Source organism: Haemaphysalis longicornis, unplaced genomic scaffold (genome assembly GCF_048455015.1).
Source record: "Haemaphysalis longicornis isolate Haplotype H1 unplaced genomic scaffold, Haemaphysalis longicornis Haplotype H1 scaffold_2, whole genome shotgun sequence".
Lineage (NCBI taxonomy): Eukaryota > Metazoa > Arthropoda > Arachnida > Ixodida > Ixodidae > Haemaphysalis > Haemaphysalis longicornis.
In genome coordinates, this window is record NW_027526295.1 from 41977596 (window position 1) to 42121774 (window position 144179).

The window sequence follows — 144179 nt, forward strand, 5'->3', positions numbered from 1 at the left end:
GTTCGCGTGGTCTGTTTTCTCGAGCCACCTCACGGGTGAGGCCGGCGTGCTGAGCCCTCGTCGGCGAAACAGCGACAACACGATGGCACCGATTCATGTCTTGATGAAACGAGGACGAAGTTCGCAACCACAAGCCCGGTGCCCCCTATCCTATAAGCCACTTTGTCATCAGCTATAACATGCACCAGCCCGTTAGAGTTCATCATATTAACTGATGCCATGCTGTGAAATAGCAAATACATTAAGGTGAAAATGATTGCATGCATCAGGGTATCTGGCTTCACGAACTACCAGATTCGGCTTGTGATTGCGGTGATGTTGTAGTACACAGTAAATTCGCAAACAATACGTGCTCGAAGTCACTGTGCCTTGGCACATTTACCGATTTCACGGTGCTATCACCGTTCATGTCAGCTCGCTCGGCAGCCGAGTGCGATGCTTGCGCGTGTAGCGGATGTTGCAGAAAGCCGCGCGATGTAGAATTCAAAATAGAGGTGCCTCACTGTTACATTGGAAAAATCGATGAAAGTGTGAACTTTAAAACAAAGCTTAGGGAGACGCTTGAGGCTTGTAAGCTCGAAAACTACTTAGGGCACCGTATCGCCGCAGCAAGTGGGGAACCAATATTATTTCCGCCTCCTGCAGTCGCGGGTGCTGGAGGGGCCTGGCCTAGCTATTCTGCCTGGCCTAATTACACACACTAACGGTACAAGGACCGGAAATAACAGATAACCCATGTGCACTGGCGCAGTACTTTTCCAACCTCGATTACAGGACACCCCGTTCAGCATCACCGTGGTGTAATGGTCTTTTTTTTTGCGATCTCAGAGCAGCCTTCTTCCATCAAAAGCAAATAGCGCTATTGTAAACGTAAAAGTAGATTCAAACTTCTTACAGACGTCCTAGCCAAGAATTTATTTATGCAAACCGTCCTGAAGCATCTTTCTAGCTGGTCTTACGCGACGCCTATTGTCAAGTAATTGGGTGCTTCCAAGACCCCAACACAAATTCTTTCAGGACGTTTCAGCAACTTCCTGTTGACGTCTATATCACTTCTAGTCACGCAGTTTGAAGAACTGTGGAGGAATTTCGAAAGCTCATCGCAAAATCCTTTTACCTCTGTTTACTCAAGACCTCCTCAGTGGCCCGCGCTACATACTTACACTGTTCACACAGGCCTGCCTCAGCTATTGCTACGAGCTGTAGTCACAACTACCACACCAAGCAGCTGCTTCTGGAACACTCACTTCGACTGGCAGCTCTTCTCCGAATCTATATACTTGCATAAAACGGAAAGCAGTTTAAAAGATACTAAATCCGATAGAAGGGGTTGGTCATTCTCGAGTGTTCTTGAAGCACCCACGGAGCATGTAAATTATGACAGCGGGCGGCAGTATTCACGGCCGTCCTGTGTGAACGAAAAAAAAAACATCAATCGGGGAACAAAACGGGAAGACGATGTTAGCACAACACACATAGGAGGTCTCAGCATACACTCACAAGATTTGAGAAGTTTGATGCCACCTTTTATTTGATCTCAATAAACACATGTTTTGGATCTTGTTTACAGAGAAATGACTGCAATTTTAATAAGTAACAAAAAACCTATATATATTGAAAACGAAGCCTTATTTAAAAAAAATAGCAATACACATAAACAAGTAACAACTACAGACGCTATTACGAAGGAAAAAATGTAGCCTTCAACAATATATTCACTCGTGAGCTGGGATGGTCACTTCATGTGGTACGCATGAGAAGCATAGCTTGTCCCAAGAATCCCAGCCCGTTTATTTCTTACCTCGAGCCATGTTGTCCTACGCCAGCGGGATGCCAGGGTGGAACATAATGCACCGTGCCACTTGCACAGTACGTAGGCAAAGCGGAAGTTATCAAACAGATAGACAGATACGTATCTAACGACACAGCTGAATAATTTCCACGCACCAATTTCAATATATGCTATGGATCCAGATGTATATATGCCATAAAGCAAATATAAGAAGTAACACACCCGGAATTTTCAGGCTTCATTATTTCTCACATGTAATTTCACCCGGTTTGGCTCGTACTCGTTAGAATAAAAACCAGAATAGAAGCACACATGCATGACATTCAATTGGCGGCATGCAAGAAAACAATGCATGCTCTTTCAACAGCAAGCTTTGCAGAACTAGCCGCGGAAATAGTAGTGATCACCCTTATATGTTCCTTGTATTTTTTTGGTAGATTTCGAGAAAAATCTATTATGCTTATTTTTCGGGCATTTATTCATACCATTTAAAAATAAAAACAATTACACCATCTTCCAGTGGGGAACCCTGATGAGGATGCGAAGCATCGTGGCGGTTCCGTGTGGTTCCATTGTGTTGCCGTTATGTTGAGTGATACGGTTTTTACTAGCGCCAAAGGGAATTCCGCGTCCGGGTCCACACCGGTGGCAAAGGCACGCAAGTGCTGTTGTGTTACGGTGAGTAGGCGGTGGTTCTCGATGCGCCGAAACTCGTCCATCATGTTCTTGTCGATGTTGTCTCTGTGGTAGAATCGGTAGTCTTCGTCAGCTTTGGTGAGGTAAAGTTTGTTGACATTGGTGCACCAGCTGAGAGCAATGTACACGCCCTCCTCTTCGCAGCTTTGTCTTCTCGTTCTTCTTCTTCTTCGGCGGTTCCCCTACGGGAAGATGACGACGGTGGTTGAACGCGAACCAATCTCGTGATGGATTCTTTGGTTGGCCAATCCCTAGGGGAATCCTGCCACAATCAGCAGCAGAGGCGCTGCGGCCGGGGCTGGTTGAGCTGCAAGGCGCGTGGCGCTTCCCGCCACAACTTTTCCACGGGAAATTCAGCATCCCCCTCTAAAGTTTTTAGTTCGTCGTTACCGTTGACATTCAGCTTCGCGTGCCTTCGTTGTATCAGTAGCTTCTTGACGTAGTTTGAATGAGTCAAGGACATAAGGCGCGTTCGTAGCACTTGCTCCTGTCCCGGATTTGTAGCGTAGTGGGAAGAGCACCGCGTATTTCCCGTTGCGGTCAGAGAGTCGTGGGATCGAAACCGGGCGCCGCTAATATTTCTTTTTTTTTATAGTGTAGTATCGCGGATCTGTGGGTGTAAGGTGGAGAGTTGCGCATGCGCAGTGAGCGTGTGGACGGCGCCGCCATCAACGACGGAGGACCAGGCGAGCCTAAGAAATGCGCCGCATTTAAAACATTACACACCACTTTCAGGTGCCTAGGAGATGGGAAGGGATACACAAAAACAGTTTGTGCTTTATTTTTTCAAACGTAATACCGAAATTATGAGCACTGGTGTCTCAATGAGCTTTCACGTGACGATATTAGCCATTTCGTTGCTGATAAAGGTGCGTTAGGGTTACACCTACGGGACAAATGTACAGTGCTCTCTAAAGCAACCTGCCCTGCAGGGGCATATGGCAAAAATTAGAGCAAGGTATGTTTTTGAGCTAGTTGGTTTATATTATGGGGGCAAGAAACAGCGCGGGTAGTCGAGAAGAGACAAACGACGAACGGACTGACTATCAAATCAGGTAGATATGCTTCACAAGAGAAAAACATTTGCAGCACTTAGGGTGAAAAGGAGGAGGAATGAAAGAACCAAACTATGGTTCAGTGTCGCGAGAACTGCCGGGTTAAAATGGGCTGAGATAGAAGGCCTGCGTGGGCCAAAAAGTGCTTGTTGTTTGTAAGTACAAGATAGCTTAGGCTAAAGTTATCAACAGTAAGTTTCTTTGAAGTATCCAAGTTTTATTTCCATGCCTAAACAGGCTTATGATGCGCCGCTGATACAACAAGCACTTTTCTTTCGAATGACATAGGCTTCAAATATTTATCTTGCCGTGATGCCGCTGTAACCCTTCAGAATTGTGAAATCTTGCAGATGGGTGTGAGCACCGGCATCCTTTGAAATGCATAACCACGTCGCTGCCCATGAATGATCACATGTAGTCAGCGTTTTCCAAAAGTGGATCATTCAGACATTACCATTTTGTAAATAACCCTTAAACGCAAGAAACATAAGAGCGTCGCACCCTTGTTACCTCATTAGGCTTGCGTCAGACACCTTTGACGTATGGAATGACGGCGCACCTAGAGCTTTTTTTTATTGCTTTTTCTCCTTTGGGCTTGTGTCTGCTAATATGCCCTGTGTGGTATGGTGCCTGAAATCAAAAAGAAACCAAAAAAAAAGTGCCAGCGCAAGGTGTCGCCGTGGATTATCATCACTGTGGATTGCGAAGCAGCGACCGGAACTAGAAATACGGGGAGGAAGAAGTGGACTCGGAAGATGGGCTGCCTGGCAGGCTCGATAGTTCCGCAAGCCTGTCGTCAGGATGGCGACGAACATGGTGTTCTGTGACCGTTGGCATAAAACGTCGAGACACCACGTCGCCACTGGCAACGCCTTTCCTCCAGTGCACCTATTCGTCCCCAGACCATGCCACGGCATCTTCTCTACCTGGCCTTCACGTCTTCAGCCGCTGCGCCTTGATCCGCGCTGTTCCTTCTGAAGACCTCTGCATCGCTCGCACCTTCAAGCGCCGCAGCGACTACCTCCCTGCATCGACCACGTGAGACTGTTTTCTGACGCGACAACCTGGAATCATTTTTCTGTAAGGGAGGGACTATTAGTAACTCTTCAGCTAGTTTGGTTTTGTTGAACTATCGCTTGTACCTGTTAAGTGTACCTTTCCTTGTACAGTACCACATTACCCTTAAGACCCGTCTTGCATAAATGTTGGTCATCCTCGTCCGTCAAACTCGTGTCGCAATGTGTTGCTCTTGTCTTGAACTATCCACTATTTGTTCTCTGTAACGTCAACATCATCACACCCTCAGCCGCGCTGTGCAAGACATCACTGGGGAAACGAGCACCCACCAGTCGCTGTACTTCAATGCTGAAGCTTGACTGCACCTCGTTTCCTCAAGGCTGCTTTCGCAATTCTGCGCTTCACACTATGTGCATACACTGATGCGATCCTTCTTGTGCAATCCTTCTTGTGAGCATGTACTCTAGGCAAAGCACAGATGGTCATTCTGGAGGGATACAACTTCGAGTTCCGCCCACTGTTAGATTCTACATCATTACATTTTGAGGATGTAGATGGTACAGTGACAACCATGCGAGATGTTCTTCTTCACCGCTTAGGGTAAGCCAAATTGAATTGCAATTGCCCGTGTGCAAAACCATTCCAGTGTATTTTGCAATACCTTAAAGTAGTTGCCACTTCTTTATAAAAATAACTGGCATAATGCATGACACACAGGCCAAGTTATGTACGAATTGCCTGTCAGTAAGCGACGTCTGTATATAAAGCTTACCACATGTGTGATGGTTCATCACCTCCCGGCAATCCTTGCCCCTTCATTTCAAGCAACGCGTCAGGTATTCATTGTTGTACGCGAAAAGATGTTACTGAGTTTGTGCAGACCCTGAGGAAGAGCAGGCGCCTTTCTGGTGTGCACCACAAGCACGTTGTAGGTCTGGCTGATGCCTTCAGCTGTCATCGATGACGTTTCAAGAAAAGCGATTCTGCAGTCTTCCCAGAATTCCTCGCGCTTAGTCCTCGGGATTTTTTCGTCCAACTTGAAAAATGGGATGAAGGAATCTGAAATGAAAAAATGGTACGCACAACCTTACTGCACGCTTAATGAACAAAATTATTCATTCACGTGTGAGGTAGACGCCTTTCATCATTTTTAATTTGCCTTACCTAGCTTACAGTTTTAAAACATTACATAAAATAGCCCGAAAACAAGCGCTGACGGAGAATATAAAATAAACAGGACGGTGCGCTATTAGCAACTGGCAACATTTTAAGAATCATAAATATATGATTAATAACCATATTAGGCCCATTAACCAAAATGGTTCAAATACACCACCCCCCCACCACACACAAGCACCGTTACAGGTATAAAAATGTAAAACAAAAAATACAAACTACGAGGTACAAAGCTTATTATCTTTGCATCTGTCACCTCGTGAACACCAACTCAAAATCCAATAGATTGACCGATGGGTGGCTAACGTACATCGGCACAACCGGGCTGATTTCCCATACTTCCACAATATCCCTCTGTATTTTAAACCTGTGGCTGAACATGACGATTTATTTATGAAAATTGGCTTTCAGCTTCGAACATTGCACTTCTGACAGTGTAAGGCCAGGTGAGATTTGAAAGAGCGCCCTGTATGAACATCTTTTTGCTAAATCAAGCTGCTTCGCAGTGAAAGACGCTTCGTGAGTCGAGATGACTTTCTACAGGAGGGCCTTCCGCGGTTGTACATTGCAGATGGGAAAGTGTAATGAAGTGACCCATGCAACACACGTTAGATGTGGATACTGTCATTTATCGGGAGGAAGTCAATTGAAGGCATTCTTCGCTCTTTCATGTTCCCTTCGACATGAAGGATTCGCTTTCATAGACTTTGTCTGGAACGCAACAAACTATTATCTTCTCTCTTTAAATTCTCACGAAGCCAATCATGATATACAGTTATTTCAGCAAGCAAGGTTTAATGGAGTGAGCATGGGCTCTGCAACAACCTGAAGAAAACGCAAGGGGAAGGAGACGCCACCAACAAGGCAACAATGAAGTACGATTGTCGCCGAGTGGAATACCGCAGCGTTGGCGATTCGACAATTTATTTCTTAGCCCTATTCCTGCCGGAACCGTCGGATTAGGCTCAACATCGAACATTGTTGATCAAAGAAGACTCGTCTAGGCTATTGTCGAGGGCGCGAAATACTCTACCTATCCAGAAAACTTCCCGGCGTGGCACACAACAAAAATTCGAAATGCGCTGAGCTAGAAAATGTAAAGGAAGCCGGAAGTGGTCAAGCGCTTGTACTGAGGCATAAACAAGACCTGTGCGCGGCAATGTCAATCGCACCACTTTAATACACGGCATTTAAGTGCGACGGGTCCGTCTTAAACGGGAAGGAGGATACGGTGGTCCACACCCTTTTGTGAAGCGCGGAACTTAGCCATGAGAAATCGGGCACCAGCGGCAGCGTGCCATAGTGCCACCCGGTCCCACGTCGCGTGCTCCAATTCTGCACCTGCGTACCAATCCGCCTTGTGCCAAACGTGGAGTTTAAAATCGCTGAAAGCAATAAGGCGAGCTTGAGGCGTTTGAGGCTTAGGCTGGTCACTGGTATGTGCGCTGGCTTTAGTAGGAATCGGAGTGCACATTGGGGCTTACGGCTGGGGAAATTGAGAAATGTAGCCGTAGACACGGTAATGTTCTTTAAAAATAATATCCCTACGCTTCAATGTAGAGGTTTGAGGCGTAGAGATATTGAGGCGTAGTGGAACGGTGAGCTCTCCTTCAGTGTGTACCGAAAGCCAACAAGAAGAATTTACAAAGGCGGGAACTATCTGCAAACATAACTTAAAATGGTACGCCGGGAACTTTCTGGCAACGGCTACCCTCCGCATTTTGTGTAAAGAATCTAGAAGGAAATACTACAACCAAAGGCTGCCAATTGTAAGGTCTTCACCGCTACTGCCAGCATTCCGTATGTACGTGCTATAAGCGAAGCTGTCGCCCTCAGTTTTGCGGATTACTATCTACGCATTGGGCGCGTGCCAGCCAGCATGCTTCGGAATGAGCTCGTAAAAGTCAATGACCCACTGCCCGATATTCTTTTCCCCAGTGTTGCCTATGGCATCCTCTCGGCCAATTGCAAACAAGTTGACATCGGTGAAACCGCGAAGTTGCCCAGAAGGATGAAAGAGCACCAACGCGACGTGAGAAACAAAAAGTGACCTCTAATGCGGTGTCCGAGCATGCGCACAAGCACCAGCCCAATAGTAACTGGGTCAACGCTGCAGTTCTGCCTAAAGAACGAAACTTGAGATCACATCTTTTACTGCAATCATGGTTCATACAAACGCACTCCGATACGATGAATCGAAGTGAAGGAACGATGCCATTGATATACATGCGGTCATTGCGCCACGAACTTCACCTTTAAATTCTACAACTTGTCCATCTTCGCCTCATTGTGAACAAGGAACCCGTACGGGTTCCAAAACGTCTTTAGATTTTTTTTACTTGGTGAATAACTTCAATATTGTTTGTTCATACAACGCCTGACCAGACGAACTTTCTTGGAACCCTTGACTATATTAGACTGTCCTGTAGGAAACACACCTTCATTTTGTACGCGCTTTACAGACCTCCGAAGGCCACGTTTGCACCGATCAAAAATTGGCTAAAGCTATCTATGTCCTATTTCGAAACAACAAAATTTGTGCTAGCAGGTCATTTAACCTATTTCTCTTCACTGGGAGCGTTTTACAACATGGCCGTTGTACAAAAAAAAAACGGTGATAGTGTATAACATCATGCTCACCCATTACATGAGTGAGCATGATATCAAAGCCCCCGTCTTTTGAGTGCAGCAGGAAAGATGCTCTTGTGGCGACGAAATGAAAGCCACCTGGGGATCCAAAACCTTCACCTATAATGGCGCTCTTGGGGAGCCAAGATGAAAGCACCCTTACGATCCTAAGAATGTACAGTATGTACCTTCAAAAAATATTGGTTCACGTAATCGCCCCCTATAATATTAGATTACAAGCTATAAAAAATTCCTGAGGTCACTTCAAGCCTGGAAAGTAATCACCAACAGTAGATCAGCTGTTCTTTTTAGGCTAGTTTTGGGGTGTAAAAAAGGTGCACCAATGCAATCGTCACGTGTGTAGTACAGAGAAATGCTGAAATATTTCTAGCAGGAATTGACGAAGGTGTAGCTGCTACCTGTTTATAGAATATCTGTGCCATTGAGGACACTAAGGAAAATCTTGGTACTAGCGTGGCGTGAAGTTCCTGCAGTGCCGATGACATGCACTAGGAAAACTTAATTGATTTCACTTTTTTTCTTGGTCTCTAACTCAAGCACAGCGTTTTTAGAATGTGAGTTCAGCTCGCATCCCATACGGACGGACAATCCTTGACTCCAGCTAACTAAAGAATGTGTTGGGCCCTAGACTTTGAAACGGGTGTGGGAGACGTGTACTGAGGCCTGCAGGAGTAAATTGATAACACGAAATGGTGAAGAACGCAATTACGTGCATGCAAATAGTCCATAGCCAGAATAAAAAAGGGCTACATTTCTGACTTCGCTCTCCTGGGATAACGAGGAGGATGAAAAAAAAAAACACGAGACTACAAGGTAACCACGGACACAAAGCTAGAGACCATGAGAATGCTAACGGCTCACAGTCTCGACGCGATTCTCTTGAAACGTCTACCTCAGCCACAGATGTGAAATTTGGGTGTTTACTGACGTACACCCCAGAGCTAGATACAACGTGAAACAAAAATGCCGCTTGTCGAGGAAAGCCGCAGGCTCTCGATGCAGCTACCACCAGCGCCCACCATCACCTCGGCAGTGGTTACAGTGTGAAGAGGGCCATGCAGACAAAATACAAAATAGTTTTCTTGAAAAGATTTCCAGAGATTTTGTATTTACAGTGCCCCAACACTTGTCCGACAGCAAACTGTGCCATATTGACTGAAAATGAATCAATTTACGTCAAAAGTTTGATTCTCCCGCACAATAGTGTGTTTTCGCGACGTGTGCCATGACGTCACAGCGGCGGGTGTTCCCACGAACTTCCACCGTGCCATTAGACTCTGCAGCCTTGCCTACCGTCATTCCTCTCAGATGGCGCTACCATACTCGGCACGAACCGTTGTCCGCCTTTGCTTTGTTTTTAACCGTATCTGCCCCAGCTTGGTTTTGTTGCGGTAGAAGGTAATCTTTTTGTGAAATGTGGAGTATGCTCGAAAAAATTGCGCCACCTCCCCGCAAGGGGAACCCTGTGTAGATGTGACGCATCGTGCGGTTCACTTGGTGTTTCCGTTGGATTGATTCTGAAATCGCGTGAAACGTGTCGGCAACGCGTATGATGATTATTTTTTATGATTATTATTATGTTTTATTGCCCAATCTTGGTCAATCAATCTAAGTGGTATGCTTGGGGCTTCGATGTCGCAACGACCTTTACTCCATCATTGTTGCTTTTAGTGGGAGCTTCTTTTCTTTTATTGCAAGTGTTAATCATTGCCCCATCATGCGTTGTATCAGTAGCTTCTTGACGTAGTTTGAATGAGTCAAGGATATAAGGCGCGTTCGTAGCATTTGATTCTGTCTCGCTTTTGTGGCGCAGTGGGAAGGGCACCATGTACCTCCCGTTGCAACCAGCGGGTCGTTCGATCAAACCCGGGCGCCGCTAACTGTTATTTTTTAAATGCGAATGCATTTCTTAGTCCGGGGTTGTCGTGCTCCGTCGGCGTGCGCCTGCAGTCCTCCAGCGCGAGCGCACGTGAGCGCGCGCCTCGTAGTTCTGCCTTCGTCGTCGTCGTCGTCGTCTCGGCGCGGCGGACCCGCGCCGCTACAGTCGGTGGTTGTCGTACTCCGTCGGCGTGCGCCCGCAGGTGTTATCTCTCCTCGCCCCTAGCAACAGCTGTGGCGCGTCTAGCAACCGGAGAAGGTGGTAGCTCGGGCGGGAGTAGCGGAGGGCAAGGGGAGAGGAGGAGCGCTCTCGGGCGTGTGAGGGCGCTCGCATCGCGGAGCTCGGGCGGAGTAGCGGAGAGTGAGTGGAGAGGAGGAGCGCGCTCGGGCGTGTGAGGGCGCTCGCATCGCGGAGCTCGGCGGGAGAGAGAGCTCGCGCGCGGGGCGGGCTTGTTGCGCGGGTCTCTCTCTCCTCTCCGCGTACCCTCTCTCCGCTCGCTGCGCTCGGAAAATGTATATAAATGCAGTGGAGCACAGGCCTCTCTCCTTTACTGCTTGCCGCAGCGCACTCATCGGTGCACCCAATGTATTCGCATTTCCGCAAGTGGGGGGAGTTTTTTTATAGTGTAGGGGGAGGGGTGTGGACGGACAACGCCGCATGGAGGGACGAGGCGAGTGAATGAGATGCAGTCGCATATAAAACAGGTGTCACCTAACACAACGTCGCTTACGCCAATCGACGAGTGTCGTGTAATACAATTCCAAAGAGGCGCACTGCTGGGTATCTAATACAAGCATAGTGTCTCCAGTACCAGCAGCATTGCGCATCGGTACTAGTATGCTTTCGTGTATTTTCCGAACCTTCATTGTTTACCATACCATTCAAACTCCTGTAACATGAATAGGCATTGCATTTAACGCAAATAGCTGGTTGGGCAAGCTCATATTTACTGTTTAATTTGAGTCTGCTTTTGCCGTCATCAGCCAATAGCACAGCTGGGTATGTGACATCACAGGTTATGCTGCGGGAAATGAGCTAGTGGGTCGCAAGGCCATTCACTTTTTTTGTAATTATATAGCTTATTTCAGTGAAGTGTGCGGTAAATGTGGTGTCAGTATAATTTAAGAGGCCATCTTTCGAATGAACCAAACATTTGTATTGTCTGCATGGCCTCTTTCAGGTTGCACGACTGGTATATACATATATACTGGATAACGCAGCTTCGAATAAAATGTGATGTTTTCGCACTGCCACTTGTCTGTAGTGTCGTTAGAATTAATTTTTTTAAAAAGAAAGGTTACAACACGAGCAAAAAACTTCTTCGGCACCTCCCACCTCCCGTGACAATTTCGGCAGTGGTCTTCTTCTCGCCCAATCATTTCTTAGCAATAAAAATATCGGTGACAAGTGAGGCAAGTTTAATGTTCTTCTGAAGGATCACCTAGAAGCAGACAGGGAACTTTGATACTCGAAAAGGCCATCGTCCCCCCAAACTCACCGAGACAGGCTTCCGTAGTGGGGAACACCCACTGGCTGGAGTAGATGTGGCATGCCACCACGTCCAGCCCAGCGGCTGTGGCGGCGCTCCTCTCCCGTTGTTTCAGCTCCTCCCACGGCACGGAGGCGTTGTAGCTGAACCGGTCGGACAGCATTGCGCTCAGGTCCTGCACACACAAGCCGTGAAATAACAAACACATAGAAAAGCTCGACAGTTAGTTCGCCTTGAAGGGAGGTGATAGCTGCGAATGAACACTTGACGAGGGTTCTGTAATCTTCCCGGAAAGATAAGGCAGAGCATATGAAACATGTATCGGGAGTAGAGTAATACTGTCGTGAAAAGCAGCGGAAATACACGGTGAATTGGCCACGACAAGACAAGAGCATTTGTCCTTGTCTCGCCGAAGTGGGCACTAGTGCATCGTACACATTGATGCCCACACTTCCCCACTCTTTGCGGAAGCGACCGCCTCTGAATAGTTTATGGAATGCGAGGCGTGAACGGTTTCAGCTGGGAGACATGCCCGATCTCTGCGCCCCTGTAGCGGTGACGCGACGGTGGATAAAAAGGCACGACATGACAATTGATGGCGGAGGTTTTTTTCAGGACGCTGTAAGGACCAATAAATCCATAAAATATTTTCTCGCATAGCCATGGCTTGCCAATCTGCGTCCAAAGGAGTACTTTGTCACCAGGGCGGAACTGAACGGGACAATGCGCGGTCTCATATTGAAGTTTGCGGCAGTTTTTGCAGGCTTCCGTGTGCAGGCGAGCAAGGCGACGGCAGTGGGCAAAATATGAGGCAACCTGCTCCGAGAAGGGGCTTGATGTTGACACGGGAGCAGAAAAGAAGGTGTTATCTAGAATAAAGTACGGGTGGCTACCAAAAACGACGGAAAATGGCAGATAACCAGTGGTGTTTTGAACAGCGCTGTTGTAAGCGAATGTAACATATCAGAGAATTGTGTCCTAATTTGAATTGTTCGGTAGAATGTACATGGAAATCATGTCAGACAAGGTACAGTGAAACGGTCAATTAGCCCAATTGTCTGCGTGTGGTATGGGAACGTGTTTTGTAGACTGTATGAGAGGCGCGGACACAAAAAGAAAGGTTGGACAGAAAGAAAGAGACAGAAAGGTTGGACAAAAAGTCCTGCCACGATCACTAAGAGTACTCGAGTGGCGCCATGGCGCAAGAGGATTGCGCCTAAGAATAAATCGGCGACCTCAGTGGCGGAATCAGAACGAACTGGAGCTGTCTTCCGGTTCCTTGTCAGGGGGTCTACGGCTGTTACGACCCCGCGTTATCCTGCAGTCGTTCAAGGTAGTAGGCCGTAGATGATAATTCCCGCAGTGTCGAACGGTGCCGACGGGCAACAAAGGAGCTGTAGCGGTCCTGCAGGCGCGGAAGTCAAACATTTGCGCTGCTGCCATGAGACGCACTACGCAATTTAGCGGGCAACACAGGTGGCAAGGCCAAGCCGAAAAAGCGGCTCCGGACGTGACCATACGTTTTATGGACGCCTAAATGTCCAGCTGTGGCATCATAATGCAGGAATTGTAGTATCTATATTCGCTTGCCTCGCCATCTATCGCAAACCACTGTGCTCTTCTGAGGTTACCAATCATTACTCTAGGTTTCTGCATTGTAATTTTCAAGCCCACACTTCTGCTCTGTTTGTCCGTTTGGTAAATTTGCTTTGCAATTCGTCCCCCAAGTTACTTAGCAAGGCAACGCGTGCGTGTCGTCAGCAAATTGGAAGTTACTGAGGTATTTTTTATTAACCCTTACTCCCCCCTCTTCCCAATCCAATGTTCTAAATACGCTTCGTAAACATGCTGTCAGTGACATTGGAGAGATTGTGTTACCATCTCTGACGCCCTTTCTTATAGGTATTTTATTGCTCTACTTATGGAGGACGATCGTAGGTGTGACAAACTTGTAGATATCCTCCAGTATACTTACATAATGCTCATCTGCACCCTGATTCCATAATGCCTGAATGACTCCTGAGTTTTCGACGGAGTCAAATTCTTTCTCATGATTTATTAATCCTATATAGAGAGGTTGAGTATACTCTGCGCAATTCTCTATTCCCTGATTGATTGTGTGAATATGGTTGATTGCTGAAGAGCCTTTGCAAAACCCTGCTTGTTGTTTATGTAGACTGAAATCTAAGGTGGCGGAAATTATGTTGGCTATTACCTTGATAAGTAACTTGTAGACGACTAACAGTGAGCTGATCGGCCTGTTATTAACGTGATAGCGTTATTAGGCTGATTTTTCTATTTCCTCTTGGTGGCTAGCCATTCACTATAGGCCGTGCTCATCAAGTGTCCTTGGAAATACGTCATCGCTGCCAGCCGGAAGGTACGACTGCAGCAGCAAGGTTGGAGGGCTGGCCTGAATCGGGGCAAATGAAGTAAAAAAGAGGAGACTAATACTACGGCGGAGACAAAAAAGGCACCACCTTTCAGCAGGTATCGCGCCTGCACAGTGAAGTTTGTTGAAAGCGAAGTCTGTGGTAGTATATTCGACAGACACGGTCACCACTCAAGCCTACAACTGACGCCGCCACGCCAAAGCAACTTTCAACCGGAAGATAAAAATAATGTTCCGGTACTTCATGAGCCGAACATTCGTCTGGGCTACGAGGCACGCCGAAGCGTAAGTACCCCGAAAAGTTCGACCAACTACCGATTTTTGGCGAGCGCTGAAGTGTCGAACCACTGGCGTTTCAGTTTTCTGCCTTCATTACGAAACGGTCGCCAGGACTGGGAATCGAACCCACGACCTTAGGCTCTGCAGCGTGACACCTTACCCGCCGGGCCACCCAAGATTATTTATTACCGGCTTGATACAGAACATGCAATACAACTTTTGACCAATACAAGCTTAAAAGCACTGGCGAAACTCTGGCAAGTGCGTGTGGGTTAAAACTGCTTAAGGGGTACCAGTTCGTTCAATACATTCATCTACGAGGTTGGGTGATTCTAGGAGTTGTTAACATTTCTTATACAGGCGATGCTTTTTTTAAAGTATTCCCTCCCTGGACGTGCGTTGACTTCGGCGTGACGAACTGTCAAATGTGTTTTCCACAGACTGTGCAGGCTGAGGACAATAAAGATGTCGTGGGGTACGCTTTCGTCATTTTCTGCAGGCTGAAACCGTATGCCGCAAGAATTTATCGGTAGATCTTTCTTTAAAGTTTGCTGGACGATGTCCCAATGGAAACATGCGTTACTGCAGTCGAGAAATATGTGTTCAATAGTCTCTGGTTTACGGCAGATAATACAGTCGATGCCCCAGGGAACAAACAACCCCTTTTTTGTAGCCAAGGTTTGACTGGCAGGGTGCCGCTGTGTAGTTGGAAGAAAGAGGATTTCGTTGATGACCGGACTAGCATGTTCTTTACTCTTTTTAAGGCGTCTTGTCCTGGGCCTGTACAGTGTAAGGATCGGTGCAGAGGAACCGGCATTGTCACATTGATCACCTCATTGTAAAGTCGTTTGCGGGTAACAGAGCTGAGATATTCGATTTAAAATCGCGCTTTTAAGACCTGGTATGCCAGAACCACTTCTCGTAAACAGCCCCTTGAAGTCATTCCCCTGGTAACGTAAGAAGACACAACAAAGTCAGGCAAAACATCACACAGCCTGAGTTGGATTATATTCCGCGAAAAGTCATTACTTTGGTCACGTAGAAAAGCAAATCTCGACACAACTTTTCTCACAAATAGATGAACCAATCTCAAGCCGCCCCATCTTGCCGAACAAAAAAAGGTTTGTGCGGCTCGTGCGCTCCCACGTGGAGCCACCTATAAATACGGCAAAGACCCTATGCAATCTTTGCACATGACCCCTGGTCTTTTACAGCACTTGAAGAACATACCAGATATTTGCAACCAAAACAAATTGCACACTGTTGCACGTCCGAACATTTATGAGTCGGGACCGCCCCACCTAGCCTTTTTTTCCCTCACGCGTTCTATCTCCGCTTCCAAGTATTCTTTCGTGTCGCGATACTGGTCAAGTGGTACGCCGAGGTATTTTGAGGGTATGGAGGCCCACTGTGTCCTTGCGAATGAGGCTTGAGTGTTATCCCAAGTTTAGTGCCACAGCCCCGCAGTTTTGTCTCAGTTAATTTCACTTACGGTCTGTTTACAAAACGTTGCGGCATCATTCACGGCTTCACAAACACTTTCTTTGTCAGCACAGATAATGGAAATGTCGTCGGAATACGCAATGATTTTGACTTCACTTTCGTGAAGCTTGAAACCGTGCAAGCTGTTAATTGTAGAGCACCTTCAAACAAAATGGCCCGTGGTACAGAGCGAAGAGTAGAGGTGCCAGAGGGCACCCTTGCTTTGCGGATGACAGAATCTGGAAACTATTACTTATTTTCTTATTTATGATGAGACTCGCTGAGTAATCTGAGTAGATAATTTTGATGCCTTCTAAAATGGCAGCACCTACATTAACCTGCTCCATGATATCAAACAGGATTTTGGTGAGTAACGTGATCAAACGGCTTTTTTAAGTCAAGTTGTACGGCACTTGTCCACCCAGAGTGTCTACGTACTCGTGGATGCTCCTGGCCACAGGAATGTTGGTCTTAATTGAGCGTCCTCTTATTCCGCACGTTTGGTGCTGCCCCATAATATATTATTGCTGCTTGCAACCTTCTTGCGAAAACCTTCGTAAAAATTTTCTAATCGACGTTCGTGAGACTGATAGGGCAGTAGCCCTTCACCAACAATACTATTGCGGGATCGTCGCTCTTTGGAATAAGAATAATGAGCGTGTGTGTGAACGCTTTTGGCAGCCATTTTTTCTCTTGTGCTTCCTTTAACAAGTAGTAAAGGATCATCGCCAGCTCACTTTTGAATGCTTCTAAAAAACAAGCCCCTAAGACATCTGGCCAGGGGATTAGCCCATACTCAATTCATCGATGGCTTTCTCTATTTCTGATATGCTTATTGGTCCTTCCAGGCACTCTCTTAGCTCGTCATCCAACTTAGGCATCGTCGATAAAAAGCAGTTTGTAAATCCGTCTTCCACGTCCCGCCCCTTCTTTAGCAGTTCGCAATAGTGCTTTACGAACGCTTGACAGATTGTATCGCTGTCATGAGTAACATGGCCATGATAGTCTATAGCTGTGATTTCGTTCTGCCTGGCGTATCTTTTTTCTAAGCCTAGTGAACGCTTTGTTGGCGCTTCCCCTAAACATAATTTTTCAGCTCGGGCCGGTATTACAGCCCCCCTGTAACTTTCGTTATCTATCAGTTCAAGTTGCACCTTCACCTGTCTGATAGCATCGGTGAACTTCCCACGCTGGGCTGTTTCGGTGCTTAAAAAATGAAGCTCTAGCTGCAGTTCCTTCTCTTTTTTTTCCTTTTGTCATCTCTTGGTGCCCAAGTCCTTTCAATGGCGTCCATTTTACCTTCCTGCTTAAAGTTTTTCCAGTTTGGTATAATGTCTTTCTGCTCTACGTTTACCAGAGCCTTGGACTGGATAGGAAAGGACTTTATTGAAACACGTCCTGCAGTAGGCAGGAGCCGGGTTATGGTTCCGCCTCGACCTGCTCTGGCGTCGCGCCTTCTTCTGCCACCCTACTAGTCACAAGCCCGTTTTACGAAGCCCGTGCCCTTCGAGCGCGGTGAAGACCTGCTGAATGGCCCATGACTGGTCTGTCTGGCTTGTAGATTCGATGGCTTCCTGGAGTTCCTCCGGATACTCTTCGAAGTGCGCGCCGTCCGGATTGGCACCACAACCCCAGATTATGTGCCACCGGTTCACCGCACCTTTCGTGCACACCTTGCACTGATCACTCGGGTACTCGTCCGGGTACATTCTGAGTAAGGAGGAGGGCGACGCTGTCAACGCCGTTTGCAGTCTTAAGTGTATCGCCTCCTCGCAGCCCAGTGCATGGGGGGCGGCGGGAACGCTCGTCTGGCCAGACGTTGGGTCTTAAGTGTTTCGCGGTAGCCCCTGGCTCTGTGTTTGGTTTCTGTCCACCACTCCCACTCCGGACAAGTGCCCAATTGGGAGCACGGTGTGTCATAGCGCGCATTTCCCGGTGTGCCGTCTCATGGTGGTTCGGCGCGTACGGTGAGCAGTTACCCGCGTGCGCAGGGATCTGTCTGACCTCCACTCGTCTTCCGTGTCGAACTCGCGAGCTCTCTATAATTCTTGCTGCCTTCCCGGTCTACCGACCTCTTTCCACGTTGCGGACGGCCTCTTGTGAGTACCTCAGGATTGTGTCGCAACCTCCCTCAGACATCGCCAGGGTTATGGCGATCTCCTCGGCCTCGTTGGCGTTCTCGCACTTCACGCTCGTCGACTTGGAAACCCGTCCCGTGCTTGCAATAACAGTCACCGACGCGTATCTTCCTTGCCCGTCCTCCGCCGCGACAACATACCTCGTCTGAGGGTCCCCGCCATACTGTTCGACGAGAAGCTTTGCTCACACCTGTCTTCTTCCTTGGTTGTGCTCCGGGTGCACGTTCCTCAGAAAAGGGCTCACCCGCACGTTCTCGCGCACCGTCTCGTCGAGTTCCTGGAGGTGTCTTCCTGTGACCCAGTAGTCGTAGCCCAGGGTCTCGAGGATGTTTTTGCCCGTCTTGATCTCCGCCAGCCGTTGTCGCTGCGCTTCCAGTTGCGCCTCGATGATCTCGTACAACGTGTAGTGGATGGCAAAATGCAACAGCCTCTCGGGGTTCGTCGACTCGCGCAGGCCCAGTGCCCTCTTGTACATTCTGCAGGTCATGGCGTCGTTCTTATTCTTGTTGGTCTGCGTCCACGTGTGGTATACCGCCATGTACGCCACGTGGCTGATCCCAAGGGCTGCACCAGCCTTGTGAGCCTTTCTTCACGCATTGTTGGGAACGACTTTCCCAGCGCTGCTCCCAGGTTTTGACTCGCATCCAGCTCGTCACCGATGTTGGGAATCAGCCATCCCGACGCTGTCACCGCTGTTGGGACTGGTCCCTATCACCGCAGCCTCCACTGTTGCGACTGGCCATACGAGCGCAATCGCAGGTGTAGCGACGTTGCCGTGCTCCGTTCGGTATCGACGCAATGCAGAGCAGAGCGAAGAAGTTCTCGAGCCCACAAAAAGTTGAAGTAACATTTATATACAGTATGTGCAAGGGTAAGCAAACGTTACATGGCTCGCACAAAGGCAACAGCACCTCTACACTCGGTGCCTCCAAAAAGTGCCGCCGAAGAATGCCTCCGGAGAAAAGCCGCTGAAGAAAGCCGACGATACTCGATACGGGCTGGTTTTATATCCCCGGAAGGTTGTTGGAGCCCCATGAAGTTTGAATCGCTCCATGGAGGGCTCTCGCTCACGCTGGCTGAAGTCTCAAATCCGACGAATGGCAGCAAAACGATGATTCAGCAGCGCCGCCACGATGAAAAAAGGGAGGCCGATGACCACGACATGTCCGTGACCTCGCCTCCTGGCGAGTAGTGACAAGCCCGGTGGCGGGTCGTTCACCCGATGGAGAATCTGGCCGAGCCACCGCCACGTAAAAGGAAGGGCGCCTCTGCGGTGGTGCGTGTTCCAGCCTGTCCACCGCGGGCGGTTTGGTCTGGTCTGGACGAGGCGTGAATTGGCCCCGCTGTCGGCGCGTCGCCCCGTGCAACGCATTTGGGCCGGCTGCTCTGACACAACAGCACCCCCGCCACCAGACAACGCGCATGGAAGATGAACTGCGTCCACGTGGATCGGATGCTGGGCGCGCTCGTTCGCCAGGCTCGTCCAGGTTCACCTCCAGTGTTCCAGGAAACGTGTGGCTCCATCACCCTCCTTTCTCGAACAGGTACCACCTGCCCGGTCCGGATCACAGGTACATCGCCGGGCTGTCCAGGTGTCTCGACCAGCTTCCCCCAGCTCTTCCTGTCTCGTTCCTGAGCACCGGTCTTTCATCGTTCTGAAGCTTGCAAAGAACCGGCCGACAACAGGCAACACCAAGCGCAAGCAAGCACCCTCGGTCCTCCATCAGAACACCAGACTCCAAAACGTGAGGAAGTCTCCTTGCTAAGAGTCTAACCTAATTTGGAACCTCTACACCAAGAGGCCCATGTGGGACGCAAGACTGTTCACACTATGCCTCAAAGCTAAGAAACTATATGAAAGTATCATAACTAAGATTGATTACTTGAAATCACGTTGTGGGGAAATACTCAACTGCGGCAGCAAATCAGAGCAATAATTTTGCTCCCATCTACCTGCTAAGGTAAACGCTGTTCACGAAGAGACGAAACGAAAGACACGGGGAGGATGCAGTTAGCACTACTTAGACAGCACGGCTTAGTGCGTCTGCGTTAGCGTTACCTACTACATAGCACGTAAAGTTCTGCGTTGCCCACACGACGCAGCCACATTCCTTTTCGGATTTACTGTAAGCCTCTTCTCTACAAGTTAGCTTGCGGCTACGCTACAAAACTGGTTGTTCCCGGTCGTTCGCATCGTCATTGCATAGTACTGCTCCTCTGCCACGATCGCTCGCATAGCACTGAAATTCGACACCCTTTAAAAGGTCGGCGGCCATTGAACTGGCTCCTCGCCCAAAGCCAGTTTCAGTGTTTGAAACGCGTCCTCCTTCTTTCTGTCTCATTCCACCCCAACTGGCTTAGTCTTTCTGAGAGCGTCAGCTAATGGACTAGCCAGTGCGGAGTAATCTCACACATATTGCTGGTAGTATCCAGCCAAACCGAAAGAGCCCTTATCTGAGACTTAGTGCATTAAAATAAGAGACAGCTGGGCGAGTTGGAAGGGGTTCATATTCGCTGAAAAACGCTGTCACACGATACGGGGTGAGGACGGTGTTTACGGCACCAAATAAGCTGTACAAATAAGCTGTACTGGGCCTGGCTTAGATGGTATTCATGGGTTCCATTTGAAACTTGTACGTCGACTTGTTGCGCCAATTCTTTGTTAAATATTCAACTTAATTTTTAAAACCGGATCATTTCCACAGGCATTGAAAATAGCGAAAATTGTTCCGGTACTTAAAAATGGCGACGCGCGCCGTACGGATAATTATCGACCCATTTCAATTCTTTCCTTCTTAGATAAGGTTGTAGAAAAACTTATTGAGACCCGTCTTTCCCGCTACCTTAACAAATTCAACTTACTCACCCCCTCTCAGTTTGGTTTTCGTGCTGCCCTATCTACTAACATTGCACTGCATGTCTAATAGACAAAATTAAATCTTTCATTGATCGCGGCGACGTTGCTGCTGCTGTTTTCTTAGATTTCTCGAAAGCATTTGACACCATTGACCATGACATTCTTTTCATTAAACTTGAGCGTTATGGCATTACAGGTCCTGCTCTTACTTTGTTACACAGCTTTCTTTTAAATAGGCAACAAATAGTTTCAGTTTCCACAGCTACATCACGCCCGGTCACAGTTAACAGAGGCGTTCCACAAGGCTCAATCTTGGGCCCACTGCTCTTTTTAATTTACATTAATGATCTTCCTGGCTGTTTAACCTCTTCACAATGCGTACTGTATGCTGACGACACAACCATCTTTAACTCCCATCAAAACATGTGTACCTTAAAAGAAATGCTCCAAGATGACCTGTTTTCCCTCGAGCGATGGTGTCTCGTCAACAAGTTATCTATTAACGTTCTTAAAACTTGCTTTCTGCTTTTTAGTTCCCCTCAAAGAAAAATTTCCGCCATCCCTTCCCTGTATATTCCAGGTGATAAAATTGAACTTTGCCGTAGCACTAACTTTCTTGGCGTAATAATCGATTATCACCTTAAATTTTATGAGCACGTAATCTTCATTTCAAAGAAGGTTATGTTCGGTATAAGAGTTTTGATTAAAGCTAGACCATACTTCCACTTGAAAACTCTTCTAACTTTGTATTACGCTTTTTTCCACAGTCACCTAAATTACTGCATTTCTTCCTGGGGTGGTACTTATCATACCCACATCGCACCATTAATAACACTGCAGAAACAAGCGTTACGCATCATTACATTTTCCCATCGACAAGCAGAATCTTCTGCGCTGTTGTATCAGCTCCGTGTTTTGCCCGTTCTTGATCTGTTTAGGTACAGAATTGGTATTTTCTTTTCTAACATTTTGCACGATCACCTTGCTTTAAATATTCTCCCTCAACGCATCACTTATAATCTCAATTCAATGCGCTTTGCTTCACGCCAGAATCTGTTAATTCCGTGTATATACACTGACTACGGCAGACAAACGATTCGATTCTCCGCCATTTCGATCTGGAATTCACTAACCTCTGATATTAAATCATCTAATTCATTTGCGTTTTTAAATCCAAATTAAAGACTTTCTTGTTAGGCCCTTCTGTTTGATTAAATTGTCAGTGTAGTATCATGTCTTGTTGTTTATGTGGTATTCATATCCCCTTTTTGAATAGATTGGAGCTGTATTCTTTGTTCTTTAGTGTTCCTGCTTCTTAGTGTAATATTTTTTCTTTAGTTTTCTTTAGCTTTTGTATTCATCTTTCTCTGTTTAAGGCTGAGTGTGTATTTGCTGACATTGTATTCTAGTGTTGCTTGATGATTGCTCTTTTTTTTACTATCATCATAGGAGGTCCCGCCTGCGGTTCTTACATTGGGACCTCCCAGTGCATCTGTACCCATTGACGTTTCATGTTCTGGCTTGATGAATAAAATTCAATTCAAATTCAAATTCAAGATGTGCGGCCAGGTCCGGAGAAAAATAGAGGGTAACCCTGCGGACGATCGCTATAAGTGCGTTGTAATGCACGGGTCGAACTACGTACCATGTAGAGTGGCGGTTGTCTACATGTTGCCTCTTACGTGTGTGAAAAAGTACATAGGTCAGAGCGGATGCTGTGTGAACAAGAGGCTCCGTGAACATGAGTTGTCTCTCGGTGGGAAGATGCCCTTAGCCACGCACTACCGCGATTGCCGCGATTGCGATTCATGTGATCCTGTGTTTGCCGATACTGTTGTACTAGCTAGGGAAAAAAGCAAGCTGAAAAGGGAGATTATAGAGTCATTTCATATTAAGAGACTTGGTAGCGCATGCGTGAACCATACGTCGGTTGTTCTTAGTGATAAAGAGTATGCCTATCTGTGCGGAACATGCAAATAAAATAAGCCTAAGCCGGGTGACCAGTGTATTTGGAACACTTGCCTTTTTTTGGTGTTCTTGAAGTGGCCTTGGCTAATCGGTTACCCACAACGTCATATGAAGCGTCATGTGACTGCGCATATATATGTTCTGTTTTTTTCAATAAAAGTTAAGTTGTGAGACTGCGCTCATCCGTGTCCTTTCTTGTATCCGTCTTTTGTGCAGTTCAATTGCTCATCCGTGTCCTTTCTTGTATCCGTCTTTTGCGCAGTTAAATTTTGAATAGGATCGGACTTAGTGGTTGGTAAGCGATAGTTTACGAACGCGGCCACTTTGATTTCCGACGGTCTGAGTAGGCCGCGCTACTACCACCACCTGCCTTAGTCACGTCGCTTCGGCGCAACCTATGTGACTCTACGACTGTTTGATTGGCAGGCCTGCTTCGTTGAGCCCGCCCTGAACGACTCGTAAGTTCTCTACATGCTCCTACTATGTGCTAGAAAAGCTGGCGACATAGTCGAGGGGAAGGACCGCCTCTCAGACCGGCCCCGAAACACCGATCGGTTAGTTTCTAGAAGCATAGGGCGCGTTTTTGAGAGCGAAACTCAACACGACGGGACGGGCTGTACGAACGGGGAAACGAACGCAGCGTTAGAACTAGCTCTTCCCCAAGTCCAGTTTCATCACTCGCAACGCGAACTCTCCTTCGCCGGTCATATACAAGCCTCGCACGGATGATGCCCGTAATCTCGCGCGCAGCTGACTTCAAGGCCAACATAATGTGAGGTACGCACGCCTCAAAGTCGCGTTCTCGCTCAAAGCAGATGGCTGTCCACTTTCGCATTCTCCCTGGGTACCTTTGCTCCACTGGGTTGGAACGCGGGTGAAAGTGCCCCACCTTGCTTTCAATCGAGCCATCGAGAACTGGGCACAACACCGAGTTCACCTCGCAACGCTCGGCCACTTCGGTTTCTCCTCCGATGGGGATGACGCAACGCGCTTCGGCCATCGGCGGCTCAACTAAGCTACTGCAACAGCTTTCGGTCCTCTCGCCGCTGTTGTTTCGTTGCTTGCGCGTCTCTCTTGTCCCGCTCGCAGGCTTTGCAACATCACCCGCGTTAGAGCTCGCACCCGAAGGAAAACCTTACGTTTCCAGGGGCTCTAGCAGCTTCGTCTGTCTAGCCTCGCTGTCGAAACTTTCCTGCAAAACCTGGCTATCTCGCGCACTGTGCGCGATCCTGTTGGAAGCCGTCTCTCAGGTCTCCTTTGAGTGTGACGATTCTGCTAATTCTGCCGAGATTGCTCAACCCGAGACCGACACTTCAATGCGATCAGCGGACTCCTACGGCCCTCTATCGGACGTCTCAGCAAGTGCGTTATCTCGTTTAGGTACCGTATTGCTCTTCGAGACGGCAGTACCAGGGCTCGCAAGCTTGGACGTTCCCTGGTTTCCCTATAGGCGGCGTAAAAATCGACGCCCCACGTGACCAACCTACAGCGCAAATTTCGACCATCAAATCCACCAGACGGCGCAAGCGAAAAGTTACTTTTGGTATAGATTACAAAACATTTATTCCGTGACTCAAAGAGCCCACACAGTTCGCTTACAATGTGTTATTTAAAAATATTATTAACAAGGTCCACATCAAACATCCGTTGAGCAAAAATGTACGCAACTTTTTACGAACAGCCGACTGGTGCACCACCTCGTTTCTGAATTCGCAACCACAAAGCCGCCAATTCAAATTGAAACCGCTGCAACGGCCAACCGTTTCTATGTGCGCGGAGCACTGGTTTCGTGACTGTTATTGCTGTTATGTGCTTTTGCGTCCATCAGTTGTTAAGAGGACTGGCAAAACACGGGAATTGAGTGCTTGTTGAGTGACAAATGTGGGAAATTCCGCATCGGAAGACAGCTGTCGAGGCCAGAATATTTGATTCTTCCAACAGAAGGTGAGTGTTATGCACTCCGCTAGAAAGACGGTGCAAACGAAACCGTTGTCGCCGTCAATACCTCATTCGTGTCCTTCGTTCGAAATCTTAGCGCAAGTGAACGAGTTGTTATGGCAAAAAAAAATGTTGTCATGAAAGCGACGTACAATTGCAGCGATCGAAATGAAATGATGTCCTGGCCTCTGTAAACTTGCGGATGTCAATAAACGATTTGTTCTCACTTGCTGCTCACTGTGGTCTGTGCCAGTCGAGGCCATCTGGTCACCTGGCGTAACATCACTTCACTAGCGCGGCGCAAGTAAACATGCGACCAGCGTGCCAGCCAGGAACCAGCAGGAGCAGCCACGGCCGGACTCGACGCCCCTTCGCGCGCGGGAGGAGGAGAGTCGAGTCCGGCCGTGGAGCAGCGAGCCGGCGGCCGCCGTGCGAGGGCAGCCATGTTACTAAGGAGCTCAAGCGGCCTGTGCAAAAAGCATCCGCCATGTTTACAAAGCCGTGTTTACAGCGCCATCAAGCGGGCGTACTGGGTAGTTCACGACGCCGCCACTACGCTTTTTCTGGCACTACAGGCAAAGCTAGACCTTTGCTTCTCTAAAATCCTCCCTGTTCTGTGGCAGTACGGTCTCTGTCATCGTCATTCGCTACGCGTTCATCGCATTTCTCTCTTGGCAGCGCTTCGACCTTTAGCTCGTTTTCGCGCAACTGCTGATAGGAAACCGGTGACAGCGTACTGCACGTGTCGCCCGCTGCGCGTCTCCACTGAAGGGTTTCCCGCAACTCGCCTCAGCCGCTGGCGGTACGACTACGCAACCCCGAGAGTTTTTCGTCGTCTCGCAACTCGGGATACGCTGCTCGGAATTTTTTCGTGTCTCGCTCTCAGGGGAACAGTGAAGTTTCTGCGAGAGCACCCCAGCTTGCGTAAGTGCCATGCACTCGGCACTGCTCGCGGACGTGCAGGCGTTTCGAAATCTGTATTTCGAAGTAGCTTCCCTGCCTCTGCGCCGTTCTCGCTTTCCTGGCTCGTTTCTCTGTTCACGAATACGAGTGCAGTCGCTCCGGGTTTGCCCTGGGACGCTCGGTCTTCCAGCCCTCACCTCTCAACAACGAACAGCAGCCGTTGGTCCCGACTTCTCGGACCGCTCGCCTGAACTTTCGAAGAAGCTACACTAGGCGCTGACGAACACTGCCGGAGCTTCGACTCTAGGCTCATCAACTCGACCTCCATTTCGGCTAGCGCTCTCCGTTCCTGCCTTTCGGCCTCCTCTCTCCGTTTCTGCATTTCGGTTTCCTCGCGCTCCCGGCGCTGTTTCCTTTGGGCTTCCTCTCGCTCACGGCGCTCTTCGATTTCAGCCCTGGCCTCATCGACTTCATCAGCCGTTACGCCCTCCTTCCGCATGATCTCAAGGATCGCATGCTTCCTTTTCGCACGGCTTAAGTCAAGGCCCGGCTCCTCGCAAATTTGGATGAGTTCCTTCACTTCAAGGTCATCCATCGTTTGCACTGGCCTCTTGCTGCTTGCCCCCGTTGGAATTCCCTTACCGTTCCTATACTATCGAGCCACTAGTAAGGCACGCGCAAAAAATTCTCTACGCTCGCTTTTTACAGTCTCGGCACTACCTCTGGTTTCAACACACTTTAGCTAGGTTTGAAACAATCAAAGCTTTTCCCCGTGATTCACTCAGCCCTTCTCTGAACCACCATAGCTGTGCTAGAGAAGTCTGCTGAACTGAGAGAAAACGTTGAGCGCTTACCACACTAGTTAGTAGCCGTTGCCGGTCTATGCCGCAGCTGCCATTCACAGTTGGGAATAACCTTCCCAGCGCTGCTCCCAGGTAGTGCCTCGCTTTCAGCTCGTCACCGATGTTGGGAATCAGCCATCCCGACCGTGCCCTTTCACCGCAGCCTCCGCTGTTGCCACTAGCCATCTGAGCACAGGTACCGGTTAGCGGCGTTGCCTTGCTCCGTCCGCTATCGACGCGGCGCCGAGAAGCGCGAAGAAGGTCTCGAGCCGACGAAAAGTTGAAGTAACATTTATATACAGTATGTACAAGGGGAAGAAAGGTTACATGGCTCGCACAAAATCGACAGCACCTCTTCCCTCGGTGCCTCCGAAAAGTGCCGCAGAAGAATGCCTCCGGAGAAAATCCGCTTGAGAAAGCCGACGATACTCGATCGTGGCGGGTTTTATACCCCAATAAGGTTGTTGGAGCCCCGTGAAGATTGAATCGCACCAATCAGGGCTCTCGCTGGCTGAAGATTAAAATCCGACGAATGGTATCGAAGAGGTGAGTGAGCCGCACCGCCAAGATGGGGAAAGGGAGGGCGACACCCACGCCGTCTCCATGAGCTTGCCTCCAGGCGTGTAGTGACAAGCCCGTGGTGAGTCGTTCACCCGATGCAGAATCTGCCCGAGCCACGGCGACGTGAAAGGAGAAGCTCCTCTTCGGCGGTGCGTGTTCCAGCCTGTCCACCGCGGGCGGTTTGGTCTGGTTTCGTCGAGGCGTGAATGGGCCCCGTGGTCGGCACGTCGCCCCGTTCTACGCATTTGGGCCGGCCGCTCTGGCACAATAGCATGCCCGCCTTCCTGGTTGAAACTCGCTGGATCAGCCGCAGTGTACTCGCCGTCTTCATTACCAGCTTCTTCGGAAGGTTGTCTTTGCTGCCGTTGCTGCTGATCAGCATGCCTAGAACTCCGATCTCCAAAACCTTGGGAATTCTCTGGCCCGCCTTCGTGATAAGGTCCAGCCGATCACACTCCCTTGGGGCGGCGGCAGCAACCCCGCCTTGCTAGGCGAGTACACCAAGACCTCGCACTTTCACGGCTAACACTGCAGGCCCGTTCCGTGTAGTCGTTCTTCGATGGCCTAGATCGCCCTCTGCAACCTCATTTCTATACCGGCCTTAAGTGTTTCGCTTACTTTTCCAAGGAACGGGTAGTCTTTGAGAAGCTTCGCGTTAAATTTCCATAAGGCCCCGTCGAATTTGTGTTATGTTTTCCCGTACCCCAAACCTAGCATCAATAAACTGTGATCGCTAAAGCTAATGTGTTTGACTTCATAACAATAACATAAAGGCACCAGGCCCGCGGTTACGTATATCCGGTATAGCCTGGCATGGCTATCTCTTTGAAAGTCAGTGTACTCGGTGGGTTTACCGCTCGAGAGTAGACAGCCCACGTCTTCGAAATTTAGATCATGTAACATCCCATTAAGAAACAGAACACTTGTATCACGGATGGGCACTCCATCGGGTGGCTTACAGACGTAGTTTAACTCACCAGAACGACATTTCTTTCGGATTTAGAACAGGGTTCGAAATTTTCAAAAAACTTTTCTGTCATTAGATCCGGGGGTGGGTGGGAGCATACACGCTTACACTTCTCCAGTTAAAGCCGGTAAAGTGAAAATCAGACACAATAAGGCGGCCATCGCTGCCCGACACAACGGGCTCAACATCAATGCAGACAGACTTATTCAGAAATAATGCGCATCCACCGGACATGCCAACCGCGTGAAATGCGCATACATTGTAGAATGCACTATAAAGCTGCACCGTGCGACCCGTTTACTCTTCGCCTTCGATTTTTGTTCTTTGAGGCGTTTGAGTTGATGCTGCCGCCTTTTTGCTGGCATTACATGCATGCTCGACGTGCCTAGCCGTAGGTTAGCATTCAGATTCAATGCCATATCAAAGCTTGGGTAAGCGGTCATGGTGCTTACCTTTCAGTCAAGGCAGGTAACAGCACGATGGGCGTTCCGAACTGTCCTTTCGCGCGTGTTGTTCGTTTTTTGGCCCAGGCTGCTCCACATACCTCGGCACCATAAGTTCAGTTCGTCGTATCCCACAAGCGACTGGGACGACTGTCCGGGTTTGCATTGCGTTTGCAGCTATGGTGGCTGCGACGCCCAGGGTGTCACAGCGGTTCTTCGGTCTGCCGGTATCATCGGCTTTGGCTTGAAAGATGGGCGTCGTCCCGGTGCCGATTTCGGCGGCGGCTCCTCCGGAGTCACGCCCACCGTCCTCAGGCCGTCGCTGGGGTTTCCTTCACCATGCCACTTGGCCGAGGTGTTGCTTGCGCCGGCTTCCTGGATGTCCATGGGCTCGGGGTCCCAGCGGGAGTAACCGCGCCGGCGATGGACGCGTCGTTTCCCGCTTTTCCGGCCCCGTGATGCTGAGGTGCATGTGCGGTTTGAAGCTGATGGTTTTTGTTGCTTCGAGCTTTTCCGGAGGCAGCGCTGTCGTCGTGCAGTGGCTTGATGGGCGGTGGCTCAGTGGGCGTATTCTCCTTTACTGCAAGAGCCATTTCTTCGGCGTCACCCTCGTCTATAAACAGCTCTTGCTTGTCTTCGTTGACAGTGTGCGTGGTAGCAGTCACGTGAGTGCACTGCAACACACGACACTATCGCCTGATTTGGCCCGTAATTTGGTACCGTAGGTAAAGCGGAGCTCTGCCCGGCACCACGACCGCCTTGGCACTGGCAATCCTTAGTTCATGCAGGATGTCGTCGGGCATCACAGCATTGAGCCTGAGCACGGCTATGCGCGTCATGCCGCACTGCCTTCTGCAACCTTCCACACGCCACTTTTCCCGGCTCACCGGACGCCATCCCATTCATCAAAGAAAAAACCCATACCTTAGTATATGAACACCGAAGAGGACGCGCAGGACGAACAGCACGCACCCGCATACAGCAACCCACCGATTCACTTTCTTACCATGCCGACGCCAGCTTTACCGCTGGCAAAGTAATTACTGCAAGCATAGATTCTTCTGCTAACGCAGTCGTTAATCTTCACCACGACGTCCCTTCTGTGGCGAAAGTGGCAATACTGGCCATAACGCGAGCCATTACTCAACATTACGACCAATCAGAGAGCATTGTCATTCGCTCTGACTCACAAGCAGCCTGCGGGCTTCCGTTCGCAACCAACTGCCTCCAAATTTACGAGCTGCGCTAGCTAAGTACGAACAGCGCCATGCTGACATCCCAAACACTTCAGAATGGACCCTAGTACATTCTTCTTCCTTAGGCAATGCTCGCGTCCACCATAAAGCCTCAACGGCCTGGTGTTCCGACACTTCCCAGGCCTGGCCCGAGACCTACTTCCCCGCAGACGACAGAAAAGAGCGCCATCAGGAACAAAGAGCGTAGATGAAGACACTCCGAATAGCCCGCAGAGAACTTCTCAGACCATCTGATTTTCTTCCGAGGAAGTACACGACACTCCTAAGGCAAGCACAAACTCACGCCCTGCCAAACGACTACACTCTGCATCAAATACAGAACAACCCAAGCAGACCGCATTGCCATGTGTGCGGCTCCATACCCACACTTACTGGACCTGTCCCAGAGCCCACCCACAGCAACGTCGCTCACTACCCCATCGCATTTCCTCCTGGGAGGCCCGGGTTGCCCACCTCAGCAAGACGACCGCTTTGTGGACGGCTCACCTTCAGCATCTGTTCACCATCAGGGGGGAGGTCGTTTGATGTCCACGTCCTAGAGTGCGTACCTGGACATGGGTCGTATTAATAAACGTTTACTCTCTCTCTCTTTCTCTCTCTCTCTCTCTCGAAAATATTGCCGTACAGAGTGAAAGCTGCCCTGATGTCGTCTCCTACATGGTGAAGCATCCAGTGAAGCTTCACAAGGACGTCTCGGTTGCCCGCGCTGATAACAACGCATTTCCGTCCTTTCATTTCCATCTCGGTCTCGGTCAGCATTTTCTGCGCGGCTTTCGGTGTCTTGAAAGTTCCATCTCAAACGTTGTTCCTTTGGTACGGTCCAAGAGCGAGCACTTCGCCGAGCTGGCCATGGTGCAGGAGCACGGCACGGAAATTTTCGACGTGATAAGGTCGTCCCCTCATAGCAGCATGAAACAAAACTGTGTTTAAAACAACTGGTTCTGCTGGCAGTGGTGGTAAAACAATAGCATAATCCTGGGAGTCATCTTGAAATTTCTTACCGCGTTCTGAAGTACTCGCTGAAAACGCCCCAGTGTTGCAGCGAGACATTCTGCGACTGTTCCGCTCTGAAGCCGGAAGTAGAATTCCTGCGCCCTCAAGGAGGGTTTTCGCCGGGACTGATGCCAGCACCAGCAGTGGGTCGCCTAACCAAAATGGGGCCAGAGGATTAACGCCAGTCTCTCTGAACCTATGGAAGGCTATGAATATGAGTAGAAACGAACTATGATAAGACCCAAGGGTTTAATCACAAACTACGTTGCAACAATCCGTTGGTACTGTCTCCGTTTGGGAAATGACAGAGGACGCTACACGGCCAAGTTAAAAATCACCCTAGAATAGGTACGGATGTCTTCCCAGAAAACAGTCACGTAAGGGTGATGGGCGCAGCTCTAAAGTAACGTGGGAGAGCCGTGCTCACAATCTCCACAAAAGAGAAAATCTGGAGACAATCACCCACATAATAAAACTCCTATCCAAGAGGACGCTGGAAAGAAAGAAGCGGTAGCACTCATTCGGCCACTGATCATGAGCTGCATATTGCATAGCTTACCCTACACCAGTTTTCCCGCACCTTAGCGAATAAAAAAAACACCATCATCGGGCCCCGCACGGGGCACCTTGAGCAATCTTGGTGACGGTGTTGGCGACACCGCGGACCCCGAGCCCGCATACTCACGCTGTAACCGACCGTGGTAACGAGTATTAAGGTGAAGGGCAGAAACCTCAAACGGTGGCCGTCGGAGCCCAGGTCAAGCTCCGGCGGATGGGCTCCCTGTTTGTTTACCAGGCAGGGAGCTCCGGGACCTCTCAGGCTATCAGGGTAAGGTTTGAGAAGAAAGTACCCCCGTCCCCTGCTTCTTTTACATGCCATATGGTAAATCGAAACCCCCCCCCCCGCCGTAGCATGATCGGCCCCTGAATAGGGGCCGCACCGAAGGTTCATTTCCGCCACTCCCAACCCTCAGTCTTTCAAAGCCCGATAACTACCCCCGTTTTTTGGTGTTGGAATCCAGTGAACAAGAAAAGTCTCTGGCATCACAGTCCGTGTTCCAAATATCGAAATTTCTGGAGGGCATCATTGGTGACAAATATAAAGCCAAAGAACAAAGAACTGGTGAAATCTTGGTTAAAGTACACAACCAACAGCATGCCAAGATCCTCCTTGAACAAACTCGCATAGCCAATTTTGAAATCAGGGTGACACCCCACCGGATCCTGAACAGTACTCAAGGTGTCATCTCCGAACTATACCTGATGAATGAGACAGATGCTGACCTGCTGGAGGGCCTGAGAAATGAGGGCGTGACCGCTGTGAGGCGCATAACTATGAGGAGGGATGACAAAGTAGTTTCGACCAAGCACATTATCCTTACTTTTGACCGGTCCACACTCCCAGAGTACGTCAATGCAGGTTTTGTACATTGTAATGTCCGGCCCTACATTCCAAACACGCGCCGCTGCTTTAAGTGACAGCAGTTCGGGCACGAAACTAACTCCTGCCGTGGTCGTCTGACCTGCGCAAAGCGCGCTCAGCATGATCATCCATCTGATAATTGTCCATCATCAACCCTCACCTGCGCCAACTGCCAGGGACCCCACGCCGCCTACTCTCGAAACTGCGAGAAGTTTAAGCAGGAGAAGGCAATCATTAATGTCAAGGCCACTGAGAACATCCCCTTCCCAGAAGCGCGAAAGTGGTTCGCCTCTTTCCCCCTGGGGAGGTACGCCGACGCAGCTCGCCGGGGGGGCGGAGCGGCGTCTGGTGTCCACAGGGACGCAGTTCAGCGAGTCTGACCTGGTCCCTCCCGCAAGCCCCCCTGGGGTGCCTCAGGCAGCCCAATCCGTCGCCACGCCGCTTGCTGAGGCAGCAGCGGTTGTGGTGACCTCTTCTGTAGGGACCGGTGCTGCTCCCGCCTCTAACCTCCCCGTCCTCCAGTGCGTTGAAGGGTGCCGACCGGATGGACACCGGGGGCCCCACATCGGCTCCCACCGCCACCACACCTCCCGTGCCACCTTTGGTGTCCCGGACGCCCTCGGCGGTGGCGGCTCAAACGAAGGGCTCCCAAAAGGGGACCAAGTCTGAGGGGCCTGGTCCGCCGGGCACCCTTCTGGCATCCGACGAGGAGATGGATGTTGCGCCGTTCCTGCCTGCAACGCAGCACAAGGAGCGGCCTCCGATGTCCAAGGCCACAGAAAGGCCTAGAAATCCTAGAATAACAGCCCCGAAAGACGACACATGAACAAAAACACACACACACTCCAGTTATTCTTAAATTTAAATAATGGGAACTGAAAACATCATCCAATGGCACTGCAGAGGCCTCCTTAAAAATCTTGACGATGAGTATGAGATGCTGCATGCCAATCAGCCAAGTATCATGTGTCTCCAAGAAACCCACCGCAATTCTAAACAAACAAATGTCTTAAATAGGTACATGGTATTCAGAAAGGACAGGGCTGGCTGCACACACTCTTCAGGAGGTGTCGCAATTGTCGCCCAGAAATCCTTAGCCTGCCACCCTGTCACTCTGAATACTGTCCTTGAGGCTGTAGCAATCCTTAGAATAATATTTAATAGGTTGATAACGGTATGCTCTATTTACATCTCCCCTGATTTTGCACTTCTGAGCTCTGATGTCGAGGCACTGGTTGACCAGCTGCCCGAACCATATATACTAACAGGCGACCTTAATGCGCACAACTCTCTTTGGGGCTGCTCTAGAATGGATGCCCGAGGTCGCCTGATAGAGAAATTCCTTACTTCTTCAGGAGCATGCCTTATCAACAAAAAACAGCTGACATACCATAACTTAGGACACAATACATACTCGCATCATGACTTGGCTATTGGTTCTGCAATTTTCTTTCCATGTCTTGAGTGGGGCGTGGGCACGGACCCATATGGTAGTGACCACTTTCCCACTTCCCTAACGTACATAGGTAAAGGCTCATGCAGTCCATCTTCCCAGAACAGGTTTAATGATTTAAAAGCAAACTGGAGTACATTCACAGAAACTTATAAACTACACCACACAATCAAAAACACCTACACGTGGAGGAAGCAGCTAAACTCGTCACGGCACACATACTCGACGCCGCCGAACAGTCCATGCCCCAGGTCTCCAGTGCGTCCCGCAACCCAAGGAGGCCCTGGTGGAACGAGGACTGTAGGTGGGCGCGAGAGGCCCAGAAGAAGGCGTGGGGTGTCCTTCGCCGGCACCCCACGCCAGATAATCTCATTTCCTTTAAACGGACAAAGGCTCTTGGGAAGCGTGTGCATCGTGAGGCAAAACTGGAGAGGTGGCGTGCCTTCCACACTTCCATCAACTCATACAACGACTCTCACAAAGTCTGGGCACGAATACGCAAGCTAAAAGGACAACAGACACACAGCCTGCCCCTGGTTAGCACAACAGGGGACACACTCGAAGACCAGGCAAACACGCTTGCACAACACTTCGAACACGTGTCCAGCTCAGCACACTACACCAACACTTTCAATAAACACAAAGCATCGTGTGAGAAGTCCTTGCGAGACAGTAATAAGTCGAACTCATCCTATAACACCCCCTTTTCACTCCATGAGCTGAAAGTCGCACTCGGTACTTGTACAGCTTCAGCTCCAGGTGCAGACAGGATTTGATACACAATGATAGAACACTTACATGCAGACACGCTTGAAACACTTCTTCACCTCTACAATAAAATATGGCTTTCGGGGCATTTTCCACGCTCTTGGAGGGAGGCCATAGTAGTGGCTGTCCTAAAGGAAGGGAAGGACCCTTCCTCTCCCGCCAGTTACCGCCCCATTGCCCTGACAAGCTGCCTGTGTATGCTCTTAGAGAAGATGATAAACAGGAGACTTGTGTACTCCTTAGAGTACAATGGTCTTCACGAGAGCTGCCAGGCAGGCTTCAGGGCGTGGCGATCTACTAACCATCAACTGGTTGCATTAGAGTCATATATCAAAGATGCTTTCCTCCACAAGCAGTACTGTATGACGGTATTCTTTGACCTTGAAAAGGCGTACGATAGTGTTTGGCGGTATGGCATCCTCAGCGATTTGAAGTCCTTTGGCATGTCGGGTAACATGATGAACACGTTTTCCAGTTACCTGTCTGAAAGAACGTTTCGAGTGCGAGTTGGAACTGCACTGTCAACAGTTCATATGCAGGAAAACGGTGTGCCGCAAGGTGGAGTTTTGAGTTGCACTTTGTTTATTGTAAAAATGAACTCTCTTCGGAAGGCGCTGCCACCAACCATTTCCTGCTCAATCTATGTAGACGACGTGCAATTATCCTTTAAGTCTTGTAACCTGTATATCTGCGAGCGCCCAGTCCAGCTTGGTGTTAACAAGCTAACTGGCTGTGCAGATAGCAACGGTTTTAAATTTAATCCAGTGAAGTGTACTTGTGTTTTGTTTTCGAAAAGGCGTGGCATTCGGCCGGATCCAGACATCAAACTCAATGGTGTCTCAATTTCAGTCAGAAATGAACACAAGTTTATAGGTGTAGTCCTTGACGAAAAGCTCTCGTTCATTCCACATATAAAACAACTTAAACATAAATGCTTAAAGGCTATAATTATACTGAAGGTTCTCTCCCACTCTTCATATGGTGCTGACAAACAACTTCTTTTACGTGTTTTTACTAGCCTGATAGGTTCACGATTGGACTATGGAAGTGTTGTTTATGGGTCAGCATGTAAGACATCCCTCAAAATGCTGGACCAAGTGCTTCATCTGGGGCTCCGGCTGGCATGTGGCGCTTTCCGGACTAGCCCGGTCGAAAGCCTCTATGTGGAGTGTAATAAGTGGAATCTACAACGTCAGCGAGCATACACAGATCTCCTTTTTGCTTTTAAAATTTTATCTAGGCCACACCATCCTTTTAAATCAGCTTTTTATGATACGTCAATGACTGCACTAATCCTAAACCGACCATCGTTCTCTGCAGCCTTCTCTTACAGATTTAGAGAGGAAGCGTCAGAGCTTTCTGTATCCTTTTTAGACACCATACAAAGTTCTCAAACAGATTTTTTAGCACCATGGCATCTCCGCCCTGTCTTATGCGACACATCTTTCACACATGTAGATAAAAACGGAGCTTCGCATGTGCAATTCTGCAGCACTTCTTGTATTTGCAGCAGAAGTAGCAATTTTCTGAATTTTATACGTAGGCCTCTAAAACTGCCACTTCTGTGTCCTGCGCGTCGCATGGGCCCGGCCTTAATGTTACTATAACTCTTAATAGTAATACCAGTATCTTTACGGCAGAGGCTTACGGTGTACTTCTTGTTGTTATTCATATCCTTCAAAGTCACATCCCACAATGCATTATATATGCAGACTCCCTCAGTGTCGTGCGGGCATTGTCGTCAACAAAGTCTTCAAAAAATCACGTTGTAAATCTAATAGTCAAGGGTATTATGTCTGTGTATGTCCACAAATTTGAACTAGTCCTTTGCTTGGTCCTTGGCCGCTGTGGTATAGCCGGGAACGAAGCAGAGGATCGAATGGCTGCTGCTGCTACACTCTTGAATACAGTAGACATAACCACATTGCCCTACACCGACGTGAAACCGCACATCAGACAACAACTTCGCAAAACATGGCAAACACACTGGAGCGAACAAACAGACAAGTTTCAGTTTCAGTTTCAGTTTCAGTTTATTATTCGTAACAAAGTATACAATGTGTGAAAAAATATTATACAGAAAGGGGTCTCAGAGTTTGGCACTGTAATGGGACCCCTTGTAATTTCACGAGTAGAAGAAAAAAAAATTATCAGCAGTAGCGAAAGCTATGAAAAGTGTTATTCCGAGAACGCAGTAAATTAATACAACAAAAAATATAGAAGAAAAATAACAGAGAAAGTCACAGTAAAATATTGTATACAATAGTTACGGGAAACTCACATTTATTATACATAAACACGGCAAAACACTGGGAATACGGTGGGAAAGCATTTCAATACAAAACATACTCTATACACCGATGTAAATGAATGCCTAGGACTCTAACACTTCAAAATGTACAGAGACGAAGTTAAATAGCGTATGATTGTTCAGATATGTATGATCGCAGTAATGATTTGAATCGTGGAAGCGATAGCGCAGATTTTACAGTGACGGGTGAAGTGTTCCAAAATTTAATGATAGCGAATCGCACAGTCTATGAGCCGTAATTTGTGTGCACTTTTGGCAGCAAGAAGTTATTCTGCAGTGCAAACCGCGTAACATTTGTGTTAGTTAAATGATCGATGCCAATCACATAGAAGAAACCAGGAGTTTTAATTAAGCGATATGCGGTGATTCCCAAGTTGTACTTGATGAGTTCGTCTATGCGTAAAAGATTCAGCTGCAAGAAAAGGGGTGCAACGTGAGCACTGTAGGAACTGCGTGGGATGATTCGGACAGCTTGATTTTGTAGATGCTGCAGATGAGTTACATGAGAGCGGTAATTTATTCCCCAGGACACCATACTGTAATTGAAGTGACTGTGGATGAAGGCGTAGTACAGAGTGATGAGTGTTTGTGGTGAGAAGAAATGGCGTGCTTTTATTAGTGCCCTGATACCATATGCAGCCTTGTTTTTTAGCGAGTTAATGTGAAAAGTGAATTTGAGGAACGGGTCTAATTCAACACCTAAAAAGCTGCAGTGTTGTGATGGGTAGATGACATGTGTGTTAACGTAAACAGGAGAAAGGGTACACCGCGCTCTGTTAGGGGAGCTGAATACCATATTATGCGTTTTCTGTGGATTAATGCATAATTTATTTTCTTCGCACCAGTAGATTAGGTTTTTAAGGTTAGTATTGATCTGTGAAGTAAGTATATCTAGGTTTACATCAGAAGCGAAAACAGTGGTGTCATCAGCATATAAGAGGCAATTATTGATGGATGATAAACATTTGGGAAGATCATTAATATATAGAAGGAATAAAATTTGCCCCAAAATAGATCCTTGCGGAATGCCAATGTTATTAACTGTTGTAGGTGAAAGCACTCCCGATATACTGTCTGCTCCCGATCAAGTAAGTAACTGCGAAGTACCTGTAATGGAGGTCCAGTAATTCCATAAAATGTTAATTTCTGAAAAAGTATGCTTTGGTCAATCGTATCAAATGCTTTAGTGAAATAAATAAATACCGACCCAGCAAATTTCCCCTCGTCAATTTTGGATTTTATGATGTCTGTTAAAGCAATTAAAGCAAGGTTAGTTGAATATGCCGAACGGAAACCAAACTGTCGCGGGGATAGTAGGTTAAATTTTTGTAGGTAACTGGAAAGACGCTTTTCTATTAATTTTTCTAGGACTTTACTGAAAAACGGCAGAATGGAGATCTGTCGGTAGTCGGTTATTATTGTCTTATTGCCCTTTTTAAAAACCGGAACAATTTCACTCCTTTTTAGTTTTGATTTGATTTTTATTTTTGCGCGAAAAAACAAGCAAATCACTTTCGCGCAAAGGGAGCCGGGAAAAAAGCAGTAAGAAACAGCTTGACGAGCCCCAGCCCCCCGGTGCAACAGGCGGCAAGTGGCATTGGGAATATTAACAAAAATCAACACAAAAATCAGACTGAACAAGCAAGCAGCCAAACGCAAACAAGTAAAATGCACACAAAACAGAGACCGAACAAGCAAGCAGCCAGATGCAAACAAGTAAAATGCACACAAAACAGTAAAAAAACGCTCCTTGATGAGTAAAATAACCGCTTATACATTGCTACAAGACGACGCCATGGCATTTAACAGGGCGGGTAATTGATAGTGAATTCTTTCGTATAGTTCGTTCTCACTCTTTGAATTTCCCAACGTTCATTTACACGCGACTCTCGCACTTGTTGTTTTGCCTTCAGCCCGGAAAGTTGTATCATGAACGCGTCATTATTCTTAAGAGCTAGTTGGTGTCGTTTTAAAAGTGTGGAGTGGTAAAGTTCTGTTACAGGTAATAGTTTCAAGGACTTGAAAATAGGTTCCGTATGGGCGTCATACGCGGCATTAACAATTGTACGAACGGCTTTCTTTTGAATTCTTAACAATTTTTCTATGTTGCTTTTTGTTGTTGTACCCCAAACCAAACATGAGTACGTTAGGCATGGTAAAAAAGGGAGTTATAAAGTAACAGTTTTATTTTCTGAGGGAAAAAAATCTGAATTTACACATGATACCTACTGCTTTCGACAGTTTGTTCAGAACAGCTTCTAATTGGTCGTTCCAAGACATGTGCTCTTCTAAAAGTACTCCAAGACTTTTTACTACGCGGACAAACTCAATCTTTTTTGACCCAAGTCTCAGCTCGCCATCTATCTCAGCAGGTTTTCGCATGGCACAGAACAGAACAGCCTTCGTTTTCTTTTCATTTATGGTCAAGGAAGTGGCTTCACTCCAAGCATCCAATTTATTTAGCAGCGCATTGCCGGTTTCTACAAGATAGCCGAGGTGTTTTCCTGTAAGAGGCTCATGTCGTCGGCATAAATGGCAAATTTTGTTTCTACGTCAATATTAACAACATCGTTGATATAAAAATTAAAAAGCAATGGACCCCATATACTGCCCTGCGGCACTCCTGTGTTTACAGGCCTTAATTCAGAAGCAACACCGTTAATTGTCACCTGTCGATAGCGATGTGCAAAGTAAGATTCAATTAGTTTTTGAAATATCCTCTAAAACCATAGCACCCCAACTTTTCTAGTAAAATCTTGTGGTTAACGCAATCGAAAGCCTTAGAATAGTCGACAAATATACCTAATGTGTAATGTTCTTTTTCAAATGATTCCAAAATATAGTCTTTCTGAGTCAATACAGCTGTCTCTGTTGAACGTCCCTTTCTAAAACCAAATTGGCCCTCTGTTATAAGGTTGTGCTTATCTGAAAAATTAGAGATGCGGATGAGTATAAGTTTCTCAACACACTTGGAAAAAACCGGTAGAATAGAAATAAGACGGTAGTTTGTGAAACTGTTAGTGTCGCCATCCTTAAATATTACAGCAACTTTGGGTAATTGCAGTTTCTTTGGAAAAACGCCTTCTGCAAAAATGCAGTTCACTATATGTTCAAGAATTGTAGAGATTATATTTATGACATATTTAACTGGCAGAATTTGCAGGCCGTCAATGTCAGAACATTTGCTATTTTTACTAGACATAATAAATGTTGATATTTCATGCGCTGAGGTGGGTGTTAGAAATGCGCTCTCGGTGACTTGTGGCTTTAAATACTCAGCACACCTAGGGTTATAACTACTGTTTGATACTGAAACAAAAAAGCTATTGAAGGCATCAGCTCATTCTTTCCCTGCTAGGTCGACGCCATTAGAAGTAATTACGGATACTGATTCATTATGCGTCGTTCGGCCAAGTATAGCATTTAACCTTTTCCATACGAGATCAGACCTTTTCAGTACTTCAGGATTGAAGAGATCATACAGATATCGTTGTTTGGCATCACGAAGGAGGCTAATTAACTTGTTTCGATGTTGCTTGAATCTCTGAAAAACGGATGGATCTTTTGTTTTAGAAATCTTTGAAAAAGTTCTTTTGGAAAGACTACGGTCTTGAAAACTAAGTTTATAATGTGAGCAAAAGCATCGACTACGTAGTCAAGTATTTCTTTGATGTGAAGCGATGAAATATTATCGAGATCAGGACTTGTGTTTTCGATATTTAGGATTGTGCTGCGCACTTCGCTTGGTGACGTGGGGAAGATAAATAAAGACTGCGAAATGTGTTGATAGTTATCAAGGCGACGGGTTGTTGATAGGTTAGGATGAACAGAAAAGAATCTGCTGAAGGCATCTGCAATATCGGCAGGGTTAGTAAAAGTTTCTTCATTGTAACATATTTCAGTAATAGCGCTTTTATTTGTGTTATTATTCAAGAAAGAAATTATTATGCGCCATTGCTTCCCAACATTATTACCAGTTTGCGCTATCTGTTTCTCGTAGTACTCACGTTTGGCTTTTTTCAACAGTACGCCAAGCACGTAGCAGTATTTTTTGTAGCGAGCTTTAAGTGTAACATTAAAAGGCTGTTTTTTCGTTTTTCTGTACAGGTTATCCTTCTTACGCATGCTCTTTAGAAAATATTGTGTTAACCAAGGGTTCTGTGGCGAGGAATACTCTTTTCGGCATGATACGACTGATGTAGAGGAGGATAAACATGCAGTAATAATGGATAAAAACATGGTGTACGCTACCTCGGCGTCCTTAATTGACATTATAGGCGACCAGTCAGAGTTAGCCATTAGGTCCAAAAATTGCGCTTTGTCAAAGACGGTTTTGGTGAATCTATTATTACGATATGACGTAGGGCAATTAAAGCGGAGTGCAATAGGGTAGTGGTCGGTGATGTCGGCGCGTATAATGAAAGCATCGGGTGGGCACAGTACGTTCGTTAAGGCATTATGAATGATAGTTCCTGTATTGTTTACACAACGAGTGGGTTGGTTAATCAGTTGTTCAAACCCATACCCGTTAAAGCAGTTAATGTATTCTTTAACGTGCCAACATGTGTCATCTAAGAGATTAATGTTAATGTCGCCCATTATTATCACGTTTTTGTTTTCAAGAGAGATTGAATGAATAATCCTTTCTAGTTCAGAGCAAAAATTAGAAACCGAAGAACTTGGAGAGCGGTAGATACTACCTATTATTGTGTGTTTATCAGTAACCCTAAAACTACCGCGGTTTAATTCTACCCATACGAAATCACAATCTATTACGTTTAAATTCAAGTCATCCCTTCGCTTGTACTTGACGCTTGATAAAACGAATATTGCTGATCCTCTGTAACTGAATGAAGTGCGGTGACAGTATTTAGGACAATATGATGGAAACGAGAACAAGTTCTTGTCGGACGCGTTCAGCCACGTTTCGGAAACACAAATAGCTACGAATCGATGGGGAATGGAAGTTAAAAGGGAATAGAACTCGTCATGACGTTTTGGAAGACTTCGTGCGTTTAAATGAGCAGCAGCACAATTGATAGATGAAGTCAATGATTGAAGTTGATTAGTTTCACTGTATGCCTTTGCCGATTTCAGGCCATGTTATTTCAGTTAGTGAATATTCCGAGGTCTGCCTCATCACGAATCCGCAGCACTTTGCTGTCCTCGTGTTTTCTTGCTTGATTAAGCAGTCGTCAGTCCATAAGAACTGCCATTCGTTTTCCTTTTTCAGTTTCAGTGCTTTTGCGAATAGCCTTTTGTTTTCAGGCGTAAGGTGCTCATTGACGTAGATAGGGCGGGGGTCAACTTCGTGCATACCCAGGTCTTTTGTTTGAAGGCGGGCTTTTCGAGCCTTGCTCAGGAAGTTGGCCTTTTTGGCATGTGAACAGAACCGAACGATGATGCGTGGTGTGTCAGCCTTGGATGGTACGCGGTGAACAATGTCGAGATCACTCTCGCTCACAGGGCATTCGATCTTGCCGCCTACAGTTTGCACTATGGCAACACAGCTTTCGCCCTTTGTTGACAGGACACCATTTATCTACACGTTGTTCTTGCCCGAATACTGTTCCATTTCAGAGAGTCGTTTTTCTACGGCCGAGTTTCGTGAAGAAAGGGATTGGTTAGTTGCTTTGAGGGCGTCATTTTCTTTTTTCAGCTTTTCGACCATTTCATTCATGAAAGAGAGGCTACGACGAAATTCCTCAATTTCTGTTTTCATGTCTGCGTCTTCCGAACATGCTTCACCGACAATCCTCTCCCTAACAGCTGATGCCACCTTGTCGACAACGTCAATAAATTTTTCCTCAAACGCGCTTTCAAGAAGCTCAACTCGCTTACACAGCTCGGCGTTAGTGGGCATGACAGAATTCAAGCAAAGATAAGCAGCAGCAGCAAAAGCGGCGGTGGCAAAAGGCACGTAAGTGGAAACAAAAAATCGAAGGTTTCGCACCTGTACGGTGAAAATACATGCTTAATTCGGGCTTCTTAGCGCCGCAAGCTGCTGCTGCTGAGTGGCAATCCGACGACACTGCTGCTGCTTTTCTAGCCGGTGTCGATTCCTGGGTTCACGTCTCGATCCACAGTGGATCTCCTGCGTCTTGGTGATATGGACAGCTGCTCCCCCGCGCATGCGCAGAGGGTACAACGCCAATGACGGATCCAACCAGGCCAGGAATCTGTATGGTGAAAATAGATGCTTAATTCGGGCTTCTTTGCGCCGCAAGCTGCTGCTGCTGAGTGGCAATCCGACGACACTGCTGCTCGTTTTAAAGCCGGTGTCGATTCCTGGGTTCGCGTGTCGATTCGCAGTGGATCTCCTGCGTCTTGGTGATATGGACAGCTGCTCCCCCACGCAGGCGCAGAGGGGTACAACGCCAATGACGGATCCAACCAGGCCAGGAATCTGTATAGTGAAAATAGATGCTTAATTCGGGCTTCTTTGCGGCGCAAGCTGGTGCTGCTGAGTTGTAATATGGACAGCTGCTACACGTTATAAACCACACTTGGAACCATACACCACCGACACACGCAATAGATACACTGAAGTCGCCTTGGCTAGATTACGGATAGGGCACACTCATGCAACACACTCGCACCTTCTCACTGGATCTGCAAGACCTCTGTGCAGCAGGTGCGGAGAGGCCCTATTCGTGATGCACATCCTCATACACTGTAAGGCACTCGACACTACACGACGCAAACACTTTCCTCAACTACACACACGACATATTCCACCACACCCATCATACTTCTTAGGAGATGATGCCATGTTTTCTGTTCAGCGCACCTTTAAGTTCCTATCAGAAGTTCACTTTTTACAACTCATCTCATACCACCCATAGCTTTACCCCGGGGTATATATCCCAGTCACCTTATTTATCTCTTACCCACTCTTGTTCTTCACCCTGGCCCTTTACGCCAGCCCTGCTCATAGTTTTTAACTGATTTTATTTCGTGTTCTCCCCTCATCAAATCACTTTGTGTTTGGCGCTCTTTGCCCATGTCGGCCTTGCGCCAATAAAATCAAACCATCATCATCACCAACCATCATCGGGACAGCAATAGGGCAGTCGTCAACCTCACAATTTTGATCGTGAGACAAACTGACAACTGGTAGTCCACCAGGGTAACAGAATAGGCAGCCAGGTATTGGTCTAGAAGGGGAATGCCAGTAACGCGATGGACGGAAGAAATAGCAACATTCGGAGGCAAAGAATGCACTCGGGCAGCGCAGGACAAGACCGGTGATCGTGGATGGGAGAGGCCCTCATCATGCCGTCGACCTAAATAGGATGTAGATGATGATGAAGATGAATAGGCCCTCACCCTTTGACGTCATACCGCTCTTAAGAGATCTGGGCGACCCACGCTATTAGCGCCAAGGAGCGGCTGGGAAAACCAACTTGGGATGGGCCATCGAATGAAACACAGGATACCCCTTGAAAACAGGCGCTTGCGTGCCTTTATAGACATATCACCGATCCAGTGACGCCGTGTAAAAACTCTCCTTTACCAAAACCTGGATACCAAGCTGCACGAGAACAGGCATATGTCAGGATCAAGATCATTTCCCAAATTCTTCGAACTCATGAGACCACAGTGTGCATCGACTCCGGCACATACGAAAATACAAGGCAGCAGTTTTCGTAGTTCACTACTTAGGCAATCTTTGTGATTGCATGACCCTTATACGTACAGGAACACATAAATGGAAGTTGAAGATACCTTCTTGGCAATACAACAAGAGGAAGCATCGACTAGAGTCGTAAGCATTGTTACACGCTCTAAAAGGACATTAGACTCTTTTCTGCAGACAAAATACCAAAACGCTTCTGTAAGATAGTCCCTTCTAGAGTACACAAAATCAACAACAGCCTATTATCGCCCAGGCGCCACGCTGTGGAGGAGAACTAGGCACCCACGAAGAGGCAGAGGAACTCACATACCATGCTCTTCCGATGACGACTATCGCACTCCCCTCCAAGAAAAGCGCTAAGAATATTTCCTCATCCTATTGCTATGAACCCACTTTTTCTCTTGCTACAAGCCGGACTCACTGCTGAATAATGGAAAACTGTGGAGGATAAACCAACACAAGTACCTAAAAATATATGTGGACGAAGCTATTTGGTGGGAACATCACAAATAGCCTTAACTCTGCTAAAATCAGAGAAATGTCCATTCCCTTCCACAAAACCTAGCTACGTCCAAGGGTATGCTTTGGGGAGAACAACTCGAAGATAAAGTATTACATTTCTATCAAGACATGGGAGGCAGATTTGGTCAGCCCGTTACCTCAAGATCTGCACGAGCTGATGAGAGGGCAAGGGAAGGAGCTGCTGCATCTGGCGCACTAGACATCATGTTTCACCTTTGAGCTCCCACCATCTCTTTTCTCCCTTTTCCTAAAGCTGAACTATTTCTTCAGTAATAAATATCTTCATACACACACAATCTCTCTCACTCTCCATCTCTTCAAAAAATGCAAAAAACGACCCGTCCGGCTTAGGCACCCTAGAATAAACACTTTCAAACACTGACCCTGACTCCTTCTCGCTCAAACTGACCAGCATTCAACACGCGCGCGCAACCTGCAGGCGCAATGCTTTCATCTTGAGCAACAGATGCGCAGAGGGATTTTATCTCTCCTGAGCCGCGGCGATTAAGACCCTTCGCTGCTAGTCGCCTATTCCTCGTTTTCCTTCATTGCTCGTGAAGCATAAATTGTACATACAGCAACTACCGTTCGAAATTGCCCCCTGGGAGTCGAAGTAACGCGATCGCGTCTTAGATCTTAAGACCCATACGTCGATGTCGCCCAAACTTTTTTCAAGTCCATCAACTTTCTTATGGGTTAGGGTGATGTTCGCGTTCTTCCAACAGTTCGGTACACTCTCGGTCAGTAGCCATATTGTGTATAGGTTTGCCAGCTTTTTAAGCACAATTTGCCCGCCATCCTTTAAGAGGTCTGCTGATATGTGATCTTCACCAGATGCTTTGCCCCCTTGTATGTCTTTCAAAGCCTTCCTCACTTCTTCGGTCGTTACTGGTGGGATCTCTATCTCCTCTGAACCACTACTTCGTTCGCTATTATCCTGTGGTCCCGGCTACAGTACAGACCTCTATGGAACTCCTTGGCTACTATGACATGTTTATCCCTATTTGCGACGACATTGCCTTGCTTGTCTTTAAGGGCTTAGATTTTTCCCTATGCCTACGCGATTCTTCATTCCTTTCACGTTACCTCCAGTCTTTACAGAGTGCACGATCCTTTCCACATTATGCTTCCTTATGTTAGCTGTCCTGAACTTATTGATTACCTTGGAAAGCTTCGCTAGTTCTATTCTGTCAGCTGGAAAGCACATTTTCATGTTTTGCCGTTTCCTAATTAGATCATTGTTCTCCTGGGAAAGTTCACCGGTACCCTGTCTAACCATTGTGCCCCGACATCTACTGCGCATTCCGTGATAATGCCTGTAATATTGTAGCTCACTGCCTGTTTCATAAACTCTGCTTCTTCGGTAAGAGCTGCATATCGGTTCTGCTGCGCGATCCTGAATTCTTCAACTTTGCGTCTTACTGTTAGCTCATTCATCCGCTTCTTTCGTACTAGCTTGTTACGGTCCCTCCTCAAGTCTAGCCAAATTCGATATCTCACCATACAGGGGTGACTACATCTCACCCTTTGGGCATTTCCACATCCTGCACGACGCTAGCGTTGTCGCAAAATATGAAGGCCATTTCATTTTTATTCTCCCCATCCGGGGTCCTCAAGGTCCAATTCCGGCTCTCCCATTTGCAGAAGAAGGTATTCATGGGGCCTAGATCTTTGCGTTCTGCGACCTGCACTAGTAGGTCCCCCTGTTATTTTTACAGCCCAGACCCTAACTGCCTTGTCTCCAGCTTGCTCCTTGCCTACTTAAGCGTTGAAGTCTCCGATAACTACGTTGTATTGTGTGTTTACTTTCGCCATTGCCAAGTCTACATCTTCATAGAGGCGTTTAACTAGCCAGTCGTCATGGCTGGATGTAGGCGCGTATACCTGTACCACGTTGAGTTCGTATCTCTTATTAAACCTAATTACAAGGCCGGCTACTCTTTCGTTAATGCGATAGTATTCATCTATTTTTCCAGCTATGCTTTGATTTGCCATAAATCCCACTCCCTGTTCTTTACTGTCCGCTGGACCACGGTAACTTGGGACGTGTCCATTTCTAGGCGCCGTAAAGGCTTTACCTGTCCTGCTAACATCACTAAGCCCTATGACATCCCATTCCATGCCCTCCATCGCTTACAAGCAACTGAATTCTTTTTATCTCTTGACGGACGCTCTGGATACTGGCACGCACCTGCAGCGTATGTTAATAACTCGAAAACGGCATTTATTCCCCAGATGGCCTCTTTGAATTTGATGTCATGCTGTTCAGGCTCTGTAATGGTGTAACGGCCCTGCCATTTCCGAGCGAATGCTGGACGGTGTGCTATGAGGCTTGAAGTGGAAGATGTGTCTGATCTATCTATACGATAGAGTTGTGTTTTCTCCTCTCTTTGGAGCGCAGCTTGCAAGTCTCCTGCAGGTACTGGACTGCATGGCCAAAAGTGCCACATTGCAGCGCGTGAGCTCACCATTTTCGGTCACGTAGTATCCAAGGATGGAGTATTTCTGGACAAGAGGAAGTTGCCTGCTGTTCGCGAAGCCGACAACTATGAAGGCTGTACGGAGTTTCATCGGCCTTTGCGTTTCCTTCCGCCGCTTTGTACAGAACTTCGCATCCACCATATCCCCACTTACGCGGCTTCTCGCTGACGGCGCCGGTGATCTATCATCCTTGTCGCCAACTTGCGAAGACGCATTTACGATCTAGTGACGGCTCCTCACCTCACCGCCTATCATTCGGCACTTCGATCCGGGCACTCCCGCGGAGGACCACACTGATGTCAGTGGAGTTGGCCTCGTCGCCCTGCTAGCACAACGCAAACCTGGGTTTAACGAGTACTTTGTTGCACATGCGAGTCGCACGGTGACAAAGGCGGAATGCAACTACTCTGTCATGAAAAAGGAGTGTCTGGCCATTGTACATGCGCTTGGAAAGTTTCTATACTATTTGTACGGCCGACCTTTTGAAGCTGTCACAGACCACCATGTGCTCTGCTGGCTGTCCTCCTCAAAAGATCCATGTTTTGCCTTGGTCAATGTGTTCTGCGGCCTCAAGAGTTCGACATACTCGATATCTATAGGTCGGGTCATAAACATCAAGACCCTGACGCTCTGTCCCAATGCCGTCTTCCTCCTTAGGTTGCCTGCGTTTTTGGCTGATGACAGGATTCTTTCTGATCTCTCATTTGAAGATTTATGAACAGAGCAACGAAAGAATCCATGGATCTCTTCCACAATTTTCGTCTTCTCATATGCGTTGCCTCACCAAGGATCTCAAGCACTTAGCCGACAAGCTCCACACTTCGGAATGCGTGACGGCCTTCTCTACCGCCGTAAGTACCTCAATGATTGACGTAAATGGCTACTCGTTATACCGCGTTATCGCCATGCCGACATTTGTGCTTCTCTTTACGCCGACCCAACCTGCGCTCACGCTGATTTTTTCAAGACTTACCATCCGTTCCGTTTGCGTTATTACTGGGGTGGCATGTAAAACTTTGTAGGAAGCAGACTCAGTTGGTGTGCTGATGGGGCTTCCTACATTTATTTAGGTCGTGTAGGCCCACCCAGAACGAGCGGCCGCCCAGCTGCTGAGTCCACGTTCCATATGACGGGCGTGGAACTGCTCCCGCGCCAGTCCAGTCCACTGATGATGATCGTGGTTCTAATGGGGATGATGGCGATGGTGTCACTGATGATGCCCGGGTTCAATATATGGCATTAAGCAGTCCTGGTCAGCTCCTAGAAAGGGTCACGGGAATCGGTAAGCTTCCGGTGGCCTTGGATGGGAACGTATCATCAGACGAGTAGCGGTAGAAACGTGACTGCGTTGGGTCACAGCTAGGACCAACGAAGGCTGGTCGCTTGGCCGTGCAAATAGGCCATTGCACGTGATCCAGCGTTTCAGCTTGCCCAAATTGGCGAGCCTGACAATTGGAGAAAAACGGAACGCAAATCGGGCGTTTGCGATGAGGGAATGGCGAGACCGGCGCTTGTGAGCGGGACGTAGTTTATGAAGCTGCTTGCGACATCGACGCTGGAGAGCGAGGACGTCGTTTTAATGCATGCCCGAGCGCGCTAAAATGACGTCTTGTGCACGAAGGTTCCAAAACTGAGACAGGTTGGCTTGGGAACGACCAGTACTTGCGTCACGCCCTACTGCTGTGGATTCAGGTGCAACGGCCGTCGCCACGATTCATTGGGGTGGGCTGAGGACAGGCGTGGACGTAGGGACTTGAGAGGTAACGAAAACATTGTCCTTGATGTGAGCGTCAGGACCACAGGAACTGGCACGTGATGGTGTCACTAGCGTGTCAAAAACTGGTATTTAATAGCAGCGCGTTGGTGATAAAACAGAGGCAGTGTCTTGCCTGGCAGGTGACCCTTGTTGTGGAAACCCAACTTTTGTGATTGATGGGGCTGAAGCTGCCTTTCTAAAGGCGCCGCTCGAGGTCGTGGTGCCTGTGAAGGCCAGCCAATGTGCCCCTGGAGGTGAAACCTCTTTGTAGTCTACATGGCCTATGAATGACGGTTGTGTTGTGCTGTGCCAGAGCGCCCGCCCCAAATGCGTTGCACGGGGTGACGCGCGCACAGCAGGGCCGATTCACGCCTCGTCCAAACCAGACCAAACCGCTGGTGGTGGACAAGCTGAAACACGCACCGCTGCAGAGGCACCTCTCCTTTTGCGTTGTGGTGGGTGGGCCAAATCCTGCATCGGGTGAATGACCCGTAACGATCCTGTCGCTACTCGCCTGGAGGCGAAATCACAGAGACGGCATGTCCATCGCCGTCCCTTTCCCCATCGGGCGGCTCGGCTGACTCACCGCTTGGCTACCATTCGTCCGACTTCAAACTTCAGCCAGCTACAGCCTGATTGGAGCGATTCAAGCTTCAAAGGGCTTCAAATACCTACCAGGGGTGTAAAAACCCTCCCGGATCACGTATCGGCGGGATTCTCCATCGGCATTCTTCGGTGCCACTTTTCGAAGGCACCGGGTGGAGAGGTGCTGTCACCTTTGTGCGAGCCACGTAACTTTTGCTCACCCTTGTACATACTGTATACAGATGTAACTTCAACTTTTTGTTGGCTGGAGAACTTTTTCGCTCTGCTCTGAGCCGCGTCGATAACAGGCGGAGCAAGGCAACGTCGCTACACCGGTGACTGCGCTCGGATGGCCGGTCACAACAGTGGAGGCTGCGGTGAGAGGGCCCAGTCCCAACAGTGGTGACAGCATTGGGATGGCTAATTCCCAACATCGGTGACCAGCTGGATGAGAGCCACATCCTTGGCCGCAGGGCTGGGAAGGTCATTCCTAACAGGAAGCGACTGAGGCGCGGAAGAGAGGTCGCCTCTATGGTAGTGGGTGGCTCACTGGTGTCTTCTCGTAAGGTGATAGCAGCGAACGAGGCGGGTAGTGTTTGGTGGGCGCCCGTGATGTCGCTCCCGCCAGTCTTCTCGTGGAAGGTGCGGCGGCTGCGCTGCAAATATAGATCAGGGTATCAGCATCGTTGAGAGAGGACGTCGCCGTTCTGGGTGGTATGGAGGGTACCGTTTGTGGCGGCGTAGTGTGTACAAGCCGTGCGGGTACCTCGTGTGCTGCAGGCGGTGGTGGGTTGTCTCGATAGCCCTAGTGCTCGAGCCCCCCAGCCCGAAGGTCATGGTTGGGGGTGGCGCTGGGCGGTGGTAGAGCCAGGACGCAGGGGAGCTCTAGTGGAAGCGCCTTCCAGAGGATGGAGGGCTCCAGAGATTGTATGCTGATGTAGTTGAGCGAGAGGGAAGCCTCGAACTTGAAGAACCAACCTCTGCGGTTGCGTGGTTCGAACACCGGTATTGGCGGGTTTCCCCACGTCGCCATGTTTGTATGCCGCTGGCTGAGTAACAGGCATGAAACCCGGCGGGGTCACCACTTGTAGAAAGCAGACTGCTTGTGGGCTCATGAGACTTGCTACATTTATTTAGGTGACGTAGGCACGGGCAGAACGAGGGCCGCCCAGCTGCTGAGCCCAAGTTTCGTCTGTCTCGCGTGGAACGGCTAACGCGCCAGTCCAGTCCACTGATGATGATCGTGGTTCTGATGGGGAAGATGGCGATGGTGTCGGTACAACTTCCCAGTACGTCCAGTGATGTGCCACGTTCCAGGGATGCACCTTTATACGCGCTACTTCAATTCCTCCCTTACAACCACTACCGTATCCAGCGAAGCTCTTCAACTATCTTGGCATTGACTTATTTGGACCTCTGCCATGTACACCCGCTGGCAACCGGTGGATTATTGTCACTATCGACCACCTGATGTGCTACGCCGAGACTGCTGCATTGCCACCGGCTGCCACAGGAGACCTTGCTTCTTTTATCCCCAGTCACTTCGTTTTGCGAGATGGAGTGCCTGGTGAGTTCCATAGTTATCGCGGACGTGTGTTCTTGTGCCAAGTTTTTGAAGCAGTGCTGCAGGCATGCCACGTCATGCATCGCAGAACTACTGCCTACCACCCACAAACAAACAGCCTGACCGAACGCTTCAGTCGCACACTAGGGGACATGCTCGCAATGTACGTCGCCGGCGATCACCAGAACTGGGAGCTCGTATAACACTATGTCACCTACGCACACAATACGGCCAACCAAGCTAAGACGGGTCTTCCTGCCTATATGAGTTCTACGGATGTAAGCCCTCGTGCACTCTGGACACCGTCCTGCCCTAGCGACCAGGTTCTTCAGTGTACGCCCTTTTCTGATACCACGAAGCGCGCGGAAGACTGCCGACAACTCGCGCGATGTTTCGCTGTGGAAGGACAGTGGAGACAAAAATCTCAACATGATGACATTGCTGCAGACCCCACCCATTTACCTGGCTCCCTGGTGTGGCTTTGGGTGCCCTCTACAACACCGTGATTATCCACCAAACTCCTGTCAAAATATACGAACCTCGTTACTTCTACATTGACCTGGTTTCCCCAGTCAATTACTATGTAGAGGCTATGAACCCCTTCTGCGGACCTCCAAAGGCGTGGTCGTGTAATTGTGCACGTGAAAAGTTTGAAGCGTTATAACGAACAGACCGTTTCTTCAGCGCCATGAAGTAATAGCCAGGATGGCCCTCTCTACCATGTAAGGGGGGGGGGGGTAACTGTAATGGGAAATTGGTGCAACCACTAGAACCAACCAGCCCGTATGCCCTCTTAACCATCATTATCATGACTCGCCCTCACGAACCATAGCCAACAGTGGCCGGGCCAGACAGAAGAACCTGAAGACTATTCTGTACACCATATCCGGGTCCACTCATTCCAGTGACTGCGATTCGCTGCCAATAAACCGCATTGCAATTCTATATATATATATATATATATATATATATTTATACATATATATATATATATATATATATATATATATATATATATATATATATATATATATATATATATATATATAAATATATATATATATATATATATATATATATATAGATATATATATATATATATATATATATATATATATATTGGAGCGAACTATGAATTGGGTGTGTTTATTGGTGTTTTGCTTTTGCCGCCCGGCTACGCCGGTCTGTGTTATCAGTGTTGTCTGTGTGCAAGAAAGCCACGTGTTCTGTTCTTTCTGTGCCGCATGTGTTATCTCTTCTGATCGGGACAGCGTTTTAAACTAGCGTTAACAGCCTAGATTAATCTTCGTTGATCTACAGTGTTCTCAATACTATTCGGCTATTCGAGAAACCCTGGCGCCGAGTGATAAACTCCCGCAGAGCAGATGCAGCGTCATCCGAATCGCCGACGCTCCCTCGCACACATCACTTTGTTTACTGCTGCTTCGCCGTCTGTGTATTCTTTGAGTGGTTAGGGAAGCACAAGTTTGCTCCAATAAACGTGTTGTCCTCCATGACAACTGCGTCGCCTTTGGCTTCATGACATCTGGTGTAGGTGCTCGGTACATGCACCCTAAGCCCTGGTCAAGCCGATAAGCAAGCCCAACTCGTGTCAGTCGCCGACAGCAAGGTGTTCAGCCAAAGTTTCGACCACTTCAGGATAACGTGATAACCACTTCAGACAGACGTGAAAATCACCATGATCAGCACGCGCAACATGACCAGCGCTTCTAATCATACCCTCGCAGTGCAACAGCCTTGGGAACCACCATCGTTCCACGGATACCCCGGAAAAGACCCTGAGGACTGGTTGGAGAAAGTGAAGCGCGTCCGCATCTTTAACAGGTGGGATGACGAAGAACCTTTCCGCCATGTTTTCATCTATTTATAAGATATGGCCAGAACATGGTTTCAAAACCATGACAGCTCCCTAACTGACTCGACTCTTTTAAGAGCGAGTTCTTCAAAACGTTCGCCACCGTCGTGCGGAAAGAACGCAACACCCCAACGAAGGGGTCGTGATCTTCGTTGAGGAGATGAAGCAACAATTTCGCCGCGCAGACCCCGAAATGACGAAGAAAAGAAGTTATGCTTCTTAATGCGCGGTGTGGAGGAGGAACTGTTTGCTGGACTTGTCCGCAACCAGCCCAAAACCGTCGCCGAATTCGTGACTGAAGCCACCACAATTGAGAACGCCCTCGAAATGCGTGCTAAGAAGTATGACCGTAACTTAATTGGCGCGGCAAATGCGAACTACGTCGACAACATGCGGATTCCGGCTGATAGCCTACGCGAGACCATCCGCGCAGTAGTGAGAGAGGAGCTGCGGAAACTTCTCCCCACGTCGCTCACCCCCACGTCGCTTCCCTTACAAACGTGATTATGGAACAAGTGTAACAAACGTTGGGAACATATACGCCATCCGAAGTACCCCGCGAGCCACAAGCTATGACGTACTCCGTGGCTGTTCGTCGACCCCGCCCTGCTCCAACACGTCGTCAAGAGGCCCCGCCAGACCGCCGCTTACTGTAGCCTGCCCGACCCCCGGTAGCCCAAAACCAGACGACGAGCAAGACCGACGTATGGCGAACTCCCGATAATCGTCCGCCGCACTACCACTGCGGAGAGGTCGACCACATCTACCGTCGCTGCCCATACACGAGACCCGGACTGCATCGTTTCTCCGTCGACGCACCTCGACCTCTCCCTGGCCAACAACAACGTGAGATCGACGAGTATCTATCTCAGACCAGCGTTGGCCCAGCTCGTTTCAACCGTTCGCCTTCGCCCTTCCCATACGAGTCGCCCAACCGTCGTAGCAATGCCGACTTCGCACGTGGAAGGTCCCCCAGCCCACGCAGCGGAAACTGAAGACAGCAACTTCTGGAGGTGAAGTTGCACAACGGCAGAAAAATAAAAACCGCCAAACAACGCAAGGGCGCGCCGAAGACCGTGATTCACGACATGCCCTAATCCCGACGACCCGACCTATCCCTGACGTGACTCCCGAACAGGACGACAGCCACAAGGCGCGACACGTACCCGACATGACGAAGCCTGCCGCTCAGAAGGCGACGACAATGACGAAGGACAGTGCCCGACCGTCAACACGAGAAAATGCCCGCCGAGTGCGATCCGAACCCATGACCTCCATAATTTTTTCTCCACTTTCTTTTTCCAAAAATTCTTTATCTGTTTCAATGACCTACCGCATCCTCCCATTTGCTTTTCTTGAAATTATTGTCTGCCAGTCCTTATTTCTGTATTATTTCAACGAACCCCTCATTTCACATTCCGATTCGCTACATGCATAGCGAGGGTCTCTGTTCTGGAAGTCTTGCTGCCATAGGTAGCTTAAGAGGGTTCAATGCTGGTCGACCACTCTCGACATGTCGTAGATGGTCGAGTCACGGCCCGGCGGTAAAAAACAAGGTCCCCTTCACCTCGAGTACTCCAAATGGCTCTTGGTACCACCCTTATGCGCAGACAAAAAAATCCCTGAACATATATACCCGCGAAATTCGAGGGAAAAAATCGCCCCGCCGTTAGCGTAATGATGATCGCATCAGACGCGTATTCTGGAGATCGACGGTCCGGATAGCACCCGTCGGGAATTTTTTCTCCACTTTCTTTCTCTTTTCCAAAACATCTTTATATCTGTGTCAATAACCTACCGTGTAATCCCCTTTGCTTTCCTTGAAATTCTTCACTGGCAGTCCTTATATATATATATATATATATATATATATATATATATATATATATATATATATATATATATATATATATATATATATATATATATATATATATATATATATATATATATTTATATATATATATATATATATATATATATAGTAAGGAAATGAGGGGCTCGTTGAGGAAATTCAGAAACATAGGTCGGCAGTCTACAACGCCAAAGGAGGCATAGGGGTGTGGTTAGGCTCTATTTTTTACTACGGTTAATGAAGTTAAAATTTTTTTTAATAAAAGGAAGAAAGAAAGAAAGAAAAACACGCGCCTAGAGTGGAGACCGAACCCACGCCTTTCGGTCCCCACTCTGGGCGCGTGTTTTTCTTTCTTTCTTTCTTCCTTATATTAAAAAAAATCTTAACTTCATTAACCGTAGTAAAAAATAGAGCCTAACCACACCCCTATGCCTCCTTTGGCGTTGTAGACTGCCGAACTATGTTTCTGTATATATATAGATATATATACACCTCGTCATAACCAGTGTACAATATATTGCACAGACATGTGCTGCCATCTAGCGAAGAGGAGAAAAAGTCCACTGCGCGGTTACTTTTGTGCGCCATTTTGACGATGGCCTCCGTTCCCGTGAAGCCGTTCTACTCGGCCCGGCCAAGTAAGATGCTCTATTTTTTTACCGCTTTACGGAATGGTTTGCATTTTATGTTGAATGGATTCTTGAATGTGTATGGATCATCTAGAACTCAATTTAATTTCACGCAAATGTGTATTTTTTTTTTGTCGCGCTCAATTCTTTTGTCTACATTTTATTGCACACTGGGATCGAGGTACACTGTATTAGGTATTTTCTAGTGTGTGCGCCGTATGTACTCTTACGATGACAGGGCAGTAAATTGATGTTTATCTCTACAAAATAAGCTTCTTTTTGGTTTTTAATACATCGTTATCAATTTATTAATATGACTTATCAATACAAAGAAGTCTGAACTGCTGCAAGTCACAAACAAAAACCAGGTCAAGCTGCTGGATTTTAAACAGCTGCTTGCTCACCATTTGCTGAGAGAGGAACCGGACGTTTATTAAAGCGACGAAGAACCGCCACCCAAACGATCTGCGACCACGACAGCGCCATTGCCTCCTGTCTCTTTCAGGACAGTGGGCGGCAGACACATTCCCGAGCTTTCTGAACAAAAGTCACCAATAAGGTGCCGTAACCCAGGATGCTCTCAACGCAAGAAGTTTGGGTGCACTCGCTGCGACGTTTTTCTTTGTTTCACTTCCTGTAAAAACTGCTTCAAACAGTTTCATAGCTGGATTTTCAGCTGGTATAACTGTTTTTTCTTTTACTACGTGCAATATGTGATTTGTTTTCTTTTTGTGCACTGAATCCCGGTGTGCAATATATTGCACATGCCATGGTAGACCAACGCCAAATTTTACATCAATAAAACGTTCTTAGATGCGACTGCATCTCATTCACTCGCGTTGTCCATGCAGCGTTGCCGGCGTTGTTGTCGTCCGCCCCTCCCCCTACACTATAAAAAAATAATAGTTAGCGGCGCCCGGTTTCGATCCCACGACCCCGTTGGCGGAACGCGAGGTAGATGGTGCTCTTCCCACTGCGCCACGAAACCGAGACAGAATCAAATGCTACGAACGCGCCTTATATCCTTGACTCATTCAAACTACGTCAAGATGCTACTGATACAACGCATGATGGGGCAATGATTAACACTTGCAATAAAAGAAAAGAAGCTCCCTCTTACAGCAACAATGATGGAGTAAAGGTCGTTGCGACAATGAAGCCTCAAGCATACCACTTAGCGAGATTGACCAAGATTGGCCAATAAAACATAAAAATATTCATAAAACATAATAATGATACGCGTTCCCGACACGTTTCACACGATTTCAGAATCAATCCAACGGAAACACCAAGTGAACCCGACGATGCGTCGCATCTACACAGGGTTCCCCTCGCGGGGAGGTGGGCGCAATTTTGTTGTGATTTCCTGGGTCCAATTGCCTTATGTACACATTTTCTTCTACTACACGCGGCAGTGTGTTAGTCCGGTCTCACGAGGATATATATCAACGAATCAGCCATGCAGTCCTGTTGCAGTAGCCAGTGCTGTTCGGCTACTTTGAGGTTTTTTGTAACGTGTATTATAGTAATTGTTATATTTGTAATTCCGGGATAAAGAAATAGAAGTCGAGAAAAATCCGCCCTTATCAGAAGCAGGAACGGAACCCTCGCTTTCCGCGTAATCCATGCGCTGCGCTACGAGCAGCGCTATCCCGGTGACGGATTTCCTCTTGACTTCGGGAGGGCTGATATTTAGATATGTTCAGAGACCGGTCAACTAGCGCCGCCTCTCAAACACCTCGGGAGACGCGGAGCCTCTCGCGCGTTCCAAGTGGCTCCCACATGAGGCGTGGTCGAAGTCAGGGCAAGCCAATGGCATATCCTGACTGCGGTAGTCGGAACCCTCGTAATGCATTTTGCAGAACAGAAAAATTCCCGCGCCTTCCCGCGAGGGGAACACGAGTAAATGCAGAGCATTGGGGCCTCAGTACTGGTTGAAGGCAGTGTTGCTTCTATCGCTTCTTCCGTGATGCTGGAGTAGCAGACACGAGTAAACGTGGGGGCGAGCGTCAACCAAGCAAGGAAGGAGCAACGCAATGACTGAGGCACGAGCGACCGCTAGACGCTTTATATTTGCAGCGCGCGCAGTAGAGGGAGAGCAGTACGGGGGGAAGAGCGCACATGCGCAAGCAGGAGCGCGCAGCAGGAGAGGCGCACCTGCTGCGGACGCGGAGCTGTTGACACCGTCCGACGCAGGAAGAGGCGAGCCTAAGAAATGCTCTGTATTTAAAATATACTGGACTTAGGGTGCCATAACAACACACACGAAAAATTCAGACCTTATTTCCCATGGTATTTGGCTACTCGAATCACTTCGTAGCACTAATGAGGTAATTGATATTTTTGTGTCACGCAGGGAATGAGAAATCAACGCCAAAAATTCCGCTGTGTTCAGAAGCGGCAATCGAACCTACGACCTCCGTACAACGTGTGCGATTCACTATCACCTGCGCTAACCAGGCGACAAATTTCCTCGTGACTTCAGCGGGGCTTATCCTTAGAGACGTTAAGAGACCGCTCACCTGGCACCGCTCCTCCACCACCACGGGAGACGCGGAGCGTCTTTCTTGTTCCCAGCAGCTGCCCCTTCACTTCCTTGGGTATTTATTTTAAGGTAAATATTTTCTGTCTTTGGGGGTGGGGAGCACAGCTTCGCCGGTAGCGTAGTGTTCATCGCTAGCGCGCAACTAGCGGAAAACTCCAAATGGTATCTGGAATCAAGGCTGCCCGAACCCAGAACCCAGAACCGAGAACAGTCGCCCAGATAGCCGAATTGGTAAGACATTCGAGATCAAATCAAAAGGCGTACATTCATTCTCCACTCTGGACGCGTGTTTCCTTCCTTTGTTTCTTTGTTATGTGAATTTAAAAATGGTAATTTCACTAACCGTTGTAAAATAGAACACCAAAGGAGGCGTAGGGGCTGAACCAGGCCCCTACGCCACTGCTGGCGTTGCAGACTGCGGATCTATCTTTCTACCTGCGCTAACCAGGCGACAAATTTCCTCGTGACTTCAGCGGGGCTTATCCTTAGAGACGTTAAGAGACCGCTCACCTGGCACCGCTCCTCCACCACCACGGGAGACGCGGAGCGTCTTTCTTGTTCCCAGCAGCTGCCCCTTCACTTCCTTGGGTATTTATTTTAAGGTAAATATTTTCTGTCTTTGGGGGTGGGGAGCACAGCTTCGCCGGTAGCGTAGTGTTCATCGCTAGCGCGCAACTAGCGGAAAACTCCAAATGGTATCTGGAATCAAGGCTGCCCGAACCCAGAACCCAGAACCGAGAACAGTCGCCCAGATAGCCGAATTGGTAAGACATTCGAGATCAAATCAAAAGGCGTACATTCATTCTCCACTCTGGACGCGTGTTTCCTTCCTTTGTTTCTTTGTTATGTGAATTTAAAAATGGTAATTTCACTAACCGTTGTAAAATAGAACACCAAAGGAGGCGTAGGGGCTGAACCAGGCCCCTACGCCACTGCTGGCGTTGCAGACTGCGGATCTATCTTTCTGTATTTCCTCAAAGAGCCCCTCATTTCCTAACCATATATTTCTGCGAAATATATGCGAGGGTGTCAGTTCTGGCAGCCTTGATGCAACGACAGCTTAAGAGGGTTTCCCGGTAGTTGCCCGCTCATGATAGGTTATAGACGTTCGAGTCACGCCCCGGAAGTTGAGAAGAATGCCCCTTCTCCCCGTGAAGCCAGAGTGCCACTAGCTACAGATGCAGTTGTTGTGCAAATAAATACCCAAGAAAATTTCAGTTGCTCTCGTTCCAGGAAGAGGAATTCCTTAATGGAGAAAGTTAGTCCTTGTCCTAAAACATCAGTAAGCTTATATTTTTTTAAGATATTGTCGGGTGCCTGCGTCTTTACATAACTTATATATATAAATATATATATATATATATTTATATATATATACTCGAGAAAATGGTAGACGCACGATTAAAAACAAAAACAGTGGTTTACGGACGTTTCGACCGGAGGACCAGTCTTCATCTTGAGTTACGATGAAGACTGGTCCTCCAGTCGAAACGTCATTAAACCACTGTTTTTGTTTTTAATCGTGCGTCTACCATTTTCTCAAGTATTTCTTCTGGCTCCTCGAGAAGTTTCTTGTACTGCAATATATATATATATATATATATATATAAATATATATATATATATATATATATATATATATATATATATATATATGTGTGTGTGTATTTATATATATCAAAGTTGCAGTCATCATTGCCAGTGATATTCGGCAATGAAATCGCAAAAAATGGCGGATTTTTTCTCGACTTATATTTTCGCCTATTTATCACTGTATCAAAGAAACATGACAGACAAACGTCATTAGGCACTATTAAATATTTCAGAAACAGCCGAATACACTGGCAATGATGACTGCAACCTTGAAATGTGTTCTTACTGAGTCCCTCGTCCCGAATCTTTCTGTTCTGCTACATGCATTACGTGGGCTCTGGCTCCAGCAGTTCGGATATGCCAATTGCTAACCCCGACTTCCGAACACGTCTTACGTGGCGGCCGCTGGGAAAAAAGACGTTCCACGTCTCCCGCGGTGGTCGAGGGGCGGCGCTAGTTGACCGGCCTCAGAGCACTTGTAAATATAACCCCCCCCCTGTAAAGACGAGAGAGGAGCCGCTGCGGGGTAGCGTAATTGGTTAATGCACCGCACGCGTTATGCAGAGATGTGGGTTTGAATCCCGCTCCCGGAAAAAAACGGCGGATGTTTTCTCGACTTATATTTTCGCATATTTATCACTGTATCAAAGAAACATGACAAACAAACGTCATTCGGCACTATTAAATATTTCAGAAACAGCCGAATAGCACTGGCAATGATGACTGCAACCTTGATATGTGTTCTTAATGAGTCCCTCGTCCCGAATCTTTCTGTTCTGCTATATATATATATATATATATAACGAATCGGAAAATGGGAAATGAGGGGCTCCGTGAAATAACACAGAAAATAAGAGTTGGCAGTCAAGAAAACCTCGGAAAGCAAAGGGGAGGTTGTGCTGGGGCATAGAAAGAGATGAAGAATTTTTTGAGTCGAATAGAAAGTGGTGAAAAAATGCCTGCCGGTTGGGATCCGAACCCACGGCCTCCAGAATACCGGTCTGGTGCGATAACCACTACGCTACAGGCGGGGTATTTTTGTTTCCTGTACTTGTAGTGGCAGCCAGCGCCACTCCGGAACTGCCAACTCATATATATATATATATATATATATATATATATATATATATATAGTCGTGAAGTAGAGTCCTTAGTTGCTGCAGGAATACGCACAAAGTAGAAGTACGCTGCGTACTTCTACTTTGTGTATATATATATATATATATATTGAAATAAGGATTGGCAGTCAAGAAGACCTCGGAAAGCAAATGGGGAGGTTGTGGTAGGCCATTGAAACAGATCAAGAATTTGGAAAGAAAGAAAGAAAGCGAAGAAAAAATGCCCGCCAGGTGGGATCCGAACCCGCGACCTCCAGAATACCGGTCTGGTGCGATAACCACTACGCTACCGGCGGGGCGATTTTCTCCCCCGCTTTCTGGGGTATTTATGTCAATGTAATTTTGTTCCTGTGCTTGGGGGTGGTAGCCAGCTCCACTCTGACTTCTCGGGGTGAAGGGGACCTTCTTTTTAATCCCCGCGCCGTGACTCGAGTGTCTACGACATGTCGAGAGTGGTCAACCAGCGTTGAACCCTCTTAAGCTTCCTAAGGCACCAAGACTGCCAGAACAGAGGCCCTCGCTATGCATGTAGCAAATCAGAATAGGAAATGAGGGACTCGTAGAAATAACACAGAAATAAGGATTGGCAGTCAAGAAGACCTCGGAAAGCAAAGGGGAGGTTGTGGTAGGCCATTGAAACAGATCAAGAATTTGGAAAGAAAGAAAGAAAGCGAAGAAAAAATGCCCGCCAGGTGGGATCCGAACCCGCGACCTCCAGAATACCGGTCTGGTGCGATAACCACTACGCTACCGGTGGGGCGATTTTCTCCCCCGCTTTCTTGGGTATTTATGTCAATGTAATTTTGTTCCTGTGCTTGGGGGTGGTAGCCAGCTCCACTCTGACTTCTCGGGGTGAAGGGGACCTTCTTTTTAATCCCCGCGCCGTGACTCGAGTGTCTACGACATGTCGAGAGTGGTCAACCAGCGTTGAACCCTCTTAAGCTTCCTAAGGCACCAAGACTGCCAGAACAGAGGCCCTCGCTATGCATGTAGCAAATCAGAATAGGAAATGAGGGACTCGTAGAAATAACACAGAAATAAGGATTGGCAGTCAAGAAGACCTCGGAAAGCAAAGGGGAGGTTGTGGTAGGCCATTGAAACAGATCAAGAATTTGGAAAGAAAGAAAGAAAGCGAAGAAAAAATGCCCGGCAGGTGGGATCCGAACCCACGACCTCCAGAATACCGGTCTGGTGCGATAACCACTACGCTACCGGCGGGGCGATTTTCTCCCCCGCTTTCTGGGGTATTTATGTCAATGTAATTTTGTTCCTGTGCTTGGGGGTGGTAGCCAGCGCCACTCTGACTTCTCGGGGTGAAGGGGACCTTCTTTTTAATCCCCGCGCCGTGACTCGAGTGTCTACGACATGTCGAGAGTGGTCAACCAGCGTTGAACCCTCTTAAGCTTCCTAAGGCACCAAGACTGCCAGAACAGAGGCCCTCGCTATGCATGTAGCGAATCAGAATAGGAAATGAGGAACTCATAGAAATAACACAGAAATAAGGATTGGCAGTCAAGAAGACCTCGGAAAGCAAAGGGGAGGTTGTGGCGCTGGCGCTGGCTAGAGTGGCGCTGGCTACCACCCCCAAGCACAGGAACAAAATTACATTGACATAAATACCCCAGAAAGCGGGGGCGAAAATTGCCCCGCCGGTAGCGTAGTGGTTATCGCACCAGACCGGTATTCTGGAGGTCGTGGGTTCGGATCCCACCTGGCGGGCATTTTTTCTTCGCTTTCTTTCTTTCTTTCCAAATTCTTGATCTGTTTCAATGGCCTACCACAACCTCCCCTTTGCTTTCCGAGGTCTTCTTGACTGCCAATTCTTATTTCTGTGTTATTTCTACGAGTCCCTCATTTCCTATATCTATATATATATATATATATATATATATATATATTTACATATATATATATATATGTATATATATATATATATATATATATATATATATAGTAAAAAGGGGCGCAATAAAAAACATAACAAGTTTACTTCGAAAACATAACTTTACATCGACGTTTCAGACGGGGACCGTCCTTTATCACGGTCCCCGTCCGAAACGTCGATGTAAAGTTCTGTTTTCGAAGTAAACTTGTTATGTTTTTTTATTGCGCCCCTTTTTACTATTTAACCTTCACTAGCCTAATCGTTTACCTTATATATATATATATATATATATATATATATATATATATATATATATATATATATATATATATATATATATACACTTATATACATATATGCATAAGACAGAAAATAAGTATTGGCTGTCGAGAAAACGTCGGAAAGCAAAGGGGAGTTTGGGGTGGGTAATTGAAACAGATAAAGATTTTTTGAATCAGAAAGAAAGTTGTGAAAAAATGGCCGCCGGCAGGGATCCGAACTCATTACCTCCTTCATCTTCATCTTCATTCTTCACCTGTTTCATTGACCCACCACATGCACCCCTTTGCTTTCCGAGGTTTTCTTCACTGCCAACCCTTATTTTCTGCCTTATTTCATCCTATATATATATATATATATATATATATATATATATATATATATATATATATATATATATATACAGGGTGTTGCGACGATAACTGGAACACTTTAAAAATTTTTCCTGAGCGATCCGCCGCTCTGTTCGCGCTCAAACTTCACACAAAGGTCGCATTTTGTGGTCTATTTTGTTTGACACCGGGAACAACAACGGTACTTACCTGTTTATTCTGAAAATAAATAAAAACGATTTTCGCCTATGGGAAAATGGCCGCTGATTTGGACGTGCGAGCCAGCGCAAGTTGATGTTGGAACGACGGAACCACCTGCAGAGTGAAACGCATGTTTGGGTTTCACGTACGGAGCCAAATGGTGCAGCAGACGATCAGAAAATGCACCTAGAAATGAGCTAACAGACGATCAGAAAACCAGGTTTTCTGGCTCGCACGTCCAAATCGCCGCCATTTTCCCATAGGCGAAAATCGTTTTTATTCATTTTTAGAAAGACCAGGTAAGTACCGTCGTTGTTCCCGGTGTCAAACAAAATAGACCACAAAATGCGACCTTTGTGTGAAGTTTGAGCGTGAACAGAGCGGCGGATCGCTCAGGAAAAATTTTTAAAGTGTTCCAGTTATCGTCCCAACACACTGTATATGAAGAAGGAGTTTCTAACTCCGAAACTGTTGGCAACAAAAACGGGAAACGTGTCAGTCGACTTCTTTCACTATATATATATATATATATATATATATATATATATATATATATATATATATATATATATATATATATATATATATATATATATATATATTTATATATATATATACATTCTGGCAGTCTTGGTGCCATAGGGAGCTTAAGAGGGTTCAACGCTGGTCGACCACTTTCGACATGTCGTACACGCTCGAGTCACGGCCCGGGAGTTAACAAGAAGGTCCCCTTCACCCCGAGTAGTCCGAGTGGCGCTGGCTACCACCCCCAGTCGCAGGAAAAAAAACACCGGAACATAAATACCCCAGAAAGTGGAGGCTAAAGTAGCCCCGCAGGTAGCGTAGCGGTTATCGCACCAGAACGGTAATCTGGAGGTCGCGCGTTCGGATTCCACCTTTCGGGCATTTTTTCTCCACTTTCTTATTTTTCAAATTATTTATCTTGATCAACTACATCCTCCCCTTTGCTTTCCGAGGTTTTCTTGACTGCCAATTGTTATTTCTGTCTCATATATAATATAAGATGCAACGAATCACAAAATGCGAAATGAGGGGCTCGTTGCAAATAACACAGAAAATAAGAGTTCGCAGTCAAGAAAACTTTGGAAAGCGAAGGGGAGTATCTGGTAGGTCATTGAAATAGATAAAGAATATGGAAAGAAAGCGAGAAAGTGGAGAAAAAGGCCCGCCAGGTGGGATCCGATCCCACGACCTCCAGAACCAGCGACCTCAACCCGAGCCCGCACACACGACCTCACGGCCAGGATCCCACCTGGTGGGCATTTTTTCTCCACTTTCTTTCTTTCCGAATTCTTTATCTGTTTCAATGACCTACCACATCGTCCCCTTTGCTTTCCGAGGTTTTCTCCACTGTCAACTGTTATATATAAATATATATAGTAAGGAAATGAGGGGCTCGTTGAGGAAATACAGAAACATAGGTCGGCAGTCTACAACGCCAAAGGAGGCATAGGGGTGTGGTTAGGCTCTATTTTTTACTACGGTTATGAAGTTAAGATTTTTTTAAATATAAGGAAGAAAGAAAGAAAGAAAAACACGCGCCCAGAGTGGGGACCGAACCCGATCTCGAATGCCTTACCAATTCGGCTATCTGGGCGACTGTGTTCTCCTTCACTTTCTGGGCTATTTATATTTACTAGAAGTGTATCTGACGCTTGAGGGTGGTAGCCAGCGCCACTCTGACTACACGGGGAGGAGGGGACCTCTGGGCGCGTGTTTTTCTTTCTTTCTTGCTTATATTAAAAAAAATCTTCACTTCATTAACCGTAGCAAAAAATAGAGCCTAACCAGACCCCTATGCCTCCTTTGGCGTTGTAGACTGCCGACCTATGTTTCTGTATATATATATATATTGTCACGAAGACAAGGACGATGTTGTTGTCTTGAATGAGAAACACGTTTATTGGAGTGAACTTGTGCTCCCCTAACAACTCAAAAGAATACAGAGGCGGCGAAGCAGCGGTCAACAAAGTGACTTGCACAGGCGCGTGTCGTCGAATCGAATGCCCCGGCGTCCGCACTGCAGGCTTTTTATCTTTTGGCTCGCGTGGTTCTCGAAACGTCGATTCGCATCGAGAACATAGTAGATCCAAGAAGATTATTCTGGGCTGTTCACGTTAGATTGGAATGCTCTCCCTATCACAACCGATAACTCATGCGGCACAGAAAGAAAGAATGGAACACGCGCTTCCCTTGGCGCAGAGATAACACATACCGGCGCAGCCGGGCGGTAAAAGCAAAACACAAATAAACAAACCCAATGTATGGTTCGCGGCATTACCCCCCCTCAAAGAGTGCATCGGCCCCATGCTAACATAAGCGACAGTCCGAACAAATGAAAATAAAAGTTCGTCATCGTCCGTAGAAAGGTTTTAAGCGAACCACGTGGACGACTTCAGGCCGCGTGCGTCGTCGTGATGTGCCGGAGTCACCATCGGGGATCACTTCGTAGGTAAGTTGGCCAACACGTCGTAGAATCTGGTAGGGTCCGAAATACCGTCGCAGGAGCTTCTCACTGAGTTCGCGTCGTCGGATGGGAGTCCAAACCCACACACGATCCCCTGGTTGGTACTCGGCGTCTCGGCGTCGGAGGTTGTTGCGGCCCGCATCCACCAGCTGCTGGTCCGTTATACGAACTCGAGCGAGCTGGCGGGCCTCCTCCGCACGTTGAAGATATCCGTGGACGTCGGCGTTGAGGTCGTCGTCTTCTACGTGCGGAAGCATGGCGTCGAGCATCGTAGTCGGCCTTCTACCGTAGACAAGCTCGAACGGCGTCAGCTGTGTCGTCTCCTGGATAGCCGTGTTGTACACAAACGTGACATACGGGAGCACTTCGTCCCAAGTCTTATGTTCAACGTCAACGTACATTGACAGCATATCTGCGATTGTCTTGTTCAGACGTTCTGTTAGTTCGTTCGTTTGGGGGTGGTACGCCGTCGTTCTTCGGTGATCCGTGTTGCTGTAGCGTAATACTCCTTGCATCAGCTCCGCAGTAAATGCCGTTCCGCGGTCTGTGATTAGGACTTCCGGGGCTCCATGTCGCAGCACAACTTGGCTTATAAAGAACTTCGCCACTTATTGTGCAGTCCCCCTCGGAAGAGCGGCGGTCTCTGCGTAGCGCGTCATGTAGTCTGTCGCTACGACAATCCACTTGATCTGTGATCGTGACGTAGGGAACGGGCCTAAAAGGTCCATTCCAATCTGTTGAAATGGTCTCGATGGGACGGCGATCGGTTGCAGAAGTCCGGCGGGTCTTGTCGGCGGCGTTTTTTGTTGCTGGCAGTCACGGCAGCTCCGGACGTAGTGGGTGACATCAGAGGTAAGGCCGGGCCAGTAGTACCTCGCCTTGATTTTTCCAATAGTGCGGGCTGTGCCCAGATGTCCGGAAGACGGGTCGTCGTGGCACGCTTCCAAAATTTCGTCACGAAGGTGCGCGGGGATGACGAGAAGGTAATTCGCTCTTGTTCCGGGGCTGAAATTCTTCTTCACAAGGACGGAGTTTCTCAGGCTGAATGCTGGTAAGCTGCGTTTGAAGGTCCTAGGAACGGCAACGTTGCATCTCTCGAGGTACTCGATTATGACGCGTAAGTCGGGGTCGGCACGCTGCTGGGCGGCTAGTTCGCTCTCCGTCACGATCCGAAGAACGCGCTGTCTTCATCAGAGTCTTGTGGTGGTGGGTCGACGGGGGCGCGGGACAGGCAGTCGGCGTCGGAGTGCTTCCTGCCGGATTTATAAACGACTGTAACGTCGAACTCCTGCAGGTGCAAGCTCCACCGCCCAAGACGGCCAGAGGGGTCCTTCAAATTGGCGAGACAACACAGCGCATGGTGGTCTGTTACAACCTTGAATGGCCTTCCATACACGTATGGGCGAAATTTTGAAATCGGCCATATAATAGCCAGGCACTCTTTCTCAGAGGCAGAATAGTTTTTCTCCTCCTTCGACAGACCACGGCTAGCATAGGCGATTACCCTTTCGCAGCCGCTTTGCTTTTGGACAAGGACGGCACCCAAGCCTATATCACTGGCGTCCGTATGCATTTCCGTTTCGGCATTTCCTTCGAAATGAGCGAGCACGGGCGGGCTTTGCAGGCGTTTTAGCAGCTCGCCGAATGCTTTTTCTTGGTCGTTTTCCCAGCTGAAAGGGGTGCTATCCTTCGTCAAGCGCGTGAGTGGCTCTGCAATGCGTGCGAAGTTTGCGACGAAGCGCCAGTAGTATGCGCACAGCCCGAGAAATCTCCGCACGCCCTTCTTGTCTTTCAGCCTTGGGAAGTTCGCAATGGCTGAAGTTTTTGCCGGGTCAGGTAGGACTCCCGCGGCGTTGACGACGCGGCCCAAGAACTTGAGTTCCCCGTATGCGAAACGGCACTTTTCAGGCTTCAGCGTCAACCCCGACGTACGAATGGCCTCGAGTACAGACTCCAACCTTGCAAGGTGTTCGTCGAAAGTCTGGGCGAATACCACTACGTCGTCGAGGTATACGAGGCAGGTGTGCCACTTAAGGCCAGCTAGCACAGTGTCCATGACTCTTTGAAACGTCGCTGGTGCTGTGCACAGCCCAAACGGCATCACCTTGAACTCGTATAGGCCGTCTGGGGTTATAAATGCAGTCTTCTCTCGGTCTATCTCGTCCACTTCAATTTGCCAGTAGGCGGTCTTCAGGTCCATCGATGAGAAGTACTTCGCGTGGCAGAGGTGGTCGAGGGCGTCGTCGATTCGGGGGAGGGGGTACACATCCTTTTTCGTGATTTTGTTCAGTCGCCGGTAGTCAACGCAAAACCTTAATGTGCCGTCTTTTTTCTTTACGAGTACGACGGGCGCAGCCCAGGGGCTTTTCGATGGCTGTATAATGTCATCGCTCAGCATGTCGTCGACTTGAGTCCGGATGGCTTCCCGTTCGTGTGAAGAGACGCGGTACGGTGACTGTCGGGTAGGTCGGGCTCCATCTTCGGTAATTATTCGGTGCTTCGCTAGAGGGGTCTGACGTAGTTTTGCGTTCGACGAAAAACATTCGCTATAGCGACGCAGCAAAGCCAATAATTTTTTCCGTTGTTCTTGCGGTAGCGCGGGATTCACGTCGAATGGCTGCGGGAGCTTGAATGTTTCTACGGGTGTGCGTTCAAAGTCGGCGACTGCGATCACATCACTTGCTTCTTGCGTTTCTTCGAGGAACGCAATTGCAGCTCCCTTGTTTAAATTCTGGTACTCTTCGGTGAAATTAGTGACCAAAACGTGAGACTGGCGTTGCTTAAAGTGCGCAATGCCTCTTGCGACGGAGACACCGCGGTCGAGAAGCAACCTTCGATCACTCTCTACGATAGCGTCGATGTCAGAAGCAGCATCCTTACAGTAGACGGCGATCATCAAGCTTCCATTGTTGCTTGCTGAAGACTTTGTGCCATATGTCCGTGATGCCTGTTCTGACGAAGCAAACAGCCAGGCACTCGCCGCCGGCTTTGAGTAGTCGATTAACATTGCGGTACGCCCTCTCCAGGTCCCACACGTAGTGAAATGTGAGGAAGGAGTAAACGCGGTCAAACTGACCGTACTTGTCAATTATTGCTTGTGGTTCTCCGCGCTCGATGTCCAGATGTTCGAAGGCAACCTCGGGTTCTCGGCAGTGGCGCTTTGCATAGTCCAGCATCTCCCAAGAACTGTCCACGCCAACCAAGCGCCTGCACGGGCGCAGGTGCGGGAGGAGACGGTCCTGGAGGAAGTTGCCCGGCCCGCAACCAACGTCAAGGTGCTGGTCGTCTTCGGAGCACGGTCGCAGGAAGCGTACGCTCTGCATGGCCTTCAGGTTCTCCCGGTAGCTGTACTCCTTTAACTCCACGAAAGGCCCGGGACGAAGGTTGGGCGGGCGTCCTTCCATCTGTTGCCACTCTGGTTTAGTTCGGCACTGCAATACAGGGATAATTCGCTGTTTGTAATGCAGCTTGGTTTGCTATGTTATACCAGCATAAGTGCAGCGACAATGTAGGGTGGAGTCTTCAAGCTTAGGGGATGCACTCTTGCAGGAGAAACTTCCTAAAACATTCAGAAAAGAACAGGCAGTTTTTAGCTGCACTCGTACTCCTAACGGTAACAGCGGGGACGAGTTCTTCTTTAAACCAGGCTACATGGTGGACCCCGTAAACGTGGTCATCGTGCTACCTGCGTACTGCAGGTGTTTTCGTCAGCTACAATTGGATGTGAAGGTGGGTAGAATGAAGATATTGCAGCTTGCAGAGGCAGTGCAAAAACAACAATAATTGTTTCCTACCTCGAGCGGGAAAGCTGCAACTTTCGGCCACGCTTTGTGTGTGTGGCAGATATTCTAACTGTTAACGAAAGGCACATTTAAAAGCTATAGCGATACATTCACTTGTAAATAAAAAGCTGGAAATATTATAACAACCGTAAAGTTTTCTCAGCGTCATAATAACAAAATCGATGCCGAAAGGTAACGTTTTTTATTCCAAAAATTCTATATTGCACGGTCTGCACTAACATTCGGTTGGTCGGAAATGACTGGTAAAATTGCACATGGCCACTTTTGCGACCTCTAATGTTCTTGCCGCCCGAATGTTGGAACAGGCCGTTACTCTCAATCAGACTAACACTTACTTGTACTCGCACTCATTGACTTGCAACGTTCAGACTAGCTTCGACATCACACATTAAATCCCTCACCAACACCTCCCTCTCTGGATTCTTCTTGTGCTTTCTACCATTCTAGAAAGAATGTGGCTGTATGGGCAGTCATAATTATTGTAACCCTCAGTCAAATACAATAAATAAATACCCAGGGTTGTTTCAAATACGTGCTCGAGGACGTCTCACTCAGCACTTGGAGCCAGCATTTGTAGTTCGCTTTGGTGTAGTCAATCAACAATATCGTTTGAAGCATATCGTTTTATATGGTATCCCGGTGTCTTTCATGCAACCTTTACTAGTGTAGCTAAGTCTTCGCTAAGCATTTTTCCCGTTCAGGGCAGCGCTAGGAGTTACCAACATATTCATAGCACGTGAAATGCCTGGAGTCACACCCCGTGGTTTTGTGGGTATTCTACAGTCGGTTGTGGTTGTGTTCGAAAACGTGGAGGCAGTGTAGCCGCTTTGTCATGTAATTTTATTTTTGTTTCAAACTTTTCTGTGTCGGACCGCTTAACTGAGGGAAGGAGTTTGTACAGCAAAGCTGTATACCTTTAACTCCAACGGTTTCATCGCCGTGTACAAAAACCGACTCCTCGGGCAAAACACGCAAAGACCCCAAGAATTAGGCCGCCGAGCACGGGCGTCAGGCTAATCAGGCATACAGTATAGAACTCAGAATTCGTTTAAAAATCAGAAAATAAGCATACGAACCGCTTTTTCGATGATAATGCTTTGTGCGGAAGTGAAATCTAACCCCGTTGCAATGTCTGAGACTGAGGCTGAAGAGTTTCGGCAGCTCTTGAGACGATAGAGAAACTTATGTCAGGAGAAGCGGAAGTGCTGGCAGATTTACAAAGCTTGAGGGATAAAGAAGCTTCTGCTGACAACGAAATCGTTGTACTGAATTCTAGATTGCGGTTCTTGGGCTAGCCTGGGGTTAAAAAAACAGCTGTTGGGGATGAGAAAAAATGATTTCGCGGGATGACTCAGCTGCACTCACAATAATTACATCAAGCTTCGAGGACGCTGAAAATAGGGCCAGACGAAGTAATTTACTATTTTGGGGGATAAAAGACGAGCCTAAAGAAGACTGGACTGTGCCTGAAAAGAAAGTTGTTAAGTGGTAATCCGAGAAACTGGAATTTAAATGATATCAAGAATGTAAAAACAAACCTGTAATAGCTAAACGGACCTTTTCAAACATACAAGCAACGCATCTGGACAGCTGCGCACAAGATAAAGGCCTAAAATATTGAATTGGGGAAAACCTCTCGCCAGAAAACCTCTTGGGGAAAACTGCCAATTGATCGCCTGCTGAATAATAAAAAGACATGCACATACGGGAAAGTCACTGATGCAGTTGTCATGTTAGATAGCGAGATATGTGCACGCGCCCAGGAACAAATTCTCATCCAAAAGCAACCCATATATGGGACATTGTTGGCAGTATCATTTGCTTATATTCCTAGCATTCTGACTAAACGTGACAGTCCGTTCTCAAATTTACGATCCGAAATATGATATTCTGGTTTTTACTGAAGCATGGTTTAATCCTGATATAATAGATGATGAAATACTACCGCATACCCAGCCTTATAATATCTATTTCATAGATCGTGGGGGACAAAGAGGCGGTGGCATGCTTCTGGGCATTAGGATGCACTGAAATTCATGTCTTGAAATTGTGTGGGTGGAAGTAATAATAAGTACAACGAAACTTTGAATAGGTGTTTCCTGTCATTCCCCTCACGCTACTACAAAATTCGCTTCCGAACTTCGTAATAGTAAGCCACAGCTGTTAAGCTTTGTCTAACGCATTCTATTTATTTTTTTATGAGATTTCAACTTTCCGCTTATAATGTGGTGTAACCTGTCATGCACTTGTCCATCATCAGTTGAATGTTTATACCACAGTTTATATTTTAACTTCTGTCGGGTTATTCACGAACCTACCCCAGGTAATAAGATTCTTGACCTTTTACTCACTAGCGCTTCCAAAACAATCGCACCCGTAGCGCAGCTACACGGCTTTAGTTATCAAGATTTACTTCAACTAGACATATTTGTTTCAGCACCATTTACAAACGTCTGAAAGAAAGTAAAACACAATTATAATAAAGCTGCTCGAAAAAGAACTTGAAATTTGTGTGAATGATACGCTACTAACCTCTTTTATTATTCGGTCTGTGCAGGATACCTGGGTTTTCTTTCAAGAATAAAATCTCTGCTGCAATTATCCGATGTATCCCATTGATCTCGATACCTAACAACAAATCCAATACTTAGTCACTAAATCTTTTCGTAAACTAAAGAACAAAAACATACGTCTGTACACAACTAAACCTATCTACAGAGTTCCTGCCTGGGAAAGGTACAAGCTATGTTTAGAATACTGTTCTGCCCTCCCCTATACTAAAACAAATGCTTTTCCAAAGATTTACCCCCTGGTCTTCCAACAAACTAGTGAATCAAACGCCCCCCTCTCAAATAAGGATTGTACCCCTTCATTTAACACATTTTTTATCGGTTTTCACCCAGGAGGATCATGGCGTCTTACCTAACGTCGATAATTACGGCTGTGATTACATAGAAAGTATTGAAGTCCGATTTGGATGGGCTAGAATACCTTATCGACAATCTAAAGATATCTACTTCAACTCGTGTTAAAAATATCGGTTCCAAAAATTAAAAAAACATCACATCTGTGTGTGTATATTTCTGTGAACGGTATTCCAGCAGTCTTTATTCTCTGGACAGTTTCCCAGTGACTGGAAAATAGGTAAAGTGGTCCCCGTATTTAAACCTGGAAATTTGGTAAAGTGCACCCAGTATTTAAATGTGGAAATAGTGCCGCGAACCAAGTACGGGTTTGTTAATTTATTGTTTGTTTTTAGTGCCCGGCCGCGCCCGGCTCTGTTATCTGTGTCCCATGTGAAGCGCGTGTTCCATTCTTTATTTTTATGCCCCACGGGCTATCTGATTCAGATAAGCAGAGTGTTTCGCCCTAACGCCGCTAGCCAAGAATAATCTTCTGTGATCTACAATGTTCTGGATGCGAATCGACGGTTCCAGAAACTCTCGCGCCTGAAAGATAAAAGCCTGCAGAATAGACGCCGCGGCATTCGATTCTGCGACGCTCGCCGACGCACGTACGTCACTTTGTTGACCGCTGCTTTGCCACCTCTGTATTCTTTTCACTTATTAGGGGAGCACAAGGTCGCTCCAATAAACTTGTCTCTTTTCCAAACAACTGCATCGTCCTTGGCTTCGTGACATCTGGTTGAGGTGCGGGGTACGCACCCTTCATGCCCACTACAACCTCTGGAAGCCGCCAAGCCAGTCCAACAAGAGCCAGCCTCCGCCTGCAAGATTTACCAACCGAGTTCCGTCTACTACCGCAGAAAGGGAAGAAGAAAGACGTCGCAACCAGCAACATGGCCCACCAAGCCGATCTTCCCGTCGTTCTGCAGCAGCCACGGGAACCGCCATCATTACGAGGAGCCCCCACAGAAGACACAGAAGAATGTTTGGAGAAACTGGAGCGCGTCCGGAAATTCAACAGGTGGGACGACGAACAAACGTTCCGGCATGTTTTCTTTTACTTGGAAGATTCGGCTCGCACTTGGTTCGAGAACCACGAGAGCTCCTTGACAAACTGGGCTCAATTCAAAAGCGTGTTCACTAAGACCTTCACTACCGTCGTGCGGAAAGAAAGAGCCGCCCTTTTGTTGGAAACGCGCACGGAACACCCCAAAGAAGGAGTCGTGATCTTCGTTGAGGAGATGAAGCAGCTATTTGGCCGCGCGGACCCCGAAATGACGGAAAAAAAGGAGTTGCGCTTCTTAATGCGCGGAGTGAAGGAGGAACTGTTTGCTGGACTTGTCCGAAATCCGCCCAAAACCGTCGCCGATTTCGTGACCGAAGCCTGCACCATTGAGAAAGCCCTCGAAATGCGTGCTAAGCAGTATGACCGCAACTTTGGTGGCGCGGCCAATGCGAACGACTTTGGCAGCACGCGGATCCCGGCCGACAGCCTACGAGAGACTATCCGCGCAATAGAGAGAGAGAATCTGCGGAAACTTCTCCCAATGTCCCCGCAGCCCCAAGTCGCTTCCCTCACCGACGTGATTAGAGAAGAAGTGCAACAAGCGTTGGGAACTTCTACGCCATCCGAGGTACCCCGAGAGCCACAAGCTACGACATACACCGCGGCTGTTCGTCGACCCCGCCCTGCTCCAACAAGCCGTCAAGAGGCCCCGCCGTACCGACGCCCACTGTCACCCGCCCGACCCCCGGTAGCCCGAAACCAGACGCCGAGGAAGACGTACGTATGGCGAACTCCCGATAACCGTCCTCTGTTCTACCACTGCGGAGAGGCCGACCACATCTACCGTCGCTGCCCATACAACAGACTTGGACTGCGTTATTTGTCCTTCGACGCACCTCGCCCTCTCACCTGGCCAACGACCACGTGAGATCGACGAGTATCTATCTCAGGTCAGCGGTGGCCCAGCTCGTTTCAACCGTTCGCCTTCGCCCTTCTCATACGAGTCGCCGAATGGCCGTAGCAATGCTTACTTCGCACGTGGATGCTCCCCCAGCCCACGCAGCGGAAACTGAAGACAGCAACTTCTGTAGGTCAAGTTGCACAACGGAAGAAAAATGAAAACCGTCAAAGGACGCAAGGACGCGCCGAAGACCGTGATTCACGACATGCCCTCATCCGGACGACCCGACCTAACCCTGACGTGACTCCCGAACAGGGCGACAGACACAAGGCGCGACACGTACCCGACATGACCGAGCCTGCCGCTCAGAAGGCGACGACAATGACGAAGGACAGTGCCCGACCGTCAACACCCACAAGCCGAGATGCGACGCCCCGACGCACCCGGAACTCGAGGAAGGCAGCATCCGACGTCAAGGTGTCCATCGACGGCTTTGATGTAGTCGCCCTCGTAGACACGGGAGCCGACTACTCCGTAATGAGCGGACCATTTGCGTCTAAGCTGAAGAAAGTTATGACCAGATGGGACGGTCCGCTCATACGCACAGCAAGAGGCCACCTCGTGATGGCAAGTGGGACGCGCACATCGCGCGTCACCACAGACGGCACGACGTTCCCTGCGGTGTTCGTCATTTTGCCCAACTGCTCCCGTGACGTAATTCTCGGAATGGACTTTTTGACGGACAACGGCGAAATAATCGATCTGCAGACGAAGTCGATAACTTTTTCCTCCGACCACTCCATGACGCCGGAATCGAACCCCGAACACCGTGCAGCTGTAGGATCGCCGATGATCACGTCACCCTGCCACCCCGCGCAAGCTCTTTATAAACCAAGTTGTGCTGCTACATGGAGCCCCTGAAGTCCTAATCACGGACCGCGGAACGGCTTTTACCGTGGAGCCGATGCAAGGAATCTTACGCTACAGCAACACGGATCACCGAAGAACAACGGCGTACCACCCCCAAACGAACGGACTAACGGAACGTCTGAACAAGACGATTGCGGATATGCTGTCCATGTGCGTCGACGTTGAAGATAAGACTTGGGACGAAGTCCTCCCTTATGCCACGTTTGCGTACAATACAGCGACGCAGGAAACTACGCAGAGGGCACCGTTCGAGCTTGTTTACGGAAGACGGCCGACTACGATGCTCGACGCCATGCTTCCGCATGTAGAAGACGACGACCTCAACGCCGACGTTCAAGGATACCTTCAACGTGCGGAGGTGGCCCGCCAGCTCGCTCGAGTTCGTATAACGGACCAGCAGCTGGTGGATGCGGGCCGCTACAACCTCCGACGCCGAGACGCCGAGTACTAACCAGGGGGTCGTGTGTGGGTTTGGACTCCCATTCGACGACGCGGACTCAGTGAAAAGCTTCTGCGATGGTATTTCGGACCCTACCAGATTCTACGACGTGTTGGCCAATTAACCTACGAAGTGATCCCCAGTGGTGATTCCAGCACATCACGACGACGCACGCTACCCGAAGTCGTCCACGTGGTTCGCCTCAAACCGTACTTCGCAAGATGACCAACTTTTTTTGTTGTTGCTTTGTTGTTGCTGTTTGTTCGGACTGTCATTTTATTTTAGCATCGGGTCGATGCACTCTTAGAGGGGGGTAATGCCGCGAACCATGTACGGGTTTGTTTATTTATTGTTTGTTTCTAATGCCCGGCCGCGCCCGGCTCTGTTATCTGTGTCCCATGCGAAGCGCGTGTTCCATGCTTTATTTTTATGCCCCACGGGCTATCTGATTCAGATAAGCAGAGTGTTTCGCCCTACCGCCGCTAGCCAAGAATAATCTTCTGTGATCTACAATGTTCTGGATGCGAATCGACGGTTCCAGAAACTCTCGCGCCGAAAGATAAAAGCCTCGCACAGCAGACGCCGCGGCATTCGATTCTGCGACGCTCGCCGACGCACGTACGTCACTTTGTTGACCGCTGCTTCGCTGCCTCTGTATTCTTTTCAGTTATTAGGGGAGCACAAGTTCGCTCCAAAAAACTTGTCTCTTTTCCAAACAACTGCATCGTCCTTGGCTTCGTGACAATAGTATATGCAATGTGTAATAGCGTTGTAAATTTTCAGTCACCTAAAGTGGAATCATTTCTTTTTTCATAACCAACCTTGGTTTTAGGAAGAGCTTGCCATGCGAAACACAGTTGCTTGACTTCACAACTGACCTGCACTTTACCATCAACCGTAACCTAAAGACTGACTGCATATTCTTGACTTCTCGAAAGCTTTTCATCGTGTTAGCGATTGTCGCGTTATTACCAAATTACCCGCTCTTCACTTTGACTCCTTCACCCCATCATTGCTTCAAAATTTCCTTTCTAATCGTCAATAGTTCACAGTAGCTAACAATATTGTTTCATCTCCCACTTACGTTACGTCAGGTTGTCCGCAGGGCAGTGTTTTGGGGCGTTTGCTCTTCCTTATATACATCAACGATTTGCCATTGAATATTTCCTCCCGTGTTCACATCTTTGCTAACAACTGCATTACTTACAGATGTATTAGCAGTACTGATAACCACCAAGCGCTTTAAAATATTCTCAGCCTAATTTGCCATTGGTGTAATACTTGGCTCTCAAGGTATGAAAACGTTAGGTTATTTCTTTTACCCGTAAGCGCGATAACTCAAATATCCCTTAGAATTCCAATCACAAAAAATGTTGCGTACCGTATGATAGAAATGTTTGGGCTTTCACCTAACCAAAAAATATGGCTGATCCTTCTTTGATAGGCATCCGTAAAACATGAAAGTAAATCTGCCTTCACAGGAGCATTTGAATGTTTATAGTGCATCGATGTGAACTTGTACATCGCTATTTATATTTCGTCGGCACGCCACTGTTACACATATCAACATTAAACACTGGATTACACGCGCCGGAGTATTGCGTAAATCCGGTTGAAAACCCAGGCACTCGCTAACTGTGCGAACGAAACCGAACGGGTTGTCACCGAATCGTTTGTTAAAGTCACAGTGCGCTACAGCGAACGAAGCATGATTTTTAGGTCGGCAGCAGTCTTGTGGGTGTGCTTGGTGAGCGACGTCCTGCGGGCGGCTCGCTTAAGCAAAGGTGCGACCACATTGGTCCTGCTCCGTGGCGTGTACGCGATGCCATTCGTTTCGACGAGCTCAGCTTGTAGAACGCGGTGGCTGCGTTCCACAAGCTGAGCGGCGTTCCACATTGCGGCGGACGGGTAAACAGTTGGCCTGTTCTATTTTCCACTTCTGGCTTCCCGGGGCTGCCCGCGAGCTGCCGGAGGCGAGAGCCGGTCATTCGTTTTCCTCGGGTAGCCCAAAACGTAACTTCCGGCGGCGCCAGAACGTCTTCGATTTTTCTGGGTCGGCAACTTCTGGCTCCCCGCAAGCTTCCAGAGCCGCCCGGGTGCTCGTGGTCTGGCAGCGCGCGGGCACCGGTTTGGCAGATAGCAGACGACGCTGCTAGCAGACAACAAAATAAGAGCGGCACGGCCAGTTTCAAAATAAATTTGCGAATATTTCTCGTTCTTTTGGATTTTGTGGTTTGGAGTTTATTTATTTTATCTGAAAAATTACTTTTGCGCACAATTACGTTTATTTTTATCATTGCAACACCCGTTTTTTGAACGAGAAGTGAGATGACTTATGATTCGCGCTTAAATTGTCATTTGCGGTTCGTCTTCTGGCAGTCATGGAGGGCCAATTTCAACTCGTGGGCGAGGATGGCGTCGCAATTCTAGGATAAGGCATGTCTGTGTTTATTACGTCATGTAAGCGGATCTAAGAGAGTACATTGGTTGTCGCCGTGTCATGAATGAAAATTTTCGTTTATTCCTCTGGAAAGAAGAAAAAGCTCTCCTTGCAGTAGTCTGGCGTCGTGGGTGCTGCAAGGAATGCCGGCTAACACCTCGATGAACACATTGTCCACATTGTAGATCCCATCGAGTACGTGAAACTTCTTGCGACTTTAGTAACCCCCTTCGGGCTCCGAGGGTCTAGAAATGCGGCAGCTATAAATCACGCCGATCATGTCCGACAGTCCTCGCGCGCTTCCTCGACGGAGGAGAGTGTGGAACGCCGCCTTATTTAGCTCCAATACTGCTCAGTCGGGCCAGAATATTTCCCGTCCTCTGATAGAAAAAAGCAAATCAGATGACTCTGTAGACTGTGGCGTGAACCGATGACTCGCTCACGTCGAATTCGCGATCATGTACATGGAACACTGGGTATCGATGTACGCCAGGGCAATCAGAACTGTCTTCTGGGCAGGCATTTCGGGGCGTCCCCGCAGGCCTTCGTTGAAATTCGGCGACCAGGGCTGCCACTCTACGGCGCGACAGGCGAAACAGTCTCCTGAACTCGAACTCCAGGTAGGTAGGCACAACGTTCTCCACGAAGAGGGGCAGGTGGTGCCGTTCTTCCCGTTGGACCATCGCGTGGATGGCGCACGCATTGAAAACGTCGGATTCTCAATCGTACTCTTCATCTTCCAGATGACGGCGATCCGCAAACCATGCTTCGGGGAGAGCAGCGAGCGCACTTATTGCGTCGTCCGATATTTGACGCTGAAACTGTAGCAGACGACCGAACAAAAGTTGCTCCGCAGCGCTCGTCAAAGCTGGAATTTCTCGGTCCCGGATTTCGGTGTATCTCAAGGCGCTTAAACAACGTAATCACGACGCAACTTCCTACCCGATAGCAAGCTTCTGGCAGCCCGTTGGCCGCTAGAACGGCCTTAAATCGACCATGCCCAGTGCTGCACGCTACTAGGGTGCCTCGATTCACGCGCTTCCGCCGTACAAGGTGGAGACCAGATACGCTGGCACAGACATTTTGGGTGACTAGGTCGAAGCCACAGCAAGTCATTGTAGAAACCGTGGTAAAATTGTCGCCGTAACGCTTTTCACTCACGAAGTTTGAATTATCTTATGTGTTTCGCGTTGCTGGGTCCTGGCGGAAACGAAAAGAACAACTCGTCGGGAACTTTGACCCAATAGCAGCGGCATAGGACCGTCGAAACGGTGCCTCTACTCTGTACGGCGGCGCTGGCATCGGGGAACCCTACATGCTGCCCTATCGAGGCGCCAACTATTGGCGCTCATGAGCGTCATGACGCACACCTTCGCTTGAGCTCTCACAGGCTGCGGGACCATCTGAATGGACAAGTTTGAGGCAAGGACGTAAGGCGCGTTCGTACGGATACCCAGTCGCTAGAGCCTTTCACACCTCCCGTTGCTGCTAGAGTCATAATGCACTCGAAACCTAGCGCCGCCGCGCCAATGGAACTTTTTCTAGTGATGTCATTAGCGCGACGGATATGACGTCGGTTAGGTTTGCATATACCGGCATAAAACACCTTCGTGTTAAAATCTATCATGGTCATCCCATATTAGATACATATGCACAAAAGCATCAAAGACATTATGGTATTTAAGTCGTTAATCTCTGTAATTCCCCTTCGAGTATTTCTAACTTGGCCTATCAGACATTGGTTCCCCGCAGTTCCAGTAAGCATCCTCTATTTGATCCCCGCATCATAACTATCTAATCGACATTATCGAATTGCTCCAATATAGAGCTGCCCATTTCATCTCACCCGATTATAGCCACCATTCCAAAGTACCGAAATTACGTTTTTCGCATATGTACGGTTCCACACATGCGTCTAACTTCTCTGCCCTTCTTATGGCAATTCGCTTGTGGAATAGCCGTCCAGATAGAATTGTTGCAGAAAATATTCAGCAAAACTTTCGTCGTCTACTACATGGACACGTACAGAATAGTACGTATAATTTAAGCGTCGTCTGTTTTCTTCACTATGCAAGGGACTTGAAGTGTTTGCGATATTTTCAATCTACTCTCTATTTTTGGCCTTGCATTCAGTTTTTTTTGTGAGCGTCATGTGGAAGCTGTTTATCCCAAATATGCTTATTCTTTTGCATTTTCCGTCGTCTTGTTACTGCGAGGACTGTAGCTCTTCATTTGATGTCGTTTGTATGTTCCGAAGACAGTAGTACTTTTGCGTTATTTCCCTGCAATGTACGTATCAGTACTTTTTTCTTTGATTTTCGTTTTGTGTATGGAAGTTTTTAGTCCTTTACATAGCTTTTCTTTCGTAAGATGGCTGCTTGCTGTTTTTAGGATTTTCATGTGACCTACCTTACTCAATGCTCTTGAGTCTGTAAGGTCTTCTAAATAAATTATAAATAAATAAGGCGCCCGTGAACAAGGCGACCCCCAACCTATGTTCCTGATAAAGAATGTGTTTTCAGATTATCCTTGAAAGATACACAGGGCTTGTGTCATTATATGTGGCTGTTCTTGCCCAAGATGCCGAGTTTTTGTATCAGGCTGGACAGCCCCCATCAATTGCCGCATCTTCGAACAGTCTTCTGCTAGAGAAGTGCTCTTACACGCGTTATTTATAAGATGCTTTCACGACGGCGTAAGTTGCGCGCAGCCCTTTAGCAGGGAGAACGAGCTAAGCCTACCAGTGTTGACCTACTAAATAGCATAAACCACAAAATGGCGGCGACCATGAACCGTAGCAGTCTTAACAAATGTCACGTTATCCGAACTGACCAATGATTCTGGTTGCGGCACGGAACAATAAGAGAAAAGAGTGTCCCTATTCAGTAGTCTTATCTAGTGCCACTGGCCCAACAACTGACAAGGCCGCAGAGACGACGAGAAAAATTTCACGCCCTGCTTATCACCATTTGTAGTGGTTTACAACCGCTTTGCTGGATATCCGCTATTGCCGGGCGAGATGGCGACCAATTTTTTAACTTCCCAGTGCACTTTTAATTTTTTCAGTGAGTAATTTTTGACAGATCTCCTTGCAACAGTTCAGGTGCTGTTGGGAAATGTCTTGCCATCAGTGAACTCCCGGCAAAAAAGAGGCCGTTAAACCAACGACCGGTATCTTTCGCGCGAGATTGTGCGTCTTATTTTATCACAATTGGTGGCAATACCCAGAATTAAGGGCTTCAATTTATTTACTGGAACATCGCCATAAAACATCACTAAGTATATGCGTATAAGTGTTTTAAAGTAAAGCATATTTTTTAAAATGCATTATCCTAGCAGCGCAGTTCTGGCGTGTAAAAAAAGCGACATCGGGCACTGAAATGAGTGCATAATTCAGTACACTAGAACTACGGACAAAAAATCAAGAAATATCCACTTATATATTTCGTTTAAACACTAAAAAGAAGAGTCATTCAAATCACATACAGGGTGTCCCAGCTATCATGCACCAAGATTTTAAAAAAGAGCAATGGCGTTACTCGAAGAAAACCTAGTGTGTAATGTTTGCAGTACTGTGGAGAAGCGTACAGTAATTTTTTCGTTAATGATATGTGACTAATTAACTGTAATTAATTATCTAACTCGAGAATAACTGTCCTAATCACTGAAGTGTCAATGAGGCACTTGGAGGTACCCACGAGGGGCATCTAACTGCGGTATTTTCAGCGTCGAACTAATTGCGTACTCATTTATTCTGGCTAATAAAGAAAACCCTCGAAATATGAAAGATACCACGTGACGGCGCTTCCGCACGCATTGTACAGCAGCGTCCCCACATAGGCTGATTGAAAGCAACTGCTTCGCCTGTCACCCGCCCGATGAGACAGCGCATCACCTTGATAATGGCATGCATTGAAGGAGCAGCAACAGCAAGATTCGGGGTGCGCGTGTCCAGATAAGGCACAAACTCGGTCGCGATTTCTTCTTTCTTTCTTTTGTTTATTTCATTCTGGCTAACTCAGAGGCAGCCTGTTTGAGGGCATTGCCTTACGATGCGCGTTTACGCACGCGGAGGCGCCGTCACGTGGTATTTTTCGTATTTCGCGGGTTTTCTTTATCAGCCAGAATAAACGAGTACGCAATTAGTTCGTCGCTAAAAATACCGCAGTTAGATGTCCCTCTTGGTTACCTACAAGTGCCTCATTGACACTTTAGTGATTAGGACAGTACTTCGCAAGTTAGATAATTAATTACCATTAATTAGTTAAGTCTCATTAACGAAAAAAATACTCCCCGCTTCTCCACAGTACTGCAAACATTATGCAGTAGGTTTTCTTCGAGTTACGCCATCACTCTTTTTTTAAATCTTGGTGCATGATAGCTGGGACACCCTGTATATGTACACGTTAATGTTAAAAAAGCAAAAGACGAAATACACGGTTTTGGAAAGAATGGTATGTTTCAAGATACACCCTTTATAGAAACATTCTTGTTTTTTCGAGAAGAAGATGAGCACAAAGTCTTTGTTTACGAATAGAACTTTTTTATGAGTATTTAATTTTGGTTTCTTGGCAAAACCAAGGGGAGGCTGAGGCTAAAGGCGGACGTCCGATTTACATCGAACATAAATAATAACCCGTCTGGTCACAAATTTAAGCATAATAGCACAATCGTAATAAAGAAATAGCACAAAGCGATTTCATTACTACATTTCCTTTGTAATATACAAAGCATAGCTCTAAAATTCACAGAAGGGTCATAGTGTACACATAAACGCAGTAATTCGTATGCATGAAGTTTCATCAGTTACACTACTATGTCACAATTACGTATGAATGTATTTTTGTTAGTATTTGTTTTTAATTTCTACCTTTAATGGAACATGTAGACATGTATTTCATACCCGTATTATATATCGCCAGTTCAAGCATTTTCCTTTCGTAACACTTCTTTGACCTGTTTTTTAGATGTAAGTTCACTGGCGTTGAAGTTTATTTTTCTACCAATTTATTTAATATTTCCGTTGACTGGTACCGGAAAGATTGCTCACCATAGTTCGTTCTTACTTTTGGAGTGTGCCGTATTGTATGCCTGAGATGGTAGCCAGTGGATTTATTGTTAACTTGATTGTAGGTCTTTTGCTTATGAATAGTGTGCAGAACATTCATGTAATAGACTTTGTAAGCTCGAAGCATTCAATATTCAGTAAATAAAGGACTTGTCCTCAAATCTGCGTAACAGCCATGATATCTAAATATATGCGCTAAATTGTTTTTGCAATACAATGAGCCTGTTATAATTAGTTTTGGTTGTGCTCTGCCACACTAAAATCCCGTAGCATAGTTTCGAATAAATGAGAGGATTGTATAAGTTTTGTTTCAACCATAGTGGTATCAAATGTCCGATTCTATATATGAGAGCTATACTTTTAGAGAGTTCCGTGGACAGGTGAGCAATATGCGTATTCGACAAAAGTTGTTCTTGAAACCAAACACCTAAGAACTTAAGTTCTTTCACTCGGTTTAACTTGGTTCCGTTGAATATAATCAGGATTTCTTTCTGGACATTTTTATTTCACGGCCTTAATATCAGGTAAGTTGTCTTTGTAGCGTTAAGGTGCAATTTATTATCTAATAACCAAGGTGATCATTGTTCCAAATAAACATTTACTATTGAGTGAAATTTAATTATATTATCGGATGTGAACAATACGTTAGTTTCATCCGCATACAATACAAGTTCTTGCAGACCTTTTATATTTATAACGTCATTTACATAAACTATAAACAGTAACGGGCCTAACTTCGAGCCTTCCGGGACACCGTGTTTTAGCTCTAATATGTCTTATGCAATGCCGTTTATTTGAACAAGCTGGTTTCTTTGAGTCAAATGGCTTTTTAAAAGGTTACCTGCCATGACACGTATTCAATATGTCTCCCATTTAGTTCGCAAAGTATTATAATCTATCGAATAAAATTATTTTTAGGGTCTAAAAAGTGTCCAATTGTTAACTGCCTGTTTTCAAAGTTTGTAATTATTTTATCTCTACTGTACAGTAGTGCTTGCTCAGTTGATATAGATTTTTGGAAACCATATTGATACTTCAAAATTGAGTTGTGTTTAAGAACGTCGATAGTCTATTATAGATTACTCCCTCAAATACCTTGGAAAAAACTGTCAGGACCTATATTGGCCTGTAATTTGACACCTTGTCTTGTGCTCCCCGTTTCTGAATCGGCGTCACTCTAGCAACTTTAAGTTCCTCAGGAAAAACACCGGTGGACAGACATAGAATAATAATGCACGATAACACGTCACTTACTTCCAGTGCCACGTGCTTAATCACACTCGATAAAAACCCGTCAACTCCTGCTGCTGCATAATTAATTATTTTTCTTATAAGGCCCCGTGCTTCGGTATCATTCATAGGCTCGAGAAAGATAGAGCTGGACAATTGTAGAATTCCAGTCGCGTCGCAGCCGCCGTTATCAGTATGTGTTGCCTGCGCACCAGCATCAATAAAACGAGTATTCATACCATTGGCTTGCTGAAGGCTCTCTAGCGGTTATCCATCTAAATGCGTGAATTGTGGCTGTGCTATTGGTTTTCTACTTGATATTTTGTTAACGGTGTCCCATATCTTTTCAAGCTAGCCCCATATGTGAAAAAACAGCCGTTCGTAATATTTTCTTTTCGCTCTCTTTAAATCGCTCTCTAGCTTGTTTCTAAACTTTTTGTACACCTTGCGTATTTCGGGATCCTTCGTTTTTATAAAATTGTGTAAAATAGAATTTGTAACACTGTGTAAAATTGTAGAATTGTGTAAAATTGTGTAAGATAGAATTGTGTAACATAGAAGTCGCCTCTTGAGACCTGTTTAATATTACGTTGTTTCACGTAATGCCTCACGTGTTCCGGGTAACCACATTTTGTTAGTATTATTGCTAGCTTTTATTCAAGTGAGTATATTTTGCACTTATGGGAATCCTAATCGGTCTCTTCTACCAATTCTTTCCCTCCGAATAACGTGCAAATCAATACGTCTTACTAGCTCACCCCATTTTCCCCACTACTTGCTCCTGCGCAGTCTCTCCCAAACGAGCCAATACTAAAACGTTCCCACAGTCGTTTTTCCTGCGCCCCTATCGATCCTTGAATTACCTATCTGCTGCAGTTGCTACTATCACCAAACAATCCCGCTTCCACCACGGCAGCGAATAAGTGTCATCATGATTATTTTATTTCATCTATAGCGTTTGCCATATTGCTGTAACCCTAGTTTCAAGTGCCACGTCATGCCACCCCTCTTGTAACGTCCCGATGGTACTTTTGAGAAATAACTGTATAAACTTGCGTTAATCGTACGGTTCTGGAAAAACGCCTACAAAGATTTTCAACGTTTTTTATTCAGCCGGTATGTTCATGTATCCAGAGTAGTGCCTAACAGTATTTTTCCAAGAGTGTTGGTACAAGGGCGAGTTCGAGGAACATTTTGTTGATAAAACCAGCTCAAATGAAAGTAAGGCAGGGGAAGGGACTCAAGGGCGAGTGCTGGTTTACAACTACAATGTATTATCAAGGAGGGTGAATGTGTTTCTTCTTTGTGTAATCCTCCTTCCTGATATTAAACCTTTGTTGTTGAACCAGCAGCCGTCCTTGTGTTCCTTCCTTTGTGTTCGTATCATTGGCGCCAGTTCCATCCAAAAAAAAGTTTCTCACCGCATGGCGTGCTATAATATTCGCTGTTTCGTCTATCGGTAATGGCAGCATGAGGACAAGTTTATGTGGGGAAAATGCCGTTAGTTTACACCGGCTAATTTTAATTTAAACCGGAATATCCCAAAGAAACATATCTCTTTCTGGATAAATAAAAGTTCATATTTCTATACTCATTTCCGAAGCAGTGATATTTCTGCCCCACTGTGGTATAACAATTCTTTCCGTTTTTACAGCACAATAGGAGTACTTTTAACCCAACCTCAGGAATTTAAAAAAAGAAGATAGTTTTTTTGTGCGTGTTAAAGCAAACACTAGGGCAATAAAAACTATTAAAGTGCCTGGCTATTTTCTTATATTTAGGTAACAGTTTTTTCTCCTACACTAAGACTAAGTGCATGGCCAGCAACAGCTGTAGAACACCTGAAGCAGGCGGCGCACGCATGAGTAAAGCCAATAAGCGAGCTGTATCTTTGCATGCGAAACACTGCCTCTGAAATTCCAATCGGGCAGCCTTAAGCACTAGAACTTCGTCAAGTGGGGTAAGGTTGGCTGCCTTGCTGAAGAGACTTTGATGCTTCAAATGAAATACCGACAGAATAAGCGAAGTTGGAAGAACAGCTAAGGTCTTCGCAGTGGTATTATGTGGGCATATTTTGCGGTACAGAGAAAAACAAGGACAAAGAACTCTAGGCGTTCTTTTGTTTATGCGGAAAGAGATAAAAGAGAATATGGGAAAAGTCTACGGAAATGGTGGTAGTGTCGCGGATGTTGTTACAACAAAAATAAGAAAAAATGTTAACGGACGCAGATCATTTTCCACCAACGTTCAGCTAGAAAGATGACGGTGTTCATCATTTGTACAAGAATTACTAATCAGCAATGCGGAAACTTGTATTGATAGGGGACTCACAAAAAACTAAAGACAAAGGTACGTGAACATGCTATGCTAATAATAGGCATAGTCTTTATGGCCGATCAGGCCCACTGGTGAGGTTTGGAGAAGAATACCTTTTCAATCGGCAACGCGTAGTCAGAAAATAAGAATTAGGAAATAGACGTGCAACAGCTAAAAAAACAAAACAATTTTTGACATCTATATTAGGTTCTAGTTAACAAGAACCACAGAAAGAGCAGGTTAGCTCCAACAGCACTCGGCACGAGCTTAGAAGAAACAGGCTGAAACTAGAGAGCACATGGGCACCAACGTATCTATTCAAAACAGACAGGGCGAATAAGTTTTAATTACCCTTCAGGACAAACTAAGAGTCTTGGAAAAGCATCAAAGTATTGTAGGAGTAGCGATGGCTCAGAGGTACAGCACTCGCCTCGTATGCGGGAGGTACTTGGTTCGAATCCTGGTACTGCTGTACACCCACCAGTTTCTTTAATGGGTACAGGCGTCCCTGTACCCATTACCCTTTACAGGAGTGCGGAACCTTGAAAGGGGAATCCACGTCCGGAAAGCTGCCTTTACCTTCTCGAGGGGTTTCTGACCCTTGTCCATCTGGCGGGGCCCCCGGCCACCATGCCGCGTTGCGCCATTGCCGGGGGTGAAAGAGTCTGGCGGCATGTCCTGCCACAGGCGGTACCGAGTTGAGCGTCCATCGTGGCTGTGGAAGGCACCATGTGAATTCGTGTTCCTTGGTGGCGCCGGGCACCTACCGGTAAAATAGGTACAAGCGACTCCCCGGCATGGCGCTCGGCCCTCGTGTGGGATTCAACACTTGAGAAGTTCACCCAGCTTGCATGGTGAATCGCCCTTATGGAAAGGGGCAGCTGCAAAAACGCGGGAACGTTTTAGGAACGACGGCGAAGGTCGAGTGGTAAAAACACTCGTATCGTAATCGGGAGGTAGCAGGTTCGAATCCTGGGCCGCCGGATACCCACAGGTTTCTTTAAAGGGTACAAGCGTCCCCGTACCATAGCTTGTCTCGACGGTGGAAGAAACGCTTGGAGCTTCACCACAAGCAGCCATGGGAGTCCATGTGGTAAGTCCCTCGAACCCCTTCGGGCGGGGTCTGGAACCTCTGGGCACCCACCAGTTCAAAAGGCACAAGCGCCCCCTGTCTCGGCGGGGGATCAAGGGCTTGGACACGCACTACCACTGCGGCAGACGTGGTAGGCTCCTCTGGAGCCGCTGGTCACCCACCATAATAAAAATGGAAACGGGCGCCGCCCGTACAGGAGACCCAGTGTACTGGAAACCGTTCCGCCACGTCGGTTTCTACCATGGGGTACGAGAATGTGGGAGGTAACCGCTGGGCACCAACGAGTAAAAAATTGGCGCAAGCACCCCCTGCCCAGGGGATCTAGTGCTTGGGAAGTTACCCGACGTTTACGGGAAATGCCCCGGTAGAAGGGGTCGTAACCTTTAACTGTCACGGTGGCTCAGAGGTACAGCACTCGACTCCTATGCGGGTGGTACTGGGTTCGAATCCTGGTGCCGCGGGCACCCACTGGTTTCTTTTGGTGACAGGCGTCCCTGGTCGAGAGCGGACCCTTGAAAGGGGAATCCACATCTGGAAAGCTGCCTTTACCCTATCGAGGGGCCCCTGACCCTTATCCATCTGGCGGGACCCCGGCAACCATGACGCGTTGCCCTATTACCGGGAGTGAAAGAGTCTGGCGGCATGTCCTGCCACAGCCGGTTGCGAGTTGAGCGTCAGTAGTGGCTGTGGAAGGCACCACGTGAATTCGTGTTCGTTGGTGGCACTGGGCACCTACCGGTAAAACAGGTACAAGCGACTCCCCGGCCTGGAGCTCGGCCCTTCTGTGGGACTACAACGCTTGGGAAGTTCACCCGGCTTGCACGGGAAATCGCCCCTATGGAAAGGAGCGGCTGAAAAAGCGCGGGGACTTTTTTTTTCTTTTTTTTAGTAGGTGCATTGATTGACCAGCAAGGTCGTCAGAATTTCAACAGTCGCTGTAGGATGCCGATTACGTGGAAAATGAAGCACGCGAACTACGTCGGAAAGAGATTTATCATACTCAGGAACAAGAACAATAAAAATTCTCCTGACCGGATATATTAATCGAATATTCTTAACATTCAAATTGGGCTAAGAGAGGCAGGAATAGTCATATCCGAGCGTACAAGACAGGTAAGAATAAGAAGAATGACTAGACTAGAGGTGGTAGCTTACTCGGAAACCACACTTGTACTATAACGAACCACAAAAATAAGCTAGTAGTTCACCTAGCATTCATAGGCAAGTTCACCTAGCATTCATAGTAGTTCACCGAGTATTCATAGGCAATAATAGTTCACCGTTGCTCTTTGGTACATAGTTCATCTGAAGATTCGTGTTTACATTCCGCTCCAAACAGTACTGCCAAGAGCCCCATACCAGGTTGCAATGCTCTCTTTTCTGGACCTTCCCACTGCACCGGCAGTTACTCTTTCTTGCAACTGTCTTCCTTTGTTTTTGATTGCTAAGTACCGAGTCTCTTGTACAAATCAGTATTTTCCCCTCAGTTGTACGCAGTGCACTTAGCACGATCTTGTATCTTCCGGGATTGTCAGACTACCCGCATTCACTCTGTTCCAGCATTTATGTAAAATATTTACATATTCGATTACCTCTCTCTGCATTGCCGGATATCTGCTTTCATTCTATCAGATATCTCAGCCGAAAATGTGGGCGGGTTCCGCAATGTTTATGCAAAAACCTAGATTCTAACCATCGCCATCACCATCGCAAGTGCGAACAGAGGACTATAGTGGTAACATAAGAAAAAGCTACTAACCTGCGGCAAAAGCTGCAGAAGGCGCTCAGTCGTACATGAGTCTTTCGCCACCCCTTTCAGGCGAGCAGACGCCGTCTCTATCAGCTTGGCTTTTGCTGCAATAACCGCAATTTCGCGCCTCGAAGCCAGATACGCCTTCACACCAAACCAGATTCTTTCTACGACGCCCATCGCGTCCAGCAACGACCCGGACAAAAGAAAGCAGCGGCGCCCGCTTTTCTGATAGAGGCGAAAAGCAGGAATGCCCGTGTGTTCGAGATATCAGCGCACTTAAAACATCCCAGGGGCCCTATTCTCGTCTGCATAAATTGCCGGCAATTCAGGCAATTTGCCGGAATTCTTTTCTAATTGGCTTTCAATTTTGTTCACGTGCTTCCGGTTGAGAAAGCGGTTCTGTGTGCTGTCGTCATTTTGACGTTTTATGTCGTTTACGGACACCAGGGGCCCAATTCTCTAGGGAAACGGTGCGCGCCACTTGCCCGTCACGTTGACACGGCGACCTTGAGGGCGCACGTGATTGGCCGTGTGCAAAATGTCGTCCCTCCTTGCGTCACCCGGAAAAGTACCGCGGAGCTAGGTTACGACAGTCCCTCATGGCCCGCAGTGGGAAACTCTATGATGGCCCGTGACCTACTTTTTATGCCGTTTGGGGTGGTTTGAAATACGAAAGGCCGTAATTGATTACGTCAAGTGCCAATGAGCCGCACGCCAAATAGCGGCTAGAAACTATGCGGAGAGGGAGTGTGTCATTTCAAACGGCGCTCGCTTCACGGCAAAAGCGCCAGTGGCTCCTGCGCGGTGCACTTGCGGTTCCGTTGGCGCTATGTCATCTGGTAATTGTTTTTACGTCTGTTTTTTTGTAAAACTTCAAGCGCGTATACGCCAAATAGTTTGGCGACGCACCTTAGCGTGTTTTCAACGATCATTTTCACGCTGTCTCCGCTGGATGTAGCCGTCTGTCAACTACAACGCCTACGCGCGCGCACGGAACAAACATATGCCGCACATTTTTTCGCCAGGCAAACTTGGGCTGCACCAGTGCGGTAGTACGCGGCTGCACCAGTACGGGCTGCACCAGCAGTACGCGACAAATCGAACGCTGCCGTAAAGCGCGCCTAAATCGGTGTACCTCGACATGGCAGTGCATCTGCCTCTAGTGTTTGCTTCTTTAGCGGCGCAGCCAGCTCAGCAAGCTCCGAGACGACACCTGCGGTGGCCAGGGCGACAACACACGCCCCGCTACTCGTTCGCCCAGAGGGACGAGGAGTTTGTTCGCAAATGTCGCCTTGCAGAGAGCGCGGTGCGCACTCTCTGTGGCGAGTTGCGGCACCGTCTCGAACCTCAACGGGCAGGCGGGCTGTCGACGGAGACAAAGGTGCTGTTCGTGCTGAGATTTTTCGCTACCGGCAGCTACCAGAACCTTTTTGGTAGCGATGCAGGTGTGGGCCTCTTGCAGGCGTCTGTGAGTCACTGCGTTCGCGCCGTGTCGGCTGCGATCGTAGCCGTTGGCACTGAAAAGGGCTGGGTGCAGTTTCCCACGACAACGGATGAGAAGGCGGCCATGAAGCAGGACTTCTCACTGCTCGGGAACATCGACAGTGTCGTGGGATGCGTCGACGGCACCTTGGTGGCCGTCACCAAGCCCTAAAATCTCAGCCCTGGCGAGACCCAAGGTTTTTGGTCCCGGAAGGACTACTACACTCTCAATGTAATGATTGTAAGTACAAAAAAAGAACGCTTTTAAGGGATGTAAATAGGAGCGGCAACTCTGGCAGAGACCTATTTGTGCATTCTTCGCAGTGCCTGAGCCACGAGATTTCGCTTTGATCTTCCGCACCCCATCAGTTTGTGTCGTTGTGGCATGAAAAATACAAAAAAGTACCAAATTCTGCATTTGGTCATGAGGCGTGAGCAGAATCGTGTGGGGCACATTTATCCTGGCCCTCATCGTGTACCCTTCTCGCCGCGTTTAATCACAACATATAGAGGACTGTGTGCCAAATATCGATGTAACCATGCGGGTGTTCGGTGGGGCCATAGGACGGGGATTTTTAAACGTATGAAAAAATGTATGAGCAAGATCAATCACCCAATTGCTCGCAGAAAAAACGGCCTGTAGAGTCGAACAGCCACAACACAACTTCACACGCCATAGTATTTATTCGGTGCAGAAGAAATATTTTCTCAACGTTTTATGATGCGCACTCGATATACGAAGCTGTGCAGTTGCCCTTTCCTTTTTCTCCAACCTTCTGCTGCACGTGCTCGCCAGAGGCCACGTTTTTACAGTGTCACAAGAGTGTCGGCCGGTGTGTGGGTCACTTCCTTATCGTGGTTTTGAGTGGCAAAACGGGCGACGGTGGTTGCGTGTGGGAAATGCTGACGACCGTCCGAGTATCGTTTATTAGTCCGTTTCTCCAAGCACACCACCTGAGTAATTGGTGGCCGCTGTGATCCCCTTATTCCAAAACGAGAATTTGGAAAACAGCACCACAAACCTTAAGTCAAACGTAGGCAAAGGAGGATCCATTGATATTTCTTTTACAAAAGGTTTTGCGCTGCGAACAATAAAGGCACAATGGTGAAAGCTTGGACAAGTAGCATCTGCTCTTGCTCCATGTTAATGTTTACGTGGTGCTATCGTACCGTGTCTGTATCAAGTGGCAGGCATCATACCAAGGCTGATGCTCACTGGGTCCAAGGGCTATCTATGTGATCGTACAGTCTAACCCGAGGTGTTCAGAGGCAAGGCAAAGGAAGGAAAAAACAAGGCTAGAATAGCGCATGCTTTATAATCTTCAAGGTTGGTTGGTTGGCTGTGAATATATAAAAATACATAAGTAAATATCACTTCTAACCGCTCGCATTATAATGATATTTTAGCATAAGTGGGGCCGATAGGATATAGAAGCCTCAGACAATTGAGTGTGACATTTACACATAAGCTGGGTAAGTCCAAAGATCATACGATGCTGAACCAAGTTAAACTGTATTAACTAGTGCCGTAATGTTTGATGGATCCCCCAATAAAAGGTGCTTCCATATTTTTTTAGGTGTGCGACGCCAGCCTCAAGGTCTTCGCAGTGGAACCATGTTTTCCAGGGTTTTGCCACGATGCCTTCGTGTGGCGGCAATGAGCGTTTTCTCGCCGGCTGACCTCTCGCTCTTGTGTTGAGCCTGGGGAGTTCCTGTTGGGGGACAGTGCCTACCCGCTCCAGCCATGGTTCATGACACCAGTGGCCCGTCACCCGGGCCCCGAGACCTTTGAGGGCACGTACAATGCTGCACACGGTACAATGAGGTCTGTCGTTGAGCGCTGCATCGGCGTTTTGAAGAGCCGCTTCCGCTGCCTACAACGGCACAAAACGCTCGGTGACCATCCTCGTCCGGCAGTGTACATCCTCGGAGCCTGCTGCGTATTGCACAACTTGTGCATTCAGGAGCGAAGCAGTAATGACGACAGCTGCAGCAGGGGCAGTGACGGCTAGCACAGTGAGGCAGACGAGGCAGCCGTGGTGGATCCGCCCCCCGGGGAGAGGCTTCTGCTAATTAGGGGGAGGCTGATCCGGGACCAAATTGTTTCTCGCTTTGCCATGCCCCGTGTACGGCGTGTGGCATATTTCCAGAGGTTATGACGATGGGTTGACCGCCAGTTGCGGCGGCGGAATCGATTCTACGTGGAGGTCAGCTCGCGGCTGCCACTCGTTGATTTATGGGGAGGGCACTTCACCACTGTGGTTTTATTTGAGCAGTGTTACTGGTTTAGTGGTTGGTGGTTCTATTTGTGCCGCGGAGCCTTCCACTCCATTTTTGTGTTCCCAGCACCGTGTGATTTGTGGACAGAAATCCACGAATCGTGTGTTGTTTCTGATGCTTCGAGCAGTGTACGAGCTCGTGTTTCGTCCTTTTGACAGAGCACGTTTGTGTGGTTTTTGTTTCTGTGTCTCTGTTTGTGATTTGTGCGTCCCTGGTCGCACAGGGCAGCCTTATCGGGGACTGGTGTGTTGAAAGCAGGGTGCGTGCGCCTGTTTCCTGATTTGTGGAAGAAAAATCCACGAATCGTGTGTTGTTTCTGATGCTTCGAGCAGTGTACGAGCTCGTGTTTCGTTCTTTTGACAGAGCACGTTTGTGTGCTGAGTTGAAAGGAATGCTTGTCCATCGGCTGGGACATGACGTGGCCATGGTGCGAGGCACTTGCCAAGAGTGCTTTATTATTCTATTTTCCAGTATTCGTCAGAATCATGACCATGCTTTTATAGTGTACAGCTGGCTTTAGGCAGAGGTGTGTTTAGTGCACGCGCTGTCACTTGAGGTGGCTAAATTCCGAGGGATCTGGCATCGCCAGGCACCACACCTCGGTGGCATTTTTTAGATGTGAAGGCATCTCATTCACTCGCCTTCTCGAACGAGTTGCAGAGGGCGAAATAAACTCGAGTGGGTGCCACGAGAGCAGCACAGTTGCAGTTAATCCTGAAATAGCGGTGGGATTCCATAGTAGTGCACGCAAACTACCATAACTGCTGCAGGGACGACGCGCAGGTGTAGGATCAATCCCGAATTGCCACCGTGGCACACTCCAATACTGCCCATTGTAACGTGAAAAGAGCCATGGTGGCTGTGGTGATGGACTGACGGGGGCACCTGACATGTGCGTCCATTTACAAGCGACAGGTAAAAAAACGGGAACCTTGCCAACACTGTCGCCTTTATGCAAATGAGAGCTGCCACTATAGCCACAAACTCGCACGAGGCATGCAGCACCCTAATGTTGGGCTTGGCGGCACCTGTGCCACTACGTATTCTTGAGAGCACAACAGAGGACAGGCAGGCTCAATTTATGTAGACCCCAGTCCACTCCTGCATGAGATGCACTGAACATGCTTATCGCATGACTTCAGAGCCTTGCCCACTAGGCCATGGAGATGCCAGACACCACACCATTCATAACCCTCCAATAAATTGCACAACACCACAGGTGGACTAGAACAACAGTCCCTGCACCACAGCCCCAGTTAAAAAAAATCTCCGCAGACAACTACACGCCAACGCTGTTCACCCCCAGTTAAGGAGCACCTGTTATTCCCAACACAATCGGGTGCCCCGTGTAAACTTTTGTAGTCAGTCAAATACTGTGAAACACATTGTGTGGCGAGGTAACACTATCGCAGATATGCCTCCTTTCACATGCAGTGAGGGTATTACTCACCAGCACTACCTCAAGATAGACTGAAGCTAGCCGTGAGTGCCGGACGAGGCAAGAAATGGATGCAGAAAATGTTACCACTTCGCATTTAATTCAGTAAGTGAGAACCACACTATTCCTGTGCACAATATCACAAAATTATTGTGCTATGTGTACTCATAATGTTTTTGCGGCCATTGCGGATTGTACATGAAGAATTTATGTGGACAAGTACCACAAATAACACAGTTAATTGAGCAGGTAAGTCGTGCTGAGATATACCACGCCTACAAAACTGATCCACGAGTTGCAGAGAAAAACAGTTGCTGCAGCCACAGCACAATGTACACAAAAATGTAGTCAACTTTTATTACAAATACCTCAATAAAACGAGTAAACCCTTTGCTCGGCACCTTTATCACAAACTTGGCGTCGTCAACAAGTTTCTGCACTCTCCATTCAAAAGATGATGACTAGTATTTGGGAAAACACACCCTACATAGTAAGTACTCCCAATATGCCCAATGCATGGCTTGCCGTAAGTGGTACTGTTGCAACTGCGTTACTGATATGACAGTTATTGCCACTGTAATGCCTTCGTGGCGCTGTAGGTAATAAGTAAGTCAACGTCGTTACGAACGCCGCTCTAGGGACCCCCAAAACATCTCTTGAAACAAACAATTCCACAACCACGACAGGCAGACTAGACAACGATACAATACCGCAGCATCAAATTGCACTTGCACGGGTTGACAAGAAATTACTGTTAGGCTTACAGAAAATATTTATGGTAATTTTAGTGACTGAGGACCCTGTTGGCTTCCTGTTCGGAAGTAAAGCACTTCACTTTGCAAGCCTTCCTGTTGCTCACAGTACCATTAGGGAGTACTGACTCGAAATTGCAAAGCTGCTGCTTCCTTTGTAGGTGAGGATATCGTAACTCAAGTTTCAACAGTAACTGGTAGGTGTAACACATCTGAAATCCAATATAATCTCTCCGTGCAGGAGAAAGCCCCGAATGAATACCCTTTCTGAATTGGCATCAGCATGACACCATCTGCTCCAACTGGCCATACACTACAGATGTGAGGGCGCCCATGGCTCGGCCAACGCACTGCGTGCGGTGGGCGCACACTGTTTCGGCGTGTGTATCGTCAAGGTTTTGGGACTTCCGCCGCCCTGCCCAGGTGCATGTGGATGGTGGAGACCACTGCCGGTCTGAACACGTGTGCGGCCACACCAGCACTGTTGTGACATCGATGACGTCACAAGCGCTCTCTGTCATTGCGGCCACCTTGGTGTTAGTTTTGCCGATACCGAAACTGACACAAACGATGCTTTCAAGTATTTGCATGGAGACCGAATGTCCAATGTGCCATTCTGTGATTACTAGGCTGACAGGCACCCATAACAGCATTAAAAAAGTAACACTAGTCTTTCATGTCTGTACTCCTCTAGAGGGCTTGCAAATATGCATCAACCTCAAGCGCCGGCACTTCATGCCCTGCAATATTCGCGTCTTCCTCCTCTGGCTCGTTCTCTATGACACCATTTACTTGTGCTGGGATGACATCATCTGTCCGCTATTCGAAGCACACAAGGTCCAGGTGTGTTGACTCAAAACTTCTCAAAACATGCTGAAACCACTCCAGTTCATTGGATGCAGCCCCAAGCTTTATCTCCCAGACTCATTTCCTTAGGAACTTGCATATCAGTCCCTCTTTCATCGTGTCCCTTTGCATTTTGCATAGTGCACATTAGTCTGCGTAGCTAAAAGGTCGCCCTCAGTAACAGAGTGTATCCTGTAACCATGTCTCTTGTATGCAATGTTGCTAACATCATGACCACACGAAAACCAATCAAACCATTCACGATGGTTTCTTTAACCAAGTACACCTTGTAACGAGGTTTTACTGTGTTGACATCATACTGACAGGGTCCCTCATGCCTATAATCATGCCCATGACGCAGCTCACTGTTGTCGCTGGAATAGCAGCGCCAGGAACATCAACATGGAGGCAAAGACGGCCTGCTACTGTTGCAGCGTGCGTTTTATGGAGCGTGCCAGGTCCTCAATAGCTGCAGCCTGGCATTCTGTAGCCTGCAGCTGCAGCCTGCGAAGTGTACTCCTGACTACGCTGTTCTGGGGAGTAAAAAACGCGAAAACATCAGGCAGTGAAATGACTGCATGATTCATTACATTATAACTGTGGACAAAGTAATCAAGAAATATTCACTTATGTATTACGTTTAGGCACTAAACAGAAGAGTCATTGAAATCGCATGAATATATCTAAGGGTAATGTTAAAAAAGCACAGGACGAAATACACGGTTTCAGAAAGAATGGTATGTTTCAAAAGATGCACCCTTTATAGAAAAATTCTCGTTTTTTCGAGAAGATCAACACGAAGTCTTCGTTTACGGATAGAAAGTTTTTTTTTAGTATTTGATTTTTATGTCTTGACAAAACGAAGCGGACGCTGAGACTAAAGGCGGACGTGTCCGGACAGCGGCCTCAGCCACCAGATTTACAGTGTACATAATAACACGTCTGTTCACAAATTTAAGCATAACAGCACGATCGTAATAGAGAAATAGCACAAAGCGAAGTCATTACTACCTTTCCTATGTAATATGCAAAGTATAGGTTTAAAATTCACCCAAGGTTCACAGTGTACACCTAAACGCAGTAATTCGTACGCATGAAGTTTCATCACTTACACTACTGTCTCACAATAACGTAAGAAAGTATTTTCGTTCGTAATTGTTTTTATTTCTATTTTTAGGGGAACATGTAGACATATATTTCATACCCATAATTAAATATCAGTATTGCAAGCGTTTTGCTTAAGTAGCACTTCTTTGACCTGGTTTTACACGTAAGTGCACAGGCGCTAAAGTTTATTTTTCTCCAAACCTATTCAATATTTCAGTTGACTGGTACGGAAAAGATTGCTCACCATAGCTCTTTCTTACTTTTGGAGTGTGCCGTATTGTATGCCTGAGATGGTAGCCAGAATATTTTTTGGTAACATGATTGTGGGTCTTTTTCTTATAAATGGTGTGCAAAACATTCATGTAATAGATTTGGTCAGCTTGAAGCATTGAACATTCAGTAAATAAAGGACTTGTCCGCAAATATGCGTAACAGCCGTGATAATATAAATATATCTGTAAAATTTTTTTTTGCAATACATTGAGCTTGTTATAACTAGTTTTATTTGTGGTCCCCCACACCAAAATCCCATGGCATAGTTTCGAATAAAGGAGAGCATTGTATAAGTTTTATTTCATTCAATGTAGTATGAAATGGCCGGTTCTATATAAGAGACCTATATATTTAGAGAGTTCGGGGGACAGGTAAGCAATATGCGTATTCCACGAAAGTTGTTCTTGAAACCAAACACCTAAGAACTTATGTTCTTTCACTCGGTTTAACTTGGTTCCCATCGAATTTATTCGGGATTTCTTTCTTGACATTTTTATTGTACGGCATAAATATCATGTAAGTTGTCTTTGTAGTGTTAAGTTGCAATTTATTATCTAATAACCAATTTGATAGTTGTTTCAATTAAACATTTACTATTGAGTGAACTTTATTTATATTATCGGATGTGAACAAGACGTTTGTGTCATCCACATACATAACACGTTCTTGCAGACCTTCTATATTTATGATGTCATTCGCATAAACTATAAACAGTAACGGGCCTGACTTGGAGCCTTCTGGGACACCTTGTTTTAGCTCTAATATGTCTGATGCAATGCAGTTTAGTTGAACAAACTGCTTTCTTTGAGTCAAATAGCTTTTTAAAAGGTTACCTGTCACGACACGCATTCCAAATGTCTTCCATTTATTTAGCAAAACATTATAATCTATTGAATCAAGTGATTTTGAAGGTCTAAAAAGAGTCCAATTGTTAACTGCCTGTTTTCAAAGTTTGTAATTATTAATATTTACTGTACAGGAGTGCTTGCTCGGTTGATTGAGATTTTTGGAAACCATATTGATACCTAAAAGTTAGATTGTGTTGAAGAAAGAAAGTCGATAGTCTATTGTAAATTACTCCCTCCAATACCATGGAAAAAACTGTCCGGACAGATTTTGGCCTGTAGTTTGATACTTTGTCGTGTGCTCCCCCTTTATGAATCGCCATCGCTCTAGGAACTTTAGGTTCCTCAGGAAAAACACCCGGGGACAGATATAGAATAATAATGCACGCTAACACGTCACTTACTTCCAGTGCCACGTGCTTATTCACACTAGATAAAAACCCGTCAACTCCTGCCGCTGCATAATTATTTATTTTTCTGATAGGGTCCTGTTCTTCGGAATCGTTCGTAACTTCCAAAAGGATAGACCTGGACAATCGTGGACTGCCAGTCGCGCCGCGGCCATCGTTATCAGTGTGTGTTGGGTGCGCACCAGCCTCAACAAAATGAGTATTCATACAGTTGGCTAGCTGAAGGCTCTCTACCGGCTCTCCATTTATATGCGTGAATTCCGGCTGTGTTATTCTTTTTCTACTTGTTATTTTGTGAACAGTGTCCCATACAATTTTAGGCTGGCCTCCTATGGGAAAAAATGGCCGTTCGTAATACTTTCTTTTTGCTCTCTCTAAATCGCTTTGTAGATTGTTTCTAAACTTTTTGTAAGCCTTGATTATTTCGGGATCCTCCGTTTGTATAAAATTGTGTAACATAGAATTTGACACATTGTATAAAATTGTAAAATTGTGTAAAATAGAATTGTATGACATAGAAGTTGCCTCTTGACACCTGTCAATATTACTTTGTTTAGCTGCTATGCAAGGTTTTTAGCCTCACGTGTTCCGGGTTACCACATTTTGTTAGTACCATTGGTAGCTTTTATTCAAGTGAGTATATCTTGCACTTATTGGAGTCCTACTCTGTCTCTTCTACTAAATCTTTCACTCCGGACCAGGTGAAAATCAATACATCTGACTACCTCACCCCATTTTCCTGACTACTCGTCCCACCGCAGTCTATACCAAACGTGCCTATACTAAAACGTTCACACATGTTTTTCTTGCGCACCTACCCAGTCAAAAAACACAACAAGAAATGGTGCCGCAGAACAGAAATTTCTGTTGTACAACAGGATCATATGTCATAGAGCACGGATCACTGTTGGGACTAATGGATGGTCTGTTGTACGACAGGAATATCTGTTGTATAACTACAAAATGTCTGTCGTACGATAGAGATTTCTGTTGTACAAACGACAGAATATTCCATTCCCTTACAGGATAATCCTTTCATAGAATCTGTTGTGTTTTTGACTGGGATATATCGAGCCTGAAATTACCGATCTGCTGCAGTCGCTGCTATCAACAAACAATCCCGCTTCAACCACGCCATCGAAGAAGTGTCATCATGATTACTTTCTTTCATCTCTAGCTGTTGCCATATTGCTGTAACCCTAGTTTCAAGTGACATGTCATTCCACCCCTTATGTAAAGTCCAGGTGGTACATTTGAGAAATAAATGTATAAACTTGCGTTAATCGTACGCTTCTGAAAAAAACCCCTACAGCGATTTTCAAAGTTTTTTGTCCAGCCGGTATGTTGACATTTCCAGATTACTTCCTAACAGTGTTTTTGCAGCAGTGTTCTACCAGGGCGAGAAAAATACATTTTATTCATAACACCAGCGCAAATAAAAGTAAGGCAGAGTAAGGAACTCGATGGTGAGCACTGGTTTACAACTACAAGGTATTATCTTGTGTAATTCTCGTGGTGTAATTCTCCTTCTTGATATTAAACTTTTGTTGTTGGACTAGCAGCCGTCCTTGTGTTCCTTCCTCTGTGTTCGTATCATAAAACAATTTCTCACCGCATCGCGTGGTAAAATATTCGCTTTTTCGTCTATAGTAGTGGCATTATGAGGAACACAAATTTATGTGGGGAAATCTCGTTAGTTTGCAATGTTATTTCGGAGAGTTGAAAATCCCAAAGTAACGTATCTCTTTTGGGTAATAATAGAAGTCGAAATGTTTTATACTCATTTCCGTCGCCGTGATACTGCTGTCCCACTGTGGTTTAATAATTGTTTCCGTATTTACAGCACAATATGAGTACTTTTAACACAACCCCACGAATTTAAAAAGAAGATAGTTCTTCTCTGTTTATTAAACAAAAACAACCAGGGCAATACACATTTTAAAGTTCCTGTGTATTTTTTATATTTAGGTTCTCTTTTTCTTCTATAACCTATAATGAAGACTAAGAACACGGCCAGGAACACTCAGCAGCTGTAGAACACCTGACGCATGCAGCGCGCGAATGAGTAAATTCAATAAGGGAGCTTTATCTCTGGCTGCGAAAAACTGCCTCTGAAATTCAAATCGGGCAGCCTTAAGCACTAGAACTTCGTCAAGAGGGTAAGATTGGCTGCTCTGATGAAGAAGCTTTGACGCTTAAAAAGAAATACCGACAGAATAGGCGAGGATGAAATAACATCTGATGGCTTTGCAGTAGTGTTATGTGTACATATTTTGCGGTGGCGACAAAAAAATGACAGAAAACTCTAGGCATTTGTTTTTTTTTCTTGCACAGAGATAAAAGAGAATGTGAAAAAAATCTACGGAAATGGTAGTAGTGTTGCAGATGTTGTGATTACGAAAATAAAAAAATTTTAACGGACGCACATCATTTCTTACCAACGTTGAGCTAGAAGCATGATGGTGTTGATCATTTGTACAAGAATTCCTAATCAGCAATGCCTAAACTTGGATTGATAGAGGTCTCACTAAAAAGTGAAGGAAAAGGTACGTGAACATGCTATGCTAATAATAGGCATAGTCGTAATGGCCGATCAGGCCCACTGGTGTGGTTTGGAGAAGAATACCTTCTCAATTGGCAATGCGTACAGTCAGAAAACAAGATTTAGGAAAAGGAAAACAATGCATGACATCCATAGTACGTTCTAGGTAAAGAGAACCGCAGAAATGGCAGGTCAGCTCCTACAGCACTCGGCACGAGCGTAGAAGAGGCTGAAGCTAGAGAGAACATGGGCACCAACGCATCTATTGAAACAGAAAGGGCGAAAAAGTTAGAAAGTTTTAAATACCCTTCAGGTCAAACTAAGAGTCTTGAAAAAGCATCAAAGTATTTTAGGTGTAATACAGGCTTTTCTTACGATCCCCAGCGTTACAGACGGCAGAATAACGAGACAGGGCACCGGAACATCGAGAAGAACTGAAGATGGCACGCTCTATAGGGTTGGGTAATGGCAGAAACACACGGAGTAAAAAGCGACGGGGAAAAATTAAACAGGGCTGCTAACTAAAAAGAAACACGAGTCCATTTTAACGGAAGTCGAGTTTGCCAACTGCAGCAATCTCCCGTGTTGGATGAGCTGTTCGGGAGGGTGCAGGTTGGCTGGAGCTTCTTAAGCGCGCCGGCAGAAGTTCCTCGAACGTCGGCAGGTCCTGGGGCGCTGGTCCGTGCTGTCGTTCCCTGGCCGTTGCCTTCTAGGCCGTCCAGGGAACAACGGTCACGCACCCGGTAGTAGAAGAGCGGCGTCTAGTCCGCAGGCTGTCTTCTTGCTCACGACCACCGATGGGCAATCAGGGACACACCGTCCCCTTCGCCGGAATCCTCTAGCGCCTCTTCTTCATCTTTCTGGCACATAGCCCCACCATAGAGATTGACCGCCTTCTTTGACGAAATGTTATTCAAAACTAAAATTTACCGCTACTTCCTCACATGTCTCCCCACTTTAGAAAGTTGTTGGCGAAGACACACACTTTGACACTCTCACTGCTCCACCAAGAAGAAAAACGCACTGGTGGGGAAATAACACACGCGCAATAGACATCAACGTTGTCACTAAGCCTAATGCACTGTAGAGTGGGTCAGTTTCCTAGCAATACTAGTAGGCACTCTTGCAGAAGCGTGGCTCCTACGTTTTTGTCGAATGCGTCAGTCCGTAAGACAACGCTGTCGCACAAATAGGCGTATTTCTCAAAGGCGCTACACCAACCTAATGATTTGGAGTATTCCGCTGGCAAACATTGCAAGATCTGACGAATGTTTTAATTTCGGCATAGATATTCGGCCAGTAGAATTTGTGAAGTATTGTTTCTGTTGTCTTCCAAATGTCTTGGTAGCAGGGTGTAATCTTGTTGTGAGCTATCTCGAGCACAGAACATCGGAATTGTTTTGTAATTACAAGTTGTTTCTACTGTTGACCCGATGAGAGGTGGCATCGTCGGTACACCAAGCCGTCCTCTTTGACAAATAGGTAGGTTTTGCCCCTTCGAGATGTGACTTCCTCACCTCGCCTCTTACAGCACCTACGCAGAGTTCTATCTTCACATTGCTTTGTCTTCATCTCCTCTCTTGTCACCTCAGCGAATGTCAAATTCTTTGTTGTTAAGGTGTCAGCCTTGACAACGGAGACTAATTCAGGTGGCTTGTTGTCTGTGGTGTCGCTGTGCTTATGGCGGTGCACACGTAGCTTCGTAATCTCATCTGCTTGCTCTTCTTGTTGCGAGAAGTTGGGGTAATGATCGCATGGATCTCTCGCTCTGGGGATGTTATCCAGGACCAAGTGATAAAGTGGATCGGTCATGCACTTTGCCACGAAGTGGCCTGTAAAGTAGGGCGTATAGAGCTTGATATATGCCTTTGGGAGGCGCTGTGTTTTATTGTCCAGGAACAGCACGGTGGTGGCTTGATCTGTCAGGCACGTATCTGGCACGACATCTATGCTTACAATTACAGCGTTGCTTCCTGAATCCCGCAGCACAGTTACGGATTTCCCGTACATCTGACCGGTAACAACCGGTAAGTTGTCGGCGGAGCGTCCTGGATGAGTTGCGTCTTCTCCAATCGTCTTGCACAGATTGGGACCAGAAATATGAATTTAAGGACGAGTAGCTCGTCCCCTTTTCCGGGATATCGCTACTACGCCAGCAGAAACTTGCTTGGTATGGGGCTCTCTCGATTTGCAGTTATTGCTCTTGTGGCCTGGTTTGCCGTATTCGGAACAGATTGGAGCTTGTCCCGTCATACGGCAATCAGGAGCGTGATGTCTAACTCAGCCACAAATAAAGCAAGTCGGTCCTTTCTTTGCAGCCCCTTCAGTATGACTCGAACCTGCGTTTATCTGAGTGCCTTCCTTGAACTTCCCCAAGTTGTTCACAGACTGGGCTTCCCAGAAACGATCGGAAGCCTCGGCCATTTGGTTAATGGCCTGGCAGTCTCTTTCCTTAATGAAGACAAAACGTTCGTGGCTACAGCACTTCAGGAACTGCTCGGCGATCATTTTGTCTTGTAGGCTCTCAAATGCCTTTGGTACGCCCGACGTCTCGATCCACCGATCAAAATATCCTGACAGGCGGGACGCGAACTGTGCTTCAGTTTCTCCGTCATCGGCCTTGGCGTGGCGGAACTTGTCACTATAGCCTTGAGTAGTGAATTGAAATCGCCGGAGAAGAGCCAATTTAAATTTCTGGTAATTCAGACAGTCCTCCGGCGTCATTCTCCCGATGACTGTGAGAGCGTCTCCAGTCAGACACATGCTCAGGCCAACAGCCCATTTATCTTCCGGCCACTGTTGCGCCAGCGCGATTCTCTCAAACCTCATGAAGTAGGCGTATAGATCTTCCCGACGATTGTCAAACTGGGAAATGAAATTGTGTGGGCTTATGGAGATAGGTGCCGGTGCTGCCGCTGACGCGCTCGCTTCGTTGCCCTGCGGATTGTTCCAGGCACCTTCCTGCATTCTTAACTTTAGCTGAAGGTCCACATGCTCCATCTCAGCAGCTGCCTTCTTAGCCTCACGTTCTGCGGCCCTTTCAGCTCTCATGCGAACTTGCTCAGCTCTCATGCGATCTTGCTCTGCCCTCACCCATTCCCGGAGCTCAGAGTCCCTGAGACCCAGTTGGGTACCAAGCGTGACTAGCCTTCCCAGATTCATGTCACGTCTCACACTCTCCAATCCTCCTGCTGCTGACGTTAGCTCTTCGGGTAGAGTTAATGAAGAGTCCTGTTGCGGAAGCCAGATTTGATGTAATACAGGCTCTTCTAACGATCCCCAGTGTTACGGATGGGAGAATAACAAGACAGGGCACCGGAACATGAAGAAGAACTGAAGATGGCACGCTTTATAGGGTTGGGTAATCGCAGAAACACACGGAGAAAAAAGCGACGGGGAAAAACTAAACAGGGCTGCCAACTAAAAAGAAACACGAGTCCGTTTTAATGGAAGTCAAGTTGGCCAACTGCAACAGCCTCACGTGTTGAATGAGCTGTTCGGGAGGGTGCAGGTTGGCTGGAGCTTCTTCGGCGCGCCGGCTGAAGTTCCTCGAACGTGGGCAGGTCGTAGGGCGCTGGTCCGTGCTGTCGTTCCCTGGCCGTCGCCTTCTAGGCCGTCGCAGGGAACAACGGTCACGCACCCGGTAGTAGAAGAGCGGCGTCTAGTCCGCAGGCTGTCCTCTTGCTCACGACCACCGCCGGGCAATCAGGAACACACCGTCCCCTTTGCCGGAATCCTCTGGCACTTCTTCTTCATCTTCCTGGCATATAGCCCCACCATAGAGATTGAATGTCTCCTTTGAAGAAATGTTATTGAAAACTCAAAGTTACCGCTACTTCCTCACAGTCGGCATACTGAATGACAAACAAGGTCATCACAATTTCAATAGTCGCTCTGTTCCATCAATAGTCGCTCTGTTTCACCACTCTGTTCCATCATTTACCTTATATATATTTACATATTCGGTTACCTCTCTCTGTGTTGCAGGATATCTGCTTTCATTCCGTCAGATATCTCAGCCGAAAATGTTGGCGGGTTGCGCAGTGTTTCCGCAAAAACCTAGAATATAACCCTCGCCATCGCTATCGCGAGTGCAAACAGTGGAATATGGCTGTAGCATAAGAAAAAGCCACTAACCTGCGGCAAAAGCTGCAGAAGGCGCTTAGTCATAAATGAGGCTTTCGCCACCCCTTTCAGTCAGGCAGGGGCTGTCACTATCAGCTTGCTGTTTGCTGGAATAACGGCAATTACGCTCCCGGAAGCCAGATATGGCTCCACGCCAAACCACATTCTTCCCACGACGCCCAACGCGTCGAGAAACGACCCGGGCAAAAGGACGCAACCGCGCCTGCTTTTCTGATAGAGGCTAAAAGCAGGAATGCCCGTGTGTTTGAGATTTCAGCGCACTTAAAACATCCCAGGGGGTCAAAATTATACCAGAGCACCCCAATACGGCGCGCCTCATCACCTGTGCAGCGTGGCCGCATGGAACCACGTAATAAATCCATCAGCCCATGCCGCAGCCGAGAGTGAACTGTCGGACGCGCCTTTACCTGAGCGCACCTGTCATGTGGCGTGATGCGTCGCGCATACGCATGCGCGCACACCAGGTGCCCCGTGAAATGACAGCTGCCGGCGAGAAGAGATATTGAGGGAAATCGCAAGCAGCAGTGTTTTGTACGACGACACCAACGGTGGAAGCCATTGTGGCGTTACCTGAGTTCCCCTGCTGTGCACGCACCACCAGCGATTGAGTAGCGCCATTTTCAGGAGAAAAGGAAAGAAGAGGGGGTTGCACGGGAATTCCGCGGACGGCCCAAGACAGCCAGTAAAATCTCGGCTCGAAACATTACCACCCCTAATATTTTAGGCGTCGTCTGCCGAAACAGCTTGGTTGCCCGATTAGGCAAGGCATATATTTTTTGTTATTTTGCAAGGGGGGATTTGTTTCAAAATAAATATCTGCCACGTTGGATAAGAGAAGCCTCAACATCAGGGCGTCGAAGAGACGCTAAACAATCTTGCGAACGTTGTTTTTTTAGGGGCGAAGCTCCTCTTCCTCGGGCCCTGTCCCGTCCCTCATTGCTTCTGTATCCGGCACATTATTGATGATTGTGAAAGGATCTTTCTAGGAATTGTCAAACCAAAGATTGGCCGAAGAGGTCAAAACGTTCGACGAGTTCGTTGCTACCCAACAAGGAGGAGAGGATGAAGAAGAGGTCGTTCGTTGCCTGCGAGCTCAAGACACGTACCGGGGGTACGCGACACAAGACGGTTTGCAGAAGGCGACGGCCAAGGTGGCTAAAATGTCACACACCGAATTCGCCAACTTACCTATGAAGATTCTCATCGTCCCAAACAAGCCCTGCACAATTACCACAAACATCGACGTTGTCGACGGGCTTGCCAACGGAGTGGTGGTAAGCTTGACGTGTAGAGTCTTTATAGGATTTGCGGCCGAATGTTCTACGGTTTTACCGACAAGTATTTTAGCTTCGCCCTTCTCATTATCATTCAGTACGTGTGGACGGCGGGATGTTTTTGCTTTACGATAATAAAATATCGAACGCAAATGTAATGTTGTGAGATACCGCAGGTTTACCAAATCAGTAAAGAGAAAAGCGGAGTTGGTGCTGTAGTCGCTTTCCCGCCCATCCCTTTGGGGATGGGCTCCTGTTTGCTATGACCGCTGAGCAGCAGTCCAAATGTTTGACTTTAGCGAAGTACTAGCATTTTTACCTGTCACAAGTGTTGGAAGCTAAGTTGCGGTAAAACACATTCCTACATTGCAGACCAAGGTAACATCCCTACGTTAGTTACGAATGCGGCCGAATGCGGAACTTAGTGTTTTTAAGCGAAAATTGTATGCCTACGATTCACGAATTTCGAGCGCCCTTATGCGCGAACAGAAACACAATGTGGGAAAGGCAGCTTAGAAAGACCAACGTTATCGCTGACGAAAACGCATGTTGCCGCTCGCGTCAGACCGGAAACGCCCCCCTAAAAGAATTCGGCCACCTTCGCAATTGAGACGGTAAGATTGAGGAAACAGCAGTGATTCGGGTCTTCTCTAGCTTTAGCTTGGCTTCTGTCAGGTCTCCCCTTTCTTGAGAGAAGGATGAGCAAAAAGCGAAGCCTCCTCTACGCAAAATAAGTTACATTCAAGTCCACAACCAACCATTAAAGTTCGAAATACATGTCAAAGGCAACTTCAAAGGCAACTTCAAAGGTTACAAGTCAAAGGCAACTTGAACTCAGCCAAAGTAGGAAGCCAATGCCCGCGCATCGAACCAGGGGAAAACGCTTGCGATGATAGCGCAATCGGATAGGCGCTGAAAAATAACGTCAGTGACACTCCATCGATTCCGATGACTGGAAGCGTTTCTTCATGGGATCCGCAATTCGAACACCTGCTCCTGGGCTCTCTACCTCGTCACAGTTTTCCCCACGCTTCTTGACCTACCATTCTCCCCTCCTGCGCTTCGTCGAGAGTAACTCCCTGTTAATGATCAGCAGGGACATTGCTCCAGCTAAAACACCCCCGCTGCTGAAAGCAAGAATGAAGGAACGAACACCAAAAAGAAACGCCTTTCCCCAAGCAAATGCCTGTCCCCGCTATCGACGGAGCTTTGTGTCACTGCGAATACATGGCGTAGTGCATCAAGTAGTGCGTGATTTTAAGACTCCCAAGCATCCACGGTTTGAAGAGAAACTTCGCGGTGTGTGGTCAATTGTAACCCGGCAACGACAAAGTCGCAGGCTTTTCCGAACAACATTTGGACCTCAAGTTCATACGTTCTATTGAATGGTACATTTCTTGGAGGGCATGAGTCATCACTGGCAGGCACCATTTCCAAGATCAGGCTCCCGGGTCTCCACTGCACAAGTTCACAGTGAATTCGCCGTGTTTTTTGGGGTAAGAACAACGTAAGTAATCAGTGACGTTGTGCACGTATAGTTTTGACGACATGCTGTGTAATTTGACGCTTCACTCATAAAGAACACATCCAAAGTTTCAAATGGTGCTTAAAAAAGATATAAAAACTGTTGGCATGTATAATAAAAATTAAAACGATGGCTGAGGCTCACAAGGGAAACACCTTGCTGCAGGTCGAAATTGCAGGCAACACCACAAGATGATCGAGTAACGTTGATCCAAAAACGAGCGAAAGGGGGATGTTTGAACGAAAGAACATTTCACAATCTTTTTAACCGTATCTATTTATTTCCTTGAATCACTTTTAGTAACATATTTGCGCCCTCTGCTTTGATGCGAGCGTAGCCTTGCCACCTTCCCGGTCGCTACCGCCACCGCAGTATCGTCTGTTGCTATGTTACAAGTTCATCGCGTGATCAGAGAAAAATACGCTCGCGACTATCACTTGCATGGCGCACAAGGGCAGCGAATGGCTACGCCTGATAATCGTGGAGCGTACCGATGTTACCGATTACCTAATTCATCAAGCTCGACTTCAATCAGTGCAGTAAAGATTAAAACAGTCTCTTTTCTTTGTTATTTTTCTCATGAGTTCGATCATGTGACCCAGCAGCTTACTAGGAGGAGTATAGACTGATGCCATGCATCGGGTTCTCTTTGGCATAGAGAGGCTTGCACTGCCCTTTTATGTTCCTGTTACGCCAAACAAATAATTTTTATCTTATTCCCAAAAATAAAAGCAAACTACGGTACGTTATACGTATGGTCTGTGATCACTGACTTGGAAACCTTTAAAAGTGTTATTTTTGTTGGCAGAAAACATCGTTTAAACCAGGCTTCATGCGAAACTGCGCCTGCTGCAAACTCACGGGGTTTTCTCAGCGCCGACGGTCAGTAAAATTTCTTGCCCTTGTTAGATGCGACCGAATCTCATTCACTCGCCTTGTCCCTCCATACGGCGTTGTTGTCCGTCCACACCCCTCCCCCAACAATATAAAAAAATTATATATAGAGCGGTGCCCGGTTTTGATCCCACGACCCTGTTGGCGAAGGCGAGGTACATGGTGCTCTTCCCACTGCGCCACAAAACCGATTTTTTTTCCTAATTGCCGGTCTTCGACACAACACAGCAACACAAAACAAAACTTATTCACATGGGCAACCCGAGCGACAAGCCACCAAACCATGAAGGCTGATGTCTCTCTAAAATTCCCTAAGCGTAGTCAAGGTTTCTATCCTTGACAGCCATTCAGGAGTGCATGCCTTGTGTTTCTGGACTTCAACGTACTGGGGTATGGACTCACGAAAACATTGCCGCGTAGGGCGGGCGTCCACATCACCGTGGAGCCAGGCCATGCGCGAGCGCCATATGCTATGCAAGGCCGCTAACATAACGAGGTCCAAGGGCGCCCCCACCTCGTTTTCCACCGCTAGATAGCGTATGCCATGGAGGCCCAGCGTTAAATCTTTATGAAGGGTCCTCTGGAGGACAGCCCACAAAAATACCGCAGCCCAACAATGCAGAAAAACGTGCTCTATCGTTTCTGGTTGTTTACAAATTGAACACTGAGTTCCCCATGGCACAGATATCCCTCTATTCTGCATCCAGGTTGCAAGAGACAAGGTGCCTGTGTGTAATTTCAAGAAAAAGGTTTTCACACCAGGGTGAACCTCCATTCTTTTGACGCGCTTTGGCACATTTTGGCCTGGCCCAGCACGGTAATTATATCTATACATAGGGACGGGGAAAACAACATCGCAAATGTCCTTATACAGTTTTTTGCGTGTCACAGAGGACAGGTACTCGCCAGAAAAACGTGCGAATAGAAAACGGGCTGTCATAACTATTTTCTTAAAATACCCATACACGCCACCTGGCATGCACCATGTTGATACTACATATTCCGGCATAGCACGCGCAGCCGTACTTGTATGACACTCTGCAAGAACGGGTCACGAACATCTCGCCAAAACAACAACCGGTTTACCAGCTGTCGTACATACTGCTGCGGCAGCACTAAGCCACCATCTCGGACTCTTCGAAACAGGTTTGTTCTGCTGCACCTCTCCCATGTTGAGCCTGAAGCGAACACCGCAAATACCCGGTGAAGCTTTGGACGTTGATTCGCGAACAATGCAGTACCTGCGTGATATAACAAATCTTCGTTACAAAAAATAAGTTACTTGCCGCGGCCCTTGGCAAAAATTGACAACCTTGCCTCCTTCCACTGCGAGACTGAATGAAATGCTACGAACGCGCCTGATATCCTTGACTCATTCAAACTACGTCAAGATGCTACTGATACAACGCATGATGGCGCAATGATTAACACTTGCAATAAAAGAAAAGAAGCTCCCACTTACAGGAACAATGATGGAGTAAAAGTCGTTGCGACAGCGAAGCCCCAAGCATACCATTTAGAGAGATTGTCCAAGATTGGCCAATAAAACATAATATTATTCATAGAACATAATAGTCATACGCGTTCCTGACACGTTTCAAGCGATTTCAGAGTCAATCCAACGGAAACACCAAGTAAACCCCACAATGCGTCGCATCTACACAGGGTTCCCATCGCAGGGGGGTGGCCGTAATCAGTAAAATTTCTTGTCCCTTTTTCATAAAGTTTCATACCAATATATAATAGAGGGAAATCTGTGGCTGCAGTAGCGGACCGCCGTGGGTGGCGCCATTGCCGCTAGCGACGTTCTTCGCCTACTTGGCTTAGCTAGCCATACGGCTTCTTTTTTCTCTCAAAGGCAAAATCAACAAAACAGGGTAACATTTTATTCTTTTCCTCATAGTACATGAAGTTTGTAAATATTTACTGACAAATTATTCCTTTTGTAGGTTCAATCTATAATAAAAAACCAATTTTATCTACCTTCTCCAGTAATATTGTTGCTTTTTGCAGCCAGAGCCAACTTTTCAGCCTGTTTATGAGCCATGCCAAGGACAAGTGGAACGCCCCTCTACGGTACATGACGGAACGCTCGCTGAATCACGGCTCCCCTAAACAGTGGAGCCAGATTTCCCTCTAGTATACAATAATATGAATCGCGATGCCTATTTTACGCGAAAGCAGCCGCCATTTTTAAGCTGTTACGTAACATTACGTTACCTTTACGCTGGCTAAAATTGCCAATGTCTGATTAATCGTTCCCGCCAGTTTAAATCCCGTCACGCCTTGTCAGAGAATCACCGAGAGTGCGTGACATACAAGCAGTATTGTTGTTGAATTGCAAAGACAGGCGTAAGCTGTCATGTCCCCTGCATTGAGTCTAGTTTTTCATTTCCGGCCAGGAATTGTGCGCTTTCAGTAAACGAAATAAGCAAACTTTAGAACTGGTGCCCGTAAACATTACGGAACGTCAAAATGACAAAAGCACACAAAACCACGTTGTCAACCGCAAACATGTGACCGAAATTGAAACCCAATTAGAAAAGACTTCCGGCACTTTCACGCTTCACTTTGAATTTGTGCAGTCGATAATAGGGCCCCAGTAAGCTGAGGATAAAAGCGTGTGCGTATTTGTTTCCTTCTTACGTTCGTGTTTCCTTCTTACGTTCGGCACTTACATTCACAATTTCTTGCGTTTATTAAGTAAAAAAAGTACAATAATTCAAGGTTTGAAATTGCTCATATGCTCATTCTTGTGAACATCGAAACCATGCCCGTTTCACGTTGCATTATTTCACAAAAAAACTGACGAGTAAAAATTCTATGATATAGTATTCATAATTCACCGATCCACCTTGTAAAGTCTGGGTAATTTCAGAGTAAGCTTTACGAATGATTAAAACGTTTTTCTGTGGTAGATTTATTTGCGAGATCTACTTTTTAATGCAGAGCACTATTAAATCCCTGAGGCCCGTTTTTCGCGAACTCAGTTCACTCTGCGGAGCCTCATTCGCAAAGCCCTTTTTGGATTTTGTTGTCACGAAGCCAAAGACGATGCAGTTGTCCTCAAAAAAAAACAAGTTTATTGGCGCGAACTTGTGTTCCCTAAAACTTCAAAGAATAGACAGGTGGCGAAGCAGCACACAACAAAAGTGACGTGCTTAAGCGAGCGTCGGTGAATCCAATGCCGCGGCATCTGCTCTGCAGAAACTTATATCCTGGCGCAAGGGCTTCTCGAACAGTCGAACTGCATCCAGAACACTATAGATCACAATAGGCTGGTGACGTTAGTTCGCGGCACTCTCTCTATGAAAGGATATAACACGTGTGGCATAAAAAATTGAACATGCGCTCCACTTTACCCACGGAGAACACAGAAAACATAGTCCGGCGCAGCCGGTTGGCAAAAATAAAATATAAACAAACAAACCAAAAACTTGGTTCGTGGCATTACCCCCCTCTAAGAGGGAATCGACCCGATGCTAAAATTAAAGACAGTCTGAACAAATACAAAACTATCAAATGTTCGTCATCTTGCGTAGTAAGGTTTCAGGCGAACATGGATGACTTCGGGCTGCGTGCGTCGTCGTGATGTTCTGGAATCACCATCAGGGATCGCCTCGTAGTTAAATTAGACAACACGCTGTAGAATCCGATGGGGTCCTAAATACCGTCACAGAAGCGTCTCACTGAGTCCACATCGTCGAATGGGAGTCGAACCCCACACACGATCCCCTGGGCTGTACTCGGCGTCTCGTGTCGGAGGTTGTAGCGTCCGGCATCCACCACCTGCTGGTCCGTTGTGCGAACTCGAGCTTGGTGGCGGGCCTCCTCCGCACGCTGAAGGTACCCGAGGACGTCGGTGTTGAGGTCGTCGTCTTCTACGTGCGGAAGCATGGCATCAAGCATCGTAGTCGGCCTTCTTCGGTATACAAGCTCGAGCGGTGTCTTCTGCGTAATTTCTTTGATAGCCGTGTCGTACGCAAGCGTGACATACGCAAGGACGTCGTCCCAGGTATTACCTTCAACGTCGAGGTTGTGGGATTGTCGCACGGGTAAAAGTAGGTTTGTTACTTTCCCCCATGCAGTACCCAAACCGGCGACGATAGACACTAATCAGTCTTTCTCTTTTCGTTTCGCCTAGCTAGCAAGCTATCTCCCAATCCACGGGTGCACGCTGTGCCGCTCCAGCCGTGGCGGGCCGTGGCTCGACGGAACAAAGAAAGCGACAAAGGAAGCGACGGAACAAAGGAAGCGATAAGCATGCAGGCTAGCTCGTTGACGGCGAGGATCCAGTTTCTGGCCCGGGCAAATAAAGGCAATCGACAGGTTCGGCTCACAGCGACAACAGTCATCTCCGGGGCGCCTCAGCGTGGTTGCGTTTGCCTTGCTGGAACGCCGTTGGCAGCCATTGTCGCCCGCCTTTTTGCCCGATTCTCGAAGAAAGGAGGTCACCCGGCGCGTCCTGCCGCCTCGCTTCCCGAGATCCAACCTCCCACTGCTTGCATCCCGCGCCGTCTCGCCGGCCACAAGACACTCCTTCGGCAATGAGGTACATCTCCTCGCCGACGTCTCGCCAAGCAAGTACCCTCGAGGAGCAATCTGTGTGGCGAAGCTGAACGAAAGGCAACGCGCTAACTTCGTGTTCCCATATCCCTCTAACCTTAAACCTTTCCGTAGTAGGGTCCTACGTGAACTTTAAGTAGGGTGAGGTGTTGGGCCCTGTGGGAGCAGCATTGACGTTCCTGGGGCACCTGCAGAGCTTACAAGTGACCAGAACGCGTGTCTGCTAGCCAGGGCATGTGAGGTTATTTAGGACTTTTAAATAAAAATGGCCGCGTAACTGCTCCTTTCGTTGCAAATGTAGTCAAAAGACGATAGTATTTGTACTCATTTGCCAAGGAAGTGCCCCTATTTGCTTTCCCGCTCACCTCTCATACTGTTTCTGTTCCGTCGCGCTAATCCCAAGGTAAGCACACTAAAGGTTTGCTCACGGCTATTTGAATTTACCGCGTTCCACTGCGACAAGCGTTGTTCGTCGATGCCAGCGCTGCATTACGGTGGAGACGCGCGTGAATCAAAGCGGCCGACTTCAAGGTTTGTAGAACCGCGTTACCATGTTGCACGTGCGTTCCCAGCAGAACGTGAAACCTAGCTAATGGAACCTTCATTTGCTGTTCACATGCCGCCAGGAGGTGGCGCGGGCAAATGAACAGCAGGCGGCGGTTTTCTGCAGTAGACGTAGAATATCATTTGCTGTCGAAAAACGAAGCATCCATTATTTTTTAATAAATTAACACTGTATATATCCCTTGTGTACTAATTTACTGTCTTATATTTGCGTAATGTCTTGTTCTTGTTCAACAAAGTTGAAGGGTATAAACATATAAACTGGGCTTAGATGTTTACATTTGGCGGTGAGTATATAACACTATTGGGCAATAAGCATTTTGCTTTGGTCGGGTGACTGAATCGTGTTACAGATCAGACAGGCAGACAGACAGACAGACCAAACTTTCTGGGTTTAAGTAGCCCAAGAAATACTATCTTCTTTAAAAGTATGCTGATGTTAAACCCTGGTGCTATTCTCTTTCTCTGACTTTATCCAACTACGCCTCGGCCAGATTACCAAGAAAGCTCCGGTACTCCTGGCTGACTCATCGCGGCCAAAGAAGCACCTAGCGTTTGTACTTCCGGGCAAATAGGGTTATTTTCTTTATTCCTATCTGTCGTGCTTTTGGATGCACGCGCACCAGGCGATTAAAGTCTCAAACGATGCACAGTGTTGCCTACCGGTCTCCAGACTAAAATCCTCGGCAAAAACAGTTTTCACTGGTGGCAGCGGTAACCTACTTTTTGCATAGTAGTAAGCTAAACCTCTCTAGAAAGGTAGACCTCTCAATTCAGATCTCTTTGAAGCCACCACCTGGCCGCATCCTACCTAATGACGAGAACAGCCTTAACCCCAGACGGAGTGCCTTGATTGACGGGCAGCGTACGATGCGCCATTTTGTGCACGCGACCTCATATCACCAGTTACACTGCCAAAACCCTCATCAGACCAGAAAGGTGCTTTTCTCGCAAGGTAGCTTCATTGTCCGGTGTTCTGCGCGTTCTAAGACTACATTAGATTCGAGCAGACTGCACAAAATGTTTACACCTCAAATTTCCTCTACGTCCATACAAAAATTGAACATCCCGGGGAGGTATTAGCATAGTTATCTCAGCTTGAGATGTTTGTATCATTGAACCTAGCACATGGACAAAAGAAATATATCACACAAAACATCTAGGGAACACAACAAGCACAACGCCAATTTTGCCATTAAAAGTAATGCATTCGGAAAATACGATTAGCTGAGTAAAGAGCGTGAAACGACTCGGGCGGAGGTAAAGAAGACCCAATACAAGCGCCCAACTCTACCAACTGTATATTCTACTGCAACGCATTTCTCATTAACCACGATTTGGTCCTCGTAGTCTACTTGCCCATTACTTTGCGGAAAGAACCCGTCCACTTTTGAGGTCTGCACCGCTCATTAGTTCGAAAATTACGACATCTGATACTGCTATAGCCGACATCTAATTACTAAGGGCTCTGAGGCTGTACTCACGAATTATTACAACCATCTTTTTAAATTTTCCTGTAAAAATATGGCCAAGAATAGTACTCGAAAACTCGCTGGCATGTATGGCTTCCATTGTTGCTTGCTGAAGACTTTGTGCCACATGTCCGTGATGCCTGTTCTGACGAAGCAAACAGTCAGGCACTCGCCGCCGGCTTTGAGTAGTCTATTAACCTCGCAGTACGCCCTGTCCAGGTCCCACACGTAGTGAAACGAGAGGAAGGTTTAAACGTGGTGAAACTGACCGTACTTGTCAATTATTGCTTGTGGTTCTCCGCGCTGGATGTCCAGATGTTCGAAGGCAACCTCGGGCTCTCGGCAGTGGCGCCTCGCATAGTCCAGCATCTCCCAAGAACTGTCCACGCCAACCAAGCGCCTCCACAGGCGCAGGTGTGGGAGCAGACGGTCCTGGAGGAAGTTCCCCAGCTGTGCTTCTTTAACTCGCCGAAAGGCCCGGGACGAAGGTTGGGCGGGCGTACTTCCATCTGTTGCCACTCGGGTTTGGTTCGGCACTAGAATACAGGCTTAATTCGCTGTTTGCAATGCAGCTTGGTTTGATACGCTATACCACCATCAGTGGAGCGACAATGTAATTAGGAGTCTTCAAGCTTCCAAGATGCACTCTTTCTGGAGAAACTGCCTAAAAACACAAAGAAAAGAAGAGACAGTTTTTAGCTGCAATCGTACGCCTAACGGGAACAGCTGGGACGTGTTCCTGTTAAAACCAGGCCACATGGAGGACCCCGTAAACGCGGTCATGGTGCCTTCCTGCGTTTTGCAGGTGTTTTCGTCAGCGGCTATTGGATGTGAAGGCGCATAAATGGAGCTCTTGCGGCTTGCAGACGCAGTGCGAAAACAACAATAATTGTTTCCTGCCTCGAGCGGGAAAGCTGCAGCCTTCGCCCGGTCTTTGCGTGTGGCAGATTTTGTCACTGTTAACGAAAGGCACTTTTAAAAGCTATAGCGATACATTCACTTGTAAATAAAAAGCTGGAAACCATATAACAACCATAAATGTTTCTCCCCGTCATAATAACAAAAATGATGCCGAAAGGTAACGTCTTTTATTCGAAAAATTCTACATGGCATGGTCTGCACGAACATTCGGTTGATCAGAATTGTCTGGTGAAATCGCATATGGCTACTTTTGCGACCACTAATGTTTTTTCGCCGCCCTCATGTTTTAACGGGCGGTTACTCTCAATCGGAGTAGCACTTACTTGGTCTCGCACTCATTCACTTGCACTAGCGTTCAGACTACCTTCGACATCACACATTAAATCCCTCACCAACACCTCGCTCTCAGGATCCCTCTAGTGCTTTCTACCATTCTAGTAAGAATGTAGCTGTATGGGCAGTCATAATTATTGTGACCCTTAGTCGAGTACTATAAATAAATACCCGGGGTTGTCTCGCATAAGTGCTGGAGAACCTCTGGCTCACCCCTTAGAGCCAGAATTTGTACTTCACTTTGGTGTAGTGAGTCAACAATATCGTTTGAAGCATATCGTGTTATGTGTTATCCCGGTGTCTTTCATGCAACCTTCACTAGTGTGGCTAAGTCTTTGCTAAGCATCTTTCCCGTGCAGGGCAGCGCTTATATACACCAACATATTCATAAAAAGTTAAATGCCTGGAGTCACACCCCATAGTATTCTAGGTATTCTACACTCGACTGTGTTTGTGTTCGAGAAACGTGAAGCCAGTGTAGCGGCTTTTTCGTGTACATTTTTTGTGTTTCAACCTTCTCTGAATCGGACCGTATAACTGAGGGACGGAGCTTGTACGGCAAAGCTGTATACCTCTACCTCCAACCGTTTCATCGCTGTCTACAAAAACCCGTCTCCGCGGGCAAAAAACGCAAAGAACCCAAGGATTGAGCCACCGAGTACGGGCGTCAGACTAATCAGGCATACGGCATAAAACTCAGAATTCGTTTAAAAACGATAAAATAAGCATACGAATCGCTTTATGGGTGATAATGCTTTGTGCGGAGGTAAAATCTAGCCCCGGTCCGATGTCCGAAACTGACGCGGAAGAATTTGCGGCTGCTCTTCAGACGATACAGAAACTTCTGGCAGGAGAAGCGAAACTGCTGGTAGATTTAGAAAGCATGAGGGATAAAGAAGCTTCTACTGACAACGAAATCGTTGTACTGAATTCTAGATTGTGGCTCCTGGACTAGCCTGGGTTAAAAAACAGCTCTTGGGGATAAGAAAAATGGTTTCGCGGGATGTCTCAGCTAAGCTGACAATAATTACATCAAGCTTCGAGGACGCTGAAAATAAACCGACACGAAGTAATTTACAGTTTTGGGGGATAAAAGATGAGCCTAAAGCAGAATGAGATGCGCCTGAAAAGAAAGATCCTAAGTTGTACTACCAGAAACTAGATTTTTAAATGAATAGTTCGCAGTATGAGCGAGAACATAGGCTTGGGAAATTTCAAAAATGCAAAAACAAACCTGTAACAGCTAAACTGACCTTTTTAAAAGACAAGCAACGCATCTGGACATCTGCGCACCATATAAAGGCTTAGATCATTGAATTGGAGAAAACCTCTCGCCGGCCACGCGACAACCCAGAAGTAATCTGCTTAAATTTGCAAAACCCCTAAAACCGACTGTTAAACTGCCAATTGATCGCCTGCTGAATAATAAAAAGACATGCACATACGAAAAAGTCACGAATGCAGTTGTCATGTTAGATAGCGAGATATTTGCACGCGCCCAGGAGCAAGTTCTCATCCAAAAGCAACCCGTATTTGGGACATTGTTGGCAGTATCTTTTGCTAATATTCGTAGCATTCTGACTAAACGTGACAGTCCGTTCTCAAATTTACGATCGCAAATCTGATATTCTTGTTTTCAGTGAAGCATGGTTCAATCCTCACATAATCGATGATGAAATTCTACCACATACAGAGCCTTATAATATTTATTTCATAGATCGTAGGGGAAAGCAGGCGGTGTTATGCTTCCGGTCATTAGGATACCCTTAATATCCATGCACCCAAATTCATCTCTTGAAATTGTTTGGGTGGAAGAGATAATAAGTACAACGAATCTTCTAATAGGTGTTTCCTGCCATTCTCCTCACGCTAGTACAAAATTTGTTTCCGAACTTCGTAATACCTATGCCACAGCTGTTAAACTTTGTCCGACTTTTTTTTATGAGACTTTTTTAGGAGATTTCAACTTTCCGCTTATAATGCCCGCTTATAACATGTCATCCACTTGTCGAACGTCAGTTTAATTTGTAAACCACACTTTAGATTTTAACTTTTGTCGAGTTATTCACTAACCTACCCCACGTAATAACATTCTTTACCTTTTACTCACCAGCGCTTCCGAAAAAATCGCACCTGTAGCGCAGCTACACGGCTGTAGTTATCACAATTTGCTTCAACTAGACATAATTGTTCCAGTACCCTTTACAAACGTCTGAAAGAAAGTAATGCACGATTATAATAAAGCTACTTGAAAAAAAAAACGAATTTGCGGTATGTGTGAATGATACGCTGCTAACTTCGTTTAATATTCGGTCTGTGCAGGATACCTTGATTTTCTTTCAAGAATAAAACTTCTGCTCCAATTATCGGGGTTATCCCGTTCATCTCAGTAACTAACGACAAATCCAATACTTAGTTCACTAAAGCTCTTCGTAAACTCAAGAAAAAAAAACATACGTCTGTACACAACAACTAAACGTATCAACAGAACTCCTGCCTGAGAAAGGTACAAGCTATGTTTAAAAATATGTGGTTCTGCCCTTACTTAAACTAAAAATAAATGGTTTTCTAAAGATTTACGCTCACTTCTTCAAACAAATCAAAAAGGTCTCGCAAGTAATATCCCACAACCCAAACAAGATATCTTTAGCTAATGAATCCAACGTCCCCTTTCCGATAACGATTGTACCCCTGCATTTAACGCATTTTTTCATCGATTTTCACCCGAGAGGATCATACCGATTTACCTAACGTCGATAATTATGACTGCCTTTACATGGAAAGTATTGAAGTCTCTTTGGATGGCGTAGAATGTCTCATCGACAATCTAATGGTAGCTACTTCCTCTCGTCTTGATAATATCGGTTCCAAAATTATAAAAAAACACCATATCTGTGTGTGTATAATTCTGTATATGATATTCCAGCAATCTTTATCCTCTGGGCAGTTGCCCAGTTACCGGAAAATAGGTAAAGTGGTCCCCGTATTTAAACATGGAAATTTCGTAAAGTGCTCCTGCATTTAAATCTCGAAATAGATAATACAACATCTAATAGCTTCGCATATTTTCAGTCACCTAAAGTTGAATCATTTCTTTTTTCATTATCAACCTTAGTTTTAGAAAGAGCTTGCCATGCGAAACACAGTTGCTTGAATTCACAACTGACCTGCACTTCAACATCAACCATAACATAAAGACTGACTGCATTTTCGTAACTTCTCGAAAGCTTTTCATCGTGTTGGCGATTGTCGCGTTATTACCAAATTACCCGCTCTTCACTTTGACTCCTTCACCCCATCATTGCTTCAAAATTTCCTTTCTAATCGTCAATAGTTCACAGTAGCTAACAATATTGTTTCATCTCCCACTTACGTTACGTCAGGTTGTCCGCAGGGCAGTGTTTTGGGGCGTTTGCTCTTCCTTATATACATCAACGATTTGCCATTGAATATTTCCTCCCGTGTTCACATCTTTGCTAACAACTGCATTACTTACAGATCAATTACAGTACTGGTGGCTACCAAGCGCTTTAAAACATTCTGAGCCTAATTTGTCATTGGTGTAACACTTGGTTAGTGGCTCTGAATGTATGAAAACGTTAGGTAATTTCTTTTAACCGGAAGGGCGACAACTCAAATATTTCCTACAATGCCAATCACAAAAAAAGTTGTTGCGGACCGTATCATAAAAATGTTTGGGCTTTCACCTAACCAAAAATATCGCTGATCCTTCTTTCATAGCCATCTGTAAAACCTGAAAGGTAAATCTGCCTTCACATAAGCATTTGAATGTTTATAGTGCATCGATATGAACTTGCACATCGCTATTTATAATTCGTCGGCACGGCACCGTTAGACATACCAGCATTAGACACTGGATTACACGCCCCGGAGCATTGCGGAAATCCCATTGAAAACCCGGGCGCTTTCTAACCGTTCGAACGAAACCGAACTGGTTGTCAGCGAATCGTTTGTTGAATTCACAGTACGCAACAGCGAACGAAGCATGATTTGTAGGTCGGCAGCAGTCTTGTGGGTGTGCTTGGAGAGCGACGTTCTGCTGGCGGGTCGCTTAGGCAAAGGAGCGACCACATTGGTCCTGCTCCGTGGCATGTACGCGAAGAACTTGCGTTTCGACGAGCTCAGCTTGTAGAACGCGCCAGCTGCGTTGCACAAGCTGAGCGGCGTTCCACATAGGCGGCGGACGGGTGAACAGTGCTACACGCGGCTAGGGTGCCTCGATTCACGCACGTGCGCCGTACAGGGTGGAGACACGTATACGCTGGCACCGAAGGTTTGGGTCACTCTGTCACCGCCGCAGCAAGTCATTTTAGAAACCGTGCTAAAATTGTCGCCGTAACGCATTTCGCTCACGAAGATTGAATTATCTTATGTGTTTCGTGCTGCTGGGTCCTGGGGGAAACGAAAAGAACAACTCGTCGGGTACTTTGACCCAATAGCGGTGGCATAGGACCGTCCAAACGGTGTCTCTACTCTGTACGGCGGCGCTGGCGTCGGGGCACCCTCCATGCGGCCTTTCGAGGCGCCAACCATCGGCGCTCATGAGCGTCATGACGCATAACTTCGCTTCACCTCTCATAGACTGCGAGACTATCTGAATGGACACGTTTGAGGCAAGGACATAAGGCGCATTCGTACTGATACCCAGTCGGTAGAGCCTTTTGACACCTCCCGTTGCTGCCGGAGTCATCATGCGCTCTAAACCTAGCGCCGCCGCGCCAATGGAACTTTTTCTATTGATGTCATTAGCGCGTCGGATATGACTTCGGTTAGGTTTGCGTACACCGGCATAAAACACCTTCGTGTTAAAATCTATCAAGGTCATCCCATGTTAGATACATATGCCCAAAAGCATCAAAGACATTGTCATATTTAGGCCGTAATCTCAGTAATTCCGCTTCGAGTATTCCTAACTTGGCCTATCAGACATTTGTTCCCCCGCAGCTCGAGTAAGCATCCTCTGTTTGGTCCCCGCATCAGAACTATCTAATCGACATTATCGGATTGCTTTTTAAAGTACAGAAATTACGTTTTTCGCATATATACGGTTCCACAGAAGCGTTTAACTTCTCTGCGCTTCTTATGGCCACTGTCTTGTGGAATAGCCTTCAGGATAGAATTATTGCAGAAAATATTCAGCAAAACTTTCATCATCTACTACACGAACACTTACAGAGTAGTACATATAATTTAAGCATCGTCTTGTTTCCTTCACTAGGTAAGGGACTTGAAGTGTTTGCGATGTTTTCAATCTACTTCCCATTTTTTAACATGCATTCAGTTTTCTTTATGAGCGTCATGTGCAAGCTGTTTATCCCAAATATGCTTATTTTTTTGCATTTTCCGTCGTCAAATGTTACTGCGAGGACTGTAGGCCTTCATTTGACGTCGTTTGTGTGTTCTGAAGACAGTAGTACTTTAGAGTTATTTCCCTGCAATGTACGTATGAGTATTTTTTTCTTTGATTTTCCTTGTGTGTATCGAGATTTTTAGTTCTTTACATAGCTTTTCTTGCGTGGAATAGCTGCTTGCTGTTTTTATGATTTTCATTTGACCCCCTTACTCAATGCTCTTGAGCCTGTGAGGTCTTTTAAATAAAATAATAAATAAATAAGGCGCTGGTGAACAATGGGACCCCCCCATCTTATGTTAGTGATAAAGAATGTGTTTGCAGATTATCCTTGCAAGCTAGACGAGGCTTGTGTCATTAAATAGGGCTGTTCTTGCCCAAGACGCCGAGTTCATGTATCAGGCTGGACAGCCCCCATCATTTGCGGCATCCTCGGGCACACTTCTGCTGGAGAAGTGCTGTTACACGCGTTATTTATGATATGCATTCGGAACGGCGTCAGTTGCCCGCGTCTGTTTAGCAGGAAGAACGAGCCAAGCCTACCAGTGTTGACCGACTAGAATGCATAAGCCACAAAATGGCGGTGACGTTGAACCGTCGCAGTCTTAAGAAATGTCACGTTATTCGAACTGACCAATGAGTGTAGTTGCGGCACGGAACAATAAAAGAAAAGAGTGTCCCTACTCAGTACTCTTATCTAGTGCCACTAGCCGAACAACTGCCAAGGCCGCCGAGACGACGAGAAACATTTCAAGCCCTTCTTATCACCATTTGTAGTCGTTTACACCTTTGTTGGACATCCGCTTTAGCGGGGCGAAATGGCGACCAATTTTTTAGCTTGCCACTGCACTTGTAATTCTTTCAGTGAGCAATTTTTGACAGATCTCCTAGCAACAGTTAAGGTGCTGTTGGGAAATTTCTAGCTACCAGTGAACTTCAGGCAAAAAAAGGCCGTTAAACCAACGGCTGGTATCTTTGAAGCGAGATTGTGCGTCCTATTTAATCACAATTGGTGGCAATACCGAGAATTGAAAGCTTCAATTTAGTCACTTAAACATCGCCATAAAACATCACTAAGTACATGCGTATTATTGTTATAAAATAAAGCATATTTCTTCAAGTGTATTCCTGGCAGCGCTGTTCTGGCGAGTAAAAAAAGCGAAAACATCAGGCAGTGAAATGAGTGCATGATTCATTACACTAGAACTGTGGAGAAATTAACCAAGAAATATTCACTTACACACTACGTTTAAGCACTAATAAGAAGAGTCATTGAAATTGCATGAATATATCTACGGTAATGTTAAAAAAAGCAAAGGACGGAATACACGGTTTCAGAAAGACTTGCATGTTTTAAAAGATGCACCCTTTAGGGAAACCTCGTTTTTTCGAGAAGATCAACACGAAGTCTTCGTTTACGAATAGAGTTTTTTTTTGTATTTGATTTTTATGTCTTGGCAAAACCAAGGGGAGGCTAAGACTAAAGGCGGACGTGTCCTGACTGGGGCCTCAGCCACCCGTTTACATTGTACATAATAACACGTCTGTTCACAAATTTAAGCATAATAGCACAATCGTAATAGAGAAATAGCACAAAGCAGTCATTAATACATTTCCTATGTGATATACAAATTATAGGTCTAAGATTCACCGAAGGTTCACAGTGTACACATAGATGCAGTAATTCGTACGCATGAAGTTTCATCACTTAAACTACCACGTCACAATTACGTATGAATGTATTTTTGTTCGTATTTGTTTTTATTTTTCTATATTTAAGGGAACATGTAGACATATCTTTCATACCCATAATTATATACCAGTACTGCAAGCGTTTTGCTTACGTAACACTTCTTTGACCTGTTTTTGAAACTTAAGTTCACTGGGGTTGAAGTCTAATTTTTCTCCCAACCTATTTAATGTTTCAGTTGACTGGTACCGGAAGGACTGCTCACCGCATTTCGTTCTTACTTTTGGAGTGTGCCGTATTTTATGCCTGAGATGGTAGCCAGAAGATTTATTGTTACTTGATTGTCGGTCTTTTGCTTATAAATGCTGTGCAAAAATTTCATGTAATAGATTTGGTAAGCTAGAAGCATTGAATATTCAGTGAATAAAGGACTTGTCCTCAAATCTGCGTAACATCCATGATAATCTAAATATATGCGCAAAATTCTTTTGGTATAATTAGTTTTAGTTGTGGTCCCCCACATCTCAATGCCGTAGCATAGTTTCGAATAAATGGGAGCATTGTATAAGTTTTGTTTCAACCATAGTAGTATCAAACGGCCGGTTCTATATAGGAGGCCTTACATTTTGAGAGTTCGGTGGACAGGTAAGCAATATGCATGTTCCACGAAAGTTGTTCTTGAAACCAAACACCTAAGAACTTTAGTTCTTTCACTCAACTTTAACTGGGTTCCGTTAAATATAATCGGGATTTTTTTCTCGACATTTTTATTGTACGGCCTAAATATCATTTAAGTTGTCTTTGTAGCGTTAAGTTGCGATTTATTATCTAATAACCAATTTGATAATTGTTCCAAGTAAGCATTTAGCATTGAGTGAAGTTTAATTATATTATCGGATGTGAAGAATACGTTAGTGTCATCCGCATACATTACAAGTTCTTGCAGACATTCTATATTTATTATGTCATTTTCATAAACTATAAACAGTAACGGGCCTAACTTGGAGTCTTCGGAGACAACTTGTTTTAGCTCTAATATGTCTCATGCAATGCAGTTTAGTTGAACAAACTGCTTCCTTTGAGTCAAATCGCTTTTAAGGTTACCAACCACGACCCGTATTCAATATCTCTGCCATTTTTTTAGCAAAATAATATAATCTATTGAATCAAATGCTTTTTAAGCTCTAAAAATAGTCGAATTGTTAACTGCGTGTTTTAAATATTTGTAATTATTTTATCTTTACTTTACAGTAATGCTTGCTCGGTTGATTTAGATTTTTGGAAACCATATTTTTACTTCAAAATTAGATTGTATTTAAGAAAGAAAGTCGATAGTCTATTATAGATTACTCCCTCAAATACCTTGGAAAAAACTGTCAGGACATATATTGGCCTGTAATTTGATACTTTGTCGTGTGCTCCCGCTTTATGAATCGGCGTCACTCTAGCAACTTTAGGTTCCTCAGGAAAAACACCGGTGGACAGACATAGATTAATAATGCACGATAACACGTCACTTCCATCCAGTGCCACGTGCTTAACCACACTCGATAAAAACCCGTCAACACCTGCAACTGAATAATTAATTTTTTTTCCGATAAGGTCCCGTGCTTCGGGGCAATTCGTAGGCTCGAGAAAGATAGAGCTGGACAATCGTGGAATGCCAGTCGCGTGGCGGCCGCCGTTATCGGTATTTGTTGGGTGCGCACCAGCATCAATAAAATGAGTATTCGTACAGTTGGCTAGCTGAAGGCTCTGTACCGGTTCTTCATCTAAATGGGTGAATCTAGGCTGTGCTATTGTTTTTCTACTTGTTATTTTGTTAACAGCGTCCCATACAATTTTAGGCTGGCCTCGTATGTGAAAAATTAGCTGTTCGTAATATCTTCTTTTTGCTCTCTCTAAACAGTACTGTATCTGGTTTCTAAACTTTTTGGAAGCATTGGGTATTTCGGGATCCTCCGTTTTAATAAAATTGTCTAACATAGAATTTGTAACATTGTGTATAATTGTAAAATTGTGTAAAATTGTGTAACATAGAAGTTGCCTCTTGACACCTGTCAATATTACGTTGGTTAGCTACTATGTAATGTTTTTAGCCTCACGTGTTCCAGGGTAATATCATTTTGTTAGTAACAATGCTAGCTTTCATTCAAGTAGTATATATCTGACTTATTGGAGTCCTATTCTGTCTCTTATACCAATTCTTTTATTCCCAACCACGTGCAAATCAATACGTCTGAGTAGCTCACCCCATTTTCCCCACTACTCGCCCCAGCGCAGTCTATCCCAAACGGGCCAGTGGAAAAACACAAATTCTGCCGCACGACAGAAATTTCTCCTGTACAACAGGATCATCTGTCATAGAGCAGGGATCACTGTTGGGACTACAGGATGATCTGTTGTACGACAGGAGTCTCTGTTGTATAACTACAAAATATCTGTCGCACGACCGAGATTTCTGTTGTAAGAACTACAGAATGTCCCGATCCCTTACAGGATAATCCTGCCGTAGAATCTGTTGTGTTTTCTGACTGGGATATATCGAGCCCGGAATTACCTATCTGCTGCACTTGCTGCTATCACCAAATAATCCCGGTTCAACCACGCCATCGAAGAAGTTTCATCATGATTACTTTATTTCATCTCTAGCTGTTGCCATATTGCTGTAACTTTAGTTTCAAGTGCCATGTCATACCACGCCTCATGTAGCGCCCCGGTGGTACTTTTGTAAAATAAATGTGTAAACTTGCGTAATTGTACGCTTTTGAAAAAACGCCTAGGCCCTACAGATATTTTAAACGTTTTTTATCCAGTCGGTATGTTGACATTTCCAGATTACTTCCTAACAGTATTTTTGCAGGAGTGTTGCTACCAGGGTGAGTTCGAGGGACATTTTATTGACACAACCAGCGCAAATGGAAGTAAGGAAGAGGACGGAACTCAAGGGCGAGCGCTGATTTACAACTGCAATGTATTATCTTGTGTTATTCTCGTTGTGTAATTCACCTTCTTGGTATTAAATTTTTGTTGTTGCACCAGCCGCCATCCTTGTGCTCCTTCCTCTGTGTTAGTATCATTGGGGCATGTTCCATCCAAAAAACAATTTCTCACCACATCGCGTGCTATAATCTTCGCTGTTTCGTCTATCGGTAGTGGCAGCATGAGGAACACAAATTTATGTGGGGAAAATGCCGTAAGTTTACACCGGTTAATTTGGAGAGTAGAAAATCCACAAGAAACGTATCTCTTTGGGGTATCAATAAAAGTCCACATTTTCTATGCTCATTTCCGAAGCAGTGATACTGCCATCCCACTGTGGTGTAATAATTGTTTCCGTTCCTAAGCACAATATGGCAACTTTTAAGACAACCTCAGGAATACAAAAAGAAGATACTTTTTCTCTGTGAGCTAAAACAAACGCCAGGGCAATAAAAAGTATTAAGTTCTTGTGTATTTTCCTATATTTATGTTCTTTTTTTTTCTCCGATACTGAAGAATAAGCACATGGCTAGCAACACTCAGCAGCTGTAGAACCCCTGACCCATGCAGCACGCGCGTGAGTAAAGCCAACTAGGAAGCTTTATCTCTGGCTGCGAAAAACTGCCTCTGAAATTCAAATCGGGCAGCCTTAAGCACTAGAACTTCGTCAAGTGGGATAAGAATGGCTGCAATGCTGAAGAAAATTTGTCGCTTAAAATGAAATACCGACAGAATAAGCGAGGTTGGAAGAACAGCTGTCGGCTTTGCATTGGTATTATGTGTACATATTTTGTGGTACCGAGAAAAAGGACAAAAAACTCTAGGCCTTCGTTTTGTTTATTCGCACAGAGATAAAAGAGAATGTGTAAAAAATCTGGGAAAATGGTGGTAGTGTCGCGGATGTTGTGATAACGAAAATAAAAAGAATGTTAACGGACGCACACCATTTTTTACCAACGTTCAGCTACAAAGATATCGGTGTTTTTCATTTGTACGAGAATTCCTAATAACCAATGCGTAAACTTAGATTGATAGAGGACTCACTAAAAACTGAACACAAAGTTACGTGAACATGCTATCATAATAAAAGGCATAGCCGCAATGGCCGATCAGGCCCTATGGTGAGGTTTGGGGAAGAATACCTCATCAATCAGCAATGCGCACTGTCAGAAAACAAGAATTAGGAAATAGACATGTAAAAGCTAAAAAACAGAAAACAATTCATGACATCCATAGTAGGTTCTAGGTAACGATAACCGCAGAAATAGCAAATTAGCGCCAACAGCACTCACCGCGAGCTTAGAAGAAACAGGATGAAGCTAGAGAGAACATGGGCACCAAGGTACCTATTCGAAACAGACGGGGCAAAGAAGTCTTAAACACTCTCCAGGACACACTAAGAGTCTTGGAAAAGCATCAAAGTATTGTAGGCATACTGAATGACACGCAAGGTCATCACAATTTCAACAGTCGCTGTAGGATGCCGAGAAGGTGGAAAATGAAGCACGTGAACTATGTCGGGAAAGGATTTAACATACTCAGGAACAAGAACAATAAAAATTCTGCAGACCGAATAGGCACATAGAATAATCCGAAGATTCAAATTGGGCTAAGAGAAACAGGAATAGTCGTATCTGAGCGTACAACACACGTAAGAATACAGAAGAATGACTAGACTAGAGGCGGTAGCTTACCCGGAGACCACACTGGTACTGTTCCGAACAACAAAAATAAGCTAGTCAATCTAGTTGAAGGGTACAGTGAAGATTTCTGCTCTGGAAACGTTAGACCAGGAAACATTGTCTTGCTTCGACAAGTAGTTAATTATAGTTCACCATTGCTCTTTAGTACATAGTTCATCTGGAGATCCGGGTTTACAAGGGCTCCTGCCCTTCCGCTCGAAATAGTACTGCCAAGAGCCGCATACCAGGTTTCAATGCTCTCTTTTCCGGACCTTCCCATTGCACCTGCACTTACTCTTTCTTGCAAATGTCTTCCTTTGTGTTTGATTGCTACGTACCGAGTCTCTTCTACAAATCAATAATTTCTCCTCAGTTATACGCCGTGTACTTAGCACGATCTTTTATCTCCCGCAATTGTCAGACTACATGCATTCACTCTGTTCCAGCATCTATGTAATATATTTACACATTCCGTTACCTCTCTCTGCATTGCAGGATATCTGCTTTCATTCATTCAGATTCTCAGCCGCAAATGTGGGCGGGTTGCTCAATGTTTACGCACAAAACTAGAATGCAATTCCCGCCTTCGCCATCGTGAGTGCAAACAGTGGAATATAGTGGTAGCATAAGAAAAAGCCACTAACCTGAGGCGAAAGCTGCAGAAGGCGCTCAGTCGTACATGAGGCTTTCGCCACCCCGTTCAGGCAAGCAGAGGCCGTCACTATCAGCTTGCCGTTTGCTGGAATGACGGCAATTACGCTCCCGGAAGCCAGATATGCCTCCACGCAAAACCAGATTTCTCCCACGACGCCCAACGCGTCGAACGACGACCCGGGCAAAAGGACGCAACCGCGCCTACTTTTCTGATAAGAGGCGAAAAGCAGGAACGCCCGTGTGTTTTAGACTTCAGCGCATCTAAAACATTCTCTGGGGGTCAAAAATATACCGGAGCCCCCCAATACGGCGCGGCTCATCGCCTGTGCAGCGTCGCCGCATGGAACCCCGTAATATATCAATCAGCCCATGCCGCAGCCGACAGTGAACTGTCGGACGTGCCTTCAACGGAGCGCACCTGCCATGTGGCGTGATGCGCCGCGCATAGGAATGCGCACGCACCACGTGCACCTTGGAATAACAGCTGCCGGCAAGAAGAGATATTGAGGGAAATCGCAAGCAGCAGTGTTTTGTGCGACGACAGCGATGGTGGAAGCCATTGTGGCGTTACCTGTGGGCCATTTCTGTGCTCGCAACACCAGCGATTTAGGAGCGACAGTTGCAGGAGAAGAGGAAAGGAGAGGGGGTTGTAGGGGAATTCCGCTGACGGCAAAAGACAGCCAGTAAAATCTCGGCTCGAAACATTGCCACCCCTAATATTTGAGCCGTCGTCTGGAGAAACAGCTTGCTTGGGCAAGGCGTATATTTTTTGTTATTTTGCAAGGGGGGATTTGTTTCAAAATAAATACCTGCTCCGCTGGATAAGGGAAGCCTCAACATGAGCAGGCCGAAGGGACGCTAAACAGTCTTGCGAACGTTGTTTTTTTAGGGGCGAAGCTCCTCTTCCTCGGGCCCTGTCCCGTCCCTCGTTGCTGCTGTATCCGGCTTATTAATAATGATTGTGGCAGGATCCCCCTAGAGAGTGGCCAACCAAAGATTGGCTGAAGAGGACAAAACGTTCAATGCGTTCGTTGCTACCCAAAAAGGAGGAAAAGAAGAAGAAGATGTTGTCGTTCGTCGCCTGCGAGCTAGAGACACGTACCGGGGGTAAGCGACACAAGATGGTTATGCAGAAGGCGACGGCCAAGGTGGCTAAAATGTCACACACCGAATTCGCCAACTTACCCATAAAGATTCTCATCGTCCCAAACAAGCCCTGCATAATCACCACAAACATCGATGTTGTCGACGGGCTTGTCAACGGAATGGTGGTAAGCTTGACGTGTCGAGTCTCTATATGATTTGCGGGCGAATGTTTTACGGTTTTACCGACAAGCATTGTATCTTCACCCCTCTCATTATCATTCACTTTGTGGAGATGGCGGGATGTTTTTGCGTTACGAAAATAAAACATGGAACGGAGAGGTAATGTTGTGAAATTCCGCAGGTTTACCAAATCAGTAAAGTGAAAAGCGGGGTTGGTGCTGCAGTCGCTTTCCCGCCCATCCATTTGCCGATGGGCTCCTGTTTGCTATGACTGCTGACCAGCAGCCCAAAGGTTTGAATTTAGCGAAGTGCTAGCATTTTTACCTTTGACAAGTGCTGGAAGCTAAAATGCGGTAAAACACATTGCTACATTGCAGCCCAAGGTAACATCCCTACGTTAGTTATGAAGGCGGCCGAATGCAGAACTTAGTGTTTTTAAGCGAAACTTGTATGCCTACGATTCACGAATTTGGGGCGCCCGTATGCGCGTACAAAAACACAATGTGGGAAAGGCAGCTTAGAAAGACCAACGTTGTCGCCGACGCAAACGCATGTTGCCGCTCGAGTCAGAGCGGAAACGCTCCCCTAAAACAATTCGGCCACCTTCGCAATTGAGATGGTAAGATTGAGGAAACAGCGGTGCTTCGGGTCTTCCCTAGCTTTAGCTTGGCTTCTCTCAGGTCTCCCCTTTCTTGAGAGGACGATGAGCAACAAGCGAAGCCTCCTGTACGCAAAATAAGTTACATTCAAGTTCACACCAACCTTTAAAGTTCAAAATACAAACAGCCATGCTGCCCAGTCAAAGGCAACTTCTACTCAGCCAAAGTAGAAAGCCAACGCCCGCGCATCGAACCAGGGGAAAACGCATGCGATGATAGCGCAATCGGATAGGCGTTCAAAAATCACGCGAGTGACCCTCGATCAATTCCGATGACTGGAAGCGTTTCTTCATGGGATCCCCAATCCCAAAACCTTCTCCTGGGCTCCCTACCTCGTCACCGTTTCCGTCACGCTTCTTGGCCTACCATTCTCCCCTCCTGCGCTTCGTCGAGAGTAACTCCCTGTTAATGATCAGCAGGGACATTGCTCCAGCTAAAACACCCCCGCTGCTGAAAGCGAGAATGAAGGAACGAACACCAAAAAGAAACGCCTTTCCCCAAGCAAATGCCTGTCCCCGCTATCGACGGAGCTTTGTGTCACTGCGAATACATGGCGTAGTGCATCAAGTAGTGCGTGATTTTAAGACGCCCAAGCGACCACGGTATGAGGGAAACTTCGCGGTGTGCCGTCGATTGGAACCCGGTCGACGAGAAAGTCGCAGGCCTTTCCGAATATCATTTGGACCTCAAGTTCATACGTTTTATTATTTGGTATATTTCTTGGATGGCATTAATCATCACTGGCAGGTACAATTTCCAAGATCAGGGGCACGGGTCTCGACTACACAAGTTTATAGTGAATTCGCCGCGTTTTTTGGGTAAGAACAACATAACTAATCATTGCCGTAATGCACGCATAGTTTTGGCGATATGCAGTGTAATTAGACGCTTCACTCATAAAGAACACAACCAAAGTGTAAAATAGTGCTCATAAAAGATATAAAAACCGTATGCATGTATTAAAAATTAAGACGGTGGCTGAAGCTCGCAAGGGAAACACCTTGCTGCAGGTCAAAATTGGCGCCAACACCACAAGACGATCGAATAACGTTGATCGAAAAGCGAGCGAAGGGCGATGTTGAGCGAAAGAACATTGCACAATCTTTTTTACCGTATTTATTTATTTACTTCAATCACTTTTCGTAACATAGTTGGGCTCTCTGCTTTAATGCAAGCTTTGTTGCGTTGCCACCGCACTATCGTCTGTTGCTATGTTACAAGTTGATGGCGCAATCAGAGAAAACGACGGTCATGCCTATCACTTGCATGGCGCACAAGGGCAGCGAAGGGCTACGCCTGATAATCGCGTAGCGAACCGATGTTACTGATTCACTAATTCATCAAGCTCGACTTCAATCAGTGCAGTAAATATTAAAACAGCCTCTTTTCTTTGTTATTTTTCTCGTGAGTTCGATCACGTGACCCAGCAGCTTACTAAAAGGAGTGTAGACAAATGCCATTCATCAGGCTCTCCTTGGTCTGTACAGGCTTCCACTGCCCTTTTATCTTCCTGTAACGCCAAACAAATACTTTTTATGTTATTCCCAAATATAAAAGAAAACTACGGTACGTTATAGGTATGGTCTGTCATCGCTGACTCGGAAACATTTAAAAGTATTATTTTTGTTGGCAGAAAACATGCTTTATAACCACGTGTCATGCGAAACTGCGCCTACTGCAAACTCACAGGGTTTTCACAGCGCCGACGGTCAGTAAAATGTTCTGCACTTTTTCCATAAAGTTTGATGCCAATATATATAAAAGGGAAATTGGTCCCTCCAGTAGCGGACCGCCGTGGACGGCAGAATTGCCGCTAGAGGTGTTCCTCGCCTACTCGGCTTAGCTAGCCATACGGCTTCTGTTTTCTCTAAAAGCCAAAATCAACAAAACAGGGTAACATATTTTTCTTTTCCTTATCGTACATAAAGCTTGTAAATATTTACTGACAAATTATTCCTTTTGGAGGTTCAATGTTACAATAACAAAACAAATGTTATGTACCTTTTCCAGTAATATTGCCGCGAACCATGTACGGGTTTCTTTATTTATTGTTTGTTTTTAATGCCCGGCCGCGCCCGGCTCTGTTGTCTGTGTTCCATTCTTTATTTTTATTCCGCACGGGCTATCTCATTCAGATAAGCAGAGTGTTTCGCCCTAACGCCGCTAGCCCAGGATAATCTTCTGTGATCTACAATGTTCTGGATGTGAATCGACGGTTCCGGAAACTCTCACGCCGAAAGATAAAAGCCTGCACAGCAGACGCCGCGGCATTCGATTCTGTGACGCTCGCCGACGCAAGTCACTTTGTTGACTGCTGCTTCACCGCCTCTGTATTCTTTTGAGTTAGGGGAGCACAAGTTCGCTCCAATAAAGTTGTTTCTCCTTCAAGACAACTGCGTCGTCCTTGTCTTCGTGACATCTGGTGGAGGTGCTGGGTACTCACCTTTTATGCCCCCTACGATATCTGGAAGCCGCCAAACCAGTCCCACCAGAGAAAGCCACCGACTGCAAGGATTGCTACCCAGGTTCGGTCTTATGCCAGAAGGGCCCAAGAAAAGAAACGCTGCAACCAACACCATGGTGCAAGAAACAACGTCGCCAATCGTCCTGCAGCAGCCCCGAGAACCGCCATCGTTCTGGGGAGCCCCCGCTGAAGACCCCGAGGAATGGTTGGAGAAGCTGGAGCGCGTGCGGACCTTCAACAGGTGGGACGATGAAGAAACCTTCCGGCATGTTTTCTTTTACTTGGAGGATGCAGCTCCAACTTGGTTCGAGAACCACGCGATCGCCTTCACCTAATGGACGCAATTCAAAAGCGAGTTCTTTAGGACCTTCACGACCGTGGTGAGAAAAGAGCGAGCTGCGCTTTTCCGGGAAACTCGAACGACAACACCCGAAGGAAGGAGTCGTTATCTTTGTTGAGGAAATGAAGCGACTATTTCGTCGCGCGGGCCCAGATATGACGGAACAAAAGAAACTGCGGTTCCTGATGCGAGGAGTACGGCAAGAACTTTTTGCTTGCCTTGTCCGCAACCCCCCCAAATCGGTGGCCGAATTCGCATCCGAGGCGGCCGCCATGGAGAAGACGTTGGTAATGCGCACGAGGCAGTACGACCGTCCCATCAATGCGATGGTTGCGGACACGATCGAAGCCGGGGCTCTTAGCTCTGACACACTACGTGATACAATCCGCGCTATCGTCAGGGAAGAACTGCGTGAACTCTTCCCAACAACGCCGGAAACCCAAGTCACCTCTATTAGCGACGTGACTCGGGAAGAAATTCAACTCGCTTTAGGGACTTCTACGCCTCCCGAAGTACCACGTGAGCCTCAAGCTATGACCTACTCCGCGGCTGTTCGACGACCCCGCCCTGCTCCAACCCGTCTTCAAGAAGTCCCGCCGTACCGCCGTCCACTGTAGCCCGCCCGACCACCTGCACGCCAAAACCAGGCACCGAGGAAGAAAGACGTATGGGGAACCGCCGATAATCGTCCGCTGTGCTACCACTGCGGAGAGGCCGATCACACCGACCGTCGCTGCTCGTACAGGAGACTCGGACTGCGTGGTTTTTCCGTCGACGCCCCACGCCCCCTACCCGGCCAGCGCCCTACTGAGATCGACGAATACCTGTCCAACACTAACCGAGGCCCAGCCCGCTTCAACCCATCGCCGTCGCCCTACCCATACCAGTCGCCCAACCGCCGTAGCAGTGCTGATCTCACACGTCGAAGGTCCCCCAGCCCACGCGGGGGAAACTAAAAGCAGCAACTTCTGTAAGTAAAGTTGCACGATCGCGGAAAAATAAAAACCCTCCAACGACGCAACGACTCACGGAATACAGTGATTCACGAAATGTCAACATCCCGACGACCCGACCTAACCCTGAAGAGACTCCCGAACACGACGACAGCAACACGGCGCGACACGAACGCGACCTGAGCGAGACGTCCGCTGAGAAGACGACGACAACGACAACGCACAGTGCCCGACCATCAACACACACAAGCCGAGATGCGACGCCCCGACGAACCCGGAACTCGAAGAAGGCGGCATCGGACGTCATGGTGTCCATCGACGGCTTTGACGTAGTCGCCCTCGTAGACACGGGTGTCAACTACTCAGTATTGAGCGGACCTTTTTCGTCTAGGCTGAATGAAGTTATGACCAGATGGGACGGTCCGCACATACGCACAGCGGGAGGTAACCTCGTGACGCCAAGTGGGACGTGCACATTCCGCGTCACCATAGATGGCACGACGTACCCGGCCGCGTTCGTCATCTTGCCTAACTGCTCCCGCGACGTAATTCCCGGAATGGACTATTTGACGGACAACGGCGCAATAATTGATCTGCAGGCCAAGTCGATAACTTTTTCCTCCGATCACTCCATCACGCCGGAACCGAACCCCGAACACCGTGCAGCTGTAAGGATCGTCGATGATTATGTCACCCTGCCACCCCGCGCAAGCTTGATGATCACCGCCTACTGTGAAGGTGCTGCTCCTTATGTTGACGCTATCGTGGAGAGTGACCAAAGGTTGCTTCTCGAGCGTGGTGTGTCTGTCGCAAGAGGCATTGCGCGGTTTAAGCAGCGCAAATCCTACGTTTTGGTCACCAATTTCACTGAGGAGTACCAGCATTTAAGCAAGGGCGCTTCAATTGCGTTCCTCGAAGAAACACAACAAGCGAGTGACGTGATCGCGGTTGCAGAATTTGAACGCGCACCCGAAGATACCTTCAAGGTTCCGAATCCCTACGACGTGAATCGGACGTTCCCGCAAGCAGAACGAAACAAATTATTGGCTTTTCTGCGTCGCTACAGGGAGTGTTTTTCGTCGAACTCAAAACTACGTCAGACACCTCTAGCGAAGCACCGAAAAATAACCGATGATGGAGCCCGACCTACCCGACAGTCACCGTACCGCGTCTCTTCCCACGAGCGGGAAGCCATACGGACTCAAGTCGATGACATGCTCAGCGACGACATTATACAGCCATCAAAAAGCCCCTGGGCGGCGCCGGTTGTACTCGTGAAGAAAAAAGACGGCCCGTTAAGGTTTTGCGTTGACTACCAGCGACTAAACAAAGTCACCGAAAAATTCCCGCGCCTTCCCGCGAGGGGAACACGAGTAAATGCAGAGCATTGGGGCCTCAGTACTGGTTGAAGGCAGGGTTGCTTCCATCGCTTCTTCTGTGATGCTGGAGTAGCAGACACGAGTAAACGTGGGAGCGAGCGTCAACCAAGCAAGGAAGGAGCAACGCAGTGGAAGGAAGGAGCAACGCTCAAGCACGAGCGACCGCTTGCCGCTTTATAATTGCAGCGCGCGCAGTAGAGGGAGAGCAGTACGGGGGGGAGAGCGCGCATACGCAAGCAGCGCTCGCCCTTCCACGCCCCACCGCGCTGCTATCACGCACCTGTTACGCCGAGACATATCTTGCTCCGTGGACGAGACCGCGACGGAGCGAACGGGCCGACTACGACGCATGCGCGCGCCAGCTGCTGTTGAGAGAGAGGAGGGAAGAAGGAGAGGCGCACCTGCTGCGGACGCGGAGCTGTTGACGCCGTCCGGCGCAGGAAGAGGCGAGGCTAAGAAATGCTCTGCATTTGAAAGGACGTATACCCCCTGCCAGGAATAGACGATGCCTTCGACCACCTCTGCCATGCGAAGTACTTCTCATCGATGGATCAGAAGACCGGCTACTGGCAAATTGAGGTGTACGAGAGAGACCGAGAGAAGACCGCATTTATAACCCAGGACGGCCTGTACGAGTTCAAGGTTATGCCGTTTGGGCTGTGCACGGCGCCAGCAACATTTCAAAGAGTCATGGACACTGTGCTAGCTGGCCTGAAGAGGCACACCTACCTAGTGTTCTCGACGACGTTGTGGTATTTTCCCGGACTTTCGACGAACACCTTGCAAGTTTGGAATCTGTACTCGAGGCCATCCGTACGTCGGGGTTAACGCTGAAGCACGAAAAGTGCCGCTTCGCTTACGAGGAACTCAAGTTTTTGGGACACGTCGTCAACGCCGCGGGTGTCCTGCCTGACCTGGCGAAAACATCAGCCATAGTGAGCTTCCCAAGACCAAAAGACAAAAAGAGCGTGCGAAGATTTCTCGGACTGTGCGCATACTACCGGCGCTTTGTCGCAAGCTTCGCACGCATCGCAGAGCCGCTCACGCGCCTGACAAAAGATAGCACCCCTTTCGCCTTGGAAAACGCACAAGAAAAAGCATTCTACGAGCTGAAACAACGCCTGCAAAACCCGCCCGTGCTCGCTCATTTCGACGAAAACGCCAAAACAGAAATGCACACGGACGCCAGCGATATAGCTTTGGGGGCCGTCCTCGTCAAAAAGCAAAGCGGGTGCGAAAAGGTAATCGCCTATGAAAGCCGTGGTCTGTCGAAGGAGGAGAAAAACTACTCTGCCTCCGAAAAAGAGTGCCTGGCAATCATATGGGCCATTTCAAAATTTCGCCCATACGTGTATGGTAGACCATTCAAGGTTGTGACGGACCATCATGCGCTGTGTTGGCTCGCCAATTTGAAGGACCCCTCTGACCGTCTTGGGCGGTGGAGTTTGCGCCTGCAAGAGTTCGACGTTACAATCGTCTATAAATCCGGCAGGAAACACTCCGACGCCGACTGCTTGTCCAACGCCCCTGTCGACCCACCGCCACAAGTCTCCGATGAAGACAGCGCATTATTCGGAGTTGTTACGGAGAGTGACCTTGCCGCCCACCAGCGTGCCTACCCGACTTGCGAGTAATGATCGACTACCTCGAAGGATGAAACGTCGCTGTGCTTAGAGCGTTCAAGCGGATCTTACCAGCATTCAGCCTAAAAACTCCGTCCTCGTGAAGAAAAATTTCAGCCCGGGAACGAGAACGACTTATCTTCTTGTCATCCACGCAGACCTTCGTGACGAAATTTTGGAAGCGTCCCACGACGACCCGTCTTCCTTACATCTCGGCACAGCTCGCACTATTGCAAAAATTAAGACAAAGTACTTCTGGCCCCGCCTTACATCTGGCGTCATCCACTACGTTCGGAGTTGCCGTGACTGCCAGCGACGGAAAATGCCGCCGACAAGACCCGCCGGACAACCGATCGCCGTCCCGTCGAGGCCCTTTCAACAGATTGGAATGGACCTTCTAGGCCCGTTCCCTACACCACGATCAGAGAACAAGTGGATTGTCGTAGCGACAGACTACATGACGCGCTACACAGAGACCGTGGCTCTTCCGAGGGGGACAGCACAAGAAGTCGCCAAGTTCTTTATAAACCAGGTTTTGCTGCGACATGGAGCCCCTGAAGTCCTAATCACGGACCGCATAACGGCGTTTACCGCGGAGTTGATGCAAGGAATCTTACGCTACAGCAACACGGATCACCGAAGAAAGATGGCGTACCACCCCCAAGCGAACGGACTAACGGAACGTCTGAACAAGACGATTGCGGATATGCTGTCCATGTACGTCGACGTTGAACATAAGACTTGGGACGAAGTCCTCCCGTATGTCACGTTTGCGTACAATACAACGACGCAGGAAACTATGCAGATGACACCGTTCGACCTTGTCTACGGAAGACGGCCGACTACGATGCTCGACGCCATGCTTCCGCATGTAGAAGACGACGACCTCAACGCCGACGTCCAAGGATACCTTCAACGTGAGGAGGAGGCCCACCAGCTCGCTCGAGTTCGTATAACGGACCAGTAGCTGGTGGATGGCAGCCGCTACAACCTCCGACGCCGAGACGTCGAGTACCAACCAGGGGATCGTGTGTGGATTTAGACTCCAATTCGACGACGCGGACTCAGTGAGAAGCTTCTGCGACGGTATTTCGGACCCTACCAGATTCTACGACGTGTTGGCCAATTAACCTACTAAGTGATCCCCCGTGGTAATTCCGGCACATCACGACGACGCACGCGACCCGAAGTCGTCCACGTGGTTCGCCTCAAACCGTACTTCGCAAGATGACGAACTTTTTTTGTTGTTGTTTTATTGTGGCTGTTTCTTCAAGCGGTCGTTTTATTTTAGCATCGGGTCGATGCACTCTTAGAGGGGTGGTAATGCCGCGAACCATGTACGGGTTTGTTTATTTATTGTTTGTTTTTAATGCCCGGCCGCGCCCGGCTCTGTTATATGTGTCCCATGCGAAGCGCGTGTTCCATTCTTTATTTTTATGCCGCACGGGCTATCTCATTCAGATAAGCAGAGTGTTTCACCCTAACGCCGCTAGCCCAGAATAATCTTCTGTGATCTACAATGTTCTGGATGTGAATCGACGGTTCCAGAAACTCTCACGCCGAAAGATAAAAGCCTGCTCAGCAGACGCCGCGGCATTCGATTCTGCGACGCTCGCCGACCCAAGTCACTTTGTTACCGCTGCTCCGCCGCCTCTGTATTCTTTTGAGTTGTTAGGGGAGCACACGTTCGCTCCAATAAAGTTGTTTCTCCTTCAAGACAACTGCGTTGTCCTTGTCTTCGTGACAATATTGTTGTTTTTTTGCAGCCAGAGCCAACTCTTCTGCGTGTTCATGAGCCATGCCAAGGACAAGTGGAACGCCCCTGCACGGTACATGACGGAACGCTCGCTGAATCGCGGCTCCCATATACAGTGGAGCCAGATTTCCCTCTAGTATATATAAATATGAATCCCGATGCCTATTTCACGCGACAGCAGCCGACATTTGCAAGCGGTTACGTAACATTACGTCACTGTTACGCTGGATAAAATTCCCAATCTCTGACGGAAGCGCTCCCGCCAGTTGTTTAAAACATCTTACGCCTTGTTAGAGAACCACAGAGAGTGCGTGACATACAAGTCGTATTGTTGTTGAATAGCAAAGACAGGCGTAATTTGTCATTTCCGCTGCATTTAGTCTAGTTTTTCATTTCGGGCCAAGAGTTATTTGCTTCCAGTAAAGGAAATAGTGCAAACTTTAGAACTGGTGCCCGTAAACATTAGGAAACGTCAAATGACAAAAGCACACCCAACCGCGTTGTCAACCGGAAACATGTGATCAAAATTGAAACCCAACCAGAAAAGACTTCCGGCAATTTCACGCTTCCCTGTGAATTTGTACAGTCCATAATAGGGCCCCAGTAAGGTCAGTCAAGAAAAAAGTGTGTGCGTGTGTGTTTCCTTCTTATGTTCGTGTTTCCTTCTTACGTTCGGCACTTACTTTCAGAATTTTTTGCTTTTATTGAGTAAAAACAGTACGATAATTCAAGGTTTGAAATTGGTCATATACTCATTCTTGTGAACATCGAAAGCATGCCCATTTCACGTTGCATTACTTCACAAATCATGGTACAGTATTAAATTTTGCGGATCCATCTTGTAAAGTCTGGGAAATTGCAGCCTAAGCTTTTGAAATGAATAGAATGTTTATCTGTGGTAGATTTATTTGCGACTTGCACTTTTATTTCACAGCACTATTAAATCACTATGGCCCGTTTTTCGCGATCTCAGTTGACTCCGCAGAGCCTCATTCGCAAAGCCCGTTTTTTATTTTATTGTCACGAAGCCAAAGACGATGCAGTTGTCTTCAAAGAAAACAAGTTTATTGGAGCGAACTTATGCTCCTCTAACCCCTGAAAGAATAGATAGGTGGCGACGCAACACTCAACAAAGTGACGTGCGTAGGCGAACGACGGTGCATCAAATGCCAAGACTTATGTTCAACGTGGACGTTGTAGGATTGTCGCAGGGGTAAAAGTAGGTTGGTTACTTTCCCCCATGCAGTACGAAACCGGAGACGAGAGACACTAATCAGACTTTGTCTTCTCGTTTCGCCCAGCTAGCAAGCTATTTCCTAAGGGAATCGAGTGGTTCGACTCACCACGACAACAGTCATCTCCAGGGCGCCTCAGCGCGCTCGCGTTTGCCTCGCTGGAACGCCGATGGGAGCCATTGTTGCCCTTCTTTTTGCCCGATCTTCGAAGGAAGGAGGTCACCAGGCGTGTCCTGTCGCCTCGCTTCCCTGGCTCGAGCCTCCCACAGCTTGCATCCAGCGCGCTCTCACTGGCCACAAGACATTCCTTCGGCGAGGAGGTAGATTCCCATCGCCGATGTCTCCCCAAACAGATTCCCGCGAGGAGTAAGCAGTGCGGCAAAGCCGAACGAAAGGGAATGCAATAAGGTCGCGTTCCCATATCACTCTAACCCTAAACTTTTCGGTACGGTGGCAACGCGGGGACATCTAGACGCGGATGGTCGTAATACTAAACAAAACATGATAGTTTGCCCAGTTTAGTAGCTTTCCTCGCATTCGCCGTCATCCAGCAGGTATCGCCAGCTACATGTACAATCTAACGCCCATGCACGATTTAACAATGTAACGCTCAGGTATCGCAGGTAACACCGAGGTGCACACAGATGCTCTGGACGTTGCGGTTGGCGCCGTTGCGGTTGATGCGGTTGTGCGCGTCCCCTGCGTGCATAATGACCGAAACTCGAGGGAAGTAGTGGAAGTCAATAACATTCGAAAAATTCTTGACTGGTGTGTTAGCGCTGCTTCTTTGTCGCTTCTAGACGCAGAACCGGTGTACCTTGGTGTGAGCGGTGCCTGAGAACGCGCGCCTACTGAGCTGCTTTTAGTGGGTTTATTATTCAAGTTCTTATTGTTCTTTTTTACCTTCGGTGGCTTGTTATTGTTCTTTTTTACCTTCGGTGGCTTGATACGTGTGTGTTCAATAAATATTTTTGTAATGGTTCAGCGCTTCATCTTGTGTGTGTTTTACTCCCGTCTTTGTTTCGTTACTTTTGCACTGTGATGATGAATGTTTGATGGTTCAGTTAGTTACCCATGCGAATTTCGAAACACTGGAGTGCGGAATTTCACCTTACCATCCTCTAACACGACTAATTGAAGTTTGGGTCAATTACGAGCCTTTACGGATTTCTCAATAGGTGTGCTGTCCTTTGAAATACAAATTTGGTTTCCATTATTATAATTGCCTCCACATACACCAAACAAATCAATTTCAGAATATTGACATAACAGGTATGCGAAAGGGTGAGCCGGATTTTAGAAATTACACCACTCACATAATGAAAATGGCAATGATGTGGTATCAACACCGAGCCCGGAAAACTTGACCTACAGATCTAAACTTTCGAATGCAAATTCCTATTATGACGAAGGAGGTCAATAAGAGTACATTTCTAAGACAACGAAAGCAATTGGCAGCGTATTTGCTTACTTCGCTGAAAATATCGCCGAAAGACGAGGCTTCTGAGGTACGTAAGCACAGCTCCTCTGTTCGGTTATGTTACTCCCATTTCCCAACTTTTATGATGAATGCAATGGTGTTTCGATCAATTCAGTTCAATCTTCCTGCGTTCTTACCGCTAGAGGCGTATTTTTTGTATGTTATGCGGCTCTTTGACGCTACTATTAACACACTTTTGTTCGTTTGCTACATAAACGTAGCGATTTTTCTACTGCGCAAAATGTGTGGAAGCAAACAATTTTAGAAAAACATCTATTTAAGGTTACAGACGAGCTTTATACTTCACATATTATTCCTTCGTCAAGCAACAGTGCTTTACCTGTCCTTCATGCTCACGTAGGAGGCCTTGTGGTCGGAAAGATCGAAGAATGTACGTTCGACTTCCTGCACGAAGGACTGGTTCTCAAAGATGAGGTCTGTGTAACTATTTTACCAGGTGGTGAGAGTCTTCGGTGGTGCTACGACAGAGCGGAACGGGTCGTTCTCGCCCACAAGGAGTATAAAATACCGGTTTGTCTTGATATCGATTTTAAAGTCTCACCCTACCAACATGGGCTGTTATTGCGAGGCGCAGGAAGTGCACTACATCTCTGGCGAGCGCGGTAAGCGAGAAGTGCACAGGAACTACAAGGAAGCCGCTTTAAAACTTAGCGACACAGAGCTCGCCCACTTCATCACACGCACCAAAGATTTCGTGAGCCTTGCTGGCAGTCCCATTCGCAAGTACATAGCCACTCCGGCCGCTCTGTTGCAGTCTCTGCGAGCCACAGAACTGGTGGTTTAGTGGCGCACACTTCTGCATTCTGGCCTCGGCGGCGCTGAAGCTCTTCTCCGTCGGATCGTTTACCTGCAGCGGCAGAGGCACCAGTTCCTTCTTCTCAGGCAGCTATCGCGTCATCGTCGAACGCACGACGCACGCGCTACTCTGGTTTCACGAAGGCGTCACCACTGCCGCGAATACCTCGTGCGGCCTCCGCATACCACCCTCAGATGGC

General features: G+C 47.0%; 2 protein-coding genes across 2 annotated transcripts; both read right to left on the reverse strand.

The window, feature by feature from the left end:
* Positions 1 to 3096: 3096 nt before the first annotated feature.
* LOC144168847 (uncharacterized) lies at positions 3097 to 118451 on the reverse strand. Its single transcript, XM_077697833.1, has 3 exons — positions 116458 to 118451; positions 11763 to 11928; positions 3097 to 5619 (listed from the first exon to the last, which is right to left on the reverse strand). The coding sequence occupies exons 1-3, from the start codon at positions 116503 to 116505 to the stop codon at positions 5393 to 5395; spliced, it is 441 nt and encodes a 146-aa protein (XP_077553959.1). The 5' UTR covers positions 116506 to 118451; the 3' UTR covers positions 3097 to 5392.
* On the reverse strand, positions 68952 to 90272 carry LOC144170898 (juvenile hormone acid O-methyltransferase-like). The gene is made up of 2 exons (XM_077700912.1): positions 89967 to 90272; positions 68952 to 69506 (listed from the first exon to the last, which is right to left on the reverse strand). Exons 1-2 carry the CDS (start codon positions 90135 to 90137, stop codon positions 68952 to 68954), a joined length of 726 nt encoding a protein of 241 aa, XP_077557038.1. The 5' UTR covers positions 90138 to 90272.
* Positions 118452 to 144179: the final 25728 nt, after the last annotated feature.

Bases quoted from the DNA above. Each gene is read 5' to 3' on its own strand.
- LOC144170898 (XM_077700912.1), bottom strand. From the start codon at position 90,137: ATGGGCGTCGTAGAAAGAATCTGGTTTGGTGTGAAGGCGTATCTGGCT. The intron at 69,507-89,966 runs GTTAGTAGCTTT...CCTGTATTGCAG, and splicing joins TTCTGCAGCTTTTGCCGCAG to TGCCGAACTAAACCAGAGTG.
- LOC144168847 (XM_077697833.1), bottom strand. From the start codon at position 116,505: ATGTGGCACAAAGTCTTCAGCAAGCAACAATGGAAGCCATACATGCCA. The intron at 11,929-116,457 runs GCGAGTTTTCGA...TTGTGTGTGCAG, and splicing joins AATGGAAGCCATACATGCCA to GACCTGAGCGCAATGCTGTC. The intron at 5,620-11,762 runs GTGAGTTTGGGG...TTTTCATTTCAG, and splicing joins CACTACGGAAGCCTGTCTCG to ATTCCTTCATCCCATTTTTC.